Here is a 119,690-nt window from a genome sequence, read left to right on the forward strand (position 1 = left end):
ATTCCCCCACAAAGGGGTCCTGTCCTCAGTTCAGTGGTTTGCTGCTAGCATTGACCTCTGTATTGGACATGCTGTGGGTGTGTCTCTCAAGAGAGATCTATATGGCCCTTTCAGCATGCACTTTTTAGCTTCATCAAGCTTATCTAGTTTTGGTGGCTGTATATATATGGGCCACATTTGAGTCAGGCTCTGAATGGCTGTTCCTTCACTTGTTGCTCTAAACTTTGCTTCCAAATCCCCTCCTATGGATTTTTCCCCTTTTAAGAAGGAGTGAAGCATTCGCATTTGGGTCATTTCTTGAGCTTCCTGTGGTCTGTGGATTGCATCTTGGGTAGTTCCAGCTTTTGGGCTAATATCCACTTATCAATGAGTGCATATCAAGTGTGTTTTTCTGTGATTGGGTTACCTTACTCAGGATGATATTTTCTAATTCATTCAATTTGCCTATGAATTTCATGAAGTCATTGTTTTTGGTAGATGAGTCGTACTCCATTGTGTAGATGTACCACATGTTTTAATCCATTCCTCTGTTGAAGGGCATTGGGGTTCTGTCCAGCTTCTGGCTATTATAAATAAGGCTGCTATGAACATAGTGGAGCATGTGTCTTTGTTGTATGTTGGAGCATCTTTTTGGTATGTGCCCAAAAGAGGTATAGCTGGGTCCTCAGGTAGTGGAATGTCCAATTTTCTGAGGAACCTCCAGACTGATTTCCAGAGTGGTTGTGCCAGCTTGCAATCCCACCAACAGTGGAGAAGTGTTCCTCTTTCTCCACATCCTCGCCAGCATCTGCTGTCTCCAGAGTTTTTGATCTTATCCATTCTGACTGATGTGAGGTGAAATCTCAGAGTCGTTTTGATTTGTATTTCCCTGATGACTAAGGATGTTGAACATTTCTTTAGGTGCTTTTTGGCCATTCAATAATCCTCAGCTGAGAATGTTTTGTTTAGCTCTGTACCCCATTTTAATAGGGTGCTTTGGCTCTCTGGAGTCTAATTTCTTGAGTTCTTTGTATATATTGGATATTAGCCCTCTATCAGATGTAGGATTGGTAAAGATCGTTTCCCAATCTGTTGGCTGCTGTTTTGCCCTAATGAGAGTGTCTTTTGCCTTACAGAAGCTTTGCAGTTTTATGAGGTCCCATTTGTTGATTCTTGATATTAGAGCATAAGCCATTGGTGTTCTGTTCAGGAAATTTTCTCCAGTGCCCATGTGTTCAAGACTCTTTCCCCCTTTTTCTTCTATTAGTTTGAGTGTATCTGGTTTGATGTGGAGGTCCTTAATCCACTTGGACTTAAGCTTTGTACATGGTGATAAGAATGGATCTACTTGCATTCCTCTACATGCTGACCTCCAGTTGAACCAGCACCATTTGTTGAAAATGCTATCTTTCTTCTATTGGATGGTTTTAGCTCCTTTGTCAAAGATCAAATGACCATAGGTGTATGGGTTCATCTCTGGGTCTTCAATTCTGTTCCACTGATCTATCTGCCTGTCTCTGTACCAATACCATGCAGTTTTCTTTCTTTCTTTCTTTCTTTTTATTCACTATTGCTCTGTAATTCTGCTTGAAGTCAGAGATGGTGATTTCCCCCAGAAGTTCTTTTATTGTTGAGTATAGATTTTGCTATCCTGAATGTTTTGTTATTCCAAATGAATTCGCAAATTGCTCTTTCTATCTCTATAAAGAATTGAGTAGGTATTTTGATGAATCTGTAGATTGCTTTTGGCAAATTGGCCATCTTTATTAATCCTTCCAATCCAAGAGCATGGAAGATCTTTCCATCTTTTGAGATCTTCCTCAATTTCTTTCTTCAGAGACTTGAAGTTCTTGTCATACAGACCTTCCACTTGCTTCATTAAAGTCAGACCAAGATATTTTATATTATTTGGGACTATTGTGAAGGGTGTTATTTCCCTAATTTCTTTCTCAGTCTGTTTATCCTTTGAGTAGAGGAAGGCTACTGATTTGTTTTAGTCAATTCTACCCCCCGACACGTTGCTGAAGTTGTTTATCAGGTTAAGTAGTTCTCTGGTGGAACTTTTGGGGTCACTTAAGTACACTATCATCTCATCTGCAGATAGTGATATTTTGATTTCTTCCTTCCAATTTGTATCCCTTTGACCTTCTTTCATTGTCTGATTGCTCTGGCTAGGACTTCGAGTACTATATTGAATAAGTAGGGAGAGATGAATAAATATTTAAAAAGAAACCTGGCTCCAGATACACCTTGCTGAGATCTTATAAGCCTCATTGTAGTGATGAAGGACAGTATTTGAATCCTCTACGTATTTCTCTGAAGAAGGACTTTGAGAGGTTCTCCTATGATGGTTAGCACAGCAACACAGCTGAGTCTGAGTTTCAAACTGCTTGCATATATGTATGTAGGTAGATACCTTAGAAATAAAACTAAACTTGGTGAGCAGCTTACAGTTAAATGTTAGAGCAATACACAGATCATGTGAATTATCAGCATATAAAAATAAATATGCAAATGAATATTATACACTTTTCCAAAATAGCATCTTTAGTAGGGCACCTTTCATAAGAATTTTTATAAAGTGATATACTTTGGGTTGTTTTATATTTTACAAGTTCTTATAACTAGTGGTTCTTATTTTTAAATAGAAAAATGTCTTTCTAGCCACACCTGAATTCATGAGATGTAGGCACATAACGAATGGGTACTTATAACCTGGCTTATTGTAAATTAAAAATATCAATTAAACAAGCTTTTTATAAGCATGCATTACTTATCAGCAGCCTCTGATGATATTGAACGCTCTTGGATACAAAGTCCAATGTTATTTTTTTTCACTCAAGAAGCTGTAAGTCTACACAGAAACTCAACAGTCAATGCAATCGGCTTCTATAAGGTGGAATTTATTAATTTAAAATGCAGTATTTACAAAATATGAAATGAGTGAATAAACTATAAAAGTAAAATTTTAATTGGGTAGAAAATTTAAATCTTTCAGAGAAATTCGTATCAAGGGCAAGCTTGAGAAGGGGGATTATTTAAATATACAATTAAAACTGTACCCCGTAATTGTACCCACTGTCCTCCACTCCTTTTAAAAATCAAACTGAGAAAACCTTTTTATTATGCTAAAAACTTATATGGGTTGGGAATTTGGACAGGGCATAGGAAGGATTCTCTTTCCTTGATGTCTATAGCCTCAAGCCGGATGATTTAAACATCCCAGAGCCTTAACTGATGGGAGCAGAGAGATACATTAATGACGGGTTTAAAGGCTTGGCTCAGCTAGCAGTACTGTCACAGCATCTGTGCATGGTCTCTCCTCAAGGCTTCATGATCTTACAGAATGGTTCCAGGATTCTAAGAGGGTTCCAGCTAAGAGAACGTGTTCCAAGTACTTAGAACAGTTTTTAACTGCCAGAATTAATTTATTCTAGGTCCCAAAGAATCCTGCAGCTATTGATTTGGACTTACAGAGCTTGAAAAGTCGAATGCTTTGCTGATAGCAAAACCCACCAAATATATGGTGGGTATTCTTAATTGTCCATCAAAACCCACCTTGAGCTCAGAGACATTTCTCAGCCTCATCTGTAACTAGATATGACCAAGTGACTACCTTCACCCAATGAAATGTGACTGGGAATGTCTATTTTTGAGTCTTAGCCTCAAGACAAAGAACATTATTACCCCCATCATTATTTTTCTTCTCAGAAAAGTAGGCCATGGAATTCCCTGACCTGCTTTCAAATATGCAACTGCAAAGAATGCCGTAATTACTGGTGGAGCAGCAAGGATGAGGAGCCCAAAGTCCCTTACTGGCCTTCCAGGTCAGAGTCAGCCTGACCACTCCTGCTCCTCTGTGCAGTCCAACACACAGATATTACTAATATTTCACGGTAACAACAAAATTCTTTATGAAGGTTATTTAGGAAGAAAAGCGTTTAATTTAAAAAAAAAAAAAAAAAGCTCACAGTTCTTGAGGCTTTAAGTCCAAATAGCTTCACCTCTGTAATGAGGGTGGCTTCTTGGTTGCACTGCCTCATGGTAGATAGTGGGTCACAGAGTAAGTGGTCACATGCTGTGACGCCTAGTCTTGGTTGTCAGCTTAATCACAATGTATTAACAAAACCCCAAGTAGCTGAGTGCTCTTGGGAAGGATTTTTCTTAATTCGCAATGGGAAGACCTACCTTGATTCCAAATCCTTTGAGGTGGTATGGCAGTTTGAATGAAAATGACCCTGTTGAGTTATATATTTTCATGCTTAGAATCCAGTTGGTGAAGTGTGGCCTTGTTGGAGATGGTGCGCTGCTGTGGTTTGTGTTGGAGATTTGAAAAGTCAACTCCAGTTTCTCTGCATGTGCATTTCTCCAGCACACTACCTTCATGCTGCCATGATGAAACTATAAGGAAGCCCTCAATTAAATGCTTTTTTTTCTTTTTTTTATTGGATATTTTATTTACATTTCAAATGTTATCCCTTTTCCTGGTTTCCCTTCCAGAAATCCCCCATCCCATCCTCCCACCCCCCCGCCTCCATGAGGGTGCTCCCCCACTCATCCACCCACTCCCTCCCACCCTGGCATTCCCCTACACTGGAGCATCAAGCCTTCACAGCACCAAGAGCTTCTCCTCCCATTGCTGCCCTACAAGGCCCATCCTCTGCTACATATGCAGCTGGAGCCATGGGTCCCTCCATGTGTACTCTTTGGTTGGTGGTTTAGTCCCTGGGAGCTCGGGGGTTGGGGGGGATGGTTCCCCATTAGTTGATAGTGTTGTTCTTCCTATGGGGTTGCAAACCCTTTAACTCAATCTTTTCTCTAACTCCTCCATTGGACCGTTCTCAGTCCAATGGTTGGCTGTGAGCATCCACCTCTGTATTTGTCAGGCTCTGGCAGAGCCTCTCAGGAGACAGCTATATTAAGAGTTGCCTTGATTATGATGTCTCTTAACAGCACTAGAGCAGTTACTAAGACAGGTAGGAACATCCATCTTAAATCTTGGCCACGCCTTCTAGTGGCAGCCGAAAGAAAGGAAAAGAAGGGCCTGTCTGCCCTTGCTCTATCTGGGCTCTTTAACTTTTTTATTTTGTCAATTTGCAACATGTTAGACATTGTCTTATCTTTTATCATTATTCTTGTGAAACATGTTTGTTTTCTAATGACCAAAATGGGTAGATCTAGAGGGTGGGGGGGGGAAGGAAGGTGGGGAGGAAGGAAGAGTGGAGGGTAGGGGGAACTATAATCTGGATGTTATTATATGGTAATAAAAATCTATTTTCAAATACAATTTATTTTCAATAAAAGGAAAAAACTGTAAAAACAAAACTTTAATTTCCCGATTGTGGTTTAAAACACTTTTTACTACCTTACACTTATACTTCAGTGACCATGTATCAAGGATGTAGAATTTCTGATATCTCTCTCAGGAGAACTTGTTATATATTTGGAAGACATTTCCAAATAATTTCATTTGGGATAACAGATATGAGGATCTGACAATGATCAAACTATAACAGGAACAGGAGTGAGATTCACTTGTTTCTGGAGGGTAGGAAAATAGAGGCGGACTCAGCATGGAAGTGAAAGGCATCAGAGCCCTCAGTGTGACCTTTGTCTAAAGTTAGTGAGCTCTGGAGTTGCTGGAGATGTTGAGGGTGACTGGCCATGGACTGAGTTTCTGGTCTACAACAATGTAGGCACTATCAAGCCAGTGTGGAAGCTGTGGAAATATATGTGGGAAAGAAAAGTAGCAAGCACATGAAAATAGCCTGCCAGAGAACACGGAAATAGAGTGGAAGAAAAAGGTTCTTAACTTTAGAGGCTCTAACACTGAACATCCAAGGCAACAATATTTCATTCTCTGGCTAGTGAGTTATACATTCAGAAATATAGAAAAAATTATTTACTACTTGTGAAATACTATATTGGGCTATATAAACCATGCATCCCTTTCTAGTGATTAAAGCCCAATAGAAGAGCTATGTTATATACATTGTAAGTGCCTATAAAATGTGAAAACAAAGTAATGTGGCAAGGCTCCATTAGGCATAAGATGTAATTATTATTTATAATCTGTCCAAGTGCTTGGGCTGGGATCTTTTGAAACATGTATTTGACAGTGAAGGAGTCTTTAGAAGCAAAGGCTGCATCAGATAAACTGTTACTATGCTTCTGTTTGTGCCCTCTAGTTGAAACTGTGGTCCCTCTTTCACTGGTGGTTATCACCTTGACAATCTAGTTAGGTCAGTATGGGAACACACACACACACACACACACACACACACACACACACACACACACACACACACGCTCACCTTGAAAGATTACGGAACTTTCAAAGATCCCCAAAACAAAAATATAGCAATGGGACTTTCTCGAAGACTGGCAGACACAAGTACCAAGCTTCGCGTGCTTCCCCTCCCTTCCTGACAACACAGACTCTGCTTCCGCTTGCGCATCATTTTATGCTCCTATTTTTTTGTTGTTGCTGTTGCTTGTTTGAAGCAAGGTCTCACTGTGCAGCCCTGGCTAGCTTGAACTCACAGTGCTCTGCCTGCAGCATGCTGGGACGTTTAAAGGCATGTACCACTAAGCCAGGCCCTCATTCCTATCCATAAAATGGACACTTTTCAGCATTTTCACTGCCATGACCCTATAAAACTTGGGAGGTGAAAATCTGAATTGACCTAGTTTTCTTCCTCAAACTTAATTCTCATTTCCAAACTGTTGCTTTCCTTACCTTGTTCTAGCACGTTTATTAACATGGGGAATTCCTACTGCTATTAGGATCTTTTTTTTTTCTTCTTTTACTCCATCTTTATTAAATTGGGTATTTATTATTTACATTTTAATTGTTATTCCCTTTCCCGGTTTCCAGGTCAATATCCCTCTAACCCCTCCGCCTCCCCTTCTATATAGGTGTTCCCCTCCCCATCCTCCCCCCATTACCACCCTCCCCTCAACAATCACATTCACTGGGGTTCAGTCTTGGCAGGACCAAGGGCTTCCCTTTCCACTGGTGCCCTTACTAGGCTATTCATTGCTACCTATGAGGTTGGAGCCCAGGGTCAGTCCATGTATAGTCTTTGGGTAGTGGCTTAGTCCCTGGAAGCCCTGGTTGCTTGGCATTGTTTTTCATATGGGGTCTCAAGCCCCCTCAAGCTCTTTCAGTCCTTTCTCTGACTCCTTCAACGGGAGTCCTGTACTCAGTTCAGTGGTTTGCTGCTGGCATTCGCCTGTGTATTTGCCGTATTCTGGCTGTGTCTCTCAGGAGAGGTCTACATAGGACAAATCCTAATGTGGCATGGGATTAGTTACTCACCTCATTTGGCTCCTTGGTTGTGGTGTTTCTCTGAGGATTATGTACCCTGCCCCTTGCTATTCGGTATACAAAGATTTGGCTTCTCTGTTAGTCTGGGTTCAAACTGAAGACCACAAGGAACAGAGCCATGAAGGCATACAGCAGGAGACAAGCCTTTCTTTGGCCCAGCCTGTCCTGACTGAGGTACATAGTCTATGAGCTCACATACTGCTTCAACACTTTGTTGTGGCTGAATTGGCCTTTCAGTAATTGGAAACTTGGTTCTACTGTCTCTCCTTGGAGTTTGTTTTCTTATTTCTTCTTTTGCCCACACTTACCCACTAGGGAGATCCTAGTTAAGTATTAAGAATTCAGAAAAGGATTGCTTGACCTTTGTGTAAAGTAACCTGAGAAAAAACATACTGAGGCACAGAACTGTGATCCGAGAACTCAGGAGGCTGAGGCAAGAGGACTGCAAGTTCAAGGCTGGCTTGGCAATTTAGCATGACTGTCTGCAGTTAAAAGTTTAAGGGGGAGCCGGCAGTGTACCTTCAAAAGCTGGTACAGCACTTGCCTAATACTGGCAAGGCCCTGGGACAACCCTAGGAACAACAGAAAGAGAAATAATCCTGAATTAAAGTTGTCATTATTACATCTGTTTCACAATACAGCAAGTTCCATGAAGACAGAGCTTAGATATGCTTTAGGACCACGGGCAGACAAAGCCGCCCTGGCCCTAGTACTTTCTCCCTAGTCTAGATCTTCAAATTCCCATCCAGATTCAATTGTGTCTGGACCTGCAAGCTCTCTCAGTACTCCAGGTAGGTTACGAGAGGATCTAAATGAAGCGCAGTCCTCATGGCTTCAGAGATGAGGGCTGAACTGATATCCTCAGACCTGTCTGCCACAGTCACTACAGCTGACTTAGCTCTTCTGTGTCCTTGACCTCAGGCTTTTTCTCTTATCCTCAGAGGGTGTACAATCAAATGGTTTCTGTAAGGGTGTTCTTAAGGAAAGCAATGAAAAGATATTCTTTTAACTTTTTTTTTGCACATTTGTGTGCACACACAATTGTGTAGTTGCACACGCACGTGTGTAAAGTACAGAGGTTAATCTTTCTTCAGCTGCCATCCTCCTTGTTTTTTGAAACAGGGTTTCTCACTCACCTGAAAATCAGCAACTTGACAAAGCTTGGCTGGCCAATGAGCCCCAGAGATCTGCCTGTTTCCTCTGGCAACCCCAACCCAGCCTTCCTATTATAGGTGTGTACCCCTGTGCCTGGGCCTGGCTTTTTTTTTTTTTACCTGGTATCTGGGGGATACAGGTTTCTGGTGCCTGCAGAGCAAACACCCTAGTAACTGAGCTGTCTCACTTTGTCCTCCTGAGCTTTAGGATTCTTATTGTCATCACCACTTACTCTGTGGACACTGTCAGTTCATCTGAACAGCTGCTTCAACAGAACTCAAAAAGCACCAAGTTAACTCTACCACAATTTCCCCTAAAAAGTTCTCTTACGGAAAGGGCATCAAAAATAGGAAGATAGAGATAACATGATCTGTATAGTCAGCAATTGAAACTGTGTGTGTGTGTGCGTGTGTTTTAATCTCTATTTAAAGAGCTTTAAAATATCTGTAAAAAATTTTAAATGATGCCATATAATAATGAGTGACACAGAGTAGGTATTTTAATGACTTAAATTCCCTTTTGTTATTGTTGTTAAATATAGACTAGACTACAGTGATGCGAACTGTATTTAGGCTTCTCTAAGAACACTTATAAGCAGGGCCGAAACACCTGAACACAACACTTCTGAATCAAAGTGATAAGCATTTCCATTACAATGATTTTAAGTATGCACCACTCAGATAAGTATGCTTCACTTTCAATTATCTCCCCCGTCCTCCAAAACACATACACACACACACACACACACACACACACACACACACACACACACACACACACACTGAGCTGGGTGGTAGCTTTTAGCCTAAGTTAATTTGCTTTTCAAACTATGATCCTGCGGGTTTTCTGCCTCTCCTTTGGGTTGCTCTAGTTTCCCCAGCACAACTAGTATCAGAAATAATTCCTATATCTTTGAAAACCTGTGCACTTGTTTACACTTACAGATGATTAAAGTTATTATACAGGTTAGGACTATGAAAAATTGAAGTCTTTTCCTATGGTGATATAATGCTCTTTGAATTCAGTTTATGAGGATTCTATTTTAAAGCACAGTGCAGATTAAAACCAACCCAGTTGGCAAATGAAATTCCAGTTCTAAGACATTGTTCTTTACCTGTGTCGTTTAATAATACTATTTTTTTTTTCAATTAGTTAAACTGGGGTTTATTATTTAGTACTTACTGTAAGAGCTAGGCTACATGTTTGTCTCCTTAGGGTTAAAATTCCATGCTGCTGAAATGTGGACGTTTTCTCTTTAGATCTAAATTTGTTTTTCTAAAGAAATCTCAATGTATATGTTTCTATGTGTCTAACATTTATGTAGCCCTTGCTGGTTTGGAATACATTATGTAGACCAGGCTGGCCACAAGCTCACAGACTTCTGCCAGCTTCTGCCTCCCAATTGCTTGGATTAAAAGAGTGTACTATCACACTTGGTATTGCACAAATAATTCTTAATAGTTAAACACTTGTTATGTATATATGGAGTTTCTCACTTTTTTCCTGGAGAAAGGTGAAATATATATACCAGTAGGAATCTAGTGACCCTAAATTGAACACTTTAAATGGTAAGTTTTGCTATGTATACTTTACAATAAAAAAAATACTAGCATTAACTCCTACATCTTTGTAACTACTATTTAAAATTGCAACATAGTGTTTTGGACACAACACTGCTTCCTCAAAAGGACTCCCCACTCACTTGTTATAGTCTCTTTCTTAATCCTCCTTATAACTCCAGGGTCTAACTCTCTCTGACTATTAGTTACTGGGGAAGGTAATTATATATCCTGGCTTTTCCAAATGTTGTTAGTTCCTTGTTGCTTCCTTGATTAATAAGCCTTCATGTTATTAGCAAGAGTTACAAACGTTACTCTACACACTACAGAAAGTATGAAGACAAAGTAGTGTGTCAGGTTTATCGATCTACCATTCTTGAAGCAACAGTTAATAACAAGCCAATTCCAGCTCTAGCAAAGTATTTTAAATCCTGCAGTACGATGAAACTGGATTCGTGTTTATATATATTTCACTTGTTATAATCAGTATGTAGAACGAAACAGTATTCCTAAGACAAGATTTGGTGAAGTAACAGTGTGCAGCCAGCCATAAACCCATTTTAAAGTTGATTGTGTAACCTGATTAAGCTACGTGTTGCTTTTACCGTTTTCAGTCCAGGCAATTCATTAAACAGAACTTTCGAAGTACACAAAGTACACACTGGAAAATTTTGTCAATATATTGTGAATCGGAGTTAAAGAACTCTAGATTTTCAATGTTTTCTGAGTTCAGCGAAACTCTGGAGACAATCTGTAGGAGCCTGCATCAATAACACAGGAAAGGTAAAGTTCTTCTCAGACTTGAACCTCCCCGCCTTGGAGCCTGCCATTTAATTCCTCATACTCACCTAAATGGCTACCACCACTTTCTCCAAATTGCTTTTAACCAGCTAGATGCATTTAATCGTCAGAATCCCAAGTGAAGCCAACACAGAGAATGTCCACTCACTGATTAGACAAAAGCCACAGCTTGGGGTCTCTGTTGATACTTGTGATACATAGTGTTACTTGTAGAAGCCTCATGGAGTTACTACTACGAGTTACACTATGCTACTAAGTAGACTATGCTACTAAGTAGCTAGTTATGGAATGCTACTAAGTAGACTATGCTACTAAGTAATTAGTTCTCATTTATACCTCCCCCAGCCAGGTCGCCCTCGGTTCCTTCCCGAAGTTCATTCTGCCCCATCTCTTTCCGTTAAACTTAGATTAAAAAAAAAAAAAAATCAACAAATGAGCCAGTTCAACTTTGAGCTCAGTAGTTTTCCAGCTCCAACCACAGCTCAGGGTAGCGCTCGAGGAAAAGGCAGCCAGTGGGGATTGCCCTGAAAAGTTGTTGGAGCTCTGACCACTCCCACTTCTCCAAAGTGCCTCTTCCGTGCCGGTTTGGCTCGCGGTGCACCTTACTGGTGGCGACGTCGCGCGAGCCTAAGGCAAGAGGTTGACACGCTTGGGCAGGTTAGGGAGGGAGGAAGGGGCAGCACCGGGTGGGCGAGCTTCGGGACGAGGCTCCCCAGAAGGGCGGGCCGAAGGTAGGCCCAACCTGCGGCCTGAGGCCAGACTTAGCGCTCGCGCGGAGCCGTTAAGCGCGGCCGGAGGTGGGTGTGGCCTGCTCGCCCTTCCCGCCTCCCGGCGACGCGAGCCCGGGCCTTTCGCCTCAGTGTCACCCCGGCCCACCCAGAGCCTGCCCCGCCCCGCGCGCCTGGCCCCCGGGTCCCCGCCAACACCATCTTCCCAGAGCCCGCCCAGCCGGGGGCGGTGGCCGCGGCCGTCACGTGCGCCGGCAGCCGCCAAGTGAGGCTGCTTTTGCGACACGGTGACAGCCAAATGGTGCGACAGGAGGAGCTGCCGCCGCGGCCGCTGCGCCCCGCACCGAGAGCTCTGAGGCGGCTCCCGGCGTCGCCCTGAGGGAGCGGCTGAGGGAACAGAGTCCGGCGGGCGGCGGCGGGCGGCGAGGGGAGCCGCGCCGAGGGCCCTCGCTCCCCGCCGCTCTCCATGAGCCGGGCCGCCTGAGCCGCGCCTGCAGCCGGGCCGCGCCTCCATGACTCCCTAGTTGCTGCTTTCTCTCCGGTCCTCACCCCCCCGCCCGGCTCCCGTCCCGCCTTCTCCCTCGGCCGCGCCGCTGGCCGCTTTCAGGTGCGGAGTCCCGAGCGGAGCGCCATGGCGTCCAACCCCGACCGGGGGGAGATCCTCCTCACGGAGCTGCAGGTAAGGGCCGCGGCCCTGCGGGAGCGCCGCCCTGGGAACACGGGGGAAGGCGGCCGCGGGGTCTGGGACGCTGTGCGGCGCGCCCCTGGCCCGCTAGGTGTGGAAACTCGCGGGTTGTCAGGCCGGAGCCGCTTCTTCTCCCCAGGACCCAGTCTCCCGCGCGCTCCCGGAGGCCACCGGGCGGAGGGACCCCGTCCCCGCGGGCGGGGCCGTGCGCTCGCTCGGGTCCCCTCCCGGTGTCACCGCCCCGCCCTCCCCCCAACCCCGCTCCCGAACTCCTTTGAATGACTCCCAGGCTGTGGGCGGTTCCCTCCCCTTCCCCTCCGACCGCACAAAGAGCGCCCCCCAGAACTTCAGCCCCGGAGGACTTGCTCCCAAGTGATGGCCTTGCGCTGCCAGCCCCCTTCAGGTGACGGAGAGCCTGTAGCGTGATCTGCGGGCCGTGGCTTTCTCTCAACTTTTCCTTTTTAACTCCATGAAAGATAGATAGGTGGTCCCTCCGATGACTCCCCCTGCTCACATCCGGAAGTTCAGATATTGATGCCTCCCCACCCCAAGACTTTCATTTTCTCTCTGATTTGGACACAAGAGAGTGAGAGAGAGCTACAGAAGTTGTTTACAAACCAGAGAACAGTTCATTAAGTGAAAACGTTAGGCAGCACATGTCCGCAGATTACAAAATAGATCTCTGAATTAGTGTATTCGGTGTCAAAACAACATTATTCTTTTCCTATCTACAGCAAAATATTTGATGAAGTAAGCACGATTTTTCTTTTGAGATCTCTATGGAGTCGAAGACTTAAGTTTACCATGTTGGTTAGTTTTCATTACTTTGGAGTATTCAAGGGATTGTTTACATCTGGATTAGAATTTTGTCTCTAAACTGGGTTTGTTTTGTTTTAATGTATTCATATTTTGGCTACTCAGTTGATTTTTGTTTCTATGATGACAAAGTTAATAATTGCTTCAATGTGTACATTTCTTTTTGAAATGCCTTTCTTTCTAGGTTCCATTATAAGTCTGGTATATTCGGACAATCAGATATCAGTTTAAACACATTGATTGCTGTGATATTTGCTATATCTTAATCAAAATTAGAGACTTGTACAGAGCACACAAATACACTGCTGCACTTGTGGAATCCTTCGGAAATGTAAAGTTCAATTTCCTGTCATTTGAAGATGTCACTATATAGCCTTTTAACTACAATTAGCTTTTAGTAAGCAACTCTTCACAACACAGATTTGCTAACTGAATAGATCCTTTTAGGAATTTACATGCTTCTAAAAGTAAGCATGTACTTTTGGTCTTAAATATTTTGGAAAAAGCATATATTGCCTTCTTTTGAAATATGAAAAGCATATTTATAGAAGAAAATGCCTTGAAAATGGCAGCATTTGTCTTATCGGTGGTGTTGAATTATAAAGTATATGGCATCCTTGTATTTTCGGGGGGGTTGGCATAAATGCACTTATCTTGGCCTTGTAACCGAAAGCATTTTTTATTATTAAGTTATATTTAGGAACTTTCTGTTAGTAAGGTCAATTTTAGCAGTAACAAGCAAGTTAAAGAAGGAAAAAAAACCCTTTAAATATGACAAGTTAAAAAGTGGAAACAAAGGAACACCTAATGGAGTTACTTTTTATAATAAAGTATAGCTTCCTCTAAAAAATAGTTTTTATTATGTGGTACTTCAACAACTTTTACATTGTCATATATTTTTCTTAGTTTATTTACTCAGCTCTAATAAAAATTCTTGCATCTAAAGTTTATTATGTTTACTAATATTTATACTGTTCCCTATCATCACTTTACACCTCATTTATTCAAACATTTATTTCATTTAGTCATGAAAATGTACGTTACGTTGACTCAATATTTGCCAAAATTTATTCAGAGTCATTTTTTAAGCTTCTAAATTTTTTGAATTTATTTAGACTGAAAATTAGTTTCTTAATGATTTTCTGCCAAACTAGTATGTAACCAATTTTAAGATGTGTTTAATGGCTGAACACTGTTACTTCACCATATCTTGTCCTAACAATACTGTTTCACTCTAGATACTGATTATAAATTCAATGAAATTCTTATTTATAAGCATACATTCAGTTTCATTTTTTAACTATACTGCAGAATTTGAAATACTTTGCTGGAGCTGGAATTGGCTTTTGCTTCTTGAAAGGCAACTTTGTAACTCTGAAACACTTATTTTGTCTTCATCCTTACTGGAATGTGTCTGTGAGTAACATTTTGTAACTCTGGCTAATAAGGTGGAGACTTATTAAACAAGAAAGCATTAATAGAGTGCACACTGACCTTGTTAGCCAAAAACTTAAAGCTTAAGGAAGAATATTTGTTATAGTAAAGACAAAAACAGTTTCTAGCTTTTATATCATAGTATTCTCAATTTTTTTATTTGAATCATAGCAGGAAACTAATTTTTGTGAGACAAAAAAAAACAAAAAAAACAAAAAAACCCTAAATTTTATTTCTAAGAAAACTGGGATTAATTAAAAGTATCAAGAATCTTCAAAGGCTATTGCAGTAGTTTTAGAGAACACAGAGGCAAGTATTGAGTAGAAGGGAATATTTAAAATTTTCTTGATATTGGTGATTTATCTCCTTCATCAAAGTTCCTAAAGAGTTTGCTTGGGTAAAGAGAATTTACTGGAGAAAAGTTATGGTAGGTGGTTGCCCTTAAGTTATAGATGCTAGTGTCAACTGAATGTCTGCCAAAACTGCTGAAGTCGCTAACCAAGGCAAGATGAGTCTTACTTTCTACAATAGCACAAATATCATTTGTACTGGTAGAGCATTTTACGAAAGTGCAAATAGCATATTATTTGCTACACATAAGACTTTGTTCTTAGGTATATTTTATATTCTATATTCTATTTGATATTCTCAAAGATCTAGTAGGGTAAGGTATGTTACTTTTATTTTATGAACTAGGAAACTAACCTCAAGAGTGTTAGGATTTCAGGCATTGGGACACATGCCATTAATTCCAGCACTTAGAGGGAGAAGCCCAAAGAATGCTCTGAGTTCAAGGCCTACCTGGTGTATATAGTTAGTTACAGGCTAGCCAGAGCTCAGTAGTGAGATGCTGCCTCAAAAACAAAAGCAGGAAAACAATCAGCCAACAAATAAGAATGTTAAGTAAGTTTCCCGTGGTTACAGTGTTAAATCTGAATTTTAACTCTGATCTGTGTGTTTCCATCACTAAGTTGTCTCAGTTCTGTGAACTCATGTCATGTGTTCAGTCATTGTATGTCAGTTTCTAAAAACTGGTCCAAATGTTGATCAGCATTAACTTTGATGTAAACTTTAAGATCCCACTAGAATCAGGAGCAGTAGTCTTTATTTGGTAGTGTGTGGTAGCCATGGTTTATTAATTTCACAGAGGAGGCACTATTCCACAAAGTAACACTATAAATCATCCTCTCCAGGCTTCCTTTGCTTCACATTGACTGTCTCTGATGAGAGATATGGGTTGATTTCTCAAATGACTATTCATAGTTTAAATTTTAAGTTTGTTCACAACCTAGTTCAGTGTTGGCACTTAGAAGGTGCATGGAATATTAATAGGAAGGTTCCATTTATTACCTTTAATGAGGAGTGTCTTGATCATTTTATGAGGAATTTATTGTAGTTATTGTCATATGCAATTGCAGTTAACCTTTGTATCCTTGGATTCTTCATTCATGGTTTCACCCAAACAAATAAATGCCTCTCCCTCCTAAGTGATGGGATCTCTGAGTTTGAGGTCAATTTGGTCTATATAAAGTTATGGGAAACCCAGAGCTACATAGAAACTATTAGTTTCAAAATGGTGAGAAGGAGGGGGAGGTGTTGATGTGTGTGTGGGGTGTGTGTGTGTGTGTGTGTGTGTGTGTGTGAGTCTATGTGGAGAAATGGAGAGGTGGCTCAGTGGTTATGAGCACTGGCTGCTTTCCCAAAGGACCCAAGTTCAATCCCTAGCATCCACATGGCAGCTCACAGATACCTCTAACTCTACCTCCAAGGGTTTGACATTTTCAGACATTTATGCAGACAAAACACCAATGTACATAAAGTCAAAATCAAAATAAATAAGTCATGTTTTTAAAAAAATCAACTGTATCTATACAGAATTTTTTTTCTTGTCATTCCCCAAACGGTAATAGCATTTGCAGTTTACTAAAGGATGTGTGTAACTGATATTACAAATATACAATTGTTCTTGGAATCAATAGGTAATTTATTCCCTGCCACTTGGTAGATCTCAGAATTCCTAGATACTTAAGTTTCGTGGGTGAAATGGCATAGTATCATATAGTCTATAATTTTCCCTTTTTCCTTAGTCACCTGTAGATTGTGTATACTGCCCAATACATACATGCTTACCTGTTGCATTAGATGAATTGATACACAAGAATTATATAGAATTGATAGTAAAATATATCCATTGAAAATATTTTGCAACACCTACTTTGCCGAATTAAAGGTTTACTACCTGGGCACATAGGCATTTTAATTTATTGGAAAATAATTATGATAGACTTTGGAATTTATTTTTGGTTCTAGAAGATTTGCCTCTTATATGCCAATGTGTGCTAAGTAGCATGTTCTTTTGTACATTAGCCTTTTTGGTTTTCCTGCCCTGTAGTTATAAAAGGGATGTAAGTCTCTTGAGTTATTTTGGCTGTTTCAGAGTTTACATTGAATAAATTACGTGTAATTTTTTCTTTTATTAAACCTCAGGCATACACACTACTGAATCATTGTTGGAATAGGTGCTCATGGGCCACCACTGTCCCTCCTGTAGCTGGGCATTGTTTTCCTCTTTCCTTGATCCCCAGCTTCACCTCCTCTCCGATCCACATAGTCATCACTGAGGGTAATGTGGGTTAGGCTCTTCCTTGTGTGGAATTTTATAGAATGTATAATCGTAAAAGATGTGTCATTTACTTGAGCTTTTATTTTTATATAATCGTGTTAGGTTTCCACGTACATTAGATAAATTTATCCATGTTATTGTTTATTGTAGTCATTCAGTAAAACTGCCATAGTTTGAGAAGATAGCTCCCATTGTTGAATAGTTGAGTGTTTAACTCCTGTTAGTAATTTATTTTTTGTTTTTCATAATTTTGAGTAAAGATATTATGGACTGTCTGTACATGTTTTCCATGAATGTCTAAGAAAGAGCTAAAAGTATAGAGGCTCAGTTGCTGCTTTACAGGGTAGGTGAACACTTTTGGCATTAAGAGGTGATGCTGAACTTCCAATAAGCTTGTGGCTATTATCTGTTGCAAATTTGGCATAGAAAGAGTAACAGTATAGTTTATGTCTCTGGATTTGTTAACTTTCCAAGTGAAAAGCCCTAGGCAGTTGTATAAAATATTGTACATGTCACACATGCTAGGCACTGAAATGTTAGCTGACTTAGAGTACATGTAAAAATTATTTCTGAGAGTAGTTTACAACTCATTTCCCCATTCCATTTCTCTTAAATTACTTAATACTGTTATTTGTCATCATTAATATTTAATTCTTATGTTTAGTGGACAGTATGCCTGAAGTATATAATTTTGAATTAGTTATTTACATATTCACATAACTTACCAATTTACGTCTGGTGCTGGTCAGATTTAATTTTGAGTATAAAACAAAAAATGTTTTTCATTATCAAAGTTTATTAATGTTTGCAAACCTAGAATTTATTATTTTTCTGATTGTTGTATCCTTGATGGTAAAAATTCTTAATATTTAACAAAGTTAAACTTGTCCATTTTTCTTTATTATAATTGCTTATACTCTTGTAAGAAATACCTTTTTAAACGCAACTCCTGGGTTTAAAGGACATTTATCCGTGTTTCCTACCTAGTAAGAATTTATTTTTGAGACAGTCTCCCTAAGGTGTCTAGACTAATATGTAAGAATTATGCCTGAAGTTATCCTTACTTGTAGCTTACTTATTTCTTGTAATATTAGTTTGTGTTTTGTCATTTTATTCCCTAAAAACTCAACTATTGATTTCTACAGTATTCACCAATGGTTCAAGCTTTACATTTCTCTTAAGTCCAACCCATTCCTGCTCCTTTGTAATAAAGAAATTCCTTATCTTGTCATTGTCTCTACTGAGTAATGTATAGTAAGCCACATCACTACAACTGTAGTTGTGAACCTACTCAACTTTTTTTCTCTTTAAACTTTGAGAGTCCTTCTCTCCCTATTCCCCATCTCTACCACATCTGGAGGAGAAATTATTTTGCCTTACTGTTCTTTTTCATTTTCTATAGCCTAGACAAGCCATGGCTAACTGGTGTGTGTGTGTGTGTGTGTGTGTGTGTGTGTGTGTGTGTGTGTGTGTGTGTGTGTGTGCGCACGCGCACGCGCATCTGTGCGGGTCTCCAGAGTAATAAACCTTCCTTCCTGCTCCCTTCTTTTCTTCTTTTGTTGACTCCATGTTCTTTTATCTCTTTAACCTTACAACTCAAATGCCCAACAAGCCCCTGGCGAAACGACTAGTGTATATCGTACACTGCTTTCCAATGCTGTGACTGAGAAAATCTCATTGGCTTTATTTCAGCTTGATCCATCAACTCTAGCACTTGGGGAATGGGATTATTTTAGAGATGGCAAGCATCTTCTGAGAAGGGAGTGTGAGCTAGGAAAAAGTACATATGTTTAAACTCAATAACTTTCTTTTGATTAGAACAAAGGGATCTTCTGTTTTCTGGCCCTTGTAAATCTTTTTAGACCTTTCTCTCTGTCTGTCTTAAGCTAGGACATTAAACTATTTGCAGATGTGTGAATCACATTTTTCTTTTTGTACTTTTGTGTTTGTATGTGATGCTTCTAATTTTGAGAATACTAATACTGTCTATCTTCAGGAATGAGTATTTGCTAAATTGGGCAATCCTTTAATTCTACGACAAAACAATTATATTCATGCAGAATCAAAAAGTTTAGCCTTTCCACTTTCCCTCCTCCAGTCTGTCTTTGTTTGACTGGGTCATATTATGGAGTCCAGGTTCATGCTCAGCTTCCCAAGTACTTGAGATTGCAGGAATGCATGACCATATTATGATGCCTTTTATAGATTAGTAAAGTTATAGTCAGTTAGCCATTTAGTCTTTGTGACCCTTTGTGTGAAATAAGTTATTTCCAATTTTACAGCTCCTGTCATTGAATATATCACTTAGTATGGTGGTCGAATGACATGTTCCTACCATTTTACTCACTTGCTATCCTTACACCTTTATGTTCAATAAAGGCTCAAAATAAGTAATGTAATTGTTTTTAGTCTTTTACCATTCTACCATACTTCTCTAATTTTTAAAAATCTACTCTTCTTATTTATGCTAGAAATCTGGTCTTTTTTCTTTTTTATTAATTATTATCTTAGCCTCTAAAGTTGACTTTTGTATTAACACAAGCCGTTTTGAAATCATTTACTTCTTTACCACTGTCTTGATATTCTACTTTCACTCTTTTTCTCCTTCAGCTACTCATAAGGTACCTGATTATAGTGGATGCAATTCTTCCCTCACCAGATGTAAATTTTAAGACAGTTTCATTGTGCAGGGCCTGGTGACACATTCTCTAATTCTAACACGTAGAGCAAGGGTACAAGGGGATTGGGATTTGAGGATCACCTCAGGCTCCATAGTGAGACCTTATGTTATATGCCGGCCGGCCTAATGTACACATAATTGATCATACTTCCTAGATGAGGGTTTTTTTCTTTTTACCCCCCTTTTGTCATTTAGAGGGATATAGGGCATAGTGAAAATAGCTGTCTTAATGTGTTCATATTTCCATGATGTTTTAATTTAAAATAACAGCTGAGTTTGTGTGCGTGGATGGTTGAAATCTTGCATTATGGAATGAATTTCTAGGATTGAACATTCATTGAAAATTTTAAGATGCTTAATTTATTTGTGCATTGCAAGTACTGAATTGTACCACACTGCAGACCCCATGGATCTGCTTAAATAAATTCATAGCCTGCTTTTTTTTTTTCCCAGAGACTTTGAGATATTTTATATTTGAAGTAAGATTGTATATAGCTACAAAGTACAAAAGGTCCTGTACATTTTTGTACTACAGAAAAAGGTTTGTGGCAATATTCTAAATTACTAAATAATACGAACTCTGTAACTGAATATATTTGATCTTTGTTGTGCAAATTATACTCAGTGCCCAGTTGGTTTCTTGTTTCACATAATTGAATTTCCATTTTGTTTCTACATAAACCCAATCATCGCACTTCAATATCAAGAGAATGTTCATTTTACTATAAATTTTTGTTCTAGTTTGAGGTTTTACTATGTTAAAACCTCATAAAAACTGTACAAAATTTCTATACTTAGGGTTGGTTTGCCCTTTTTAAATATTGTCTTATAGGGGCTGGAGAGATGGCTAAGCAGTTAAGAGCATTTGTTGTTACTACCCACATGATGGCTCATAATTCCAGTTTCAGGGTATCCTGTACTCTCTTGTGACCTTTATGTCACCAGATATGTAATTAGTGCACATATGTACATACATGCATACATACATACATACTCATAAATAAATCGCTAGAGTAAACAAAGAATTGTCATATACCTAATGGAGGCTCTTAATATTACATATAAAGCATGCACTTGCTTTATAAAATTGCTAAAATGATGGACTCATTAAGGCTGGCACAGTGGTAGATCTTTGTTTTTATTATGTTAATTATACTACAGTTATTATAAATAGCTACTGGCTTTGGTTATAAAGTTTATCTTATACAAAATGAGAATCATACGGAAAATATTAATAGTACTATATTGTATTTATGATAACATTTGTAAAGTGTTCTTGAATTCCAAAGTGTTTAATGTACAGTTTTACACATGATCATTGTAGTTGTTGGTGACAGGTCTTTGTGTAGCGTATGTTGGAATTCACTATGTAGACCAGACAGGTCTTGAACTTGTATTGGTCCTCTTGTCTCTGTCTCAGTCTTCTAAGTGGGTTACAAAACTGGTTGTACTCTTAAACCGCGCTTCGTTAGAGTTAATTATTTAGGCCAATCTGCAGGTTTGGATTTATTCAGTCAATGTCACCTTTAACCTGAATCTCCATCTTCTGGCTCCTCTCTCTCATTATAGTTTTCTATATAATTCTATTATTACTCTATTATTATCTATCACATTGTAGAGTTTTTGTTTTGTGTCAATCTGTAAAACACCAGAATTTTCAAGGACATATCTTCTATCTTGTTAATTTTTAAAGCTTTTCAAAATACCCAAAATGTTTAAAAATTTAAAAGATACTAAAAATGATTGAAAAATTATCTTTCTCAGGAGAACTGAAAATGAATGTAAGATGGCATCTGTAATTTGCCACCTAGTCCTGAAAGTACTGAAAGTCTTGGACATCGTTAATATTAACATTAAAATTATATTATCTTTATTTAGAGTTTATAGAAAACTTAAAAATCATTTGAAGAAGGTATTATAAATGAAGTTGGAAGATGTTTTCTGTATTTATAAATTAAATTATATGTACTTTAATAGAGACCAGACCTGTTACACAGTTCACAGATTTGCACAGCAGTGTATTTGGTTCATGATTCTGGTAGCTGTTGGGTTTGCACAGGACAATTCCAGTGTCCTAACAGGTGTTCCCTCAGGCCTTGTCACAGCTCAATTGTGATGGTAAAGAAGCAGAAGGGAACCTGGGAGCCTGCTGAAGGGGAGTGGATTTGGAATGGAATAGTTTTATGACAACCATCATCTCATTAGTTATAGGACACAGAAGATCCACTCTTCATGACCTTGTTTACCTTCTTGTAGGCCACCCCAACACTACCCACTAGGCCTAAGTTTCTAGCACTTGAACCCTTGGGAGATAGTTCAAACTATAGGAGGGACAAATATCTTTCAGTGATAAACTGTTTTAAATTTAAAAAAGGTATTTTAAAGCCCCAAAGTACATTCATTTGTACTTGGCATCTAATAAGCTTTCCTAAACCATTTTAAAAATAATCTTTATTCTTGAGAATTTTATATAAGTGTGCAATGAAATATCATATCCACCCTCTGTTTTCCCCTCCAGAATCCCAAATATCTCCGAATGTAGCCCCTCCCAATTTGTAAGCCATTGTTTTTTATTTTTAGAGGTATCTTACCACTCAGTGATTCTAGCATTTCAGAATTAAATACAGAATAAGAAGGAAAAGGATGCTCTACATTATTTTCTTGTCTGTGTTAATTTTACCTGGCAGATGCCGTCTTCTTCCTAATGGTGTTACTTCATCCTTACCCCAGCTTTCCCGCCTATCGTCTTTAAACCCGAAAGCCATGCTTTCTGTTATGCCTTTCCACTAAAATTGACTTCTCAGCAAGGAAAGCTACTGTATGCAATTTCACTTTTGGTTTTTTGTTATTCCTGTTGCTAAATATGTGATAGGCTCTACTGCCATGGCCTAAAAACAGACAAAACAAAAAAGAACCAAGCAGTAGGAACTCCTGAAATTCAGCTTTGATTTTTACGTAACCTAGACTTGGACCTCCAGGAAAAAACCCCACTGTTCTGTTCAGCTGAGCCTGGTACTTGACGGTGTATAACCTGATGCATCATTAAACTTCTATAACTGCGTTTGAATGTCTTTGAATATGTCTGACATTTCTATCCACAAAAAGCACTTCATTTCCTTTGGTGACTTTAGATTTTTGTTACATATTCTGTTAGAAGTACTTAGGAACCCAGGTGAGCCCCCGAGTGGCTAAACGTGAAGGCTCAAGACATTCCTGTGTGCACTGCTGAAGATTTTACAGATGCTGAATATAAATGTCTTTAAATTGGTGTAATAGTACACCTTTTAATAATTAATGTGGCCTTTTGGAGCTTTATATTTTATAAACTTGAATTTTTTAAAAAAATGTTTGTGCTCTGCAATAGCACTTGACTTAAAAAAACAAATAGTGGCCAGATGTGCTGTGCTTTTAATCCCAATACCCTGGAGGCAGAGGCAGGCAGCTTGGTGAATTTGAGACCAACTTAGTCCATATGGGGAGTTCTAGGCCAACAGTGAGAGATGGTTTCTCAAAAACCCAACACCAGAAAACCTACCGTGTATATTTGTACAAACACACATATATTCTAAAAAAATCTGTTTCAAAACTAATTTACTGTTTATCTTTATACTTTAGTAACTTTTTTGTTAACTAGGACACTAACATAGCCTAGGGCTGCAGGGTCAAAATTATTAATATAACTGTTTTTCACCTCTACATCTTGGCTTCAAGGGAAATGACACATAGTGCTGTCATCTCATGTTCTGAGTGTCTTGTGACCTGTCTGAGGCTGTTTGGTAGCTTTTTATTTTTTATTACTAGGATATAGCTAATGTGTAGCTATTAAAATTTAAATTAGTGGGGGTTGGGGATTTAGCTCAGTGGTAGAGCGCTTGCCTAGCATGCGCAAGGCCCTGAGTTCGGTCCCCAGCTCCGAAAAAAAAAAAAAAGAAAAAAAAAAATTTAAATTAGTGGAATTTAATGAAAGTACTAAATGGCCACATCTGGCCAGTGGCTGTTATACTGGCTAGCATCAACTTTGCTTATTGTACAATATTTTATCATAGAAATTTTATAGAACTGTTCTAGAAAAGAATTGATTTATTTCAATATTGTCAATTTAGATGAGACAAAAAGGCCCTTATAGGTTATATTTCTGCTTACATTTGAAGTAATGTATTAGTATTACTTGAAAATAAGTTTTTCAGTTTAAAAATGCTTTCCTAAGCCAGGTAGTGGTAGCACACACCTTTAATGCCAGTACTCAGGAGGAAGAGACAGGCTGATCTTTGTGAGTCTAAGGCCAGCCTGGTCTACAGAGCTACTCTTGGGACAGCTATTGCAACACTGAAACCCTGTTCAAAAATAAAACACAACACACAAAAAATGCTTTCCCAGACTGCGTCCTTATGTTGTTATTTACAGTCCAGCGGAGAAGTGTCGGCGTTCACAGTTGGTTGGTTGGTTTCTCAAGACGGGTCTTCTCTGTGTAGCCCTTTCCTGGAACTCTAAAGATAGACCAGACTGGCCTTGAACTCAGAGATCTGCCTGCCTCTGCCTCCTGAGCACTGAGACTAAAGGAACCTGAATATTATATAAATGTTAATATAATACTTTCAGATGAGAAGTAGATAATAGATATATCTGGGGTTTAGTATATTAAGATATAAACTCATAGATTCTTTTGTTTCGGAAAATAATATGGATTGTATAGAAAAATAGTATGACTCTGAAGTCATTTTGTAGCATTTTGTTAAGGGAATCGTGGTGCTAGATTCTTTGAGGAATTACAGCATTCATCTCAGGTATGGAAAACATCAGGTAATTAGTAATCATCTGTTTAGTGATTTTTCATATTGCTCTCTTAAAACAAGTCTTAGAAATTGTGTAATTGTGTATTTTGAGTATTTTTCCTATCACAGAGATTAAAGTGAAGCATTTTTGGTGGCAGCCTCAAATGTCATCTTGGGAAGTAGAATAGCCATATTTGTACCATCAGGATTCTCTGAAATCATGTATTTGTTTTTTTGCTAATACCAGTTTGTTGACTTGTAAAATTACTTTTAAAAGATACTGTTAATTTTTTTTTGTTTAATTTGCCAGTTATATTTTTTTAATGTTTTTAAAAAGTCTTATTTTGGGGTTGAAGAGATGGCTCAGTGGTAAGAACACTTGTTCTTGCAGAGGACCTGGGTTTGGTTCCTAGCACCACCATGGTATTTCACAACCATCTATAACTCCAGTTCCAGGGGATCCAAAGGCACCAGCCAGTAATGTGATGTACAGACATGGATGCAGGAAAATATACACAAAATAAAATGAATAAATTAAAAAAAAAAGAAAACCTCATACACCAGAAAAATAAAACCTCTTATTTCTAAGGATTATAGTGATTGTATATATGTGTATGATATTTTGGTTTTTGGTGGTTTTTTTTTTTTAATAGTAAATATGAGGAAATTGAACCAATCTCAAATTTTTTCTTTCTGACAGGTTTCCCCACATTTTAACATAAGAGACTGTCTTCGGGTCTATTTGAGCATATGCTGACCTTGGGTGATTTGTTTGTTTGTCTTTAATAGAGATTGTACCCAGTCTTACACATTCTGGAAACAATCTAATAGTGAGCTACTTACCATCCCTTCTGAGAATGATTTTTATAAGCAAAATCCATGCGTTTAAGACTACTCTGTCCTCAGTATCCCACACTGAAAAACTATATGAAAAACTATAAAGGGTTATCACTTTAAGAAAAATTTAAAGAGGGGTAAAGACAGGAATAGAAAATTAAGCTTTTGTTTTCCTGTATGCTTATCTTGTTGGTGTGTCTCTGTTGTGTCTGTGTGTTTCTGTGTGTGTGTCTGTGTTGTGTCTGTGTGTGTCTGTTGTGTCTGTGTGTGTCTGTTGTGTCTGTATGTGTCTGTATGTGTCTGTGTGCGTCTGTGTGCGTCTGTGTGCGTCTGTGTGCATCTGTGTGCGTCTGTCTGTGATATACTTATAAGGCTCCTCTGCAGGGAGTCTCTGGTTTAATTGTAGTAGTTGAGCTAAGAAAGAATACCAGTTTACAGTCCAGTTCTTTATCCAAGTAGAAGCTTTGGTTGGTTGGTTTCTTAGTTCTTAACTAAATTAAAATTAATGAGCTAATACTAATACTAGTATAGAGAAACTATAATTAGCTAATATTGATACTAGTGTGTAGTAGAGGGAACAGATGATTTTTTAATACAGTATATGCAAATGTCTAGAAAAATCCTATCTATAATGAAGAAGGATATATTTAAATGGAAGCTGTCTATTCTTTATAGATTTTTTTTACTATAGAAATAATTGAAACAGCAAATGCTGGATTCATTAAAATGTTTCTAAGCCAGAATTTCATAGTTGGCTATTTGAATATTGCATATTTTCTGAATATGCTTGCAGCAGCTGTTTCTTTCTATATGAGCAAGAGTACAATTCACTTACTTAGTAATTTAGAATACATGCTGTCTACCTTTGCACTCAGATATGAACAAATGAAATGAATGTCATAAAATTAAAGTAGACCCATTATCATTTCAGTTGTCCAGAGAAATGGCTGCTGTTCTCCAGAGCGTGTCCTTAGGACTTGCATCTGGGTGACTCACTTGCCAGGCAATGCCAACTAAACACCAAGTAAAGGTTTTTTATTCAGGACTTTTATTTATATAAAAAGAGCAATTAAGGGCTCACATTGTTAAAATAAAATACATATCTAAATGAGTCATAAAGCACACCACTTATGGCTCAGAAAACTGATCTAAATCAACCCTATTATTTAATAACTAATGTGTGAATGCCCATATAGTATAGAGCTAAAATCAGAGCCCATAGGCAATTCATCAGCTGAAGGTAAATTTAATGGATGCCTTATGCCTCAGTGACTGAGGAACTGGGTAAGTGCTTAGAAAATCAGGGAGTTGCAGCCACTCTTGAACTGTGGTCTTGAACATCTTACTGCTTTTCAAGACTTAACACAAACAAGATGTGTTGGTAGAACTATGTTTATCATCATAGTGATTAGTGGTTATCAAATCAAATATTCGCTAGGCACAGAGGCTCACACCTATAATTCCTGCATTTGGGAGGCTGAGGTGGGAGGGTTGCTTTGAGCTTCAGATCGGTTAAGGCACTATAGTAAAACCCTTTCTCAAAGGAAAAAACAAATCTAAATACTGTATAGTACTTACCATCACCAGGTATGCTATGTTAAGAACTGTGATCTGTTGAAAGAAACATTTGGACCTGGCCATTAACCATTGGAAGAACTGCATTGCTCATCAATAATGCTTGTTGTGCTTGATCATCACAAAGCTCGTTAACCACACCTGAATTAAGGCTTAGTGTGACTGGGAGAATGACTTTTTAAATTTAAAGTTAAATTTCGTAGACAGACATGTGATTAACATATTGACCTAGACGATGGCATTCTAGATTCTATGTTCACTTACTGAGACAATCATGAGAAGCTATTGGTTAAGATTTAAACGACAGGTTGGAAGGATGACTTAAGTGGTTGAGAGCACTTGCTGCTCTGGCAGAGGCTATAAGTGCTGTCCTGAGCGTCACCATCAGGTGGCTCACACTGCCTACGGCTCTAGTTTCTGAGGATCTGTTGCTGTTTTCTCACTTCCATGGACACTGCACACACGTACTCATAAATTTAAAACATTTCTGCTAGGTATCTGAGGAGCAGTAAGTTAAGGGGAATGGGATAAATGAAAACCAAGTACGTGAAAGCAGGAAATGAAAAGGGGGGGGGGCTGTATGTTTTTCTTTCTTTGAGGCAAACAACAACAACATTATAAGGAATATATATATATATATATATATATATGTTTAAAGAACAACTGTGCTTTATTTTATGTTCTACGTATTCTGCTTGGTAGACATCTCACCACTGCTCCTCCCTCTGGGATGACAGCTTACGTTGAGCAGCTACAAAGAAAGGCGATTGATAACTCAGCAGCATGGCCTTCGTGTGTGTGTGTGTGTGTGTGTGTGTGTGTGTGTGTGTGTGTGTGTGTGTGGTTTTTTTTGTTTTTTTTTTTGTTGTTGTTCTTTTAGTTTCTACTGGATGGGGATATATTCAGTAATTACTGGTTTTGTACTTCAAATTTTGTTTAATTGTTTTTACAATTTGAAATATTTTGTTCTTAGGAATAAAAGCTATGTCCTTTTAAGGATCCATATATCTTTTTAAAAGTAAGGCTGGGTATGGTGGTACATGCCTTTAATCCCAGCACTTGGGAGGTGGATTTCTGTTGGCCAGCCTGGTCTACAGAACAAATTCCAGAACAGAGCAGAGAAACCATGCCCTGAAAAGAACAAAAATTAAAAACAAAAAAAATCTTGAATTAGAAAGTCTGGCTTATGATCCAGTGTTACTGTGTAAAAATTGATTTATTAAAGATAAATTTGTCATTAAAATGTCTACGGGAGAACATTTATCTGATCATCTTACCTAAAAATAAAATGACAATTACTTTCATGTAGTACTATAAAATCTATGGCATGTACATTTTCATGATTTATATCACTTATTAATAGCTATCTTAATTACCACTTACTGTACACCTTTTATGTATCATGCATATGTTGATTTTAATTTATAATAAAAGTAAAAGGTATTTGTTCATCTCCGTTACTGATTTTTTTTTTTCCTTTTCTTTTTTTCGGAGCTGGGGACCAAACCCAGGACCTTGCGCTTGCTAGGCAAGCGCTCTACCACTGAGCTAAATCCCCAACCCCGTTACTAATTTTTTTATGAGCTGAGCGATACCTCACTTGTTAAAGGCTAGGCTCATGACCAAAAATACAAAAATAATTATATAACACTTCTATTTTTCTTCTCCCTTGTTAGTTTGCTATACAGATTAAATGAAATGTAGCATTGATCTTAATGAACACTATTGTTGCTGTCTTACTTTTTTTATTGCTGTGTAAAGACACCATGATCAAGGCTACTGTTAGAAGGAAAGAGCTTGTTAGGGGCCCTACAGTTTCAGAGAGGGAGGTCATGACCATCGTGGTGGTGGGGGGGCACATTTGCAGGCAGTCATGGCACTGCAATAGTAACTGAGGGCTTATATCCAGACCCACAAACATGAGGAAAGCTAGCTGGCAATTGCATAGACTTTTGAAACTACAGAGCCCACCCCTAGCTGACACCACCTTTGACAAGGCCACACCTCCCAATCTTTCTCAAATAGTTCCACTAACTGTAGACCAGTCGTTCAAATATATGAGCCTATGGGGATTATTCTTACTTAAACCACCACACTAGACCAACAGTCCTCATCCATATAGAACTGCTGAATAATTCTTTTTAAAATCAGTAGTTATCTTTTAGTTGATGATATGGCAGTTACTTTCCTGTAATATTATAAAACCTAAGGATTAGGACTTTTATGTATCATGCATATGTTGATTTTAATTTACTATAAAAGTAGAGGTGTTAATTAATTTCTGTTACTGATTTTTATAATGAGGCACAGAGAGTTATGTGTCCATATTACATTATAAGTTAGCCCAATTGTAATATAGAAATAGTTCTGTGTAAACCTAAGATAGTACTCTTTGTTCTGTTATTTTATATTTTAAATGATAATGGGAGTTTGCATATTTTGTAGTGTTTCTACCATCTCAATGTGATTTGTAGAGTTCTAGAAAACAAGGAACATTAGTGTATAGGCCCATGGCATTTGAGGAAAAATGTCAGTTTAACTTGCTGTCATTTTACAGTCAGCAGCATGGGACTGGAGAGGTCCAGTAATTTGTCCACTGGGCTTGTTTCATTTTTACATAACAATATTTGACATAATTTAAAAGGTGAATATTTATTTGGCTAAGTAACTAAGAAACTTACTGGCTAAGATGTGCAAGATGACACTTGCAGGGGTATGTAACGGAATAAACTCCTGGCCTCATATTTAGGAAACTAAATATGGAGAAACTAAATATGGAAGAAAACTAAGATCCTGAGTGCCCAGCAGGGCATGCTGTCAGTTACTAAAAGACCTTTCTGTTAGGCACATCTGCCTTTGACATTTTTGACAGATACTTAGGCAAACCACATCACCACCGTAGCCAAGAACACTAGCACTATAATATATTTTATTTTATTTTAGATTTGTGTATAGTAGTGTTTTGCTTGCATGTATGTTTGTATGAGGGTACCAGATACCCTGAACCTGGAGTTACAGAGAGTTGTGAAGCTACCATGTGGGTTTTAGAAACTGCACCCAGGTCCTCTGGAGGAACAGCCAGATCTCTTAACTGTTGAGCCATCTGTCCAGCCCCAACACCTTGATTTTATTAATATGGAGAAAATATTACTGTCCATAGTAAGTTACTGAAAGAATTGAAAACGGTTTCCTTTTTAAAATGCTTTATATATAATTGGTAAGCAGCAAACCATATATGTTTAAATATGTAGTTAGACTTTGATATACATTCATGCTTGTGAAATTATCACTGTAATCAATATAAGGAAAATGCCTTTACTGTAAAGAATTTTTGTGTAATCATTTGTAATCCTATGTTCTTGCCATTATTTTCTATCTCTCAGCTTCTTGCAACTCCTTTCTGCTCTCTGTCTCTATCCATTCTTTGTATTTTCTAGAGTTTTTCCTGTGGGGAAAAAATTCAATGTAATAGGTATTGCTAGGGGCCTGGAATTCATTTGCAACTACTGATTTTAAGAATATACCATGTTGGGCTGGAGAGATGGCTCACTGATTAAGAGCACTGACTGTTCTTCCAGAGGTCCTGAGTTCAATTCCCAGCAACCACATGGTGGCTCACAACTAACTATCTGTAATGTGGATCCGATCCCCTCTTCTGGTGTGTCTGAAGACAGCCACAGTGTACCCACATACATGAAATAAAATAATCTTAAAAAAAAAAAGGAATATACCATGTTCTTGAATGTATTAATTATTTTTTTGTTGTGTAAGGTTTTCTTGTGTGGATTGTGCTGGAATTCATTTATCTCAGTTAGTAGGCAGTATAATTATTGGTAGATTTGGGATGTTAATACAAGCTTTGTATGTGTAGTTTATTGTGATAAAATCAAAGTGACACTGTTTTCAGTATTTATCTAGGGAAATATGTGTTTAAAGCATTTAGCAGCAATATAGTTCTTAACACATTTATACCTATATTATAAATCTTCATTTTTGTATTATGGTTATATAAGTTGGTTATAATATTTTTCCTGCTACAGATTATGACATGACCAACATCTTTTGTGTTTTACATATATTCTTTCTCCTCCTAGCTGTGTGTGAAAACAAGCGCGCGCACACACACACACACACACACACACACACACTGAACTCAGAACCTTTATGTCAATGTGATACATAAGTGCTGTACTGCTGAGCCAACTTCTCAGTCCTATATGTTTTCATTTTCAGTTTATTACACATCTAGATGGAATTGCAGGTTCTATTAAGCTAAATACTGTCAAGTTATTCTCATAATTACTGCCAAACTGCTCTCTATACTGTAGTTTCTTTTTTACAAGGTTATACTTTAAAGAATTCCAATTATTTGGGTGAAAGGACATGGTGTTAATTGCATCTCCCTGATTATTACAGAGAACTCTTTTTTCATTCACTTAGTACCTGTTTTGGATTATTTTTGAGTTATGAGGTTATATTTTCCTAGCCAAAATATGAAGGAGAAGCAATTTTTAATCTTATATTCATGTCAGAACAGTAGATAATGACAAAAGTAATCTGTGTGATTTAAAGCGTGTCTATCGTGCTCGCTTCGGCAGCACATATACTAAAGCGTGTCTATCATTGTTACTGCACTTCTCTTTGGTGTTTGAAGGGAACCTTACTAATGCTCAGTGGCTTATTGGATATTGGATATAGTACTTATTCTGCCCTCTTCCCCAGTGTGTCGTGTGTTTTCTCATGTGTGCTGGAGACTGAGTCAAAGGTTGTGTCCGTGCTAGGTAAATAGTCCTCCACAGAGCTGCATTAGCCGTGGTTTTCGGTTCCCACCCCACACTTATATTCTGTACATACAGTGGTGGACTACTGGTTATTCTCTAGTTTGGTTTGTGTGGTGGAACCTGTTAAACCTGTACTTCTTGTCTGTATGAATAGGAATAAGGAACTAGTTGTGGGCATTAGAGGTTCTCTATAGGTCTTCCTGTTCAGCTTCGCCTGCCATGGACTGTGTCATATTTGAAACTTTATGCTGTCTAATGATACAGTATATCATAGCTTATGTGCGACTTTTCTTTTGATTACTGCTTAATGATACAGTATATCATAGCTTATGTGCGACTTTTCTTTTGATTGCTGCTTATGGAAAAGTTGATAGGCTAGTGTGATTCCTTTTCTTTCTTGTTACTTCTAAGTATGTTAATTTTATGTAACCGTTTCTCCATTTAAGCAATACCTACAATCATTGTATTCAAAGTATCATTCTGAGTATTGATTGTATAATAATTAGCAACATATTTAATAGTAATCAGTATATTTTCTCATGAAGATTAAAGTATGACAGATGGTTGTCGAGTAATTAAATAATTAGGAAGGATAGTAGGACTTGAAGGCAACTGTGCCTCACACTTTTAAGAGCTGCTTGAAGGTAGTGAAGGGGGAAAATAAGCATGCAGTCCAACTTGCCACTAAAGAAAAAAAATTGATTTCTGGTTTCAAAACACTGTAATGCAAGTTTTTTAACAAAATGAGAAATGAGATTGGAAATATACATACCATTCTAAAAATGTCACTGAGAATAAAAATGGTATAGGTTTATATAAACATTTAACTGAGTGTAAACATTATGTTGAGACTTAAATTTATGATTTATTAGGCTGTACTTTTTTCCTTAAGTGGATGTATAAAAATTAACCTAGGTCTTAAATTGAACAGTGACACATCTTAGGAAACATTTTCTTTGCACATTACTCCTTTGCTATAAGAATGTATAAAGAGTTCTTGCAGAGGGAGTAAAAAGTGGATAATGTAGTATCTGGCTATTGATTGGATATTGAAGCTCAAAGGAAAGGAAGTATTAAAAACTGATTCTAAAGATTGACAATGGATTGATGATTTTGCCATCGTTAGCAGAAATGAGATTGGGAAAGAGTGTTGAGGTGTTTATTTTGAGGATTGCTTAGTTAAAAATCCATAAAACAGCTTATGTAGTGAAGAGTATGTAGGCAGCTAGAAATGAGAAACTAATTCTACGAATCAGGATGGTGTAATGTACTCTAGGATACTCATTGGATAGTATTGAACCATGCTGTTAGATAAGTTAGCCAGAGTATATAAACGTCATATAATTAGGAACAGTTTGCCTGAAGATGAGCTAATGAAAGAACACTTCCTTAGAAGTGGCCTGAGATTAAGTTCTCAAAATTCTAACAATCCTAAAATGTTAGAAAACCCTTGTCTTAGTCAGTGTTCTATTGCTGTGAGGAGACACAGTGACCAAGGCAACTCTTATAAAAGAAAGCATTTAATTGTAGGCTTGCCTATAGTTTCAGAGGCCTACTCTATTATCATGGTGAAGGCATGGAGACATTTATGACACTGAAGAAGTAGCTATTCATTTTTCTGTTATAGTAGTATTAAAATTCCTCTTCTCAAATTAAATGGTGATAGTTCCATTGAGGTTCCACAAAGAGTAACTAGTTAAAATTAAAGAGACTACTTAGAACCTGGATCAACCATAGCTTCACTCTCATAGGACCTTTTTCTACATGCAAACATCCTGCGATTCTGAAAGAACATTAGGTGTTTGTTCTGCTGACCTGAGCTGAGTTCACTGATGCAGCTGTAGTCAGCTGGTAGCAAGCTGGAATGTCACTATGGGTTCAATGTCTGGCATCTCAGTTATAATCGTTGGGACGACTGGGATACTTTGCTCTTACTTAAGTGGACTCTGCACAGGTCCATGTGTCACCTCACATTTTCCAGGGCTCCCTGTTCTTGCTAGCAGAAGAGCCTAGGTTTTATGTAACATTTAATGATCACAATTTTGATCATAAACAGCTTTGCCTCTTCTTAAGGCCAACCTTGAGATTTTCCTGAAATTTTGCTGGGAGAAACAATTCTACCACATCCCTTTAGAAAGAGTAAGTCAAAGGCTAGCCCAGAGACAGAATGAAAGGAAGGAGGGTAATTTAGTGCCATTTGTATTAGTGTACTATGCATTCATGACTTTTCTGTGTTTTTCTTAACATAGCTCTATCATTTTGTTGCCAAATTCTTCCCTGAATTTTCAGTTAATCATAGTAATAGTTAGAGACTTAAGTTGGTAGATGAGGTGTTCCTGTGTTTTCCTATAGTCAAATCAGTATTTATGATGCTGAAGAAAAGAAACTATCTAAATTATTTGTGTGGAAGGATGTAAATTAATCCATCTGCTCTTCCAGTCAATAGGAATATTGAAAGTAGAAGCAGCATCTGATGCAGCTGTGCTTCTGAATACATAAAGCTAGCTGAAGGACTGTAGGTGGACATTGTCTTTATTGCAGCACTCTTCACAGTAGCCAATCTGTGCAGTCAGCATAGGTGTTTGTAAGCAGATAAATGGATAAAGAAAATACATTATATATATTAGGGTTTTACCCAAGCTGCAAAGAAGAATTATATTATTTGCAAGAAAGTGGATAGAAGAGATTCACATGTTAAATGAAATAAGGCATACTCAGAAAGACAAATCTTGTGTTTTCTCTCATAATATGGAATCTAGATAAAAGAAGCACATATACACACATGCAAACCAAATGCATAAGACATGAAAACAGAGGAGGGACTGTTTAGAAGAGGAAGGGGATAGATGCCAAGGGTAGACAGTATAGGGGTTGAGTACCAGACTAAGTAGGGTATCTAGAACTCAGCCTTTTTCTGCTCTGTCATTCATGGTGAATTGGCCTTTGTCCTGTTTGTACTTCATTGTTACAAATGGTTGCTACATTTTCAGGACTTGAGTCTGTATTCTAGGCAAAAGAAAAAAAAACAGTGGACACCACCCCCAACAAGGGGTTGTTTCTGTTTTACAAGAATTATCAGTGTGGCTGTTTGTAGGTGCAAGAAAGGTTAGTGAAGTGAGAATCTTATCTGTACACTTGGGTGCATCTAACCAAAATGAGTATTGTCTTAGTAAAGATAATGTTATGAAGGAACCCAGTACCTAGCACTGTCTGCTTTGTTCAGTGCCATGTGCCAGGAAAGGCATGGTTGCTGTGAGAGCACTTGTCTTAGTCCTGGGCGTAGCCTGAGAAACAGTATGTTGCAGACATTGAAGCTTTAGTGTGATTAGAATAGTAGAGCTTGTACATGAACATGAGCATCACTCTCTTCATTGTGTTACATTCTAACTTAGGCTTCTGTTAAATAACCATGTAGCCTGCATCCCTGGAAAGGTTTTGAAGCTGGTTCTTAATGTGTTTCCTCTTAAATAAATTGAACACTGGAAAAAAAGAAGAGTATTGATTTTTATTTTTATATGTTCACTACTGAGTACTGTTTTTTCTAAGTAGTTAAAAACTAAACTATAGGAAACCCAAACCCCTGTTTTTTATATGAGCAAACTGGGAAGAGGGAAGGTGGTGGGATACCATGTTTGTTTGATAGCTTCTAATGGGGCTACCATGGATGTTGGATTCGTAGTTGAGATCGTACTTCTGAAGTATAAAAGGATGGGTTAGGGTGAAATAAAGAGAGGTGTTCTGTGTTTGCAGTGTCCCTGATTAGAAGTTGTAATGTAAATCAGTTAGGTTAAGGCTTAGTTCAAATATAGTAAATGAGTATTCCAAAGGGCCAGTCCTTAAACAAGGTATAGAAGAAAAGAGCACTGAAGTCAGAAAACCAGTGTGTGATGAACCCAGCCAGGATTTCTTGAAACTCCAGTCTAGGGGATTAGACCAAATGACCTTTTATCAAATTTTTGGAGCCAAAACAGTATGTAAGTCATGGTGCTCAGTGTTTTCGTGGGTATTCTAACTTTTCTTGGCATCTGTGAAGTCAGACTGTTTTATATTTCTGAAATACAGAAAATGTAATAGCCTTTTCACTTCTCTGGGAACTTTGCCAGTGGGGAGTAAACATCCTTTCCTGTCTCCTCTTAAATGAAGTACGTGGTCACAACTGACAGTCTTAGTCTTCATTTTGATTTTCAAATCTGGTCCTTTTCTTTTTTTCAATGTTTTCTTAACTATATTGTGAATTTGTTGAAGTATAGTAAATTGAAACTGACAATTTATGTTTTAGGCTAAAACTAGAATTTTTTTTTGTTTTATAAACTGTATATTTGGTAAATATAGCTTTAAAAGAAACCTAACACACTTTTTCATTTGAAATACCTTGCTGGCATATGTTATGGCTTACTTAAGGAAGAATCTATAGTTTCATCTCTTTAATAGAAATGTGTTGAATATAATAAAAAGCTTAAATAGCAAATACCTGGTATTATAAACTTAAATTTGTCAGAATTGAAATAAAGTGAATGTAGCTTTTGGTTTCCTCTAAATATTGTTCTTATTAGGCAGACTAAAAGAACAGAAAAAATTATTTCCAAAGGCTAGAGAGAATATGTAAAATTTGGATGAACAGACTAAAAATACCTGTTACTATTTTGACCCACAGATAATTATGACTATTTTAATCTTTTTCTCTTATGTTAAACATAACATTTGAACTAAAACTGTGTATACTTAGCAATATATACTGTTGTGAGTGGGTTAATGAAAGCCATAAATAAGAGAAGTTTGTTTATTCTGTAAGTTTTTGTTATAACAAGTAGTATCCTGATTGTTTTTTTTACTGATGAAGATAAATTCTTTTATAGTTGTGAGTTTTTAGCTATCAATAATTACTATTTATTTTCTTCTGTTATATTTCCACAATTAGAATTACTACATCAAAAGAAAATTATAGGTCTCTATATTACTAACTTTCTATTAGTCTTAGAGCTGTTGTATAGTCAGCAGTGTAAATTTTTAAAATTACAAATGGACAAAACAATGGTGTAATCTTTGTCAAATGGGCAAAAAAGGTGTATTTGTTTTTGTCAAAGCAGCAGTTTTCTTTAATGAAAATAATTCACATACACTTTTTTATTTCTGTGTGAGGAATTTATTTTCCTTAGTTATCTGTCTGGTGCTATACTAATCATCTATTTCCAGTCTATTCCTTAACCTATTCACTTAAGTTTTTAAATTTATTTTGCTTCCTTTGTAACTTTTGCTTTGTCTATTATTCATTTAGTTGTTTTAATTGTTCTACCAATTGAAACCTCCTTATTTAAACTATCATTTCAGCTTCAATATTAGGCAATGGGATTGATAATAAAGAGCCTATTAAAACAGTTTTGGTCAATCATTTGGTAATGTTGGACTTAGATGAATAGATTTAAAAAAAAAACACGAGTCTTTGCAAAGCAAAATAAAATTAGAATGTATGTAAACAGCAAAGTTAGATGATTTTTGACTAGAATAAAATGGCTAAGCATGCAGTTTCGTTGCTAAAAGGTAGGAGTGTGGGCCTTTATGTGTACTCGGTGATGGTGAATGATCTGCACAGCCACTTTAGCTGAATCTTTAAAATTAGCTCATAGACTTGGTTTTTTCTCTCCTCATACTTTCAGAGCATATTAATGGATATCAAAGGGGCTTTGTAATTAGGAGTTGGATCCAACTTTGTTTTTGTTATTGTTTTTCAGTGTGGTGGAAGGAATCAAATTGAGGATCTAGAACATGCTAGACAACTCCTGCCCCTTTGTTTTTCCAGAAAAGGACTCACCATGTAACTCAGGCAGGCCGGTTAGTCTTAGTTTTTCTCTCTTTGCCTCCCAAGTTCTGGGATAATAGGCATATGCCACTACACTGCACTTTCTGTAGAAAGATGAAACAAGTATCAACTTTGGGAGGCAGCATGACATTTTTATAGAGTTAAAAATAGTTCTGAACTAGTGGATAAAAGCATGAAGCTAGTGATTAAGGTAGGTACAGTCAGTCAGTTCCCCCTGAAGAGAAAATACTAAGGCAGAAGTTATGCTAAGGATTTTCTGCTGATTATGTACTATTTTTTTTGATAGCTAATTTAGTTTATTCAGGTTAAGAGTATTTCTTTCATTTCCTAGTAATACTACCTGGAGTTATAATTTATTTTGGGTTCGAGGGATAGTATCACAATTTAGCTGATTAAATACCTTATTTTGGTTATTGTAAATGCAAGAAAATGATCTTTTAAAATAAACTTTCAGTTTATTCTAACTACATTGTTTTAAAGGGGGAATGATAACAGGGTGGTGACACAGGCTGGGATAGAAGTAGGAAGATCTCTATGAGGGCAGGCTACCTACAAAAGAGTTACAAGATAACCAGGGCTATACAGTGAGAGTAGGAGTGGGGGAGGGTGTGATCTCTTTGGGGGGTAGAGTCTGGTGTCTGGGACATTTGTTTATCCTAAGCTGACTACATATGTACACTGCTTGTTCTTGTCCTAAAGACAATTGACTCCTGACATAGAAAAAAATGGGAGTAAAAATACAGTTACTAAACAGTCAGCTCTATGTAAAGGAGAGCGAGCCAACCTGCTGTCAGTCACAGTTCATAGTTCATACTTGACTTTGCAATGCTGGAATACTTTTATCAGAAAGATAGAAGCTTTTATTCTTTGGGGAGGGCGAGGGGAGAGGACAAATTGTTTTTAAGTGATCAATCTTTTTTCTTTCTTTTTAGAAAAGTTTTATCTGCCAAATATAAGCCTGCCCTCAAACCCCTCTTAGTCTTTGGAGTGATCAGATAACAAAAGGGATAATTATTTAAACAAGATCCCTAGTACAACACACAGGAGAGTCATTTAACTCCTAAGGGAGAACATTGGCAGGAAATTCTTTCCCAGGAAGGTTGTCGTGAACTTTGAAACAAAAAGTTACCCAGGCCAAGAAGGAACTTGGAAGAAATAGTTGAATGTAGAGAGGTGGCATATCCCAAAGGGATAACGTGCATGGTGAGGGCCAAGAAAAATGGTCTCTCAAAGTAATTTCCCATAACTTGTTAATGTTGGAGTTTGGAAAATAATTTGAAAAGAAATAAGAGTTGAAGTTATAATAATAAGCAAGGGCCTTCAAAGAATCAACCTCAAATATGTGCTATGTTTTTATCTTTATTTTAACAGCCTTTAAAGTTATAAATGTTATATTTTTGTTCAATTTATAGTTATTGTATACCTTGACTAAGTTTTTAAAACACAAATATTAAGATTATTGGACCTTACAATTTACTAAACAGAACTATTGGACATATTTTTGGGGGAGGGGGATTGCAAAGAATGAAGGAAGAAATTACTGTAATGATAAGGGTACAGTGAGCCCAGAAATTTTAAGAGACTTGTGACTTATTACATAATTATAATCCAAGAACATGTTAAAGTAATTTCTGTGATATTATCTGGGAAGCTTAAAAGAATTGAAATAAAAATACCTAGTGGAGTTGGATTAATGTGAAGTCTTTTTTCATTAAAGTTTTTTTTTTTTTTGCCTCAGACTGTACAATAGGAATTTCTTATTTCCTAGCAGTTGTCATGTGGCTGGTGCTTTCAATACCCAACCTAAGGTGAATTGAAAGCTAAAATGATGTGACTCACATTGAATGATAAATGTTGAAGGAATTGGAGATGTGGCAAGGTGGTAGAGTTCTTGGCTAGCATATGAAGCACCTTGAGTTTTATTGCCGGCACGCACAATGTGAGTGAGTGAGTGAATGAATGAATGAATACTAAAAACAACAGTATTTTAGTCCAAGAAGATCCTCCTAACTACAATTAGATAAAAATAAGAAACTTAAAGTCAATATGCATATTCCAGGAATTAGCTTAGGAGTGATGCATGGAGTATAGAATAAATACTGTGTAGACATGGGTGTGAAGGTTTTCTGTTTTGTTTTTTTTTGGTAGCATGTTTTGTTCTGACAGAATGCCAAGGAGATCTTAGCTTTAAGAATGTTAGAAACTAATAGAAGTCAGCTCCTTCATCTTTTATGTAAGATTCTACCTCTAGCTCATCTTTCCCCCAACTTTACATGCTACATATTGTTATTAGAGGATAAAGATTATATAAAATGTAATATACCAAAAAATTTAAATAGGACACACACACACACACACAGAGAGAGAGAGAGAGAGAGAGAGATGAGAGAGATGTGAACATGGTGCACAGTGAAATATCTTCTTTTCCATCTCATCCACATACCCAGTTCTTCTCAAAGGGATCCATTATATTGATTGCCCTCATAATTTAAGAATATTCAAAGCAACACTGTTAAACTCATATCCATTATCATTAGTCTGATTAAATGAATAAAAAGGAGCTAAACTGTAACTTTGGCTGATTTACATGTAGTTTGAGTTTACTTAACTGATGCTCCATTTTCAAAAGAATAATTATATGGGGTCTATCTTAGTTTTTAAGACACAATTTAAAGATGTTTTCTGTTAATAATGTTTTGGTATTGGCAATTAACTCTGGTAAGATAGCATAAAAATATATATATAAATTCCGATTATCATCTTCACAAGCCTAATACATATTGTAATATAAAAAGTGGTCAGAAAGGTACTTTGTTTTGCTAGTTTATTTTTATGTGATTTTTATAGAGAAGAACAATTATTCACCTTTACAATTTAGTAGTGTTTTTATTAAGTGATTAATGAGTCAAAATTATGCTTGAAATTTCTCTTAGAATGTCTTGAATTACCAAGTATTTCTGAAAGGCCACTAATACTGTTAGTTTGATTTCGTTGAAAAATAAATCGACTTATTAAAGATTAAATAATTGCCCAGAGTTTATAATTTGGGAGTGACAATTTAACCATCTTTACACAACCCTGTGATGCCTTTGTATGTAGATGTGCTGGAACTTAGGTAATAGCTAGATTTTTTTTTTTTTTTTTTTAAAAAGATACAGTCTTGCTATATATCCTAAGCTGGCCCTGAATTTTGCAATCCTTTCACCTCAGATTCCCTTTAGGATTCAAGATATGTATGGAGTATCCTGCCTTGCTCACTTTCAGTGAATTTATCAAATAATGTTACTCAGGAAGTAGATGGAATATTTGAACTTATAGTTCCATATGGTTTTAACACAGGGAAATAAGTAGTGTTTCCTATTTAGGAGAAAGTTAAATGTAATTCAGTTAATAAATAATTTCTTCAAGATATAAACACTTATTCTTAATGTTGCACATTTTCTTTTCTAGACTCCATTATTGTATACTTGTTTACTTAGTTTTCATTTACTTATTTATTTATTACAGGGAGATTCCCGGCCTCTTCCATTTTCTGAGAATGTGAGTGCTGTTCAGAAATTAGACTTTTCAGATACAATGGTGCAACAGAAATTGGATGACATCAAGGATCGAATAAAGAGAGAAATAAGGAAAGAACTGAAAATCAAAGAAGGAGCTGAAAACCTGAGGAAAGTTACAACAGATAAGAAAAATTTGGCTTATGTAGACAACATTTTGAAAAAGTCAAATAAAAAATTAGAAGAATTACATCACAAGCTACAAGAATTAAATGCACACATTGTTGTATCGGATCCAGAGGACTCTGCAGGTATTGTACTTTGCTGTTTCTGTGATTTATTAGCAGAATGTACATCCTTCCAGAGAATTCTGTTTTATGATGGTAGTTTTTAGCTGTTGTAAAAGTACAGAGACCATTTTCTGTTATGGTTAAGGTCTTGTCTCTGTACTGTTCAGATTAGTGAGTTTACGGCTGTGAAAACTGAAGCATTTACTTACTTAGAAGTAACTGTTTTTATCCTTAGCAAGTAGGAAGGACTTGGAGTTATTGTCTGGTATTCTTTTGTACTGAATCAACCATATGCTCTTATCCTTATTATGATCAGAGTGAAGTGTGCCAGATGACTTTTAAAAGTAAACAGTCATTCCATGAGGCCAGGAGGATGGCTTAGAGAGAGGAAGGGTGCTTGTTCCTCAGCCTGAGCGCTGCAGCCTGAAAACTTGAGACCTTTCAATTTCCAGGACCCACATAATGGAGGGACTGATTTTCTTCTGACTTCATTTACCCAGTCTCAAATTAATGTAAAAGAAAGATGTGTTCTATAAAAATCTATAGTAAAGATTTTTCAGCCTTGAATCAAACTTATCACTTTGGTTCTTCGTGCACCATGAACCTGAGTTAAGCACCTGAACTCTGAGGCACGTTGCTTAATAAGAAGAACAAAAGTCAAAAACAAAAACAAAAACAAACAAACAAACAAACAAACAAACAAAAAACTCCCAAATCCCAAACATTACCTTTTACTTTTTTGTAAGTATAAATGTAGGAGGGAAATGTAACTCATGGTTTCAATATAAGACCTTTTGTTTTTGTCAGTGGCGAGGAGGGGGCAGTTGTGTGTATGTGTGGGGGGGAGGGTTGAGACAGAATTTCTCCGTGTAACCCTGGCTGTCCTAGAACTTACTCTGTATCCAAGCTGGTATTAAAATCATAGTCTGTGCCTCCAGAGTGCTAAGAGTAAAGGCATGTGCCATGCCTCCCCCAGCTTCATTTTTTGTTAAAAGCCAACAGATATTAGACATTTTTTTCAGTAGTACAAGAAATGAAGATAGGAAAACTGCTGCCTCCTTCAGACTAAAGGAGATTCTAGCTAAAGGCAGCATGATGCAGCTTTCCAAGACAATGTAAGTAAATTAAGTCTATAGTCTTTTCATTTGCAAATAAACAAAGGGAAAGTCACTTTTAAAAAGTAAAACACTAGTGTCAGAGACTTTAGACAAGCATGTCATTAGCTAGTTAGTAAGATATAGTAGATATAAAATTAACAGTCTAAAAAGTGTCAGAAAATAGAATGTGTAGTATTCTTCATTTACTTAATTGCTATCTATATGCAGGACTCAGAACTCATATTTGGAGGTTCTGTATGTAGATTTCAACCATGTGCAAGAACTTAATCTTTAAAATACATAAATAATAGGAAATAAGTCTTTGTTTCACAACTGAAACAGTCCCAAAGGTGTGAATTAATTTGCTCAAAATAGTCAAACTAGTTATATAACACTTTCTATTTCTCCTCCTCAGCTAGTAGTCTCTTACCCATAAATTTCGTAATTATATTATAAATGGAAACATGTATTATGAAAATTCCGTTTTTAGTAGTAGTATTTTATAAACTAAGATAGTCTGTTGTGTTTGGATTTCTGCCAAGTCCTACATGTCTTGCCTATTACGTCTTTAGAATTCCAAAATAAGAAACTGCTAGAGCTTTAAACTCTATTTAGAGAAAGCATTTTTTCTTCATAGAATGCTGAGAACTGCCTTGTGATTCATTCAAATATGAATGTTTTAGTAACATAAAGTGTGGCCCATTTGGTTTTTATAGTCTCTTAAATAATTAATTTTAGTCAAATTAAAAACCCATGTGATAAATGAGTGAGTGATTTACATATATGTTGAAATATACTATTTGATGTTTTTTTAACAAATGTGTATAATGTATCTAGGGACATTAGGTCTACTTAGGCTCCATCGCTTCAGTGATTCCATTCCTTACCATCCCAGTGAGTTCCCATTCAGTCCTCAGCCCTAGAAGTCACTTGTATACTTTCTTCACTTAGCATTCAATAGTTTAGAATATTGACCGTTTCTTTAGACATTTATTTCTTTAAGCCCTACTGTCAAATTCCTGGGCTCCCTCAGAAGCCAAGTTGATGACATTGTGAACCTTCCCTGTGGTCTCTTCTCTTCCTCTCTGTGCTGCTTTGTTCATTTATTGCTGCGTTGTAATTTATTTCCATCCTTGTTTATCCCTCACTAAACTGTGTGCCACCGTGAAGGCTCACACATTTCCTCATGTTCTCCAGGGTTTTTGTTTGTTTGTTTGTTTGTTTGTTTTTTGTTTTTTGTTTTTCCGGAGCTGGGGACCGAACCCAGGGCCTTGCGCTTCCTAGGCAAGTGCTCTACCACTGAGCTAAATCCCCAACCCCTCTCCAGGGTTTTTAAAGAAACTGGGACATAGCAGCATATTATTAAGACTATTATAAATATTTAACACCCAGCAAATCAAAATTGCACCTTCATTTTTGTCATTATTATGAAAGCATATTTTGTCATTTTGCTTTAAACATGAAATAAGGTATAGTATAAGCCTAAAATTAAGTTTTAGGATAAGACTAAAACCATTTTCTACATGTTTTGTTTGTTTGTTTGTTTGGTTGATTGGTTGGTTGACTCTTCTTAAATGATAATGTGTAATATGTACTTTCTAGGTAATTGGAAACCAATTGTATAAAATGTCAGTCTGTGCTTTGATTGCTTGATAATTTAGTGTGTAGGAACAAAACTTTGTAATTTGGTTAAAATCTGGAACAGACAGCTTTGTGTGTCAGTCCTTGCCTTTTACCTTTCTAGGTACAGGATCTTGTATTGTTTATGTATGCTGTGTATGTACACCCGGCTAGCTGGCCAGCATATTTCTGAGGTTTCTCCTGTCTATGCCTCCTATCTCCCTATAGGAGGGAACACTAGGATTACAGATGTTTGCATTATTATGTCTGACTTTTATGTGGTCCTGGGGATCTGAACTCTACTTGTCAGACTTACACACTAAGCTTTCTCCTTAGCCTAGAGGCTTGTTCATAATTTACCTGTGAAGTAGTTCTTAAGTCATTGGTTACACACATGCCATGACACATATATGGAGGCCAGAAAAGACAGCTTTGTTTACCATTCCTTGCCTTTTATTTTGTTTAGTACACTATCTTTTATTGTTTACTGCCGTGTACAGTAAACAGCTTTACCTATTTGTAAAGTAAGGATTTTTCTCAGAAGAACTTCTAAATTATATAATGCTAAAATGTTGTTTATTATAAAGGCCTGGACATTTGGTGGTGGTATTAAAAATTAAGGTATTCATTTGCTGTTCCAAGTCACATGAAATGAATATTTGCTATTCATGCCCAGAATTTTCTTAATCTTCCATTTGTTTTCCATATACTTTAAAATATATGGAAAAAGGCTATCTCAGTAGTTGCATAGAAGCAAATGACAAAATTCATCCTCTTTCATGATAAAAAATTTCAACAAATTAAAAGTAATAAAAATTGTACTCAACACACACACATGCATATAGGAGAGATAGTCTCACAGTTCCTATCACATTAGTGGTGAATAGTTGAAAGCTTTTCCTAGATGGTCAGAAGCAAGGCAGGATAGCCACTCTTAGAGTTCTCATCAGTAAAGTACTAGAAGTCCTAGCCAGAGCAAATTAGGAGGAAAAGAAATAAAATGCATCTAGACAATAAAGAATGCTGACAACATTATTTTGTATATAAAGACTTTCATCTAGTTCCCCAAAATCCCTCCCCCCCCAAAAAAAAACTATTGGAACTGATAATTAAATTTAGTAAAGTTTTAGAATACAAAATCGGTGGCATTTCCTTATATTAATAGTATAATGAATGAAAACAAAATTTTAAAAATCCTAATTATTAATAGTATAAAATTTCACATATTTAGAACATAACCAAGGAGATGAGCAAACCGTACAATAAAAATTGTTAAATATTGGCTATAAGAAATTTAAATGTCATAAACCAGTGGGAAAATGTTCTATGCTCATGGCTAGAATAATTAGTATTGTAACCAAGGTAGTGCAGGCCTGTAAGCTCTTCTAACTTAGAAGGCTGAGACGAGGGTTGCAAATTCAAGGTCTACTTGGTCAGCAAAATGAATTTAAGGCCGGCCCAGATAAGTTAATAGATCATATCTGAACTTGCAAAGTAGAGGATCCAGGGTATAACACAGTGGTTAGGCTTTGCCTAGCATGCTTGAGTCTTTAGGGGGTGTAAAGCAACATTAACATGTCCATATAGTGAAAGAAATCTATAGATGGAATGAAGTCTCTGACACAATCTCAATATTCTTTTATTTGTAGTGAGTTGGGTGTGCATGCTTGTGTGTGTGTGTGTGTGTGTGTGTGTGTGTGTGTGTGTGAGAGAGAGAGTGAGAGAGAGAGAGAGAGAGAGAGAGAGAGAGAGATAGCGCGAGCGAGCACCACATGTATAGTAGAGGTCAGAATACAGTTTCAGGAAGAGTTCTCTCCATCTATATAAGTTATGGAGATCAGATTCATATCATTACCTTGCAACATCTTTTGTGTCGTTTTGCCAGACTCCAATATCATTCTTCACAGAGATAATATCCCATAAAACTCGTATGGACCCACAAAAGACAGAGTGACTAGAGCCATTTAGAAAAAAAAAATCTAGAAGTATCTTATTACTGGTTTTCAAAGTATATTTTAAAGCTATATTAATTAAAACAGCATGATATTGGCATAAAACATACATCAACTAATAAAGTAGTAAAGTAAGCTGGCCCAGAAATAAGTCCACACATTTATTGTGAATTTTGGCAAAAGTGTTAGGAATGAATGCACAACTGTGAAGGCCTCTTTAATAAATACTGTTTAGAGAACTGCATTTCCATATGTGGAAAAATAAAAACAGACCCATAATGCACCCTTACACTGAATCAATTAAAAACAGATTAAAGGTTTAAATGTAAGATTTGAAGCCATAAGCTACAAGAGGCAAACTAGGAGAGAATATTCATATCCTTGGCTGAGCAGAGCCTTCTTGAAAAACAGGCAAAAGAAACAGCAGATTGAAGAGACAACATACCAGTTATAGAAAATATATGCAAACTATATATTAAAATATTATTCAAGAAATGCAGACTACCAACAAAGAAAACATTACCCTAGGTCTTTGGTTGTGTGTGTGTGTGTGTTTACGTTTTTGTTTTTGTTTTTTTTTAACTTACTCACTTTACATTCTGCTCATTGCTCCCCTCTGGTCACCCCCTCCCACAATCCATCCCCCTCTCCTCTTCTCCTCTGGGCAGGTGGGGGCACCCTTGATTATCCCCTTACCCTGACACTTAAGTCTAAGAGGTTAGGTGCTTCCTCTCCCATAGAGGTATGGTTGTGGTTCACTGCTAGTGTAAGACTAGGCTCTACCCAACACTACAAATATGGGCAGGAGATTAAAAAAACAAAACAAAAAGTAAAAACAAACAAACAAACCGTAAATATAAACATTTCTTATGAGAAATAGAGATTGAAGTGTTTAATATCTAATCATTGGAGAATTGTAACTGAAAAACACGGAGAGATATTTTTCCCCCCTCTTAGATGAGTTATTTATTTAGAAGTTGAAGGATACATATTAACAAGGATGTGGACAGGAAGAAATCTGTGTGTTCTTAGTACTATTGCAAGTTAATAGAATTAATAAGGGAAATAATATGGAAGATTTCTCATAAACAAAAAATAGAAGAAGCTTCTCACTGGTAAAAGTGTGTGGAAGGCCGCCATTCTATCAGTACCACTACAAAGACCACAACTTGCCACATGGTTTAGTAGTCTTACTTCTGCGTATTTGTTCAAAGGAATTGAAACCATGGCATGAATGAGATGTTCACATGCCCCCATGCTCCCTGCAGTATGTTTTACCATATGTAGTTATGCTGTGGAAACAATTGACGTGTTCACCAATTAACAAATGTGTTAGAAATAGGATTTCAATCTGGAATATAGTTGACTTGATTAACTTGATAGTTGTGCTCTTTCCTTGTAAGCACAAGGTTCTAAATTCAATCCTCACCATTCCCTCACATGGTTTTATATTTGTGGGGAATACCAATATGCCATTAAGTAGCTGGAAACTGTCTTTTGAAACATAGATTAACCTGGTGGGCATTGCAGTACAGCAATCCATAAAGAGAAGGAGACAAGTACTATATCAGATTATTTGCATAAGTAATTTAAAAACAACTCAGAAATAGAGCACAAGGAGCTATGTAATTAGCTTAATTTGGACATTTCCTGGTATATACATGAAAGATTACACTGTACACAGTAGTTACTCACTAATTAAAAGTATAATAACACTTTTTAAAAAGAGAAATCTCCTTTTACAAAAAGAATAATCTCATGAAATGCTATTTTTAGCCTACATAGAAATTAGTGTATGGTTAGTTAGGATTAAGTGTACCTTACATGAAAGATTATGGTCTATATAAGATGGAACTGCAGTTAAGAATTAGCACCTGACTTAAAAGGATCTGTTTGGGAAAGAACCATTTCTGAGTCTTGGTCTCTTAAGTGAAACATTCTTAAAGAAGAGGCTAAGAAAATTATGCCAGGTCTTTTGGTGCCTCGTTAGATACCTGAGACAGGCGGATCAGGGGTTCAGGATAGCCTGGGTTAGGCTACATAGTGGATTGCAGGCCCCTAGTGCTGCACAGTGATGCTGTGTCTCAAAACACACAAGCCCTAAAACACGTGTCAACCATGGGGTTATAAGCTTTAATTCTAGCACTTGGAAGGCCTAGGCCCTGTCTCAAAAAAACCAAAACCAATAAATATAGCATGTTTTAAGTTCCCTGTTTTAATCTGTTAAAAATTCTTTATTTAGTGTGTTGTGTATATGTATGGGAGGGTTTGGGGTGCACAAGCTACAAGTTGTAGGGATTGATCTCTGTCTGATTAAGCTTAGCAGCAAGTGCTTTTATCCACTGAGCTATCTCCTTGACCCACGTTTTTCATTTCATGAAGTCATTTTTCTATCTTCTCATACCCTCAAAATACAGTAACTACAATTATTAATCTAATGATTATTTTCTTTAACATCTAGAATATATATGAGGGGTTTTTGTTTGTTTTTTGTAAGCATGTAAAAAATGAGGTTTGTATTTGTTTTTTCCAGGAGAAAGTTAATCTTAGCTTTTTTTTTTTTTCAATTAAACCATTTTTGGATCAATAGAAGTATAAATTTAGTTTTGCTGCTATCATAATGGTGGCATGAAAATTAAAACTGAATTTTATATGTAGTATAGTATAAAGGATGAATCTATCAAATGTTTTATTGTACAATTGCTTAGTATTCCTACTATCTAATGAATTCCTCACTCTTGAGCAAATTGAATTGTAAGTTTACTGAGGGTGACTATGTGACCAGTAGCAAATCACTTTTTCCATACCTGGACTTGTTTCCTGTTTGCCATAAGCATGCAACTAAGTGGTGTGTAGATCTTTAATGTTTTATCTTTTTATTTAATGTATATGAGTGTTTAGTCCCCATTCATATGTGTACCGTGTGCATGTCTTGTGCCCAAGGAGGACAGAGAAGGCATATAGTTACAGGTGTTGGTGAACCTCCATTTGAGTCAAGAAGCAGCAAATGCTCTTAACTGCTGAGTCATCTCTCCTGTTCTATTACTTCAATTTTTTGATGTACTTTCAAAAAAATACTAATAAGGTAAATGCTTGTTTTGGGGGTTTGCTCTGTTTATTTTTTGTTTTGTTAGTTTTTCTGTACCATCCTGGTAGTTAAGATATTGTAGACGCACCATAACCTAGACTTGCTGAGAAGGAAATCTCAAGAGAGCCCTGGTCGGTGAGGGCTTGATTTTAGTGCCTTACTTGATGTGGTAAGAAAAAGGAAAAGATGGATTCTATGTGGCACCAATCCTTGAGCAGAAGAAAAGATTGTCTTTATGACTCCCCACCCAAAACTTCACTACTGCTAAGCCTTGTAGTCACTCTTCTCCCAAGTCCATATTCATGGCAACTATTTATGAACAGTTTTACTTTTAAGAATGTCATCAAAATAGAAACACAGTAGTCTTTAGAAACTGAAGTTAGCCTGTTGTCTTTGAGATTCATCCAGGAAGTATGTATCGATAATTGTAAAATTCTTCTGAGTAGTCAGTTGTGTAGATATATTACAGTTATCCACTCACCGAGCATATTGGTGTTACTGTTTTAAGTAGTTGTCAGCCAAATTGCTATAAATACTCATGAATTAGTAAAAGTTTTCACTTCACTTTGAAAATGGTCTAGGACTGCAAGGATTTGTGCTATAGTGTCTTTAAACATAAATTGCCAAAGTATTTTTCAGAGAGGCCATATTATGTTTCCTTCTCACCAGCAATGTATGAGGATTTTGTAATACCACACACTCTCCAGGTCTGCTTTTAGCCAGTCTGTTGTGTGTAATGGTTGACAATGTGCCTTGTTCTTTCAAAATTGAAGCAGGATAAAGAAAAGTTTAAGCTGAATTTAAAAAGTAACTGTGTATACCTTAGGCACAGAATGTGTACAGAGTAAAGTCTCCTTTCTTTGGAGGTGCTATGCACTACTTTCAGACAATAAAATACAACACAGTAGCAATTCTGAACAAATATTGCTACCAGTGTTTTTTTACCTTAATCAAAAGCTGTCACACCCAACAATCTTACCCATGTCTATTGCTTGTAATGTATTTTAAAAAGCTAACCTGAGTTGACATTGGTTTATTAAATATTTAAGCAAACTTTCTTCGGTTGTATATTCAGTTACCTTGAATATACAAAGTAAGAGAGCTCCATTATATTTTGAGTAGGCTTCTGGTGACTATAGAAGACAAGTCTCCCTGTAAGTAGGAAAGTTGCCCAACTGTTTTAAATGAAGAAAATAACTTTGTCCCGTTAAGCAGACACTCTGGCTATACAAATGTACCTTTATGCATTTTGAGCACAGAGTCAGCTAACTATAAGTGAAGACCAGAGATAATCTATGATGTGAGTAGTCATCCAGCTAGATCATTATATTGCTTTATGGTTGAACACCACTTGGATGACCTTCAGACCTTGTTTTTATTATTTATTAAAAAGAAAAAGGAGCTAGGTAGTATATTCCTCCCTGGGGTATTTTGTGAACATGATGTTTTAATAGGGTGTGGGTCAAGTAAGAGACACCTAAGCTCACATGCTCAGAATGTAAAACCTCTCTAGATGTATGTAAAATCTTAAGAAAAGTTTTCTGACACAAGAAAGAAAAGACTCAATGTCAACTACATTTCTAATCTCAACGACATCAAGGTGGCCTGGAAAGATGTCTAAGAACATTTGATGCTTTTGCAGAGGGCCTGAGTTCAGTTCCTAGCACCCTCATAGCAGTTCATAGCCACTTGTAACTGCAGTTCTAGGTGGTCCAATGCCCATGTCTGGTCTCCACAGGCACAGGTACTGCATGCTTGTGGTAGACTTACATACATGCAGACAAAACACATTCCACATGAAATAAAAATAAATATTCTTAAGGGGATAGTTAGGGAAACTTGATCTAAAAATAATGCTTATTCCCATGTTCTAAACATCTAATATATCTTTGAAGCATTTATTCAGTTGTGGCTTTATTAAAAATACTAAAAGTTCCAGAAGCCAGTCAACAACATGGTTCAGTGGGGTAAAGGCTTTCCACTTCACCTAATGGCCTGGCTCTCCCCAGGACACCTATGGTGGAAAGAGAGAACTAGCTGACTTCTACGAGTAGTCCTCTAATGTCTGCATCCACACCATGCTACCTGTGCATGTGTTGCACATGCATTACAATGTGATTTAAAAAGAAAAAGCACCGGAAGCAGCATATCTGATGCACTACAGATTTGTGGTGAGGAAGGGTGATAACAAATCAGTATTTGTTCTGACCTTTGGAGTTTCATCTCTAGCGATCTTTTAACCATGCCGTATTTTCTGGTGACTTCCAAAGTCACCAGATGTGTTAGCCAGGCTATGTTCTCTGAACAGTACTGATCTACTGATGGTCTTTGGACAGGGGTATTCTGTTGCCTTTCCCTTCTATCGTGTCTGAAGTTGAAAAGGCTTTGCCTGTGTTGTCTATCCTGTTAATGACATTACTCCAGTGGCTCATAATTAAACCTTGACTTAGTATGAGCATTGTCCTGGCCACCTTCACTTTCCCATTAAGGACACAAAGGCCTGATTATATTTTATAACAGGTATTATTTCTATCTTTTCTTCTTTACAGCCAGCTTTTCCTCATTCCAACTTAAACATTGCACGTACCTTTATTTTTAACCCAGTTTCACTGGGGAGTTGGGTTTTTGTTGACTGGGTTGATTTGGCTTGTTTGCTTGCATCCTTGTATTTTTCTTTTTGTTTTTTGGGGCAGGATCTTGAAGCCCAGACTGGCCTCAAACTTGCTGGTAGCTAACAGTGACCTTGGACTCCTGAGCGCTGGGATTATAAATTCATCTTACATCAAGCTTCCCGATACTGATCCCATCCTGTTGTTTGTTTCCTTATTTCATGTTTTCAGTGGGTCTCCATCCTCTCTGTACTCATTTGTATACAGTACAAATGTATAACATGTCCAAGATCCCCTTTATAATGGCCTGGCCTCTGCATGTTACTTCAGTTTCTGTAATAGTTATGTTTGCCCTGCTTCATTTACCTCCCTGTACTCGCACACATGTTTATGTGCAGAGGCTTTATGAACTCCGTGTGACTGCCTTGGAGGAACTATTTTCTTCTGTGAGTGGTTAGTCAGAGCGCCTGTCTCCGTTAGAGTTGGAAGCTCATGTCTACGTCCCAATCTTGTGCTGGATTTGTGCTGACCCTATGCATTTTTAAATTATTTGATACTTTTCAGTTTTTTGCTATTTTATTTCACATTGCATATAACATATATGAAATTTCTTAAAAATGTTCACTCTGCCTTTTTTGTTCCACTTCTGTCTTCTCATTTCTCTTCTTTCTTACTCTTCCTCCTTTCTTCTGCTTCTTCAACCCAGAGAATAATTAATGCTACCTATTATGTGTTCATGAATGTGAAACCACCCACTGTAATTGTAATAGTGTGTCAATTTCAGTCAAGAGAAGAATATGTGCGTCTAGTTAGACCGAGGGAGAGATAGTGGTAAATGTTTCCTAGAAAAAGTGATGCTTATTCTAACAGTAGTATAAAAGAATGCTTTTCATAGTTCAGAAGCAGCTGAACATTTTAACTCATCAGATCTGCCTGGAAAGTAGTAATGATAGGTTAGCTTGGGGCTGCACAGCATAGGTCTTTGGAGCCCAGTTGCTGATTTAGGTATTTACTTGGAAAGCAATCATTTAAAAATATTTCTGTGAAAGAATTAGTTCTGCCCACTATCCATCTTAAAACAGCAATTTATATTAGTGTTCATAAAGACATTTCATTGAGCTATGTCTACTGCTCTGTTTATTTACATAACTTAAAAAAGTAAAACATCTTGATGTACAATCATTCAACCAAACTTATTGACTTTGTATACTATTTTAAAATAGCATAATGATGTTTAAAAGATTAGACATATGCATAATTTCTTATGATAGCCCCCAAATTATTTTATTTACTAATTAAGTTTTTGATAAGTTTAACAATTGATGCATAGAGATTTGTCCTTGGTTATAATAATGGGGCTGACTCTGTGGCAAAGTGTATGTTAGGTTAGGCATGGCGTTGCACCTGTGAAACCAGCACTGAGAAGTTTCAGGCCAGTTGGCTGGGTAGTGAGTTCTAGGGCATAGTGAGACTGTTCCAAGCAAACTACTGTATCACCACTTTTTTTCTTATAACTTAAAAGGCAGTCTTAGAATACAATTTTTTTTCATCTCAAGCAATTATTTTTTAATTTCCTTTAAAATTTTGTCCTAACTACATTTTTGTCATGTTGTACACACTTAGGAGGATATCTGTGTGGAGGTGAGAGGACAACTTTCGAGAGTTGTGTTCTCTTTCTATCATGTGGGTGGGTCCTAGGCATTGAACCTAGAGGTTCAAGCTGATGCAAGGACCTTATATTCATTGAACCATCTCACCAACCCAAAGTGAACATTAATTAAGCCTTTTTGTAAACTCAGTTTTGAAATATTAACAAGTACACTGGACTTCCAAATGTCTTGAGTTCAGTTCCCAGCAACCATATGATACCCTCTTCTGCTATGTCTGAAAAGAGGAACAGTGTATTCATTTGTGAATGAATGATGAATGAATCTTTAAAAAAAAAAAAAACAAGTACACTGGAAACAATTTGTTTTCTGATGTTAAGATTTATCAGTAATCTATAAGAACAAAATGAGAAAGAGTCTATATCCTTTCACTTGCTGCGTGCGTGCATGCGTGCTTGTTTAAGTAGGGTCTTACTCTCTAGCGCATGCTGACCTCAGCATCACTGTGATCCTCCTGCCTTAGCAGCTGGAGTGCTGGAAGTCAGGCACGAGAAACCACACCTAGCTATTTCTCTGGTTTCTAAGTGGAAATGGAGGGAGGAGGGAGATCCATCTTCTGAAGCATATCAAAAGATGGTGTTTGCATTTGTGAACTTTGAAAAGTACTTCTCAGAGTTTCTGTAAAGATTAAATGAAGAGGACTATCAGCTTTTAGCTGAGCACTGAATGAATTCATAAACCCTTAGTGTCTCTAAGTAAGCTCTTCTTAATAGCTGCAACACAGCTGTGTTAAGTCTGCAGTCAGAACCACACCAATAATTGACAGCCACAGTGTTGCCCTGCAATAGGGGCTCCAGAGCTCTGGCTCACCTGTTTTTTCCTATGCTCCTGTGGTCCTTCAGACTGAAGATATTGCATGCTACTTCTGTAACTTTACATACAGTAAATATTTCAGTGTCATACTCGACTTGCAGTAATAGACAAGAATTTAATATTCATAATAAAGTTTTGTATACATGTTTCTAGAGACAAAGAACTTTATTACATCATCAGTCAAACCATGTTATTGTTAGACAGCCCTAACAACCAGGAATTCATTTCATGATAAAATGCATGTCCCCACCACTTATTATCCACTGAATTCTCTAACCCATGTGGAAACAGGAAGAGGACAGCTTTCATTTCATTGAAAGGCAAATGTTTAGACAGGGATCTTTTCTCTCCTCATCCGAGGCTATACACCAGCCGCTGTTTTACAAACAACACATTCCTGTTCTTTCCTCAGCAGAGGGCTTTGTATTTCTATAGACTTTAGTTCTTTTGGAAATGTGTTTTTATGACAATTATGCCCCAGATCTGTGTGATTTGGGGTTTTTACAACCTTTATATCACTTATATAAAAAGGGAAGTGGAAAAAACGCTTTTAGAACTATACTGTAGATTTTAATTTTATAACCTTAGTGGAGTTCATTTTCCACAGTAACTGTGGCCAGTTAATAGTTATTAAATATTCACTACGTACCACACCCTTTTCTCAAGTCATTATACATAGCTCATTTAATCTTCACAATAATCTTTGAGGCACATATTGTTTTCATTATAGAAGAGGAACATGAGACACAGCCATTCAGTAACTTTCCTGTTTTACAGTGTTTGAGCTGGATCTCAGTAGCTAAAGTAATGCACATCTAATTACCATTATTATTATTATTATTATTATTATTATTATTATTATTATTATTATTATATTTTTTGAGACAGGGTTCTCTGAGTATCTCCTGGCTGTCCTGGAACTTGCTCTGTAGACCAGGCTGTCTTCGAAGTCAGAGATCCTTCTGCCTCTGCCTGTTATGGGCTGGGTGTAAAGGTGTGCATGCCCTGGGTATGGTGGCTCCCATCTTTAGTCCCAGCAAAACAGGAAGCAGGGGCAAGCAGATCTCTTTGAGTTTGAGTGAGTTCCAAAACAGCCAGGGCTTTTTTAAAAAAGAGAAACCCTGTCTGAGAAAACAAAATAGAAAAGTGTATGTCCCCACACCTAGCCAGATCTCATTCCCTATATTCTATATGGTCAATAATTCCTGTGAGCTAATTTGAAAACTGTAAGATTGTGTATGTATAAAAGGATTTTGGTTAATTCAGTTAAAATAGCAAAGTGTATTCTAGCTAATAATTTGGTGGCCTTGTCTGAGTCTTGAAGTAGATGATATCTGTCTAAAGGGTTACTTAAGAATTATTGCACACATATTCATGGGACACATGATTCTATTGCTGTGTTCTTAAGTATTCATGCATATACAGAGTGTGGTATAGTTGCTTACAGGTCTTTGTCATGCACAAGTAAATATGTGCTAAGCACATAATAGAGCACAGCAATTAGTAAGGTAGAGGTCAAAACAGAACTGATTAGGTTCAAATCTGTTTTTGTCACTTCGTAGCAGTATGACATAGGACATATTTCTTAATCTCTTTACGTTCTGGTTTTCTTAGTTGTATTATGAGTGTAGTAGTTCAGGGCTGCTTATGAAGATTGAGGTTGATGCTTATTTACTTACTCATGTGTACTTACTACACTTATTATTTGCATGTGTTTGGGCATGTGTATAGGTATTGGCATGCATATCTCAGCATGCATGTGGAGGTCAGGACAACTTGTAGGAGTCAGTTCTCCCCTCCTAAAAGCATACAGCTCCTAGGGATCAAAACAGTAAGTGCTCTTACCTGCTGAAACAGTCTTAGTCTACACATGCTCATGTTGTAAAAGCATTTTCATGAGTCCTTGTATCTAGTACATCGTTTATAAATGTTTTAGTTTTTGTGTTTTCTGAGGCAGGGTAGCCCAAGCCTGCTTTGAACTCAAGATCTTATTGTTTCCATCTCCTGACAGTCACAGGTGTGACTCGCCCAGTCTGACTAATTGTCCTGGTCTGTATTTTTTAAATTCGGGGATTAATATGGATATGTAAGAAACCAATGACCTTCAATATGAACATTTAGAGACATTGTCAAATTATTAGAAGTCCAATAAAGTCACTTTTGAAGTCATTTATATTTTGTTTTTAATTTAAATATAAGCAATATAGTATTCTGTACAATACACAGTAGACATATATATTGTCTCTTTATCCCTAACCTATCACAATTTGATATCAATCAATATCCTTGAACAATTTCTATTATATTTAAATCTCTTGCAGTATAAAAGGATGTGAACATTTTTATGCTTCATTCATGAGCACTTAATGTCAGTACATTGTAAAATTCATATTAAGTTCTGTTTGCAGAGAAATAACAGGGTAGAATTTGTAATATTTGGATATTTTATTCTCATATCAATAATGTGACAAAAGGAGAATTTAATTACTGAATAGAATAGTCAAATTGTGTAATGATTTAATTTAAATGTAGTATTTGAAAAATTTGGGTAAGCATAACTCATCTTACGACAGACTGGTTTCAGACTCACCATATAGCCCACACTGGCCTTAAACATGTTAATGATCCTTTGGCCTCAAACTCCTGTATATAGGAATTATAGTGCGCCAGGCCCCACATGGTCACTTTTATAGGGAGTAAGCTGAATTAAGGTAGTTCTGTAACTACCTGTTGCTCAAGTGGTTCTGTTCTTGAATTGGTTGAATTTTTTATTATCTATAAGCATAAAGAGATTTCATTTAAGTGACTTGAAACTTATTTCAAACTGTTGTTCTTTGAATATATTGACTTACATGTTATGTTTTCAATGATAATTTTTATTAATGTGTATCAATTGTATAATATAATGGGTTTTACTGTGCCAATTTCACATGTAACATATTTTGGTCAGATTCACCCTAAAATTATAGTTTTAAGCAACAGTTGATTCTACTAGTTACAATCACTGATATTTTGTACACAGATTGTCCGAGGACTCCAGATACTCCAAATAGTGACTCTCGTAGTTCTACTAGCAACAATAGATTGATGGCCTTACAGAAACAACTGGATATAGAACTTAAAGTAAAGCAAGGTGCAGAGAACATGATACAGATGTACTCAAATGGCCCTTCAAAGGTAAGTAAACCCCTAGTGTTTGCATGCTACATATATATATGTGTTTGCCTACCCCCTAAAATTTCATTTGTTATCCCAGGATCAGTAATAGGAGTAACCGACAGTCACTGTCAGACCTTCTGACTTGGTTCTTCTGGCAATCCAAGCCCCCTGCTGTCAGCAGGTGATTACTGCCTTCCACAGCTCTCTTGCTGTAGATAGGAGTCATTTTCATTCCATTTAGTGCTCCATTTTTCACATGTTTATGGTTTGCTTGGTAAGTTTAGAATTTTAGTGATCCTGAGACAATTTTAGCTGCAAAGTTGGAAAATATAGACAAAAAATAGAAATGTTTTAAAAATAATTATATAAAAATTATGTATCCTCTCAAAACCTAGTTAATGGGTAAGGAACATGGTGTTCTCTGTATTTGTAACTTTGTAACTTTTCTATAAACCTAAAATTACACCAAAACAAAAAAATTATTCACAAAAAAAAAAATCTAGGCTAAAATGGGTTTTCAGACAAGCAAGCTGTGGGAAAGGGCAAGTGAAAGCTGACGTGCTAGCGTTGCTTGCGCTGGCCCACCCTTTTACGTTCTTGAGACTGCTGCTGTAGTTGCCATTTTCAGTCAGGGGTTGATAGAACAGGTCATAGTGAGAACATGTGCTTACAGGTGTACCGTGGCATGGGAACACAATGTTGGGGACCTCTGAGCCATATTCCAACGTAAGGTTCCATAGATTTTATGATTCTGAAAATCTGTGGTACACTTATTATAAATTCTGCCTATCTAATCTCAAGTTATTCTAAACATTCTTATCTTTGAACATCAGTGTTTCTTCATTTTAAAAACTCAGGGATATGTGTGTGTATGTTTTGTGTGTGTATGGTGTGTATGTGTTCTGGCACGCATGCAACAACAGCATGATTGTCATGATTGTGGAGGTCACAGGATACTGTAGGAGTTAGCTCTTACCCTCTACCATGTGACTCTCAGGGATCAAACTCAGATCATCAGGTTTTGGCAGCAGGTGTCCTTACATGCCAAACTCTCTCTCTGCCCCAATATTTTTATTTGTGTGTGTTTGTATACATACATTCATATATGGGTATATAATATGGATGTGTATGTATCCATCTATCTAATATATTAGCTATTAGAACTTCAAAATAAAAGCTCTGTGGTGTTTCTTTTTATTCCAGCTTGGAAAAAATGTAAAGCTAGAGGGAAAGAATCATATCTTAATGTCTTCCAATAAATAATGTGTGTGTGATAAGTAAGGTTTTCAGGTTAATTATAAAAATTAGCTAGATTAACAACATTTTAAAAACGTAGTTGAGTATGCTTTAACATTTGTTATTGGGAGATAATATTGTAGTTTCCTCTTTTTATCTCCCTATCAATGCCTTCCCTTCAAGTTCCTCTCTCATATTCATGCCTTTTTGTTTTATTTTGTGACCCAGTAAGTCTAACAAAACCCATGTATGTAACCATTGGGTGAAAGTCTCCATTACAGGTAGCTTCTAATTCTGCAGATAGCTCTTCAGGGAGAGGTCCCCATGAGCATTTCTTCATGCCTGCCTATTGACAGGCCCATCTTGTTAGAGCCACCAAAGCTTATATGGGTTTGTGTTTACAGTGGCTGCCTTGCCTCAGAGATGACCATTCATGTCTCTCTGGATCCTGCATTTCTGTCCACCCCATCTTCTATCGTGTTCCCTGATGATACAGATATCTTGGTTAGGAGTAAGCACTCAACTGCCACTTCTTGTCAGAATTATCTTTAGGAACCACAAGTCTCTGCATTCACCAAGTCCTCTCTGATCAATACGCTATTGATACAGTGGCTCACTATCTAGCACGTGCTGGCCTCAAAACGCCAATCCTCCTTTCTGGGCCTACTCAAGTACTGGGGTTATAGACATTTGCTAATGTGTCTAGCTAGCTTGGTTTAATCTTGGCCTTTGCTATAGGAAAGTTTTTTTTTTAATTTTTTTTATTTTTATCAAAGGTTAAGTTATGAAATGTTCTATTACATGATGGTAAGCATTTTAAAATCAAATTAAGCCTGTTAATGCTCTGTCTCTTTTTAAAGATTCAGGTTGATGGATTAATTTGAGGGGTTTAAGACCCCTTTAAAGTTAAAGTGTGGATAAAAGGACCATCAGTTCCATTTACTATTGTTTTGGGGACCTGTAAGACTAAAGACTAACTGATATAAATTTAAGTGTTTTGAACATAATAAAATCAAAGAAGTACATGGATAAGTTACAAAAACCATAGGTCCAAACTAAACATCTGTGAGCATAGTGCTATTTAATATTCCAGCAGCTTTTGAATTTTAATTAGGAAATCACTTAATTAATGGTACTTAGAAGACCAAAGCCTATTAGCAGCTGCTGTAGTCTCTAAGACAGTCTTAACATGTTTCTTCTGTCTAGACATGATCTTAACTGTTAACTTCTCAAAGGATCAAAGTACATTTTTATGAGATTAGAGATAAGATTGAGTTGAAATTATGTAGAGTATTGAAAGGATCTAGTTTAATGCTCATGGTACATTCTGGTATATAAGCTTTTAGAAAGCCTGTCTTAAAAAAGCAATAGCATATACAAATAATTGGAAATATTAATAGTGGCTTGTGCAAGTGATTCTGCAAACCTGAAGACGAATCACTGAAGTGCCATAACAAATCATTTATGTCTTTACAGAGGGTTTGAAAAGCAATTTGATACTTAAAAACTAAATTCAGCAAAGCTTGGTAGCCCGTGCCTATGATTCAACACTTAGAACACTGAGACAGGAAGATCATAACTGTAATGCCAGTGTGGGCTGTGTAATGAAACTGTGTCCACAAACAAAGGGAACTACTTTGTCTGCTGGTGGTATGAGCAGCCTGGTTAATGCACTGTGGTGGTTGGTAGGGGAGTAACACAAGTTAGTAACATACTTTTCAACCTAATTTATTTGAGAGTAAATAGAGTCACTTTTTGGGTGTATAATGTACAGATGTATGTCCAAGTACATATGCAAGTGGATGTGTATATGTGAGGAGGCCAGAAGTTTAAGTAGTCTGCTTTTATAAGAGTCAGGTTAAATGACTCCTTTTGTCTTGAAGCAGCAGCAAAAATATAGGAGATAGAATCAAGCTATTGGTATCTGAAGAACACTATCAAAGGTGATCCTTAAATGGCTATGAAGACAGACTGAATTAAATGTGCTATTCACATTGATAATAGATTCACAAGAGGGAATAAACAATTTTGGGGCAGGGATGATTTCAGATTGACAGTCCAGACCTCTTCAGCAGTTTAGTTACTGGTTTCTGTATAATAAAATCCCCTATTCCTATATGTGGTGTATCTAGACTTGCCCTTTCAAAATTTAGGTCAGATATGTTCAACCTCCTGGTCAAACCCCAGAATGGTTTTCCATCAAAGTTTAGACAAAATCAAAAGTCCTTATTCTGATTCTCTAATCCCATAAAATTTATCCCTGTGTAATGATCTAGAACACTTGTGTTCTCCGTGCCCTGTGTCTTCACATATAGCTAGCACACTCTACTCAGGACCTTTGTCTAGGGATTGTCTTCTCCAGAATAGTTTATGCCTTTTCCTCAGTTCCTTAACTTTTTTCCTCAGGTGCTGTCATGTCACAGCAAGCTCTGTATTCCTGCCACTAACCTGAAATTAGTTTATGTGTGTTATGGATAGCTTCTTCTTCTGGTGTATCCCCCATCTCTTCTTCTCTTCACAATGTTGTTTTTTTAAATCCCTGTCTGCCTAGGCTGTCTTTGAACTTACTATGTAGTTAGGCTGGCTTCAAGCTTGTGCTTTCTATGTGTTGATTCCTCCTGGTCTGTGTACCCATGCATGCTGCACGGTCAGTTTCTTTGTCGTGTTTAACATTAGAATGCAAATGTTATGTAGGCCAAGAGCATTGCTTTGCCTTTCACTGCTCTTTTGTCTTAGTAGAGCAGAGCTCCCACCTAGTGCACTGACATGCTCTATTACAAAGCTCATTACTGGTTTACAAGACTGAATGCTGTTCTACCACTCATTCGTTACTACTTATCTTCCATTGACTGCTGTCGAACATTTGTTCTTTTCTGATTTTGTAGCTCTGTGTACTATAGTTATTTCTACTTTATCATTTATATGACTAAGATATTTTTATTATGGATACAAAGACCCAGGGAATAGGAGATAGATTTACCTTAGGCTATCGTCTAAGAAGTAGTACGTCTTAACACTTTCTACCTGTGCACTTGTGGCTCACTGACTTTTCAGAGCAATCTCTGAAGGTTTGATGAGATTTAAGAGACGTGCAACAGTTCTTATATTCAGATAGTACACAAAGCTATTTATCAAATCTAGGGTTTTTTACAATGATTTCCTTCCTCCTTTGTATTCCCAAGTCTTATCATACTTTTTCCCTAATTGGGAAATAACCCTTTGCCTTCCATTCAAACTAAACACTTTATGGGTTAGGATTTGGACAGTCCAAGTCTTATATTTTAACTCTATCTGGTAATATTTCACATGGAAAGTAAGCTACAAATATGAGAGAATGGAAACTGAGAGAGAGTGGATCTGGGAGAGAGGACAGGTAGCCTTGGGGAACTAGAAGTGTAGGGAGGGGAAATTGGTCAGAATGTATTCTTTGAGAAGAATCTGTTCTCTCTCTGTCTCTGTCTGTCTGTCTGTCTCTCTCTCTGTGTGTGTGTATGTGTGTGTGTAAAAATTTTATTATTTATGTAATTTTTACTTATTCACTTTATATTCCACTCACTGCCCCTCTCCAGGTCACCCCCTCCCATGATCCTCCCCCTTCCCTCCATCCCCCTTCCTCTCTCCTGTCCACTGTATATTCCCCCACCCTGGCATATTAAGTCTCTGTGAAGATAGGCACATCCTCTCCCACTGAGGCCTAGCATGAACAGGCAACAACTTTTGGGATAGTCCCCGCTCCAGTTGTTTGGGATTCACATGAAGACCAAGCTGCACATCTGCTATATATGTAAGGGAAGGCCTAGAACCAGCCCATATGTATTCTTTGGTTGGTTGTTCAATCTCTTGAGTTCCTGTGGAGTTCCTATTCCTTTGAAGGTTTAATCTTTCCTCCTGTTGAAAAAAATCTATTTTCAATAAAAGAAAAAAAGAACAATGTGTAAGTTGAAAATATATTTATAGTTATTTTTGCTTATAATTTTAAAATATACATTCAAAATATCCAGCATTATAAAGTGCTTATGATTAGTATTCACTTTAATTAGTCTATTAGGTAGAACCATAAGAAGTTTTTTTAGTTTAAAATGTTCCAAATAAATTAAATATTGGCACTTTTTATGACTAACCCTAATAAATATGAAAATCATCCCAAAGACTATCACCATAAAAGTCATAAGTTCACAAGTATGTAAACCAGCCTGTATACTCTGGGCCAACTTTATCCATTGCTTTCTACATAATTAAATGCTCAATAAAAATCCATTGAGTGTCTAAAAGCATAAAACTGATAATAAATTTATTACATACTGGGAAGCCTAAAACTGGTGTGTAGTAACTATACACTCCTAAAGATGGTAGATGGTGTCCAAAGTCAGTTTTAAAAGGTTCTGTCACACTGTGACATTCGTGTAGCTCTTCTAACTCAATCTGGGCGGGAAGTCCATTTGGTTTTTAAATAAAGTATAAGTGTTTTCCTTGTGTACTGTATTAAAATAGTTTACAGAGCCTCTGGGCTGAGGACATAGTTTGGTTGATACAGTGCTTGCCAGGCACACACACAATCCTTTTTCACTGGTTTAGCACTGCATAAAACAGGCATGTTGGAGACAAGATTAGAGACTCAAGGCCGTCCCCAGCTACAGAATGAGTTTGATGCCAGCCTTGGATACATAGGAAGCTGTCTCAACATGGTGTGAGGGGGAGAAGGGAGGTAGAGAGAGAACAAACTATTATCATGTGATAAAATAATGAAGGTGATGTTTTATTGGAAAGCATAGCATTACATAGTTTTCTTACTAGTGATAATTTTACATTTAAAGTTGAATACTGAACCATCCTTTTGTTGCTCTGAAATATTTTTAACTATAATTACGTAGTGGGTGGTATAATTTTAGTATTAGCTCACGCTGAAGCTCTGTATTCAGAGAACAGTATCTCCCTTTACAGTCTGGAAGAAACTAACAGCTTTCAGAAAGTCATTTTCACACATGAGACAGTTTGATTCATGTCAGATTAAATTATGAGTTTCAGAGCAAACATGTTCTTAACACTTAAGCAGAAGAAAAGGAAAAAATGTTTTTTCTGTTTCTTGTTCTTTTGTCTAATTTAAGGGAACACAAATATTGTGTCTAATTAATATTTGCCCATGTATTTGACACTTTCTGAACTTGTAACTCAAATTTAAAGATTTGTGTCTATTGTTTTAATTATGTGGATATGTATGCGGGTGTTCACATGTGAGTACAGGAGCCCAACAGAGGCAGGAGGGCAGCAGTAGGTGCCCTGGTGACTGGGCAGAAACTCTGGTCTCTGCAAAGTAACACGCTCTGAGTGCTGAGCCGTCCCTCCAGTCATTAACTAGAACTTAGGAAGACAGGAAGAATTTTTTAAATTTGTTTGGGGGTTGGGGATTTAGCTCAGTGGTCGAGTGCTTGCTTAGGAAGCGCAAGGCCCTGGGTTCGGTCCCCAGCTCCGAAAAAAAGAACCAAAAAAAAAAAAAAAATTTGTTTGAAGTTTCATTACTAAGGTAAACATTAGATAATGACTTCTGATTTTAAGAGTTATTATTGATCATGCTAAAGAAACATTTATCCTCTTTGGTTTAAAACAGTGATGGGGAAAATAGCAATTTTGAGTTTTTGAAAATATTACTGGTATTCAAAATGAGTGTCCACTACCTGATGAATGGATAAACTATATGATATACATACAGCATGCAGTGAAATACTATGCTGCCTTTAAAAGGGAGATTCTAGTGCAGGTAAGATGACTCAGTAGGTGAAAGTGCTTGCTGTCCAGCCATGGTCTGAGTGCAGTGTTAGGATCCCGTGAGAGCAAGAGTTCTACTCCTTAAACGTTGTCCTTGGACCACCACATACATGCCTACACACACACACACACACACACACACACACACACACACACACACACACACACACACACCACTATCACCACCATTACCACCAACAATATATTTTAATTTTTCACTTGGCATGGTGACATTCACTTTTAATCCTGGCACTTGGGAGGCAGAGACAGACAGATCTCTGAATTTGAAGCCACCCTGATCTACATAGCAAGTTCCAGGGCAGCTAGGCCTACACAGAGAAACTCTTATCTCAAGAGACCAAATTAAATAATTTTTAATTTTAAAACATGACATTTTTATATTTGTAACAATATACCTAAACCCAGAGGACTTCATGTCAAATGAAATTTGCCAGGCTCCGAAAGAAAAATGTTGTGTGATCTCATTTGTATGTGGATCCTTGAAAAGAAAGTGGGATAAATGGAACCCTTGTGCTAGGATAATGTGAGAGGAGAAATGGGAATAAGTGGGTCCTGGGCTACAGGTTTTTAGGACAGATGAATAGGTCTATAGAGAAGATGAATAGTGTAGCTCAAAAACAAAATGTTAGAGGTATAGCTTTTAGTTCTTTTAGGATACATATACATTAAAAGCATACCTAGAAGATTATGGATATATATCACTCTGCTTATAGTGGTCATTTTGGTATATTTATATATGAATCAAACACTTTATACCTCTCAGATACGTAGCTGGAAATGTAGCTAAGTCGAATGGTAGAACACTCAACTATTATGGGTCGGACCCTGGACTCAGTCCCCAGCATTGTAACCAGTGAGCCAGCCAGTCAGTAAGATTCACTTATTTTCTCTCAAGAAAAACAACCAATAAAGTTGGTTTTCTATAACACTTTAAAAAAAGTCTTGGTGGCGCATGCGTGTGTGTGTGTGTGTGTATGTGTGTGTGTGTGTGTGTGTGTGTGTGTGTGTGTGTGTGTGTGTGTGTGAAGCCATACGTGGTGGCACATATCTTTAATTCCACCACTGCAGGTGGCAGAGGCAGGTGAGTGTCTATCCCTGGCCAACAAAGACACCAGAGTAAGTCTTTGTCTCAAAAAACCAAACATTATTATTAGATTGTGCATAGTTCTTCTAACCCTTTCAATTGCTAGGTTATCAGTTGATCTATTCAGAATATAAGGAAGAATTATCCTTTTCTCTTCTTCCTTTTTGTTTCTGATAGGATCGGAAACTCCATGGTACAGCTCAGCAACTGCTCCAGGATAGCAAGACAAAAATAGAAGTCATCCGAATGCAGATTCTTCAGGCTGTCCAGACCAATGAGCTGGCTTTTGATAATGGTGATGGACTACACTTAAATTGTTGTTGTCTTTGACAAGCCTAGAGTGCTAAATAAATGTCATCATAAAAGAGGCAGCTGGGGCTAGAGAATCAGCTTACCAGTTACGAGCACTTGTTTCTCTTGCAAAGAACCTGGGTTTGATTCCCAGCACATACAGCAGCTCACAACCATCTCTAACACTAGCCTCAGGGATTCAGGAACCTTGCTGTCCTCTGTAAATACCATTCATGCACATGGTGCCCATACATACATGCAAGCAAAAAGACAGAATAAAAAAACTATCCACATAAAATAGAAAAGTCTTTAAGAAGATATATCAAAACTTTAAAAAGGGAAAAGAGGCAATCACTCAGGGTTAAGGGGGAAGAAAAGTTTCAGTTTGGGAGGTTAGTTTTTGTTTACTTTTACTTGGGATGATCACTTTTACATATTTGCCCTTTGTTTTTCATGTGCAGAACATATTTCTTCATTTCAATAAGGAACCAGATTTTTTTAGCTAATGCTTTAAGAAGTGGGTTGCTATTTAAGAGTATTCCTTTGTTTAGCACTTTTCCTACTTATGTCTTTATTCCAATGGGACTCTTGAGCTAGTTGTTACCGTAGAGCCAGAGGCTACGATTGTCTCTCAGCATCTGCACATTGGTTTCAAGTCCCCCGTCAGTGCTATGGCTGCTCACGTCGTAAGTGGAATGAGTCATAGTGTCTGCTGTAGAGAGTATTTGTGTGTCCTTTCCTGTACTTCTAAGGCATCTGTGGATCGCTTGTCACAGCTAGTGCAGTGTCAACACAATGAAATAGAGGACTATCTAGGAACTGTTATCAAGAGCAGAGTCTCACATTATCGGTTCAGACCTGGTTTTCCCCTCAAACACTTTGTTCCAGGGGTGGTTGAGCCCTAGTATGGAGCTTGCTAGTGTGGAAATCCACTGTGTTTCCATATCATTAAGTTATATATAGCAGTGTCTTCAGGTCTAAAGCCTTTTGACGGAAGTGTGATTTAGATGTAAAATGGCTGTGATTTAGATGTAAAATGGCTGGCTAAAACAACATTCTATATTTCAACCTTTTATTTATTACTATTGTGTTTATTGATTTAACTAAGTTAATGTCAGTAATTCATTTTTTTCCTGATATTTTTAATTACTAGACTAAAATGATTCAATTAATAAATGAATTTTCTTTCTTTTTTATCCTAGCAAAACCTGTGATAAGCCCTCTTGAGCTTCGAATGGAAGAATTAAGACATCATTTTAGGATAGAATTTGCAGTAGCCGAAGGTGCAAAGAATGTCATGAAATTACTTGGCTCAGGAAAAGTAACAGACAGAAAAGCGCTTTCAGAAGTAATTTTAAAAATAATTTTTAGCTGTTTATTATGTTATTTGAAGAATATCCTGGCTTAAATGATAACAATCTTCTCTTTTCCAAACAAGGCCCAAGCAAGATTTAATGAATCAAGTCAGAAGTTGGACCTTTTAAAATATTCACTAGAGCAGAGGTTAAATGAACTCCCCAAAAATCACCCCAAAAGCAGTGTCGTCATTGAGGAGCTCTCCCTTGTTGCATCGCCAACCCTGAGTCCACGACAGAGTATGCTGTCCACGCAGAACCAGTACAGCACACTGTCCAAGCCAGCAGCACTAACCGGTGTGTAGCATGCGGCCCTTCGTTTCCTTCCTGTCAGATTATGGTTAATAGTTGGAGTCAAAGGCATGTGTACAGGACTTCCCTTCAGTTATAGTTTAGGTTCATACAGTAAACTTTACTATGTGCTGGGACTGATAGTACAGCATGTAGACCTAGCTACTTGGGATACTGAAGCAAGAGGGTTACAAGTTAAAGGCTTGCCTGGACAGCTTCAGTAAAACCCTGACTTAAAGTGGTGAGAACGTAACACACTGGAAGAGAGCTTGCTTAGCATACACAAGGGTTCCAGCTATGAAAGAAAGAAGAGGCTTGCAATATAATATACAACCACTATTACCACTGTCAAGTTCTACAACATGTTCATCAACCCAAAAGAAAACCAGTGCTCATTCAATGCTACTCCTCTCCCTAGGCCCCAGCACAATTAATCGTCTTCTTGGCTCAATCATTTGTTTTTTCTAGAGATTTCATTAAAATGGGATTATATACTCTGCAGCCTTCCATAACTGGCGTATTTCACAGGGCACACTTAGTCATCTTTACTGAACGATGTCCACTTTTATACTGTGTTCTGTTGTTTTATTTGTAAGGATATTCAGGTTATTTTTTTTTACCAGCAGGATATTGTGAATAATACCTCTGTGAACATTTGTGTATGGTGTTTGTTTGTTTGTTTGTTTGTTTTGGAACACCTGTTTTCAATCTAGAAGGACACACATCTAGGAATGCACTTGCTAGGTCATATGATTCCTTTGTATTTAAACTTTGAACAGGTGTTATGTAATTTAACATTCTCCAAAACAATGCATGCCGAGGTTCTCTACATCCTCACAAGCACTTGTTATTTCCTTTTCTGTTGTTGACTTTCAAGTTATTATAGCTATGCTAGTAGGGCCATTATTGAAAGTGGGCTAGAGATTCCTGGCTGGTTTTCTGGAACTGTCTCTTTCTTTTTTCGGTTCTGAATGTGTTTGTTTCATAGTTTTTGACTTAGTTGTATCTATGCATATAATTGTTATATCTCTTTCATGAATTAACTTCTTTTTTGTCTTTTATAAAAAAAAAAAACCCTGATATCAAGTCTGGCTTGTCTGATTTTAAGTTAGACATCTCCAGTCTCTCAGTGGTTACTATGTGAAGCAAATATCCTATTTAATCTTAATGAAATACATATTTGGTTATGTGAGTCTTTGTGATAAAGTAGAATTGGATCATTTAATATCTTATGTCAGTGTCTTATAACTATGTAGTTTCATCCATTTATATTTATAATAACTGTCAATAATATATAATAAATGCTAATGCTAATTATTGGAAATTATGTTAAATTTTATAAGCCTATTCTATATGTTTGCCTTTACTTCGGACATATAATTATAAGAGAGTTTCCAGGTCATCTGTACTTCTGACAGATGACTGCAAATTCTCAGAGCCTTAGGCTCACTCCATTCTCCGAGACATGAGTTCTGTCAAACCCATGAAGAACTATACTTACCATTACAGCTTTATAATAAAGGATACAAATTAGGCTCAGACAATTACCACATGTTTTAACTTATGTGGGATCATAGATTGAAGAATATGTTGTGTGTGTGGAAGAGATAAAACTAGAAAAAGGATCATGAGAATGAATGAAGAGCTCTTGAAGGAGGGTAGAAGAAAAGAGTGAAAGCTGTAATAAAACAGAAGAGGGTGAGATGAAGGGACCAGCCAAGGGGGCCAGGAAGCACGGGGAGGAAGTGAGTAAGAGGCAGGTACACTGACACAGGTGTTTGAAAATGCCGGGATGAAGCTCATTAGGATGTTAGCCTAAAAAATTGATTTAAAGTGGATGGGGAGAGGGAGTAGGATGAGCCAAAGGGAAAATGCATGCAGGGTCTTAAACATGGCACTCCCTGTTTCTTAGGATCAGTCGCCCTGACTAACACATCAGTGTCTTTCAGCACCTAGGCAGTTCTCTTGAGCTTTAAATGCCCTCGTGTTTATTGGGACTTTATTATATGGGTGTGACTGAATGAATCATTACCATGTGAGGAAAATTGCCCTGCTTAGGAGGTCAGGACATCAGTCTTAGATGACTCAAAAGTCCCAAACCCTAATATTATGATTAGTCCTTCTAGGAATGTCTTCTTCCCTCATGAAGTTGTCTAGAGATCTTCTGTGAGACACCTTGTTAGCATAAACTCCAGTGTGGTCTAAGGCACCACCATGAGTAACAGATTTCTATAATGACCATGGTTGAAAGGATTTAGATTTCCCTCCCATAAACTAAGAGCAAAAATCTCTTGAATATAACAAAGGTGCTTACTAGAAAATGAGGCCAGCCTGTGCAATTATGAGACGCCTGTCTCAGAACAGAATTGAGAACCTGTGAGATGCTTTATTTCACAAGATGTCCTCTGAGCATAAATGCACACATGCATACATACATACATGTACATAAGATCAAACAGTCACTTAATGTAATTTAAAAGTTTTTTAAACAAAGGACTTGCCTCTGCTACTTTGCTATTTGTTTTACAAATGTTATTTTTTCTATGATATGACCTTTGTAGATTTTTCTAATAATTTTATTTGTCTTTCACTTATTAATTAGGTTTAATTAATAACCTGCTTTTCTTAGAAACATTCTATTGGTCACATACAGAATTTGTACAGGCAATAGAAGATTCTTCATAAGCCCAATTTCTGTGTATTCATCACTTCCTCTACTGTCAACCTCTTAAACTAGCCTGGTACAGATGTATGTGCTTTAGTTGTATGCTTTCTCCTTGTCTTTTTCTCATTTGTGGTTTAGGGGTATAATGTTTTGATGCAGTCTCACTCAGTATCCCAAAAAGGCATTGGCATACGGTAATCCTTTTGAGTAGTAGAGTTATGGCATGAATCAAAGATTTTTGTAATTGGTGAGTCTACACTGACGCATTGTAATGCTCTGAAGTTCATAGTATAAAGTAGCTCACTGTGCGTTTTGCCCAGGTGTTAGGCAGTCTATAACGATGGGCATCTGCTGTGTCTTGTCAGTCCCTGTCTCATCTCCAATCTACAACCCTGGCAGGCAGCCCCTCACCTTTCTTTTTTTATTTTTTAAATGAATTTCTTCCTCTTCCTTCAAGTTCTAGAACTATAGACATTTACCACAACTCCCAGCTCTACAGGTTGTCTTTTTCCAGGATGTCATAGTTTGAGTTATAAAATGTGTATCCTTTTTGGAGGCGCATGCATGAGTGTTTGTTTGTGTATATGTGCATGTACTCCTGTGTGAGTGCGTGAGTACATGTATCCTTATGTGTCTTTGCTCTATACAGGTGCAGCTTACCCTTCTTTCTGCTTTTTTAAACTCTGTCTTAGGTTATGATGCTTTAGGTATTTGTCTTAAATCACAGTAGTATCAGAAAGAATTATAAACCAGGAACTCCTGGTGTTCGCCTTAGTACGCCTGCGTCATTCGTGTCACCGCTGTTCACTGTTCTCTTTGCGTCCCAGTCTTTGGTTCTTCCAGCTAGTGTCTTTCCACAGAAATGTAAACAATTTTCCATAATTTCTCTTCTTAGCGGCTTTCATGGTGAAGGACTGCTTTGGGTTTTGTTTTTATGAAGGAATCTATTTCTTTGTTTTTGCATCAGAGTTTTGTTTTCTATAGAATTTATTGACATTTTCAGCATAGTGATACATGCTACTAATCCTAACCCTGGGAGACTGAGAGAGGAGGATCAAGGGTCCCAGATCAGGCTCGGCCACATAGAAGACCTCATTTTCACACAGCAGTGGCTGTTGCAATACTGAATTAGTAAAGAGGTATTTACTTGTTCTAATAGAATTCATAGCTACTGCTTATGAATGCATTTAGTTCTTAGATTCACTTATGTTACATTTTAGTAATATGAAGGCAAAGAATGTAGTTTTACCCTATTACTAGTATGGTTATAAGCAATTGTAATTATGCCATCTCATAAAAGAATGAAACCTCTAGACATTTTAGTAAAGATCTTAACTCCCTCTGGAATTTTTTTTGCCCTAAATGAAAGCAGGTGGTAAGCATTGTCATGTCCTGATACATGGAAATTACTGAAATATTTAATAAGCCACCAGGACTTGAAAGAGTAACCAGATGTTTTCAGTTTCCCCAGGATAACTTTTACAGCTGAGTATTTACACTGGAAATGAGGAAAGTTTGCTATTACAACAACAATACAAATAAAACACAAGCACAACAAGTTGTTTCTTTAAAACTAAGAGGGAAAGGATAGCCGCTCTATTAAGCTTGTCTTGCTTAACAACCTAACAGACTCGGGGAAAAGGTGGAAACTGGTCTCCTTCCCACCTCACCAGGTTTGTTACTGCCTCGTCATTCAGTGGGAGTCATTTATCTTACATATACGGGTTGATGGCTTTTTAGTAAATACTTATTTTTGTACCCTTATCACTTTTTAGGACAGTACTACAGGAGTGTTTTGGGTATCAGGTATACGTATTGAGTGTAGTTTTGCTCTTGTTTCCAATGAGAAAACTCCTGTTATCCTCTCTCTCTCTCTCTCTCTCTCTCTCTCTATATATATATATATATATATATATATATATATATATATATACATACATACATACATACATACGTATGTATGTGTGTGTGTATGTATGTATGTATGTATTTGTGGTGTTATTCTTTTTGCTGCCTATAGTTTTCTGTTTATCACATTTTGAAAAATTAAAACATACACTTTACGATTTTTTGACTTGGTATTCATGAGCTTCTTGTGCTTATAATCTTCATAGAATTTTGAGAGCTTTAGCCACCTTTTAAAAACACCTATTTTGTTTGCTTTTTATCAGACATGTCAGTTAAGCTTACATGGTTCTAAGTTAAATCATAATTCACATATGGGCAGTATTTTTCCCTGGTGTCTTAATCCTTTCTGATGCTGTTGTCTTTAACGCAGGCAACCTTTTCTTTGGCACTGCTCAATCACCAATTCTATCCTGTGTATAGTTTTTAATTTTAGACAAATGTCCTTTCTGTCTCTAGAAATTGTGTACTTTGTGGTTTTGTCATTTCTTCATGTCTCTGTTCAACCTTTGAACAGATGGACTATAGATGTAATTATTTTAATGTCCTTGTCTACTAATTTTAACATGTAGTTTAAGTTTCTTAAGTCAGTATATGTTTGTTTTTAATGTAGCAATACAAAACAAACTTATCTGATCTTGGATTGACTAGCAGACATTATAAAGTTTGCCTTGCTGAGTAAGCATTCTAAAGCTTTGTTCTAGGATGCAGCTTCATAGGAAGAGTTTGATCTTGTATGTATACTTTTTAGGGTCTGCTGTGTACAAGAATGCCATTTGGGACCTTTTACTATTGCAACAAAAATCTTTCTGAATACTCTGTATAGTGTGCTGTGAATTACAGTTTTTTCAGTTGTGGTTGGTGGGGTCACTTTTCCTACCTGTATATAAGGAAAATTGTTCTTTGTAGTCACTAGTACCTGAGTGAATGTGATATAGGGGAACCTGGAGACCTAAGGAACCTCTAGCTGTCCTGGTCTCCTTAAGATTTGGACTCCCCCTGAGGGCAGCACATTCTAGAAAGTCTTGGGACTTGTTTCTCATCCTTCAAGGATCGCTGGCCCTCACTGCCTGTAGCCTGGTGTCTTTCAACACTTTAGTAGTTTGGTTTGTTTGCTTGGTTGGTTTGGGTTTGTTTTGTCTAATTGTTTTAGTTTGAATTGGGAAGCTTTGTTTCTATTTCTTATTTAGAAATGTAAGTTTTGCAGATTATTTTTAGTAGCTAAAAACCGTAGATAATAAATTTTAATTATTTAAAATGTAACTGGACAGTTTTCCTAGAATAAGTAGTCTTCCGGAAGTGTTTGTACTATGTAAAACTTGAACGTCAAGGCAGCATTTATTTCTGAAAGCATCTATTGTCATTTTCAATTCTACTATGATTATGTTCATCAAGGGCAGTTGTTAGCATCCAAGTTGTAAAAAAATAAAGTTAATAATTAAGATATGTATTCACAAATCATAGCACAGCCCAAATTGATTCTGTGTTTCAAAAACCTGTGCTTATCAGATGAATCACTCCAATATAGTTTATTAAGCATTTATTCAAAAAGTAGACATCTTTCTCATCTTTTTTTCATAGCTATTAAATGCCTTTAGATTTCTTTCTTGCTTGCTTTTTAAATTATCTTTGACTTTTTTTTTTTTAAAAGTTAAATCATTATCCCCCTCCAGGTCTGCCCTCCAACAGTTCCTCATTCAACCTCCCGCCCCTTCCCCACTCTCTGGGGACTCAAGTCTCTGGCTGAGGCCAGACCAGGCAGTCCTCTGCTCTGTATGTGTCAGTGACCTCAAACCAGCTAATATATACAAGGCAACATTTTTTTTTAAATATTATTTATTTGTATTTCTTTTTTTAAATTCTTTATTTCTTTTTACAGTCTTCATCCCCCTCCAGCCCACCCCAGACAGCTCACCATCCCATACCTCCTCTCCACCTCCACCCCACTGGACCTCCCTACTCCCTGGGGCCTCAAGTCTCTCAAGGTTAGGTGCATCTTCTCTTACTGAGACCAGAAGAGGCAGCCCTCTGCTGTATATGTGTTGAGGGCCTCATCTCAGTTGGTGTATGCTGCCTGATTGGTGGCTCAGTGTCTGAGAGATTTCGGGGATCCAGGTCAGTTGACAGTGCTCATCTTCCCATGGGGCTGCCTTCCTCCTCAGCTTCTTCCTGCTTTTCCCCAGTTCATCTACAGGGGTCCCCGACTTCTGTCCATTATTTGGTGCTAGTATCTGCAACTGACTCTTTCAGCAGCATGTTGGGCCTCTCAGAGAGCAGCCATGCTAGGCTCCTGTCTGCAAGCACACCACAGCATCAGAAACAGTGTCAGGCCCCAGGTATCCCCCACTCTGAGCTGGATCCCAATTTGGACCTGTCACTGAACCTCCTTTCTCTCATGCTCTTCTCCATTTTTGTCCCTGCAGTTCCTTCAGACAGGAACAATCTGGATCAGAGCTTGTGACTGTGGGGTGGCCACCCTGTCTTTATGTGTTTTGGTGGTGGTGTTTTTGTGTCTGTGTACCACATGCAGGCTGTTCACTTAGAGGACAGACAGTGCTTCAGATATTCCAAAACTGTAGTTACAAACAGTTTGCTGTATTGTGAGTGCTAGGAATTGAATTTTGGTCCCCTGAAAGAACAATAGGCTACCTCCTCAGCCCTAAGGCAACATTTTGAATTAGAAGTTTAGTCCAAGCAGTGACAAAGCCATGTATCCAAATCGCTTTAGTTACAATTCCTTGCTTTCATTTGGAACACCTGTATTATTTATTTTTCTTAGAAAATTAGTTATTTTATTATTAATTATAATCAATAATTACTTGACTATCTTGTCAGAATGGAAAAATAAAATGGTAATTTTAGATTTTAAATAGAACAGGAATGGTTTGTTTGTGTACAGAACACAGTACGTTTCTGTGCACTGTATAACTAGTACCGTGTAACTATTGAAGACAGCTGTTATTCCCACTCAGACTTCTTTATATCTAATCAGAATGCTAACATTTAACTTTATTTTCGCCTCATGTTCTCTAGTCATAGAATTACATAGTCTTTGATTGTAAAATAAATATTCTTATATGTGTTTTTATGTAACTGACTTTGTGCTCTAGAGTTAGCTTTGGTAAGTGTTGTTCTTCCATTGTTGTTTTATTCTCTTATGATACCCAGGCTGGACTAGAGGGCTCTATGAATCATAGACTACCTCCAAAGACCTCTTAAGTTCTAGAGTAACAGGTATATCCTACCAATCTGACTGGTACTGGTTTTTCTTGTACAGAAATTGTTGCAATTGGCATAACTAAGGGTTTTCAATTGTTTAGGTTAAGAGGGTGGTACATTCCTCACAGGTCCTTTGTAAAGAGTTTGCATTATTTTAGCATGTCATCCTCTTTGTGCTCTTTCTGAACAGATAACAGACACAACTTTGTATATTATTATTGTTGTTTTTATTGCATATTTGTTTATAAACAGGTACTTTGGAAGTTCGTCTCATGGGGTGCCAAGATATCCTAGAGAATGTCCCTGGACGGTCAAAAGCGACATCCGTAGCACTGCCTGGATGGAGTCCAAGTGAAAACAGATCATCGTTTATGAGCAGAACTAGTAAAAGTAAAAGTGGAAGCAGTCGCAACCTCCTGAAAACCGACGACTTGTCCAGTTCAGTAACCATGCTTTTAAATCATGCCACAGGTTAAAGGGACTTATCATGGAGACAGGCAAACGTGGGAAGTGTCCAAAGAGGACCAACAGATTTCTATTGCCATTATTTTAAATTTTTAAAATTTATAATAGGAAACAAAAAAACCCAGCACATTTTAGTCTGTTGAAAATAAATTTGACTACATGATAAATAAAAACATTTGAAAGAATGAAATGCTGAATATCACTCTTTTTACCAAAATGAAGAGCTCCAGACACTAAGACTTTTCCTCCTGGTAGACTCCATATTTGTTATTTTAATGGCTTGGTGACCATTAAAAACTGAACTTTTGGTACCTAACTGATGGATGAGATATTTGCTGGAATAGACAGTGACTGAGTTATCAGCTTTGAGAGGGGATGCAGTGAGTGTTGCAAGAATAAGAGACTTAGGAACACGCTGAGGACATCCCCATCTACTGTGGTAAAGCATGCCCAGACATGCAAGTCAGAGGGGAGGCAGATGCCACGTGAACCTTCTGGAGAATAGCTCTCCTGTGTTCAGAGGGAAGATGGGAGAGGAATGAAAATAAAGAACGGTTTGAGGCAGTAAGTTCTCTATCTAGCAAACAGTGGAGACAATAGATGACTGATATAGATAGATGTATAAACAGGGTAGTTGATACATTCTCAAATATGCAAAATAGCACTTAGTGTTTGTTTTTATCAAAAATCGATTATAAAAAAGTTCTTTTCAAACAGTTTTCAGTTTCTTCATGCTATAAAACAGTGATAATTTTCTTTTAACAGTTTAAAATTTTTAACCAAATTTACAATTGTAATTACAGATGATGTTTGTGCTGTTTTGAAGCTAGATAATACTGTGGTTGGTCAAACTATCTGGAAGCCCATTTCCAATCAGTCGTGGGACCAGAAGTTTACACTGGAACTAGACAGGGTAAGATAAGGACTTCTTACTTGAAAATAGTGTAATTTTTATTTATTGGTAGTCTTTAAGTTTTGTTATTTTATTTTGTGTTTTGAGACCAGGTCTCACTAAATGCCAGTGAGCATGGACCACACTATGTAGACCAGGCTGACCTCTAACTCAGAGATCCTGTGGATTATAGGCATATGCCACCACAGCAAGCCTAAGAAGTTTGTAAAGTCAGAAGCGTGTAGATATTTCTTACGTTTCTCACCTGAGGGATTGTATATAAATTTCTCTTTAAGACATTGGTACCAATCTGACTGCTGCAAATAGGTCTAGTGTGCAGCTACTTGAAAATGTGCATTTTATATCAGCTAGAAATGTCTGCAGTTGTGAAATCACATATCACAATGTATATGTGGTTCGGCCTTGTTTTGTGTTCTTTTTATGTCACCTCAGTTGGCTCAGTGTCCAGTGTTCCTTATCCTGTGCTTTGACCACAAGGCCCAGCCACCATGCTCTGCTATTGAATAATATAAAATTTATTTGTGTATTGTATATTGAATTATATATTCATTGCAGATTGAATAATTGACAATCTATTTACTGCAGTGATTCTTCTGTCTCACAATTTGTACCTTTGACTTTGAATGGAGCTCTTATACTTCATTTTTCCAGCTGTCAGTATGTCAGAGTGTCTCTCATAGTGATGTAAATAACTAGAGTCTAGGCTATGTCTGTAACAGAAGGCAGCACAGCACATTCCAGTCTGCAAAGACCTGTATTTCAGATTTAAATCCATCCATTAGTCTAGGAGAAATATACTCAGCGTTTATTGTATTTTGAGCTAAAGTAAAGTAATAGATTTTACTATTTAATATGGAGGTCAGTGGTATCCATGATATAGCACTTGAAGTTATATATCCCGGTGAAAACGTGTGGTAAGCTATGGAAGTGCTGCCAGTTACCTCCAGCTTCTATCTGCAAGGGGTTCTTCTGACTTAAAGGGTTTATCTTCAAAGTGAGCGTCCTGGTTCAGACTCATATTGCCAGCTAACTTTTTGGATATACATATTCACTATTTTACTAATCTAACTAATCTTTGTACCTGAACCAGACTGATCTTCAGCAAATGCTTTCATCCTAGAATTTATTCTCAGTTCAGAATCATTCAGTCATTATACTCTACTATTTAATCAAATATTTATTGATTAATGTTGCATCCCGGGACTTCTGGGTGCAGTTTGACAGTGAACAATGTAAACAAGTCTCTGGGGTTCTCTTAAGAAATTGATCCTTCGTTGGCTTTTCAGTATTTATCTCATTAGTTACAGGCTTTACTATTACAACAGAGCTATTTATAAGTCTACTGCCTAGCTTCTAAGACATATCTTTACCCAGTGAGTCCATCTTAAAGTTAACAACTTTGCTACCCTAAGTTATTTGTGCTTCATGGTAGTGAGCATGGAAAATTCATACAAAGAAACCTGACCTTAGGATTTGTGTGAAAAAGAAATATGAGGGAGAAGTAGATATCTGTTCAAGAGATAGAGCCATAAGGGAGAGAGGTGAAGCACATTATGGGAGTAGCTATGGGGAAAAAATGTATGTGGAAAATGAAAGGCAAATCAGTACAACTTATAGTAACTAAGTGGATCTGAATCCACAGCAAGGAAATAGAAAAGAAATGACATCACAAGAGCTTGAAAAGAATTTTTTTGGAGGAGGATAAGTTCTAGACTTCCTCCGGTTAGAGATCATAAGTCAGTCCCAACCATTCTTTGAGTTTCTGCTGATCAGCTTATACATACCAGGCGTGTTGTATGATAGAGTTACAGAGATCCATAGCTGCAGTGTGACTCTCAGGTTTAATGTTCACTGACTTTATACTTCATGCCAAGTAGCATCCTTGATGCTGCAAGTAATTGGTCAAAACAGAGTCCTATAGAAAAAGAAGATAAATAGTAAATAGAGTTTAAAATTTGCGTAGAAGCAAGGGAAAAGAACTGTATTTTAGGAGATCAGAAGTCACTGGAAAGAGCTATGTAACAAGGGATCAGAAGTGAGCTGTCTAGCAGCTGTAGATAGGATCAGCAGTGAGAGGCTATTTTACACAGAGGAAGTTACAAGTAACCTGAGACCCGATGCTGGGAAAAGTAGGGAGGTTGCCGAGAACCAAAGAGTATTCCCAAAAAGGAAACATAACTCCCTAACATAGGTGGGAGCTTGATGTCTTGTCAGCAAAACAAACCCCTGTAAGATAGAGGTATGGTATGAAGTAAAACAACAGAGGCAGAGAGGTACTACATTACCAGGTAGTTATAAGCTATGGGGTAGAAAAAAGTAAAAGATCATTTTGTTGTCGCTGTTGTCTTTGTTTTGTCTTGTTAGGTTTTTGTTTTGTTTTCTTTTGCTTTGTTTGGACAGGGTCTCAATTTTAACTCAGTTTGATGTCATACATGTAGTCTTCGTGCCTGGGATTTCTAAGTAGTGCAATTTTTCCCAACCAGAATAATGTTCTTTAGCCTTAGTGAGGCTTTGAGATATGGCTATTGATCTGAATCTAATGGAAAATACTGTTTGAATGATAGGAATCTAAATGCTTGAATATTCTTCTCCCTCTCTCAGACAAGTTTCTCTTGTAGTCTTGGCTGTTCTAGAACTTAATCTGTAGATCAACTTGTCCTGAAACTCAGAGACCTGTCTGCTTCTGCCTCCCAAGTATATGTACCACCATGCCCAGCCAAATCTCATCTTTTATTTCAAAGTCTGCTTAGCATAAAATGCTGTTGTTGGAATTTCATGCTTCATGGAATGATCGTAAGGAAACCTAAGAAAGGGGTTAGGGATGTGGGTCACTTGCCAAACATTTGGCTGTTTAAGAATATTAAAGACTGGAGAAATGGCTTAGCTGCTAAAAGTGCATCCTACTCTTAGAGAACACACAAGTTTGGTTTCTAGCACCCAGGTGAAACAGCACACAAATGTTTGTGATCTCCAGCTTTGGAGGATCTGACACCCTCTTTTGACCTCTACAGATATTCTGTACATGTGTGGGATACACACACACACATAGAGAGAGAGAGAGAGAGAGAGAGAGAGAGAGAGAGAGAGAGAGAGAGAGAGAGAGACCTTTAAAAAATACACAGAAGAAACATCAGATTCTTCATTCCTCCTACCATATCTTGGTTTTAGGTAAAGAAGCCTTTTTCCTCATAGAGTCTATAATGAAGATACCCTCAGTTCCACTCCTTATTGTCCTGAAATCTTATCCCATTTCTTTTTTTTTTTTTTTTTTTTTTTTTTTTTTTTTTTCCGGAGCTGGGGACCGAACCCAGGGCCTTGCGCTTCCTAGGCAAGCACTCTACCACTGAGCTAAATCCCCAACCCCTTATCCCATTTCTTATCCCTTTTGTCACCTATATTCTCATTTTTTGTCACCTCTGATTTTTACTGCATATGTTCACATTCTTCCCATTGTTAAAAAAAAAAAAAGCTTTTTTTCTTTTGCCTCTTCCTCATTCTTTGGTAGGTTTCTCTTTCACAGACATAGATTTGGAAACATTATTTATGTTTCTCTCTCTCTCTCTCTCTCTCTCTCTCATAAACTGAATTTTCTCTTATTTCTGTAAGTTCACAAAAAGACATGTGTAGTGTCCCATATAATCCTCAGTAATCTTATAAGATGTGTACAGTTATTATAATGGTTTTCAGGATTAGTGTGATTCTGATACTTTAAGTCACTTTTCATGGACCCCCACAGCAAAACATGGCAAAATTTATACAAACGTTTGCACAGAGCCAAGTCTTTCTGAGGGGAAGACCTGTGTTCTTTCTCATTATAATTAGCTAATTTGTTCTACATCTGCCTATCATTTTGCTAGAGTAGATATTCTTAATTGCAAATTACAGTAATAATTAAAATTAACATGTTTTGAGATTAACTTAAGTGCTATGCCTGTGTTCCTATAATTCTTCCCAAATCATTCCCTATTGGGCATGTTTTATTATAGTTGAGCAAACTGAAGCTGAGAGTAGCTATAGTGACCTGTCCAAGTTTCCAAAAATGTATAGTGTGGAGCTAAGATTGGAGCCTATTTATTACTCAAATGTTTACTGAATTTGCATCCACAAAATAATTAGTTCTACTGCCCTTGTTTTTAACTGACTTTACTCACCTGATATGATTTAGCCCATGTACTCTCCCCTATATAACAAACTTTTAGTGCTAGCCTATAGCTTTAAAAATAAAGACATAATTACTTTTCAGATCAAGCAAAGCCCTCCTGGCCTTTGCCCCTTTCTCCTTATTCTCCTAATAACAGTATAAACTATTTGAAAACAAGACAATTAGTTTCCTCATCTTTTCCTCCATTGTATAAGATATTTTATGTTGATATTCACAAGTATTAGTAGGGTAAATATTAAAATATGCAAACCAATTATTAAAACTGAAATAAAGTAGTTTCTAGAAAGATGGCTCAGTAGTTAAGAATGCTAACTGCTCTCCAAGTTTGGTTCCCAGCACTGCACTCAGATGCTCACAGCCATCTCTAACTTCAGTTCCTGGGGAGCCTACATTTGTCTCTGAGGGCACCTACACACATATGTTTACATAAACACAAACACACACTCATGAATAAAAATAAAAGTTAAGATTCATTTTTATTTAAACACTTAAAGGCAGTTTCTCTCACCTTTACGGTTTTTATTTCACTTCATCAGAGCTTGAGGACATGGCATTGTTGATACACCGATTCATAAATAGATTCCTGATAAACACACAGCAACTCTGGGGAGGAGGGCAAATTTGATTTGAAATGTCTTCTTTCTTCCATATTTAATCACAGCCCATCCAACTAACTCTGATTTAATTCTCCATGTCACATGTGCTATTAGAAAATCATTGTTCTAAATCATTGCTAAGGCATTTTAAAATGTCATTTCTATCTCTCTAGTCTGTAAATTTATACTTAGCACTGCTATTTAGTACTATAAGAGAAATGAATAAAGATTTGGTGTGTTAGTTGCATTTAAGGTCCTAAGATTGACAGGTTTAAAAAAGATCATCTGTGGCAAAACAAATACTTCAAATTGTTTCTTGGAATCATAAAACTGAATTCTACTCACCATGAGCTTGAATCCAGAGTATGAATGTAGATGAGGATGTGATCATGCCACGTAGCAGAGTAAAGAAGGGAATCTGAGATCGAGGGTATACAGTTGATGTTTGAATGTTTAAAGAAGTAATCAAAGTGCTTGAAAATTTGAGTGATACTGGACGATAAATTGGATAGGCAGAGTTTTGAAAGAATGAAAACATAGATGGCCGGAAGCAGAAAATAAAGTGTGACTAGTCATTTGTTGATGAATTAATTGCAAAGGCACCTGGGAAGGAGAACTAGTAGAACTCCACTAGAGTGGAGAATGTAATATTTGAAATTGAAGAAGAGTTAAATGGCTCTGTGACAGAGCTAAAGAAGTTATGTGGAGTATAACACAAAAGGAGATTTAAAAAACTTATGACAAAGAGCTCAAGAAACATGGACAGAACAAGAAGCCAACATACTAAGTTCAGAATGAAGGAATGTAGGGAATCCATTGTTTGAATTTTCCAGAGTCAGTTATAACTATAAACTTCAGATTTGAGAGTTTAAGTTTCTAGCAGAATCAGTAAGACACCTTTATCTAAAACTCAGAAGGCTGGAGTTGACTGGAGCACTGTTATGACAAATGGATGTTAAGTCTGGGCTTGGTGGAAGGAGTTAGACTACCATGAGGGGAAAACCAGAAGGAAAGTCTATCTACTGGTTTTGTTTGCTAAATAGATTCAGGTTAGCAGCTGGAGCAACAAGTACAGTCATTAGACAGAAAACTGAGTTTGTAATCAGAAGGCGACCTGGAGTGTGTGGACTGACCTAAAGAGTTACACACACCTTAGAGTCTTAGAAGACTCGTGCACTTGTGCTTTACTTGCCTCATCCACTCTTTCTGTGGCAGGCTGACTTTTCAAGCATAAACCCTGTTCTTACATTGTTTGCTTGACATAAGAACCCCACGTTTTTCTCAGAAATCACTAAAGAACAATAAATAGATAATTGTTACACCCTTGTAGAAATTCCACTATTTCTTATCTCATGGATTTCCCAAATTGAGTATTTTTTAACTAGTATAAATGAAACTTTCTCCGTTTTTCCCCTTTTCTTTTTAGCAGTATAAATCTATTCTCCTTAACTTGTAGCATAGCCCTCAAACTTTCCCCTTTTTGTGTCCCAGTAGTTTTTTCATGGTGTCTCTATAGACCAAAACATAAATAACTCTCCCACAGTTGTCTTCATTAGGAAGTGCCGGGTGAGGCATCCATGTAATACCAACACTTAAGGGGCTGAAACAGAGTTCAAGGACAACCTGGGATATGCACAGTAAGAGTTGTCTCAAATACAAAACAATAAAGTAGTTATTAATTGATATATATATTTATGTCCTAGAAAGTCAGTATTGGAGGCACATGTGTTAGATGTTTTTACTTACTTCTTATTAAATTACAAGTAACAAATAGTACATCTGTATATTGTCCAAAATATAATTTTCCAAAGTCTGAAATCAAATGGCACTCATTTCTTCCACATGAATTTTTTGGTTTCTGATATTGTTGAAGGGGAAGCTTAGTAAAGATGTCGTTGCAGCACTATGGAGACAGTGGGGCTAGTGGGGAGACTATGAAAATTGGATCTTGAAGCTCTCATGTATTCTCTCAAAAGCAGAAGGCTTCCCAAGCACACTGGGCTTCTTAGCAAGTCACTGGGAAGTCTGTCCTTCCTCATGCCAAGCCCTTCCTGCGAGATGTACATGGTGGTTGTTACATTGTAACAGAGTGTTAGTCCCCTGCACGTCTACCTCAGCCACACAGCCCGACAGTTGAGTCTGCTGGCCTTTTTCTAATTATGTTCTAGCTACACAGCCTTATTCATACCCTACAGTTTTCTTTGATTCTAAATTCAAATTCAAAATAAAGGAAAATGAAGCAGGGGCCGGTATAGTCAACCAGTATTGCCTAACTCAGATCTTGTTACCCAGCCCTTTTGCACTGTACTTTTACTCTATCCAGATTATATTTTTCCTGTCATTTACAATTTCCTGTAAGCTTCTGCTTTGTAGTATACATTCTAGACAGTGGTGGCATCTCTATACAGAAGCTGTTGTTCTGTATGGTGCTTTGCAACTCTGTTCTATCTCTAGCCTACTTTCCTAAATTACACAGGATGTTAGAGGTTGAAGAAACCTGACAATTCATGGCATAAATTATACTGATAGTATATCTGGGTCATAGATAACCTCTCAATTTGGGAAGAGTGTTCACAGGGAACAGTGCTAAGTAACAAAAAGGCTCTTGTCTCTGAAGCCTTGTAGAACTCCAAGAGACTTATCCTAGCTCTGTGGTTTCACATTCTATACCGTATCTCATACTTCTAATTTATTTCCGTTTGACATACAGACTAGAGATGGGGAATGAGAAGTCAATTAGTGAGTTAGTTTTAATAGATTTGCTAGAATAGATAGCAAAAGAATGAAGTGCCTGGGGTCTGCCTTCCACACTTCACTGTTCCATCCGTGTGAAGAACAGACAGTACTCCATCACTGGAGTCTGTGCCGCTTCAGTCTGCTTCAGCTATAACCCTTGGCCTCGTACATCTTCTTGATCCTTAACAAGTCTTCCTGCTCAAAATGGTGGAGGAAGAGAGAAGGCAGTAGACTTCCATTCCCTTGATTTGACAAAGAAAGCATAGATCTACATTACCAATCCTCAGCTTGTTCTTCCAGTTTATCTCTAAAACATACTTCAAGGTATTTCAACTTTATGTATGCATATGCATGCATGATGTATGTGTGTGCATGCATGAGTACTGGTGCTCACAGGTGTGTGAACCTATGTATACCATGCAGACACCAGAAGGGAAGGTTGGGGACCCTGTTCTATCACTTTCCATCTACTCCTTAGAGACAGGATTTGTCATTAAGCATGGAGCTATCATATTTTAGCTAGGCTGGCTGGTACGTGGACCCTATCAATCTTCTTGTTAGCCCTTCCCAACCTTAGCACTGCAGTTACTGGCGCCTACAGCCACACTTGACAGCACAACTCTTCATGCTGCAGGGCATGGGCTCCAGCCCCTAAAATATTTAAACTTCTAACAAATGGAATATAAATAGTATTAGTAATCAATTATGACTATACCACTGGTAATCTTAAAATATTTATATTCTCATGGTTTTAATTCCAAGGTATTTTTGCCATACTAATTACAAGGCAGAAATGAGGTGAAGTCCTGGAATCATATATCAAAAGTTTTATTTTCTCATTCTTTCTTTTGTTGACAATGAGTTTGTATTAACCACACATTGTCACTGTGATAAAACACATGAGGAAAATCATCTCAAAGGAGGAAAAGTTTTACTTTAGCTTACAGTTTCAGAGTTTAGAAACTGTAAAGTCATTTGTCCCAGTTGTTTTTAGACTAAGCATGAGACACACGTTATAATAGAAGCACATTAAAGAAGATGGCTGTTCACCTCCTGACATCCAAAAGCAAAGAAAGGATGGGATGCCAATATATATTTCATCTGTACACCCCCAGTAACCTCCTCACTAAAGCCCTACCTCCTAAAGTTTGGCCTACTTCCCAGAAGCTCTCCCATCACTGGGGATAAACCTTGAGCATACTGCACAGGGACCCTAGGGATGACTGTCACTTAAGACCATGTAAGAATAGTACTTCTGCAGGTTCTGTTGTGACTAATGTTTATTTCATGTTGTAGATTTATAAATGTTTTCATTTTCATCAACTAGTTTTATAATTTAAAGTCACAATTTATTATGTATACTAGGGACTTACATAATAAGATGCTTATTTTCACAAATTGAAAATCTTTATATAAAAGAAATAATTGATTATAGAACCTGAAGGCAAATACATTTATATTGTATTGTGGGCAATCTGCATAATTCCTAAAAACAAAACAATAGAAGAATCTGGTGCTTTCTAATTAAAATGTACATAAATTATAACATTGCAGAAATCAGTTCCTGACTTGATTCCAACTTATAAACTATTATCTAAGGTATATTTAGTAGTAAGTTGTTAAAACTATGTTTTGTCATGTAAACATTATTTCTGATGACCATAGTGTGTATTCTCTTGTGGATATGAAATCAGGTTTACTTAACTTGTCCTTATGGTCTCGTTATTCAAGTCACTATTAATTTGCTTTTTGGAATATATCTTTTTAAAATTACAGTAAATCAACATTTTTCTATACAAAACATGGGTTAAACACCCCCACCTCCATTAACACAGACTGCTGTGCTCACCAGTGTTACTGGCTCTTGGTAATCTTTTGAAAATTCAGTGCCTTAATGTTCTTTTGGCAGTTATATACAGCATATGGCAACATAAGGACATAAGAAGGCAGTGCTAGACCCTCTCTGGCCAAGTGTGGGTCAAAGACATGGGTTTGCGACATGGGTTTTCTGAGGCACACAGTGAGACATCTTAGCAGCAGGCCACCAGGCAGTGGCATGTGGAGAAGAGAGCTGAAAGAATGAGGTTCTAAGTAGAAGACGAGTTTCTGTGATTATTGATTATTCTTAGTGTGGGTTCTGTGGGTTCACTCCTTGACCTTTAGAAATGCATTAGCAGAGATTGAATATAAGTTTAAGTTAAAACTGGTAAGTTTGATAAAAGTAATATATAATTTAAAAATACTACAAAGTTTTGTTTTAAATAGTGTGATTTTAGTGTGTAATTTGTTTATTGTATTTGTATTTCATATATTTTATTCAAGTGTGTGTCCAATGATGTCTTTTCTGTTTGTTTGTTTTGTTTTTTTTTTAATTATCTTAGTCACGTGAACTGGAAATTTCAGTTTATTGGCGTGATTGGAGATCTCTGTGTGCTGTAAAATTTCTGAGGTTAGAAGATTTTTTAGACAACCAGCGGCATGGCATGTGTCTCTATTTGGAACCACAGGGTACTTTGTTTGCAGAGGTAATACATGTATTTTATGTAATGTGCATCACTACAGTAGAAATTGTGTGTGTTGGCAGCATGATGTAGCTGTGGCAAGAGTGGCAGGCTGAGCGACAGATCTGTCTCTTGACTGCTCTGCTACATAAGGGCATGGCCTTGAGGAAACTCCTCTTTAGGTCCGTGCTCTCATCTGGTCAGTGGAGGGGTTGGGCTGATTGTAGCTAAAATGCCTTTACGTTCTCCAGCTTAGGGATCTAATAGATTATGTGAGCCATAGTCAATACAGTGTATTTCCTTTATTGCAGGTTACTTTTTTTAATCCAGTTATTGAGAGACGACCAAAACTCCAAAGACAAAAGAAAATTTTTTCAAAACAACAAGGTAATTACTAAGGATGACGCATAACATTTTATTTATAGAAAAATCCAACTATCATTTTGAAAGTAATTGTGGTTTCTTTCTTCTCAGTTGTTCACTTCTAACAATTTTTAAAGAAGGATTTAAACACACCCTTAAGTGGAATAACCAAATCCATTACTCCATGTCTTTGCTTTGTTTTCAGACCGTCTAGTAGTCTATGTGACCTCAAATTCTGCTCTCTTTAAGGATGATCTTAAAATAATCCCCTTGCCTCTGTCCCAAGTGCTTGGATTATAGGCATGCACCACTATGCCTGAGTTCCTCACTGAATTTCAGAAACAATCAATTCACAACTGTCGTATTATTTCCCATCCACTCTGCTTTCCTAGCTGGTTTGAAGCAAACTCATATATCACTAAGTCCTGTTGTTCATTATCACAAGTGACTTAAACTTTAACCACATGTAATACTACAGTTAAAGAAAAATTCAAACTCAATCTATTTTTAAAAACTAGTTGTGCTATTTACACTAGTCTTTACTAGAAAACAAAATAGTTTAAAACTAGATTTTAAGTTACAAATCATATTTGTTCTTTCATAAATTATAAACTGATGAATTATGAATTTTTTAAATTATGGCTTTTAGTAATGTATAAAGAAATTACTTATCATGCTTTTGTTATTCACTATGTCTACAGGCAAAACGTTTCTCAGAGCCCCTCAAATGAATATTAATATTGCCACTTGGGGAAGGCTAGTGAGACGAGCTATTCCCACAGTAAATCATTCTGGCACGTTCAGCCCTCAGACTCCTGTGCCCGCTACAGTGCCAGTGGTGGATGCACGCATTCCTGAACTCGCACCTCCAGCCAGGTACTTGTCTTAGAAGGCTTGAGTATATTTTACATAGCCGTTGCTATTATGTCTCACATGTGTTACAATGGTTGTGTTCAGTCCCAGTCTTTCTAAGTAGAATTGCAAAACTATTGCTCCTTGTTTAAAATAAGTTAGTTTGCTTTTATTTTGCAGCTTCTTAAAAATAAAGACTTTATTTCAGTTTCAGTAAATTGCTTTGTCTTCTATAAGTGATTCTACAGTAACCAAATTGGACTTTGATCTTGAACCTGAACCTCCTCCAGCCCCACCACGTGCTTCTTCCCTTGGAGAGATAGATGACTCTTCTGAATTGAGAGTTTTGGATATACCTGGACAGGCAAGGCACTCTAAACATTCCTTGTACAATTTCTTCTTAAAATAAGACCATTATAGTGGCTAAAGTGTACATTTCAATTAAAATTATCAGTATGAAGTATGTGTTTATGTTTTTTTGGTTCTTTTTCTATTTTATGAGTAAATTTTCTCAGGTAGATGAAATTGATAGGAGTTAGTCCCTTTTTTCCTGTTGGAACACTGTTACCTTTAGCCTCTGTTCTCAGAGGCCAAAAGGAATGCAATGGATTGCATACATTAGAAGATGGTGTGCGGGGGGGGGGGGGCCCTGGGGGGAGAGCTGTTTGTTTGCTTGATTGTTTAACAAGAAGAACAAATGAGCCAATCTGAAACTTTTTCTCAAATGCTTCTGACTTTTATCAAATAATGTATTTACTGAAGTGTCCTAGTTTAATGAGCACTTGATATTTTACAGGGTTCAGAAACTGTTTTTGATATTGAGAATGACAGAAATAACATGCGTCCAAAATCCAAATCTGAATATGAGCTTAACATTCCTGACTCAAGTCGAAGCTGTTGGAGTGTTGGAGAACTTGAGGACAAGAGGTGAGGGATGCGTGGTCACAGTGCTTTGCTGCCCTGGGCCGGTGTCTGTAGTTGAATTGATCTCCTCATTTTTTTTATTATTTATTTATTTATTTACTTGATTTTACACTCTAGATTTTATTCTCCTCCGAGTCTACCCTCCGACTGTTCCATATCCCATATCTCCTCCCACTACCCCTGTCTCCATGAGGATGTCACCACCCCACCCACCCCACCAGACCTCTAAACTCCCTGGGGCATCCAGTCTCTTGAGGGTTAGGTGCATCTTCTCTGACTAAACCCAGACCCTGGAGTCCTCTGCTATATTTGTGTTGGAGGCTTCATCTCATGCTGTCTGGCTGGCGATCCAGAGTCTGAGGGATCTCAGGAGTCCAGGCTAATTGAGACTGCCGGTCCTACTACAGGTCACCCTCCTCCTCAGCATCCTCCAGCTTTGCCCTAATTCAACCAGAGGGGTCAGCAGCTTCTGTTCATTGGTTGGGTGCACAAATCTGTATCTGATTCTTTCAGCTGCTCGTTGGGTCTTTTGTGTGAGTGCTCCATAGCCTCAGTACTGGTGTCAGGTCTTGGGGCCTCCCCTTGAGCTGGATCCCACTTTGGGTCTGTCACTGGACTTTCTTTTCCTCAGGCTCTTCTCCATTTCCATCCCTGCAGTTCTTTCGGACAGGAACAATTATGGGTCAGAGTTTTGACTGTGGGATGGCAACCCAATCCCTCTCTTGATGCCCTGTTTTTCTGCTGGAGATGGGCTCAACAAGTTCCCTCTCCCAACTGTAGGGCATTTTATCTAGGGTTCCCCCCCAACTTTAAGTCCTGAGAGTCTCTCACCTCCTGGGGTCTCTGATGCATGCTGGAGGGGCCTCCCAACTTTCTTCCTCCTGAGGTCACCTGTTTCCATTCTTTCTGCTGGCCCTCAGGGCTTCAGTCCTTTTCCTCCCCACCCAATACCAGATCATATTCCCCTCTCCCCCTGCCTCCTTCGCTCCCCTCTTGTGGTTGCTTTCTTCACCCTCTAAAGTGGAACTGAGGGATCCTCAATTGTGCCCTTGAGCTTGTTGACCTTTTTGAGTTCTGTGACTGTATCTTGGGGATTCTGTACTGTTTTTTTTTTTTTTTTTTTTTTTTTTAATATCCTCTTACTAGTGAGTACATACCATGGTTGTCCTTTTGAATGTGAGTTACCTCACTCAGGATCATATTTTCTAGTTCCATCCATTTGCCTGCAAAACTCAGGATGTCCTTGTTCTTAATAGCTATGGCTACATTTTCTGTATCCATTCTTCTGTCGTGGGACATAGGGGTTCTTTCCACCTTCTGGCTATCATAAATAAGGCTGCTATGAACATAGTGGCATGGTGGGGCATCTTTGGGGTATATTCCCAAGAGTGATATTGCTGGGTCTTTAGGTAGATCTATTTCCAGTTTTCTGAGGAACCTCCAAATTGATTTCCAGTATGGTTTTATCAGTTTGCAATCCCACCAACAATGAGGGACTGTTCCTTTTCACATCCTCGCCAACATGTGTTATCACCTGAGATTTTGATCTTAGCCATTCTGATTGGTGTGAGGTAGAATCTCAGGGTCATTTTGATTTACATTTCTCTGTTCACTAAGGACTTTGAACATGTCTTTAGGTGCTTGTTATCCATTCAAGAGTCCTCTGTTATGAATTCTTGGTTTAGTTCTATATCCCAGTTTTTAATAGGGTTATTTGTTCTTTTGGTGTTTAGCTTCTTGAGTTCTTTATATATTTTGGATATTAGCACTCTCTCGGATATGAGGTTAGTGAAGATTTTTTTTTCCCAATCTATAGATTGCCGATTTGTCTTATTGACTATGTCTTCTGCCTCACAGAAGCTTGATCGCCTCACTTTTAATCATTGCTGTTACAGATCTCAACAGAGGTTTCAGTTTAATCTACAAGACTTCAGGTGCTGTGCTGTCTTGGGGAGAGGACACTTTGGAAAGGTAATCTGTCAGCACTTTAGGAATACATATAGATTAGAAATTCTAATAGAACTCAATTATTTTATTCTTATTTCAGGTGCTGTTGGCAGAATATAAACACACAAATGAAATGTTTGCAATAAAAGCCTTAAAGAAAGGGGACATTGTGGCACGAGATGAAGTAGACAGGTCAGTTTTTAAACTGAAGTTTTTCCTTGTGGTTAGAGATTAAGAGAGTAGATAGCAGAGATCTGAGTTCCTAGAAATATTGGATGATGCTAAATTTATCTATATGGCAAAATATAAACAGACATTAATTAAATGGTGTTTCTCTTTTCAGTCACTTCTTTCCCTTAAGCCAGGTTTGTTGATACCAAGTAAAGACAGGGAAATGTTTAAACTAATTCCATTATATTTTAAAAGGTTACAATGTTTATAAAATATTAAAATGGAATTGTTACTGATTTGTGACTTACTTAGTAAAACTAATCACATTTAGCCTGTGAAGCTGGTAAAATGCTATTTCCTGATAATCCACAAGTAACTCAATGGTTAATATAGTCTGCTATTTGAAATATATCTATGAATTTTCCCTTCTATGTGATAAAAGTTATAGTTATTGCAGAAAGGTTTGTTGGAGGGGATGACTGGGAAGGGAGCAGTGGTAGGATGTAAAGTGAATAAAAAATAAAATTAAAATGAAAATTACAGTGTTTACTATATATATGTGCACACATGTAGAGGCATATGGCATACATGTTGAGACCAGGGACAGCTTATGAGCATGTGAGTCCTGGGGGTCAAATCAAGTTGTTGGCTTTCTTAACAAGCGCTTTTTCCTGTTGAGCCATCTTGCTAGACCTCCCTTTATGTTTTTTCTTCTTAAAATCCATTCTTTTCTTTTTCCTTTGTATTTGTTTGTTTGCTTGCTTGCTTGTTTGTTTTTTCCAGTCAGGGTCTCTCTACACAGTTCTGTCCTGGAACTCACTGTATTAGACCAGCCTGGCCTTGGACTCACAGAGATCAACCTCCCTTTGTCCTACTAGTTCTGGGTTCAAAGGTGTGCATCCTAAATCCCGGCTTACATTCCATTTTCATTACTATTATCATCATTGTGTGTGAGTTTTTTTGTGCATTGCCATGGGTAGCAAGAATTGAACCTGAGTCTCTTGGGAGAAAACCAATGCTCTTAATGACTGAGCCATTTCTTCAGTTCGCTACTTTGTGCTTTTAAAATCATATTTTTTAGTATAGAGCCTTACCTTCCAAAGAGTTTAATAATGGAAATTATCATGGATACATGATTATATGGCTATTAAAATGCAAGGACTTTAGAAATAAAAGATTCACATTCAAGAATATATTTTAATATGATTCATACACATATATGTGGACTTACTTTATGAAAATGACATGTTTATCAGAGAGGCTGTCATGTGATACTTAGTAGTGCTTACTTTAGACCACTAAGAATCTTTATAGGAAGTACACCTGCAGGGACTGGACAGACGGCTCAGCTGGGAGGAACACTTGTTTGTCTTCCAGAGGATCCAGGTTTGGTTACCACCTCCTACCTCAAGCAGCTCTGCCAGTAACACAAGTTTCAGGAATCTGACTCTCCTAACTCCCACCAGCCTCTGGACACATAAACTCATAGTGTACATAAACTCATAGAAGTTCACACCTATGCCTGAAAAATGATAACTGTATCTTTTTGAAAAATAGAACTCATTTATTTCCTGAAACAATGAGAAACTAGTTATATTATGAGCATCCATAATCTAAAGAAAAATCTAAAACCTGAAATGCTCAAAATCTAAACTTTTTTTAACTGAAGGTGTGATGCCAAAATCTATCATTTAGTGTTCAGAAATATTTCATACACAATTATTTAAAATATTATTGTAAAATTACTTTTAGATTTTTGATATATGGTACATTTAAAACAGATAAATTTTATATTGAGACCTGTGACCCATTGCAATGCTATGTCTTTTTATCTGTGATCAGAAACAGCTCTGGCCTCAAGCATTTCAGACATTAAAGTGTATTTAGTCTATCCTATTGTGTTATCCTGATGGTATATATAGATTTTTCCTTCATTGTTACTATGTTGAACCAGATTGTTGCAAAAAGATGCTTTCTAATTAACTCAAGAGGAGTAATCCTAATCCAAAGGTCAGAGGCTAGAACCAGAGCCAGATTCTAGGCCATCATCACTGGTGAAATTGAACCCAGCTTTAAATAAAGTGACCCAATTTATTTCAGTTTTAAACTTTTCTAGTTTTGGATATCATGGAAACAGAGCTCACATATGAAAACTAAGAGGGGGTTCAGAAATGCTAAGTAAAGCACACTCTTGGAGAAATTTAGGGAAGGTAATTTTAAAATGTTACCATGTCTAGAAGACCTCATGAGAAGAATCCGTTCAAACAATACTCCAGTTGGAGCTGGGGAGCTGACTCAGGCTAAGAGCACCGGCTGCTCTCCACAGGGGCTGGGTTCAATTGCAGCATCCACAGGCCAGCTCACAGCTGTCTGTAACTTCAGTTCTGAGGGATCCAGCGCCCTCACGAAGGCGTGCATATAAGTCAATCAATCAATCAATCAATCAATCAATCAATCAATCTTTTTTTAAAGGCCACTATATATCTTAAATGATATATAACTTGAAAGTATGGCTAGAAAATAAACTAGTTATAACTAGCAAAATCCTTTATATTTACTTTATAGTTTATCCTTGTAATAATTCCATCGAGATCTTTGTTATTCCATGTTATTCTTTTCGTTGTTGTTGTTGTTGTTGTTGCTGTTTTGGGGAGGACAAAGTTTCTATGTGGCCTAGGCTGGCCTGTAGCTTGCATTTGTCCTGCCTACATGTACAGAGACTACAGGTATTCAGTTGTTCCCCCCCAACCCCATTCCATTGATCACCCCTCTCTAAATTTGTTCTGTAGTCTAGGTTATATTATTTTTATAATATTTTACTTTGAAACATGCCATTTTGCATAGATTACAATAAATTGCAAGTTAGTTTCTTTAAATTATACATAAATTATAGATGAAAACTAAAGTAATTCGTCACACCCAGTTTTATCACCTAATTTTCCTACCACTGTCCTGACACTTACCTACCTCTTCCATCACGGGCACTGTTGTAACTGCTCACGCTGGCTCTTATCAAGTGACATTAAATAGAATAGTAGAACCATTAAATATAACAGTAGAACCAGAAGTTGTTTGGGTGTTTTGGGGTATGTGTGTGTGTGTGTGCGAGTGCGTGCGCTACAGGACAAAGCTTTTCAGGTTATATGGTGCTCAATCTAAAACTTTAGTTTTATTAACAGTTTGATTTTCTACTAAGATATTAATTTATTTCTTTTAAAAATTGATATAAACATTATTCTTTAATATCTTTTTAGTGACTGAACTCTGAACAAAATCGATCACTTAGGGAAATAAGACATAAAAAAGCATTTTTAATAAAGAAGACTAGATATGTTTAACCTTAAAATAAACATTATAGTCAGCAGTTTATTAGAAAAATATCATTATATACTGATAAATCTAGGGCTGGGTATGTGTGTGTGTGTGTGTGTGTATGTATGTGTGTGTGTGCATGCGTATGTGTGCGTTTTAAGAAATTGGATTTATACTGTTCTATAGCAATTGCAGGATACAGAATTTAAAGTTTGAGGAGTTGACAAGATGGCTCAGTAGGTAAAAGTGCTTGCCCCATATCTGGCAACTGACAACCTGAGTTTATCCTTGGGACATTGCAGAAGGAGACAACCAGCTCTCACAAGTTGCCCTCTGATGACTACATATATGTATACAGCAGGACATGTACCAACACACATATTCAAATGCACAAAAAAATACATGAATGTAATTAGAAATATTAAAGTATGAATAAGGTTGAATTGTTGTATATTTTAAATTTTCAAGTCATTAATAATGTACTGAGAGAAAATACTTTATCTTTCGTGAGGGGTAGGTTGGGGTTTGTCGGTGGGTTGGTTTGTTATTTGCGTTTTTTTGAGACAGATCTCTACATAGCCCTGGCTGTTGTGGAATAACTCACTATATAAACCAGGCTGTCCTCCAGCTTACAGGGATTTGGCTGGTTCTGTGTCCCGAGTGCTATGATTAAAGATATATGTCTGACAATTTTATCATTTTTTAAAAATGCCCAAAAGGAAATATGTTTCTAATACCAGTAGTTTACCTTGACATTTGGATGCTTCCATGTTGTGTAGAACAACAAAAATCAAAGTTTAAGCATTTAAAAATATTTTATGATGATGACCATAATAATGTGTGGGCGTACCCAGGGAGGTGTAAGAAGTCCATGGTGTTGTAAACCTTTATGTCCCAGGCACTGGCAGCTAGCTGCCCACTGAGACAGTGCATTGACTGTGACTTCTTCATTTTCAAATAAAAGTATTAAAGCTTTTTTAAAAAGAGTATCCTTTTTTATCCTGTTTCAATAGAAATGAAGTTTGCTTAGTATTAGAAATTTATATTATTTCTTAACAAGGTTTATCTATTGGTCCCTATTTTGATCAGGTACTAAAAGTTAATAAACTAATTCAAGCTTCATTTGAATAATACTTGACATACTTTTACTTTGAGTTTTAAGTAAAATTAATTTATTAAATACTTTCAGGAGAAGGAAAAATTGTTTTGCTTTTGCTGTTTAGGCAACCAAAATGTTCCAAATTCAGGGATTTCTGCCATGTCCCTTTTAAGAATCCATCCTGATGTTACAGAGATTGCTACAGGCATTTTTATGATAGCACAGAAAATTGTGTGGTTCTCAAAGGGTTTCCTTTTGAAACATGTTGTAGAATTCTCTTTGTTTTCCAGTCATTCTTCTGGATTAAATTTTTATAAGTATATAAGCATCTCTCAGCATCCCATTTTATGAGCTAAAAATTTGAATACTCAAACTAATGAATTATAAATGCTGTCCTTGAAATTACCATGGTCACGAACTTTATTTACGTACTGGGTTTCAATAAGTAAATACCTATAATAACTAGTAATAAAATAACTATTATAACTAGTAATTATATTATTATAAATTTACACTTATAGTAATGTAATATAATTTACACTAACTATAATTACTAGCCCCATTTGTACCAGGTGTATATATTCATGAATTTGCATAATCTTTAAGTTTCACTGTGCATATTTTAATGTTTATTAATATATTTTCAGTTACCATTATAAATGAAATAGAACATTTCTTATAATATTTCAAAAAATGTTTTTATAATTTTTAAATTCATAAAAGTTTAAAAGTTTATTTCAAGTTTTGGTTATTGTTTTTTCTTACAGCTTGATGTGTGAAAAAAGAATTTTTGAGACTGTGAACAGTGTCCGGCATCCTTTCCTAGTGAACCTGTTTGCATGTTTCCAAACCAAAGAGCATGTTTGCTTTGTGATGGAGTACGCTGCTGGTGGGGACCTGATGATGCACATCCACACTGACGTCTTCTCTGAACCCAGAGCTGTGTGAGTATTAGGATCCGTCTCACTCTTCACAGCTCCAGGTTTTCTGGAATAAAAAAAACTGTGTCGTTTAGATCCTTTCTTCTTCCCTATTGAAGCAGAGACCCAGTAAGAAGTACTATTTTCCTAATTTCATACCTTTTACATGCAGGAAACCTAGGAAAGTTCTCCTATATATATCCTCCATGCTAAGACTTAGCAAGATTACATATTTACCCCATTCTTCCCTAGTCATGCAGCCATTGCTAGTACCCAGCTCTGGACCAGATTTTCCATTTCTGAGGCTCATAAAAACATCTCAACTAGCATCTCAAGTTGCTTTTCCTCTCTGTGTCTCCACCATTTTCCAGGACTGCTACTCTTCCTACCTCCTCATCTTAAGTAGCAAGCTTCTCTTCTGTGTTGTTGAAGCTAGACTACAGGGTGCCATTCTTGGTTCTCTTTGTCAACTGACATTCATAAGGCAGTTCCCTCTCACACATTTGATGCTCCATGCAAGCATTGGAGGTGTGTACAGCCATAGTTTCACAGCCTTCAGTCTGCAGATAGGAAAGCCAGAATTACTCCTAATGCACAGTAAAGTATTTTAAAAGCAAATTGGGTATTTAGTACTTAAAAGTTTTTCCTTTATTTTCTGTGTGAGTACCTACATGTATGTCTGCACTACATGCACAGAGTGCCCATAGAAGGCAGAAGATGGAGGAGGGGCTCTGTAGGTCCTTTAAAAATTTTAAGGTGGAAGGCAAAGTCAGACCCTCTATTCAGATGGTCACAGGAAGATCCTGACTTTAGGCCAGCCTGAACTACATAGTTAGTACCATTATCAAAAAAAATTGTATTAAAATATACCATAAAACATACAAAATAAAAAGCACTTTTTGTTTTGTATGTTTGGTTTTCATTTTAAAGAAATAACAGAAAACAAACAAACAAACAAACAAACAAAAAAAAACTAAACAAAACAAAAATCAAAAACCCCTCTGTTGAGCTTTGTATCCTGCTCCTCTTCCACGACTCCACCCTGGGCATGAGCTAGAGCAGATTCTGCACTGGGGTCCCGTGAGCAGCTTCCGTGACACTCTTCTCTCTCTCACAGGCCAGGCCACATTTGCTGACAAAGCTGCTGCTCTGCCACCCTTTCTCTCCGTCTCTGTCACGCACCACAAGTCCTCTTGGGCCCTCAGTGAACCTACTCAGCCAAATGAATCCCATTCAGTGCTATTGCTATACATCCCTTAATTGTAAAATTCATTCCAATAGCACAATATATTGTAGATAGTAGGAATAAATACATATTTTAGGACTTAACCATGAAATTATTCATGGAAGTGTAAAACAGTTCAAGAGCAATGAAGTTTATTATACATTTGATTTAATTCTTTCAACAGATTTTATGCAGCATGTGTAGTTCTTGGATTGCAATATTTACATGAACACAAAATTGTTTATAGGTAAGTATATTTTTCTTTTATTGGATTTTTTTATTTAAATTTAAAATGTTATCCCTTTCCCGGTTTTCCCTCCAGAAACCTCTTATCCCATCTCCCCTCCCCCTGCCTCCATGAGGGTGCTCCCTGACTCACCCACCTACTCCATCCCACCTCCCCACCCTGACATTCCCCTAGACTGGGCATCCAGCCTTAACAGGACCAAGGGCAAGGGCCTCTCCTCCCATTGATGTCTGACAATGCCATCCTCTGCTACATATGTAGCTAGAGCCATGGGTCCCTCCATGTGTACTCTTTGGTTAGTGGTTTAGTCCTGGGGAGCTCTGGGGTGTCTGGTTGGTTGATATTGTTGTTCTTCCTATGGGATTGCAAACCCTGTCAGCTCCTTCAGTCCTTTTTCTAACTCCTCCATTGGGGACCCTGTTCTCATTTCAATGGTTGGCTGCCAGCATTCACCTCTGTGTTTGTCATGCTCTGGCAGAGCCTCTCAGGAGACAGCTACATCAGGTTGCTGTCAGCAAGTACTTCTTGGCATCTGCAGTAGTGTCTGCGTTTGGTGTCTGTGTATGGGCTGGATCTCCAGGTGGGGCAGTCTCTGGATGGCCTTTCTTTTCAGTCTCTGCTCCACACTCTCTTCGTATTTCCTCCTATGGGTATTTTTGTTCCCCCTTCTATGAAGTACTGAAGCATCCACACTTTGGTCTTGCTTCTTCTTGAGCTTCTTATGGTCTGTGAATTATAGCTTGAGTATTCCAAGATTTGGGGCTAATATCCACTTACCAGTGAGTGCATACCATGTGTGTGTTCTTTTGGGATGGGGTGACCTCACTCAGAATGATATTTTCTAGTTCAGTCCATTTGCCTGTCATTTTCATGAAGTCATTGTTTTTAATGGCTGAATAGTACTCCATTGTGTAAATTACCGCGTTTTTTGTATCCATTCTGCTGTTGAAGGACATCTGGGTTCTTCCCAGCTTCTGGCTATTATTAATAAGGCTGCTGTGAACATAGTGGAGCATGTGTCCTTGTTATATGTTGGAACATCTTTTGGATATATTCCCAGGAGTGATATAGCTGGGTCCTCGGGTAGTACTATGTCCACTTTTCTGAGGAACTGACAGACTGATTTCTACAGTGGTTGTACCAGCTTGTAATCCCATCAGCAATGGAAGAGTGTCCCTCTTTCTCCATATCCTCACCAACATCTGCTGTCACCTGAGTTTTTGATCTTAGCCATTCTGAATGGTGTGAGGTGGAATCTTAGGTTGTTATGACTTGCATTTCCCTGATGTCTGTGGATGTTGAACATTTCTTTAAGTGCTTCTCGGCCATTCCATATTCCTCAGCTAAGAATTCTATGCTTAGCTCTGTACCCCATTTTTAATATAGCTATTTGATTTTTCCGGAGTCTAACTTCTTGAGTTCTTTGTATATTGGATATTAGCCCTCTATCAGATGTAGGATTGGTAAAGATCTTTTCCCAATCTGTTAGCTGCCGTTTTGTCCTAATGACAGTGTCAGGAAGTTCCCTTTATCAATTCTTGATTTTAGAGCATAAGCGATTGGTGTTCTGTTCAGGAAATTTTCCCCTGTGCCCATGTGTTCAAGGCTCTTCCCCACTTTTTCTTCTATTGATTTCACTTTATCTAGTCCTTCAGCCACTTGAGACTTGAGCTTTGTACAGGGCAATAAGAACGGATTGATTTGCATTCTTGTGCATTCTGACCGTCAGTTGAAACAGCATCATTTGTTAAAAATGCTGTCTTTTTTCCACTGGATATTTTGGCTCCTTTGTCAAAGACCAAGTAAGTATAGGTATGTGGGCTCATTTCTGCGTCTTCAATTCTATTCCACTGATCTATCTTCCCATCTCTGTACCAATACCAACAGTTTATCTATCTTGTTGAGATTCTCAAAGAACCAACTCCTGTTATTATCAGTTTTTGTATAGTTCTTTTTGTTTCTACTTGGTTGATATCAGCCCTGAGTTATTTCCTGCCTTCTACTCCTGGGTGTATTTGCTACATTTAGTTCTAGAGCTTTTAGGTGTGCTGTTAACCTGCTAGTGTATGCTCTCTCCTGTTTTTCTTTGGAAGCACTCAGAGCTATGAGTTTTCCTCTTAGCACCGCTTTTGTCGTGTCCCATAAGTTCGGGTATGTTGTGCCTTCGTTTTCATTAAATTCTAAAAAAGTCTTTAATTTCTATCATATTTCTTCTTTGACCAAGTTGTCATTGAGTAGAGCATTGTTCAGCTTCCATATACATGTGGGCTTTCTGTCATTTTTGTTGTTATCCAGCCTAAGTCTGATAGGATGCATGGGATTATTTCAGTCTTCTTGTATCTGTTGAGGCCTGTTTTGTGACCAATTATATGATCATTTTTGGAGAAGGTACATGAGGTGCTGAGAAGAAGGTATATTCTTTTGTTTTAGGATGAAATGTTCTGTGAATATCTGTTAAATCCATTTGATTCATAATTTCTGTTAGTTTCACTGTGTCTAGTCTCCCACTCTTATTGTGTTAGATGCAATGTGTGCTTTGAACTTTAGAAAAAAAAAATTTTTTTTAAGGAATGTGGGGGCCCTTGCATTCAGAATCCATCTTCATGGATTTTTCCTTTGAGTTTTTGTTTAAAGTTGATTTTATTTGATATTAGAATGGCTACTCCAGCTTGTTTCTTGGGACTGTTTGCTTGGAAAAAATTTTTCCCAGCCTTTTACTTTGAGGAAGTGTTTTTCTTTATCACTGAGGTGAGTTCCCTGTATGCAGCAAAATGCTGGGTCCTATTTATGTATCCAGTCTGTTAGTCTATGTCTTTGTATTGGAGAATGGAGTCCATTGATGTTGATATTAGGAATCAATGGTTGTTGCTTTCTGTTATTTTAGTTGATGGTGGAATTATATTTGCGTGGCTATCTTCTTATGGGTTAGTTGAAAGAAGATTACTTTCTTGCTTCTTCTAGTATGTAGTTTTCTTGTGTTGGAGTGTTCCATCTATTATCCTTTGTAGGGCTGGATTTATGGAAAGATATTGTGTAAATTTGATTTTGTCATGGAATATCTTGGTTTCTCCATCTATGTTAATTGAGAGTTTTTCTGGGCTGGCATTTGTGTTCTCTTAGGGTCTGTATTACATCTGCCCAGGATCTTCTGGCTTTCATAGTCTCTTGTGAGAAGTCTGGTGTAATTCTGATAGGTCTGCCTTTATATGTTACTTGACCTATTTCCCTTACTGCTTTTAATATTCTTTGTTTTGTGCATTTGGTGTTTTGACTATTATGTGACGGTTGGAATTTCTTTTCTGATCCAATCTATTTGGAGTTCTATAGGCTTTTAGTATGTGCGTGGGCATCTCTTTCTTTAGGTCAGGGAAGTTTTCTTCTATGATTTTGTTGAAAATATTTACTGGCCCTTTAAGTTGGGAGTCCTCACTCTCTTCTATACCTATTATCCTCAGGTTTGATCTTCTCATTGTGTCCTGGATTTCCTGGTTGTTTGGGGTTAGGAGCTCTTTGCATTTTGCATTTTCTTTGACAGTTGTGTCAATTCTATGGTATCTTCCGCCCCTGAGAATCTCTCTTTTATCACCTGTATTCTGTTTGTGATGCTTACATCTGTGACTCCTGATCTCTTTCCTAGGTTCTCTATCTCCAGGCTTGTCTTTCTTTGTGATTTCTTTATTGTTTCTATTTCCGTTTTAAGATCCTGGATGGTTTTGTTCAGTTCCTTCACCTATTTGGTTTTGTTTTCCTGTAATTATTTAAAGAATTTTTGTGTTCTTTAAGAAATTCTACCTGTTTACCTGTGTTGTCCTGTACTTATTTAAGGGAATTATTTATGTCTTTCTTAAAGTCTTCTAACATCATCATGAAATGTGATTTTTCAATCAGAATCTTACTGTCCCGGTGTGTTGTGTTATCCAGGACTTGCTCTGGTGGGAGAACTGGCTGCTGCTGATGCCAGTGACCTTGGTTTCTGTTCCTTAGGTCTTGCCATCTCAGTATCTCTGGTGTTAGCTGTTCTTGATGTCTCTGACAGTGGCTTTATGCTCCTGTAACCTGTGCGTCAGCACTCTTGGAAGACCAGCTGTCTCCCCGCGGGATTTGGGTACAAAGAGTTGTTACACAGGTCAGCTGCAAGCTGCAGACGGACACAGGAAGGATTCTGTCCTAGACAGCTCCTTGGTTCTTGTGTCCTGAGGGCTCCAGGCAGGTCCCTCTGAGCAGATATCGTGGTCTTACCTGTGTTCTCAGGCATGTCAGCACTCCTGGGAGACGACCTCCCCAGGGGGGATATGGGTACCGAGAGCCATGGCACAAGTTCAGCTGTGGGTGCAGATGGAAAACCTATTTTTCTTGTTTTCCTACATGTGAATTAGAATTCAAGATAACTAACAGGGATCTTCTGTACTTAAACTTTTTAGTTTTCTCCTACATGTGATAAGTGAATCCTACTCCAACATGCAAATTGTGTGATGGAGTTCTTGGTTTGTGGCTCTCTGTTCATCTTCTAATTGAAATAGTGAAGGTATAAGTTGGCCTGTGGGGATACAGTTCACCAGTAGCATTCATCTAGTTGGTTACATTTAACCGTCTCCTGCACACAGTTCTATAGACCAGTTTACCATAGAAAGAAAAGCAGATTGTGCTAGAATATGAAGTACCATGCTACTCCTTCAGTCTATGGTAGAGCAGTGATGATGTGGGCAATGTCTGTCCAGCACAATAAGATAAAAATACATAAGAACAGGTTGCCATCACCTTAACTAGAAAGCTGTATTGGTGGTCTAGCCCATTTCTGTCTGGATGCTGCTGCTTACTGAAGAGCAGCTCCTGCCAGCATCCGGTCCTGCACACACTGAGTGGGGCTGCTCTCCTTCCACAGCACTGCATTGCACGATACTGGAAACCAACCTCACTATGATGAAGGTGGTCAGAGTAAGGAGTCTGTAATCCTGGATTATTCTAAGTGTTTTTAAAGTATATTTCCTCATAGTTATGTTTACTTATTAAAAAATATTTTAAACTAGTTTCATTTGTAATTGATTAGCTTTCTGTTTATTTTAAATTACACTCTTAAAAGTTAAATCTTGACCAGGAACAGTGAAGCACATCTTTAATCCTAGCACTTTGGAGACAAAGAAGGTGGATCTCTGAGTTAGAGGCCATCCTGCTCTACCAAAGTGAGTTCCAGGACAGCCAGGGCTACATAGAAAAATGCTGTCTCACCAAACTACAAACATTAGCTTAAATTCTTTCATGTGTGTAGACATATTCAAACTGTGCTTAAGTCTAATTACCCTAAATAAAATTTTAACTTGAATAAAAACTATTTAAACTGATTCTATATCTAAAGAGATAAAATATGCATTTAAAATATATATTGTCATCTATATAACAAAAGAGAAATTATAGTGCTACACAAAAGGAAGAAAAATGAGAGCATCTCAAGCCATAACTTGGAAAAAAACATTTCTTAGAAGACAAAGTTGTGCTCTTCTTGAAAATGGAAACTATGTTTATATTATGGTTTACTGACTTATTTCCATGCTTCCGTCTTGAGCAGAGACTTGAAGTTGGATAACCTGTTGCTGGATACAGAAGGCTTTGTGAAGATTGCTGACTTTGGTCTTTGCAAAGAAGGTAATTGAGCTCTGTAAATTCCTTTTCTAATAGATTGTTGTTCCTTTGTACTTTGGTAGTTTTCAAATTTGTGTATGAAAACAATGTATTTTTTATTTTAATTTATTCCACTACAACATTTGGATTGCTTATATATGTACCAGTAACCACATTAAGATTTTGTCCTGTGGATATAAATACATGCTGCTTCCAGACACGACAGTATGAGATTCAGCCTCTCTCCGTAAGGAGGCGCTAAGTACCAGCTTGTTGATTGGGACTGTGCAGAACGATGTGCTCGTGCCTAGTGACTTCACCAGGCATAGAGCTGTCAACATTTTACATTAGAAAGAATAGGTGTAACTATCTCAGATTGTTTTCTATACATTCAGAATTAAATATGACAGTTCAAATCAAAGATCACAGGAGAAGATATAAAGATGAATGTTATAAGACATTCTTCTCTTTATCCTTAATGTTATAACTAATATATCCTTCCTTCTTTGTACACTAGTAACTTTATTCTTATTTATTGCTTATTATTATCTGTTTCCGTACTACATAAACACTGTTCTTAGATATGTTAGTATTAGTGGATGTTTAATGAGTCAGTAATTTGATAGGTAAAACAAATTTGCTAAGTCTTGGATGCTCGAGTTTTATCACTATATTTGGTAATGTCAGTTTTTTTTCCTAAGCACACCTTCTAATTTTCATGCTAAGGTTTTTTTTCTTTGCTAATACTTGAATTTAACTTCTTCAGGAATGGGGTATGGAGATAGGACAAGCACATTTTGTGGTACTCCTGAATTTCTTGCCCCAGAAGTATTAACAGAAACGTCGTACACAAGGGCTGTAGATTGGTGGGGCCTTGGCGTACTTATATATGAAATGCTCGTCGGAGAGGTAAGCAGCAAGAAATAGGAGATTGAAGAGATAGAAGATGATTGGAGGATAAAGCACATCATTTTTATAAAGACATGTACATGTGTCTTGTACATGAGTGGGAACTCAGTTTTATAAATATTCATAGTGTTCTAATGATTGGCTGTGTTTCTACAATATCTTTACTAGCCTAGTTTAGATTTTTATATAATGGATGGATTGAATTATGAATGTTCTCAAATAGCTTCTTGTATTTAAGTGGTATAGGTAGTTATGTTTTGTGATTTTTCACATAACTGATATTTTGTAGGGAATACATGAGACTAATAAAATTATATCCTATAGGCAGGTATGGTGGTATAAGCTTGTATTCCTGCCTCTTTTGGGGGCTGAGACAGGAGGAATAGGAATTTAAGACCAATCTGGCAAAAACACCTTGTCATTGAATCAATATACAATCAGTCAATCAATTAATCAATAAATTTGAATCTATAAAGAAAAGTGTGCTGTACATTTATCAGAAATAAGTATGGTCTTCAAAAACAACAGCAGTGTTGGAGAGATGGTTCAGCAGTTGAGTACGTATTATGGTTGCAGAGGACCCCAGTTAAATTCCCAACACCCCATTATGAGAACTCACAAGCACCTGTAACTCCATAGGCATCTGTACTCAAGTAGACTTATCCCAGACAGGCCCACTTATACATAACTAAAAATACTTTTACAATCTCGGTATTGTGGCATGCTCTGTTAATCCCAGCATTTAGAAGGCAGAGGTGAGCAAATATCTGATTTCGAGGCCAGCTTTGTCTACAAAGTAAATTCCAAGTCAACCAGGTCTGTTACACAGAGAAACGCTGTCTTGAAAAACAAACCAAAAAAACTTTTACAACCCACTGTTTAAACAACCGAGCAGAATTGGCCATCAACACTTACCCCATTTTCTGTATATTAACAAAAGTCATTTTTGAGGATAACTGAATTATAATAGAAGTTTCTGCAGTTTGTGAAACAGGAAGTCAGTGAAAATGATAAGGGGCCCAATACATGTTTTCTGAATTGCTAAGAAGTATAATAGGAATGGAATTTAGAATGAGTACATTTTTTGACAAGGCAGTTGAAACCTTTCTTGAGAGGGATTTATCTGGAGATACAAGACAACTTTCTTGGAAATGATTGATCATTCTTGAGTTTCCCACTGCCAGCCACCTTCCATGTATATACAGCTCATGAGTCATTTAGAGCTGGATGAGGGAATGGACGTATACTTAGTGTCATATGGTTCTAAAGTTTTAGCCTCTGTGTTGCTTACTGGTATTTAGCCATAATTAACAGTTCCCTCCAATGGACAGCCTTTTCCATGTGTGAAATTAGACTAGATTCTCTAGAAAAGGAGGAGAGGAATGACTCATTAAAGAGTGTTGTGCTTCGTAAATATTAGCTCCTTTTATTTGCATCTACTTTAATAGTTACAGAGTGGTTAATATGTCACAGAGCACTTGTGAGGTAGGGTTGTGAATTTTTGTTCTTGACATTTTTAGAACCTGTTTCTAAACCATGTACTTGTACTTTAGGATCAGAGGTGAAGTCCATCCCACCTCATTTATTTTCTTAAGACATGAGATCCAGACTGAATTTCACACCTCTATTTAGAAAAGCTGCTATAGGTATTTGAAATGGAAAAAATTGATTTAGCCTTAATACATAGATTGGTCCTACTTTCTAAGGTGTCAGAAAACTCCTGATACTGTTGCTGGAGGCTGTGGCATACTTAAACTCTCTCTATTCCAGTTTTGAAAAGAAATGTTTCTGTTGCCATATTTTTATATGTTTCATTTAAGTAAGTCTAAGATTTAATTCTGATCCAAAAGGAGGTACTTTCTTATAATTTACTTTCTGCCTAGAATAGTGGTGCACACCTTTATTTCCAGCTTTCAGGAACAGGCAGGTGGATCTTTGTGAATTTGAGGCCAGCCTGGTCTACACAGTGATCAGGACAGCTAGAACTATATAGCAAGACCCTGTTTCAAACCTGACCTCACATCCCCAGCAAACGTTCTATGTTAGAAATGATATGCAAAAGGTACTGTCGTAAATCTTGTTGAACTAATAGGCTATTGATCTTTGACTTCTTCTGTTCAAGCTACTGGCTTAACAAATAAGCACAGAAGTCCCTGCTTCATAGCTTTTAAAAAGGCTTCTAATTGTTGAGTTTTAAACACACCCAGAAGGTATTGCTATTCCATTATAGTTGACTTTTAATTCCATTTATCTTTAGTGCCTCCACAGGAAGGTAATTAGGAAAGGAATTAAAACCCACTGGTCTGCATTATAGTTTTATAGTATTATTGAAGCTTCAATGATAATGTTTATTTTTTTTAACTTTTTATTGGTTCTTTGAGAATTTTACATTGTGCACCCCAGTCCAACTCATCTTCTCCTTCCCTTCATCCCCTCCCTCCACCCTTGCAACCTCCTCCTCAACAGACGAACAAAAATCTTATTGTGGAATCTGTGTAGCATGTCACAGTGTGTCCCACAGCATACCCTTTTGTATACACTTCTTTGCTGGCAAATGTTCCTTGCAATGACTCGTTGGTCTGATACAAGGCCTCTGGCTTCTGCTGCTCTGTTAATACTGGAAGCTCACTTGGACTTCTCTAGGATAGCCTGTTATTGCCCTGTGTCATGGAAAGTCTATAGTTTTGGATCTACAGGTGTGGCCCCTTCGTGCACTCCAGCAGTTCACCGATAGGGTAGATGTTGGGTTGGGCAAATTCAAAGCCCTAGATCTGGGCCTGAGAGATACCAGTCTGGTCAGCACTTTGGCTGTCCCACCCTCATGCTAGCTCTCCTGCTCTCACACCCTCAAGGCAGACTGACCAGCAAGCACGCACACATGCACGCACTCAGTTCCAACAGCTCTACCCTAATGCCCAAGTAAAGTGAAGGCAGGGCCTGTTTTTCTGAGTGTTGTAGCTGATAAGGGACACGATCTGTTCTCCCACTCTCATGACTGGGGTCCAGCTCTCCTCCCTGCCATAGATGGCAGAGGAGGAGGACATCTATGCCACCACCTGGCAGACAAGAGGCAGAGTCAGCTCTTCCACAGTCACGCGTTTTAGACTGCTCACCCACAACCTCACATTCAGAGCCAGCTCTCCAACTTTCCTGCTCTGATGATAATCTGGGCCAGCTCCCCTGCCTGCTGTTAGTGGCATGGGGTAAGAGGTAGAGTACATCTCTCTTCACCCATGTCACCCCATGGCTGACAAGTACAAGGCCAGGACCACATCATGTGGCATCCTCAACAACTAACAGACTATTCCTCACTACCCTCATTTTCAGTTCTCTCTTTCATTTCTCCACTACATGCTTGCTCCTCTTAGAGGAACCCAGGGTCTTTTGAGTGTCTGGGGTCATCTCATGAATCCTGTGAGACACCCCCCCCCCACACACACACACGCACATACCTGTTTATGTATTTTGACCTCTGACAAGGGTCATCATGGACATGGTCGGCCTGCTCTCCCACCCCTGCCTAACTCTTATGCATCACCAGACCAGTCATCTCAAGCTGGCTCCCTGTCCAGGCACCATGGCACCAGTCTAGTGGTCATCTAGAGCTTGTTCCTCACCCAGGCCGCACCATATTCCAGGGTCATCTGACTCAGGCTCCCTCCTGCGGCAGGCGGGGTTCTTGTTTCCTGCTGGCTCCCAGTCTTCTAGGGCCAGCACAGCACAGGGCTGTCTTAGGCTCACTGTTTTTCAGAGAATGTAAGGCTACTACTGATAATTCAGATTTTCATAGGTCAGAACTCTCCTCTCTGCCACCATTGATGTACATGTAAACAGCAGCTATACCTGACCTGCCATACTTCTAGGGGCAGCCAGGGTTTTCTTGTTTGCTTGTTTCTTTTTTTGTTTGTTTTACTGTTGAAAGTATGATTTGGCTAAACTTTGTTTAGTTTTGGTTATTTGTTTTTGTCCCATTGGGCCATCCTCTGCATTTCTTGCGGGAAGGGTTGAAATAGGGCCTCACATCAAAGCCCATGTTGACCTGGATTCAACTGTGGTCCTCCTACTTCAGTCCCCCAAGTGCTTGCATAGTAGATATGAGCCACCATGCTCAGCTCGAAATCAGAGCTTCTCTTATAGTGTTTGTTTGTTTGTTTGTTCGTTTGTAATGTGGTCTCATGCAGCCCAGAAACAGCACAAGCTACTTACACTGTGTAGCAGGGGCTAGTCCTGAACTTCTCATTTGTCTGCTGCCGCTTTCTTTCAAGGACTAGGAGGGCAGGCTTGTCCACCGTTCTTGGAGGTTGAGCCCAGGCTTCACGAGGTGGGCCAGCACTGATTGAACTCACCTCCAGGCCCCATTTCGTTTCATTTCATTATCACTGCCTGAATCTTGATTCAACTTTGAATATATGATGTTTTACTATCTAAGACTTTTATATTTAGTTCTTATTTCTTCTTATCTTATTTCGTCTAGTCTCCCTTTCCTGGTGATGATGAAGAAGAGGTTTTTGACAGTATTGTAAATGACGAAGTAAGGTATCCAAGGTTCTTATCTACAGAAGCCATTTCCATAATGAGAAGGGTAAGAAATTAGGAACAAGAATTTTTTTCTAATTTAAACTTAAGCTTTTTGTTGAAAATTTCCCAGTTGAATTTTAGAAGCTATTTTTAATTTGTAGATGTTGCATGCTTTAGATAGATCTAAACACAAGGTCCTACGTCTTTGACAGTAGTGAGACCACGGTTTTATTGCTTTCATCTTAACTTCCTAGCTGTTGAGGAGGAATCCTGAGCGGCGCCTGGGAGCTGGTGAGAAAGATGCCGAGGATGTAAAGAAGCACCCGTTTTTCCGGGTAAGTGTAAAAGTTCAAAGTTTTTTATGAAGCTTGAGTGGTTAGGAACGTGAAACTAACCTGGCTGATTCATATTTTGTGATCTAGCTAACCGACTGGAGTGCACTAATGGACAAGAAAGTAAAGCCACCATTTGTACCTACCATTAGAGGACGGGAAGATGTTAGTAACTTTGATGATGAATTTACCTCAGAAGCACCTATTCTGACTCCCCCTCGAGAACCGAGGATACTCTTGGAGGAGGAGCAGGAGATGTTCCGAGATTTTGATTACGTTGCTGATTGGTGTTAAGTTTCTGGACACGGAGACCAAGCGGACTGACAGACAAGACCTCTAGAGAACAGCAGCCTTTCATTTGCTTTCCGTGCCCAGGAGCTTTTGAGGCCATATAAAGCACATGAAGATGTGGTTACAGCACTGTTCATACCTTCTTAATGTTTTCAACGGAAATCTGAACACTGGAAGCAGTTTCACGGAGTTTAGGCTGAGTGAACATTGGCCATGGAAATCCATTACAAATAAATACTCTTACATCAATACTCTATTTTTAAAAAGAAGAGGAACCACTCTTTTATAGTCCCCATCTTTGCCCTAGCCTGCCTTAAGTGGAAGGAAGATTAATCACTTAACTATTTTACAAAAGAAAAAATAGGGCTTTGGATGCTATTACTAGTCATATAAAAAGTATGATTCTGTTTGACTAAGGCAATTATTCTTTAAGAAATCACTATAATATGAAAAACTGTGGCAGTTTGTACACCCTTGGTGGCTTGATTTTAAGAAAAAAATAAGAATGTACTGATGTGTAGTTTGATGAATTTTCTGTATTTATCAGGAGAACACTTCATTGCCTTAACATTACCAACCATGCAGCAGAGCCCCACGGCTTCCAGCTGCGCTGCCTGCCACATGAGCTGTGCTTATTAATAGTGCTGCAGAACGACAGGGGCGCCAGCGCCCACTCACAGTCTCAGCCAGGCTCTGGGCAGCCGGGACCAAGGTGCCGTGCTGACTGTGCACTCCCCAAGTCCAGGCCCCACGGAGGATGTTCAGTCGGGTCTTCCCAAGTCAGAGCCCAATGGACCCTTATCATTCTATGCATTCTCCACGGATTTCAACCGAGACATCTTGTTCTTGTGTCTGCTGTAGGAGGGAACTCTATCTTTGTTAAAAAACCATAGAGATTATCATGGTATACATGCTGTGAACATGTATATGTACAAGTTGTAATGTATTCTGTGTTGTAGGCATATTATTTAATTTCACCAAATCATCACTTTTGTACAGTGGCCAAGCAGACACCTCCAACTCCAGCATTTCTATTAAGTGCATTTGTACATTTTAGGCCGCTGGATCCAGATTTTATATTGGCAGTTACTGAGGGCAAAAGCAATATATTGTAACAGAATGTATAAATATTTTTGATAAAACAGTCTATATTTTATAAAAAGTTATTATAACACTAAAGCTGTACCTCAAAAGTCTCACAAATAATTTGATCAAATACTCTACACATCCTCAGAGGATCCGTTGGTGGCTTTTTATCGCTCTCATCATATGCCGTTTTGCAAATCATGACCTTCACTGGGCTGGAATTTTTTTAGGTTTTTGTTTTGTTTTTCTCTTGCCTGTCACTCCATTGTTCTCCCTCAGTTCGGTAATATCATTGATAACACTGTGCTTAGCATGTTAGGGCCATGATACCTCAGGAACAGCAAGTTGGCCACTAACCACACTTGAATTAACCATGTAATCACAGTGAGCTCATCTCTTACAATTGTCCAGATCTGAGTCAGTGAGAAACAGGAAAGCACACAAATACGTGAAGAGTTGAGCTTGAGACAGCCTTGCTGAGATACATTGGCCTGTTGTCACTGTACTCTGAGAATAATTAAATTTGTCCAGAGATAGTTTATAATACCTTCCAAATTCATTACCATTTTTCTCCCAAGATCCTTTGGAAGAAATTTTCTAAAAAGAGGAGCAATATGTTGCTGTAAGTTGCTTTAAATGCCAGTTAATTGCCTTGGAAAAGAACAATAGAAAAAATAGCATAATTGTCTAGCTTCAATTTGAACAGTGTTAACACAATCTGAAAATAAAACACTAACTACTTTTGAGGTACAGTCTGCATACCTTTGTTGGTTCTGAAATATGCATAGAAAGCAACGTTTCAAATGGGCTTTTAGCATTAAAAACTGACAGAGTTATATATACAGTGTACAAAAACTTTTTTAATTGAGGTCAATCACTAAAAAAATTAGCGATCAGGGCATAGTCACACAATTATGCTGAAAAAAAAGCACTCATTTTTCTGTAGTTTAAAATATATATATTAGCCAGATTTTAAATTTTAAGAGTGTAAATAGATGTTGCTATTACTGTATGTGTACTGGCTGCTCAAGCACTTTGTAAGGAGAGCGGATACTTTAGAATGGTACCCTATGCATCCAAATGAAATGTGTGCCTTTACGTCATTCTGAGAAAGAGGGGGTTTGCAGTTATAAGTTACCACAAATGCACAAATTAAAGTTCAAAATAGATTGAAATTTGTAACTTTGGTTTTAAGTTTTCATTCCTTTTAGAATTTCCCTTGTGTTAAAATAGTTGGCTAAATAAGTTGGTTCTACTTTGTTCAAGATCCATAGAAACTTATTTTTAATTAGCTGTCTTTTATCCTGGGGAAGGCACATTGTCCACCTCACTTGGAAAATGGGGAGATTTCATTTCTAGCTCTGTATTCCACAGCGTCTTTCCTCTGTGCATAGGATGCCCACTGTCACCTGACCCGAGACCAGAACAGTTGCCAGGAGGAGAGAAGCAATGAGATTTTCAAGACCGAGAAGCAGATATGCTAATGTAAAACATAAGCAATGGTGGCATGGCAGCGTCCTCTGCTTAGAGCAGTGGTTCTCATCCTGGGGGTCAGATGACCACTTCACGGGGGCTGCATATCAGATGCTTCTATTGCAACTTATAGTAGTATCAAAACTACAGTTAGGAAATAGCAACAAAATAATTTTGTGCTTGAAGGTCATACAACATGAACTGGATTAAAGGGTTGAAGCATTAGAACATTTGAGAAAATAGACAAATTAATAAAGCAGAATGCTAGCCATTTTGTAGTAATCACATTTTAAAAAGTATAATATTTTAAGAGTGTATCTTTGGGACATAATGAACATTGTTATTATATGCTGGCCTGATCAAGTCTGACAGGATTGTGTAAGGACTGCCCATCTTCCCAGAGCATGTACAAGATTAGAGGTAAGCATCTAGATAACTGGGAAATCTGTGTGTCAGAATCTCTGCCTGATGCCAGACTAAGTGGAATCCCCAAGACGCCGGAAACGCTCTATTGGTTATGTTAAAGGTAAGGAAGACTTTGGCAGCCCTCTCTATCCAAACAGCGAGACCGTGTTGACCAGGACACTAGACATACCAGGGCTTCAGCACCCACGGTTAGAGTTGGTTTCCCCAAATGGACGTTGAGGTGCTGTATGCATATGGCTCCCAAGACTCCGGCATCATCTGTATAAGGCAACGTTCGTGTCTGTGCCCATGAGCACTACATTGTGTCATTCTGCCTCCTAAAATAAGCACTAACATGACATTGCATTAAAAATAAGTCAGGGGTTGGGGATTTAGCTCAGGTAGAGCGCTTGCCTATAAGCGCAAGGCCCTGGGTTTGGTCCCCAGCTCCGGAAAAAGAAAAAAAAAAAAAAAAAAAAAATAAGTCAGCTCAGTCTAGGAAGAGATTTCAACTTCACAGTGTTTAATAATGAAAAAAAACCACTTTGTGATATGAAATCAACGTAACCTAAAAATATAGGGGAGGCTATCTACTTTATTACCTATCGCTAGTAAATGTACTGGGTCAGTATGACCAAGTCAGAGCCAGCAGCATCTGACACAGGCCTGCTGCTGCGTTAGCAAACCCAGCTTATTCCAGGATTGCATGTGTGGTTCATTACAAGGAAGCTCACGAGGCTATTTGCAATATTAACCGATTAAAGAAAACAGTGAGAGAGACCTCATTTCTGATTTTTTTTTTTTAAAGCAAGAAGTAGTTTCTTAAAGTGACAGATGGTCTCTATTAAAAACAAAGAAATATAACCAATTACATCATCCTCTACATCACCAGTTCTCAAGCCTGTGGGTTGGGACCCCTTTATGGGTCAAACGAGTATTTCACAGGGGCTGCATATCAAATTTATATTGCGATTTATAATAACAAAATTAGTTATGAAATAACAACAAAAATAATCTTATGCCTGGGGTCACCACAACATGAACTGTATTAAAGGGTCATAAGTTTAGGAAGGTTGAGAGCCACTGGTCTACATCCTTTGAGGAAACATTTTAAGTTGGGAACTAAAGCTGTGACACCTGTCATCGTTACTGTTTATCTGCTTACTCAGAAAGGGAACAAAGCAGCCATTACTTCAGATGGATGGGATTGTCTCCTTGGCAGACTCCAGAGGTCTAGGCATGCAGCTCAGTAGCTAAAGCACTTGTCTAATGTGCTCAGTCCCTCACCTCATAAGCAGTGGGACTTGGAGACAGGCAGGTCAGCCTGTATATAGACTTAAAGGCCAGCATAGGACATTGGGGTCCTGGAAGAGGCTGAGGGAGAAAGGCCAGCAGGAGGAAAACTTAGGATTATAATTTGCTAACAAGTAGTGATTTATTTAAGATGTCATGTGTCAGCATAACATCAAGATACAAAATGTCCTAGAAACAAAACTGTAATCGCAAAACCAGTTACTTTTAAGAGTTAGAAAAATCCTTTATTGGGAGACATTGAAGAAATCTAAGTACATACTCCTGTATAGTATGATGTTTCTCTCAAATTAGTCTATAGATGTTGTGCACATCTCCAGCCAGAATCTCAGTAGATTTTTGTGTGTCTTTCCAAGCCCATGTTACCTGGAAGAGTCAGTGGTACACAATAGACAAGGGTGAACTTCCATATATGTGATGTCTCTTGAAACTCTTCCCGATCATACTGAAAATTAGCAAGAAAAAAGTGATCCTCATTCTGGTACTGAACCATTAATGTGAGGTTCGACAGTGTCAGGGTTTTGATAGAAAATGGCCCTATGGGCTCGTGTATGAACACTTGGGTCACCATCTGATAGGATGGTGCAGTTTTGAGAAGTTGTGGGTCATCATTCTGAAGATTGGACATGTAGGATGAAGTAGGTCGCTGTCACATATTAAGGTTTATTTCCCTTCCCCATTCAGCCTCAGCATTTCCTGGCTACTGTCATGATAGAACCTGCTGCAGCCTTGGCCTTATTTTCATGATTACAAACTGCTTCCTGCAATGGCAGACTCATGTAAATGTTTTACTAAGTATTTTTTCACAGTGTCAACTCCAAAGGTTTCAGCTTGCTAAGGGTGTGTGAATATTTTATCCTCAGGTTTTCATCTATCAACTTTTTAACATTTTTAGACTTCAGCATTGAGCCTAGTGACTTTGTCCCTTTCTGGAGTTATTCTTGAGATCCTCTAGATAGACAAAGCCTTCACAGCTTATCCATGTAGTTGGTGACCTTTAAAATCTTCTAGAGGCATCATTGAATATCCACCGTCTCTAGGACACAAACTAGCACCCACAGAAAACAGTAGACTCAAAGTTGACACTAAGATGCTGATGTCATGGCCAAAACTCCAGCCCCATTGCGTAGTAAATTATAGATATTTGTGTGAAAACAGAAGCTGGGTCAGAGACTTTACTTGCTGGGTAAATATTAGAAGGCTTGATGTCCATTGTTGAGTCTTCCCTATCTCTTAGCTGTAAAGTCAAGAGGAACTCCCAATGTACTGATTGAGACTGTTAAAGGGACTCTGAGGACTCACGGACCAACCAAGTCGGCTTGGCACCTTCAGTGTGGGGCTACTGTAATTGCCATATGTTCACTGGGAACTCCATGAATTTTACTCCCTAGACTTTTCAGAGTATGGAACAAACTGACTTCACTAAGAGCACTAGACTGGGCTTGGTTTGAGTGACTTTAATTCTGTTGTCTTTGTTGCTTTAAAACAGTACGTTTTGGCAGGAACATGAAGTTTAGCACATTATCCAGAAGTTTTTTGCATGCATACCAACAGTCTTTCTTTCTCAAATGTTTTACAACTAAGCATCCCATCAATTTAAGCCCTAAGAGAAGAAGGCTGCTACAGACCAAAGAAAGGCATGAGAATTGTTCTGCAGGAGAAAAGCTGTTTTGCAGTTGGCCCTCGTGACACTGTTGTGTCTGTGGTTGTTCCTTACATATGCCCTCTAAAACTACTGGGAAAATTTTAGACAGTAGAGCTCCAACCCTAAGACGGGATATCCTTTGACTGCTGGCAAGGGGAGAAGTGTGGAGGGATATGGATACCAATGTAATCATCAATTAGCTCACGTAAGAGCGCTGCCATAAACCCTAAAGTGTTGGTGATTCCTTTCTATCATCTCACCACATGGAAAGCTGAGGTAAGAGAGTTTCAAGTTCCAGGCTCCACCGAGAGCCCCTGTTTAGAAAACCCAGGTCACACATACGGCTTGAAGAGCAGTTAAGACCTTGTTGATATAGCTGGCACTGAAGGTTCCTGGAAGAGGTTGCCCAAAGATGGTCTGGAGTTCTGCCCTTCCACATGCTTTGACCAGCAGACTTTTATCTCGGCCCTTTTATTATTTAAAAAATACCTTTGTAGGCTCTGCTATAGCATATTAATGTAATTAAAGTAAGAGCTTCCATTTCCAGGCAGCTGCCATCTGGGTAGCAAGTGCACATCTGGGGTGCTGCTCAGGTTTGAAACTATGCAATCAGACACTGCCTCTAGGTAGAGTTGAAATTTTTTCCTAAGAAATGTATATTTATGTATTTTACTTGGTATGTAGGGAAACAGACACACGTACATGGAGTCAAAGTGATTGGAATGTGAGGGAAAATAGATTTATCTTCTTAAAATCTGTCCAAAGCCTCCAGAAACTACTTTAAAGGCCACTCTTCCCCTATCACCAACCCTGAATGAGTCCTGAAGGAAGTATGTGAAAGATGGGGATCAACTAATAATGTCCTTGTTGTGATGCCATGCAGTCCTGATATCCTGAGGCATATGTAGGGATCTGGGGTGGGGAGAGCATAAGAATGTCTTGAGGGGGGTCAGGAAGTCTTTCCAGAGCTCCCCAAATGGTAGATGAGATTAAGATTCAGCATCAGGAAAAGTCAGGGCCACTGACAATTGGAAATATTAGCATGGGGCATAGAAGCCTTTTGCCTGGATTAGGACCAGATGGGTACAAGGCTGACCCCTTTTGTAGTTCATTATGATAATTAAAGTAAATCTCACACCTGTGATAGAAAATTAGTTTAGGCCCCAAAGACAGCCGTGGATAATGTGTATTTGCTGCTGTGAACACAAAGGCATACTGTCGAGAGGCCTCAAGTTTAGTTTGCAAGAATAACTAAAGGGAAATTTCTAGTTATTAACTCCTTGTCACCCAGCTGATAAAAGTTAACTTTTCTTGCATGTATGTGATGTGCTACAGACACATTTGTGCTCCCATGTGTGCAGGCATGCACAAGGCAAGGTTGACCTTAGTTAACTATTGACCACCCTCCAACTTATATATTGAGGCACAGTCTCTTGGCTGAACCCAGAGTTCTTCTGTTTCTGCTTGCCTACCTAGCCAACTCTTAGGAATTCAGGGTGGTCTCATATCCCCCAAACTTGCACGTGTGTTCTGTAGAACAAAATTGTCATATTTATATGACAAGGGTTTTACTCCTTTCCTCCAATCCCCCAAATAATTTAGTTTTATTGTTTGTTTTGCTTTGAAGACATTGCTTCTGTGCACATATCCCTAGCTGTTCAGGAATCCACTCTGTAGACTAGGCTAGCCTTGAATTCAAGAGATCCACATGCCTTTGGATTCTGAATGCTGCTGGGCTTAAAGACGTGCATCACCACCACCTGGCTAGAATTCACTTAGAATTCATTTTTTTTCTAAGAACCTATATGTAAGGTTTGCTTTTAAATATTCTCTTTAATAGACTTCTACTTGAAAGACCTGGCTAACCTCAGTACTGAGGAAAACTTCCTTGTGGTCTGCCTGCATAGAAAGAGCACCCTGTTTCTATTAAGGGACCCCAGTCCCATTTCAGCTGCTAAGTGAATACGGGCACATGTTCATTTCTAGAGGCTTCTCTGACATAAATGTGCAGAGAGGACCAGTGTGACAGGGCAGGACAGGGGAGAGGATCCACCATCTTGTATTCTTGCTGAGACCATTTCAGGTTTAACTAAAATTTGATCTCCTTGATGGAGAAGCCCATGGGAAATTACCCAAGTCTATTCTAGGAACCCTTGGTGAAAATGCCCCAGCTAACTTAGCTTCTGTTCAACTGCCTGCTTGTGTAGCACCCCCTCCCGCTAACCTATCTTAGCTTCTGTGAAATTGTTTGCTTACTTGAAGCCATCCCCTACTCCCTGCAGTGGCCTAGTGGATGCCAGGTCATGGTTTCTCTTTTCAAATGTCTCATGCCCTGGACATTGGGGAATACACCTGGGCCCCTGAATACCTGTGGGTCATCTCAGCCAACTGCAATAGAGACTGCATTGGCTATAAAGGGAATCTGAGTAGAAGACGCCTTATAACACCAGTACTGAAAGTATATGAAACTGACAGCCAAGTACCTGAATCAGTAATTAACACACAAGCAATGAAAGTGGCAGTCAGTGCTTTAAGGCAGGTGGGATGTGCTCACATTAGGTAAAACTTTAAAATGCTAACATACAGAATAGGTTTGCTTTATATATTCGGAAAGTGCCCCATGCTAAGTTCACTAATGACCAACTAAACTTACTAAAATGTAGCTAAACAGACTGAATTCAGATTTTAAGGATGATCATCTCGGAGTTAAGAGTCCATACAGAAATTATTTTTCAAACCCCAGGCGAGGAAGTCATTATCCACTGATTTCAAAGAATCTGATTCTTTTCTCAAGCATGTAGTAAGTTTCCATCTTGCCACACTGAACAAGTACTGGCCTGTGCACATTCCCTAGCTTGAGTAGTTCTGGGATCAAACTCAGGCCTCACAAAGCACTAATGCATGCCCTTACCCTCAGAATGGACATTTCCTCCTTAATTCGGTATCTGGACCAGAACCACATAGAACTTCAATCCTTTTACTTCAACCTCAAAAAACCCCAAATGTATCCTATATTCCTTTATTTTTAATGACACTTTTCTAATTACTTACATTTCCACACCTGGAAAAAGCCTAGACCGTCCTATTACTACAACCGAATTAGCTGAGAGGATGGAAACTAGGGATTTCAAGCACACATGCTATGAATTTGCAGCAGCACATAGCAAAGCCAACACAGCAAAACAGCTGAAGGAAACAAAGTTCTAGGCAACTTAAGGGGGTTCTATTTTCCAGCTCCCCTGAGGACTCAGACATCGTCAGTGTAATTGCCAAAGCCACACTTCTAAAACCCAGTTGTGGTTGCAGATTGCAGTTGTCTCTCAACTGGGAGCTGCGTGATCCTCACTAAAGTCCAAGGAGCACAAGGATATACTGTTGGCTTTTGTTCTGCATGAGATGGGAGATACTAAGAATCAAGGTTGGTACCCAGGAGGGACACATGGAAGAGTCTCTGGGTAGGAGATGGGCTCCAGCTACCTAGAGTACAAACTGCACCAGCAAGTGTGCAGTCCTACATTTGGACTGCAGACTTCCAGCATGTTTCTCCATGTTTAACCTAGCTTTGTGCACTACCATGCAAGCACCCCATGTTTTACCTAAGGAAAACATACCCATGGTCCTGTGCCCATGCTCCTTCCAACAGCAGACTGACAGCAGGGGTAAAAGTCTTCTATGGACCAAGATCTGAACCTGAGCTCAGGTTTGTAAACTGCAGTCTACATTAGTGATGTCTAAGAGGCAAATTACCTATTCCAACTTAAAAAAAACAAATGGCAAAATTTCATTTTTCTCTTCTAGTGCCTACATAAGAGACCTTAAACAGTGACATGTAAAATACTTAGCATATTAGCAATGATGTGGACTAAGTAATTTTTAAACACTCTGAGGGTCCAGTAATTGGCATATAAATCCCAATAACATAACTAAGAAGAAGCAATGACAAGCTGATTCTGTGGAATGATTTATGAACATTCCAATTTAATGTGTTGTTTAATTTTACCACCCTTCCTTCTGACTGAGCTTAGTAAGAACAAGCTTTCCCCAGCTCACAACCCAGAGCCTCCTGTGGGTGTGCTCCATGCTTTCACACTGTCATGTGTTGTTGTGGCTATGCACAAAGTTCCATGTACATTATGAGTGTGACACTTAGTTGCCTCAGCTTATAGCTGGGGTAATCTGTTCACTGAGGTGTTAATAATGGTTCTCAAATGTACAACAATGCCAAGCAACCAGAGCTTCCAGGGACTAAGCCACTACCTAAAGACTATACATGGACTGACCCTGGACTCTGACCTCATAGGTAGCAATGAATATCCTAGTAAGAGCACCAGTGGAAGGGGAAGCCCTGGGTCCTGCTAAGACTGAACCCCAGTGAACATCATTGTCGGGGAGGGCGGCAATGGGGGGAGGGTTGGGAGGGAACACCCATAAGGAAGGGAGGGGGAGGGGATGTTTGCCGAAACCGGGAAAGGGAAT

The 119,690-nt window shown here is 37.8% G+C and overlaps 1 protein-coding gene across 2 annotated transcripts; it reads left to right on the forward strand.

The window, feature by feature from the left end:
- Positions 1–11,831: 11,831 nt before the first annotated feature.
- Pkn2 (protein kinase N2) lies at positions 11,832–111,562 on the forward strand. Of its 2 annotated transcripts, XM_032897238.1 has the most exons (22): positions 11,832–12,231; positions 41,081–41,381; positions 57,229–57,383; positions 65,647–65,764; positions 66,963–67,108; positions 67,199–67,412; positions 75,448–75,633; positions 76,464–76,573; positions 86,449–86,592; positions 86,880–86,955; positions 87,633–87,807; positions 88,021–88,147; positions 88,580–88,710; positions 90,603–90,678; positions 90,755–90,846; positions 96,004–96,180; positions 97,566–97,628; positions 103,192–103,268; positions 104,011–104,153; positions 108,628–108,735; positions 108,926–109,006; positions 109,094–111,562. In XM_032897238.1, exons 1-22 carry the CDS (start codon positions 12,184–12,186, stop codon positions 109,295–109,297), a joined length of 2,952 nt encoding a protein of 983 aa, XP_032753129.1. In that variant the 5' UTR covers positions 11,832–12,183; the 3' UTR covers positions 109,298–111,562. The 2 variants fall into 2 exon arrangements, with proteins under 2 accessions (XP_032753129.1, XP_032753130.1); XM_032897239.1 differs by lacking the exons at positions 11,832–12,231; positions 86,449–86,592.
- Positions 111,563–119,690: the final 8,128 nt, after the last annotated feature.

Source organism: Rattus rattus, chromosome 3 (assembly GCF_011064425.1).
Source record: "Rattus rattus isolate New Zealand chromosome 3, Rrattus_CSIRO_v1, whole genome shotgun sequence".
In the NCBI taxonomy this organism is placed as follows: domain Eukaryota; kingdom Metazoa; phylum Chordata; class Mammalia; order Rodentia; family Muridae; genus Rattus; species Rattus rattus.

Excerpts from the sequence above, each read along its gene's own strand:
- Pkn2 (XM_032897238.1), top strand. The coding sequence starts at position 12,184 with ATGGCGTCCAACCCCGACCGGGGGGAGATCCTCCTCACGGAGCTGCAG. Across the intron at positions 103,269-104,010 it reads CTTTGGTCTTTGCAAAGAAG|GAATGGGGTATGGAGATAGG; the intron begins GTAATTGAGCTC and ends TAACTTCTTCAG. Across the intron at positions 108,736-108,925 it reads CCATTTCCATAATGAGAAGG|CTGTTGAGGAGGAATCCTGA; the intron begins GTAAGAAATTAG and ends TTAACTTCCTAG.